This window comes from Marmota flaviventris, chromosome 16, assembly GCF_047511675.1.
Source record: "Marmota flaviventris isolate mMarFla1 chromosome 16, mMarFla1.hap1, whole genome shotgun sequence".
Classification (NCBI taxonomy): domain Eukaryota; kingdom Metazoa; phylum Chordata; class Mammalia; order Rodentia; family Sciuridae; genus Marmota; species Marmota flaviventris.
The window spans coordinates 53,997,079-54,141,257 of NC_092513.1; the positions used below are offsets into that span (position 1 = coordinate 53,997,079).

Sequence of the window (144,179 nt, forward strand, 5' to 3'; positions counted from 1 at the left end):
ATACTCTGAACAAGGAAATAATTCGTAAACCCTGCAGGATGGAGCAAGACAGCGTTAGATTTCAGCATGCTATTTAGAATAGTGTGCACAACTTAAATGCATGAATTATTCATTTCTAGAAGTTTCCATTTAATATTTTTAGGCTGTGGTTGACTGAACTTAGGTAGCTTAAATCACAGAAAGTGAAACCACAAGTAAGCAAGTACAACTGTGTATTAAATTTTTTTTAAAAAATGGTAGGGACTTTGAGTCAGAGGGTGAGGCTTAATGTCATAAGCAAGTCATCTACTTGGCTTCTTTGGGCAACCTACTTATGTCTTCTGAGAAAGGCACTGAAATGAAGAAATGTTACCATAAATCAAGGACCACACACACAACCCTCAGTAAAGAGTAGTTATTTTATCAGTTCCCTCATTTTTCTGTTCTTGGTTACAAATTATGAAGGTAGACAAAGGATCATTTATTGATTACACAGAATGAAACATTGGGTTGGTACATTTTAGAAATTATTTCAATTAACTCTCAGGTGAAATGCCACCATTTCTGGTTTACAAATCAGGGAATTGAGAATTTTCCAAAGTCAGACAACAAAAAAAATAGTAGAGCTGGATCTTCATTCATGTCCGTCTAATTTTCAAAGTTCATGCTACTTCTGGCCTCTTTCATATTTGAGGTAAATTTAATAATCAATTGCTTAATTTATACACACACACCAAAAAAATTCTCCTGTGATATAAAAGGATTGTATTTTAACATGAGGAAAAAAGAAAGACATAAACTAATATTAAATGTCCAAATAAATGCAAAAATAAATGCACAAAAGAGGAAATAACAAAGACAAAAGTAGAAATTAATGACTAAAAAGTCAGAAAACAGTAACTCAAAATAATCAATACCTGTTTTTAAAAAATTAACAAATAAACAACCCTCAGTGTACTTGACCAAGAAAATATGAGATAAACCAAAAATATATGAAATAAAAATATTAGAAGAATTAACTATTTAAAAAATGACATAAAATGATAAAGAAATACTCTATAGAAATCTATACATATGGGTTTTAAAATTAAGATTAAAAAGGACAATTTCTCAGGGGAATACAATTTTTTAAAAAAATAACATTGCTGATAGGAAGTTTATAGAAATCATTTTCCACACAAGAAAATAATTAGACACTGATAGTGTAATATTTGAACTTTATAAATCATTTAAAGACAAATAGCCCTGACCCTCTAAAAATTGTTCTAAAACATGAGAAAAAAGATGTGTTTCTTTTTCTTGAGCTGGCAAAATGTTGATAACTAACTTAAATTTTTTTGTTTAAAAATAAAGAAATCTACAAACCAACATTTCTGTTATTATCAATGAAATGCAAAGAAATAAAAGAAAACAGTATAACCTCACATTAAGAAAATAATGTTGTAGCTTAGTGGTAGACTGGCTTAGTATGCACAAGCCTTGGGTTAGATCCAAAGCACCAAAATAAGAAAATAATATACACAATCTAGTGGGATTTATTATAAAAATTCCAGGTTGGTTTATACCAGGAAATCTATTAACACCATACACAATATTCACTCGCCATAAAAACAAATTACATACTATGTATGTATGAATATATAACAAATCCCATCAATATGTACATTATAATGTACCAATAAAAAAAAACCTGAGAAACTAAAAGTAATGAACACTTTCTTAGCAAGATATATATATATATTCCTCAATCTTAAAATCATTGTCTTACTTTATTAGAAAACATTAGAAGCATTTCTATTCAGATTAGGAATAGGAGGGGAATGATCAATATCTCCATTATTATTCATTATTATATTGAAAGTACTAGCAAATGCAATGAAGTAAAATAAGTCAATTAAAGATATTAGAATTGGTAAGTAAGATAAAACTCTGTCTACTTAGAGATGATATGATTCTAGAAATCACTAACACTGTTATCTCAAATGATAAAATAATTTAGTAAGATAACAGAACATAAAGTTAATATTCTAAAAGTGATAGCTTTTATGAACATTGCATTATAAATAAATAACCACACTAAAGGGTTTGGGAAGAACACACTAACCTATGTAAATTTTCAGAGACAGTATTGGGATGGCATATTCCAAGACTAAAGACAAGGAAAAACTATAAACACACAGCTGAAGATCTGTTTATCAGAAGGGTAAGAAATTTTAATGGTGAGATTTTTTCAGATATATTTCAGGATTGGGCAAATGATTAAATGTACAGATGATGATGATAGCAAGTGTTCTCAATGTTAAAAAGTGAAGCTTTAAATAATAAAAGGGAGTTGGCTAGAAAGAAGCCCAGGATGCTGAAATATAATAGCATGAATCTGTGTGAACTCAGAGCTTAGTGTTTGTATGTGTGCGCATGTATACAAAAATGATAGACAGTAGGTTTAGATATATATTTATATGTGCATGTATACACACACATTTCCTAGCTCTGCCAGGTAAGCAAAGACCAATGGCAAAGGAGCAATGGATACTCCTAGAACACAGACTGTGGCTTCCAAAGACCTTCTTCAGTAAAAAGAATCAAAATTCCTAGACAATTAGCTGATTTCTACAATGGAGCAGGGGTGAGCAAGGGGGAAAAACACACACACACACAGCAAGATGAGCCTGCAAGATCTTGTGGTGCCAAAGAGGAAGCAAGTGCTGAAAATTTGATGGATACCATGGGGGCAAAGGAACCAAACTAAAGGAGCCAAATCTATAATAATGTGAGCAACAAACTAAATAATCATAATGAAATTTATCTCATGGAATAAAATCAATATCCTTAAGTCTATACTTCAAATAAACAAGAATGAGACAACCCATCCTTACAATAGAATTCAAACTAATAGAGAATGAATGATAGACACAGAACATCATAATCTCAAACACACAATGGTCCCAGCTACTCAGTAGGCTGAGGCAGGAAGATGGCAAGGCCAAACCGGGCAACCTTGCAAGACCCTGTCTCAAATAATAAGTTATTAAAAAGGTCAGGAGCTCTATCTCAGCGACAGAGCACCTGCTTAATATGTGCAAGGTCCTGGATTCAACCCCCAGTACCACATAAAAAAAAAAAAGGTAATACTGTTTAGAGGCAAGAATTATTGATGGAGGTTAAAATTAGCAGGTAAAAGTACAAGAGAAAATAGGACATTGGCATAATCCCAAACTGTCTCCCCATAAGGTACTTATTAACTACCAGGGAGAAAAATAAAAAATGCATTGTAGATGAGACTGATATGCTGTACCTCACTCAGGTAAGCAAACTTTGCATTCCTGAGAATGAGACATATCAACATCATTTATATCCAGGTGCAAGGTCACACCAGAGACTCTGTGGTATTCAGGCAAAAAATGAATAACCTGAATTCATAATGAGAAAGAAAAATCAGACAAACCCAAATGAAGGGGCATCCTCCAAAGCGAGTGGTCAGCAGTCTTCAAAATTGTGAAATTTTGAACTGTAAAAGGCAAAGTCTAAGGAGGTTCTCTGCCTCAGAGGAGAATAAAGACACGTGACAAATAAATGCCATATACAATTCCTGATTTGATCCCAAGCCAGAAAAACAAAATTTGTAGCATAATTGGCAAAATTTGAAGGCAGTTTATAGATTGGATCAATATTGATTTCATGATTTTATAATTACACCACAGTCTTTTAAGCTGCCCATACTTGGTAAAGCTATGTAATGAGTTTGTGGAAATTCTGTAATATTTTTGAAGATGTTTTTTAAGTCTCAACTTATTTCAAAATGATTACTTCAAAACATTGTAAAAAATACCTGGAAAAAGAACAACAAACTCAACTGAAAGAAAATAAATGAAAGGTGGGAATAAAAATACGTGTAGAAATAGGAGTTCCAAGAAAATACACAATGGAGAAAGCCAACTATTCCAAAAGTTTCTTCTATAACTTAATAAGACTGATGAAGAAAAACAGAAAAGTAATACTAAGCAATACCACATGAAAATGAGGGAATCTCTGTTGTCAACATAATTATGTTTTAAAAAAATTGTATGCCAGCATCATGGAACAGAACAAAGTCAATCAATACATCCACATGCACACATATATGACTGTCAGATTTGTGACAAAGTTGCCACTGGAATGAATGCAGAAAACAATACATTGGGTATTTTCAATAAATGGTGTTAGACACATTGAAAATCTGTGTGGAAAAAAATTGACCATTTCCTTTTACTATATCTAAATATAAAAATAAATGTCAGGTGGATTGTATATTAACATGAAAGTTAAAACAAGATAGCTTCTAGAAAAAAGTGGCCTAAAGCACTAAAACCAATTATAGCCAGAGTTGGAAAATATAGAGAAAGGAAGGAGAATTCCTATGTGACAAGTATAAGTTGGTTCAATCACTTTATATGATTGTTTCACTAAATATAAACATGCAGGGATTATGACCAACAATTCCACTTTTTGACTCATAAAACAATGAGGCAAATGTTTAACAATAGAATTGGTTAATAAACTTTAGTCCGCACACATCCCAAAACAGTGAGATAGTCATATCACACCTGTTAGGATGGCTATTGTCAAAAGATAACAAGTGTTGGCAAGAGAAACCTTGTACACTATTGGTGGGAATGTAAACTGGTCCTTGACAAGTTTAAAATAGGACTATCATATGATCTAGCATCCTACTTCTTAAGAAATATCCAAAGAAATAAAATCACTATCTTGCAGAACTCTCTGCATGCCCATGATCATTCAGCATTATTCACAATAGCCAAGATATGAAATTAATGGTGAATAAATAACATGTGAATAATGAATGCAAATGATGAAGAATATTGTTCAGCTTTTTAAAAAGAGGAAATCTTGCTAGTTACAGCAACATGGATGAACGTGGAGGATATTATACTAAGTGGAAATAAGCCAGATATAGAAAGAAAAACAGTGTCTGATCTCTATTATACTTGGAATCTAAAAAAACAAAAAACAAAACAAAACAAAACAAAAAACCTCAAACTCATAGAAGCAAGAAAGGAGAATGGTTTTGTGGGTTGAGGTGGTTGAGATGAGGATGAGAGATGCTGATCAATGGATACAAATAAAAGAATTTAAAAAAAAAACTATTATGTCCTGGTATATTTCTACAATTTACTGTTCTACAGACACAAAGAATAAACTACTGTTATATACAATATGGATCAATGATATAGAGATAAAAATGAGTAAAAAAAAACTCAAGAGAATACAGCATATTATTTCATTTATAAAAATTCCATTGTACAGTTCCATTTTTGTCACTGATTTATAGTGAAAAAACTAATTTATAGTGGGGAAAAAAACTCATTTGCAGTGAAAATGTTCCAGCTGTGTAGAGAATGTACTTATCATTCTGTTCACTAACGTTCCCAAGTATGTGAGGTAATACTGTGCAGATGCACAGTCGTTTACAGATCCAGGAACCAAATGGAGGTGTTGCCGTAGGACTAGTTGGATAATCATATTTCCCCTAGAACTTCATAGAGTTTCATAGCATGGTATTCTTGTCTGTGATACTGCAGAGGTCCTCTTTTGACCTTTGTTCTACCCTGTTGAACAATAAATAAAGTTTTCCAGTTCTACCGAATTTAACTCTCCTGCTGCCACTACCAATTTTTCAAATTGGAGATTTGATTGAATTACTGAAGCATTATTAGAATACAGGTAGTAGCATGTTATTATTTTACAAATTAAAGATCTCCTGGAGACTTTGGAATGCACATAAGCTGCTCTTGCAGAAATAGTGACCGCTGAAATCACAATTCCAACATATACTAATGGGAGCATACTCAACTATCCATTTCTTTAGGAGCTTAGTAAAAAAATGGAGAGGGTCACAAAAGTAACCTTCAGAGAGTATAAAGGTTATATCAGCTCATAATTGGTACGAAACGCTACTTTATCAGATAATCACCAATTCTGCTTTTATTATTCTCTGCTGTGTTGTAATCACCTTAGACAGGGATATTAAGGAAGAATTACATAAACCTTTCTTCGACCAATTGTTAGCTGGTTTGCTGTAGATTAAACACTGCCACGGGCTTACAGTGGCTGGCAACTCACACTGTGGAAAATGTCACTGGGCCCTGCTACCTCACTAGCTGTGCTCCACAGAGCAGAAAATTAAGCTTGACATATTTGGGGGAGGAGTTTTTTGGTTTGTAAGAATCTGTAAAAATAGCCACACTTATATATTCCAGGGTTGCATTTGTAAGTTCTTAATAGCTCTGAGATAAACAATTTAATTTTATTACACACACTAAAATCTTAGATCATTGTGACACAAAGTCTAGCTAATGTTTCCTTGGATGAATAGATTTCTGTTTCTAATTAAAAAAAAAGATACATATGTAGCACAATAAAATATTTCTGAATCTATGGCACTTGAAAATAAAATCAGTATCTACAACCATGCTTTCTGCTTCAGTTTATTCCGACTTCTCTTGAATAAAAATAAGTCTGAATAGCTAATCATTCATCAAAGTATTAGAGTTTCATAATGAATAAATTAGATTTGTTGTATAAATGTGGTGCTACAAATGGAATCATTAATCTAAATAATCTGAGGCACAAATTCTTTTCATACATTTTGTTTCAACTATGCTAAAATTTAAAATGAATAGTCTTCCTTTAGTAAGAAGATTGCTTAGGCACATTTGAAATATTTAAATGCATTTTTTTTCTCTTTGTTATAAGCAACATGTAGTTTTGCCATAAGAATCGTACCTGTCAGACTGTTCTGTCACAATTTACAAATCTGGAATAAAACTATGAGGTACAGAAATGTTCTACAGAATAAGATGGTTACAGAAAAATATTCATGGTAACATAGTTCAAGAGAAAGTTCCTGTAGCTTTGGAAATAACATCAGAGTATTATTTGAATTACTCAAAGACCATTAGCAACTTCATCAAAAGAAGGAAATGTCTCCCCATCTTCACTCAGCCAGATGTCTTTCTTACCTTTTTTTTTTGTGTCATGAAACCTAAAAGATAATAATCAATTGTATGAGCTTCTAGATTCTATCTGCAATACCACAGGTCTGTTTTATTATATATGCCCAGAAGTCCTGTTTTCAGAGACACATTCTCCCAAATCTCCCCCTTCCCTTATGTTCTTGGCCTTCATGTTTGTACAAAGTTAGAATTCTCGATGCTGTCTTGTTCTAACCAAGGCTTGAAAAGGGAACCTTCTGCCTTCTTGAAGTCCTATCGATCAAGTTAATAACATTTACTTAGCACCTGCTCAATGAATGTCACTGTCCTGCTAGCTACACAGGCTACAGACACACACAGGATATTCAGTGACTTTCCTTTAACAAAGATAAATGTCCCATGATCCTTGCTTGTTTGTTTATCAAATAGTCCCTGATACCAAATATTTCCTTCATCTCCTAGTATCAAACAACCTCTTATCCACTTATCCATACCTAACATCCTGTCCACAAACAGCTCCATTTCAGTTAAGGGAAGCTGACAGTCCTATACCCTCAACAACCATCACCCAGAACTCTGTATTCACTGTTGCTTGAGAAGTTTAAAACACACTTCACAACTAGTATTTCATGCAAACCATGACTTGAGTTTCTCTACAGGGATTTTTCTGCAAATGTTATCTCCATTACTTTTGTACATAGGATGTACATTTCTGGGGAGGAGAGACCACTTGGGACTTTTTGAGCATTCAGCAAGATTGCGGTTATGACAGACATGTGCTTGGATGACAGAGGTTTCTCAGTCTCTTAAGTCTTCAGGGCAGAACTGCTTATTAAAAGGCTATAATCAAGTACCGTGATCAAATGCAAGAAAGGTGAGAACACAGGCAACAATTCTGACTCTCAGCAAACTCTTCTGCTTTAAATGATCTAACACAAATCAGGACTCTAGCAGGGAAATACAAATCACCAACACCAAAGCTGCTTCTGTTTGTCCCCTGCCTTCCCATCACTCATCAGCTTATGGCATGTTTGCTTTGCTTTGTTTTATCTTCCTCTTCCTTTCTCTCTAGGTCCCAGGAGACAAGTTGGCTCCATAAAGGCTTCCTACTGAGCAGGGAGTCACTACTCCTTGAAGATTACCTACCCCAAGCTGACATGTTTTCAATGACCTGAACTAGCTACATCTGTTCAGCCAAGTTTATTACTAGCAACTTTGAGATGAGCCTCATATCAAGCAAAACAACCATAATGCAGGCGCCTTTCAGTCCCCAAAAGGCTGCAACCTACATTTGATTGGCAGTTGGAAGGCCTGGCTTTCTCCATCACAACATAATTTCATTCTCCTTGCAAAAGGCTCTCTGTGGCCTTTTGGATTTTGTTTATTTATTTTTTCCAATGAGCAAATTTGGCTCAGAGAAAAACGTATTATTAGATAAAGAATGAAAGGTATTTTGTGTTCTAAAAAATGTGGAAATTGAATCTATATAAATCATTATATGTGTGTATAGTATATATATAGATATACAGGTACAGATATATACATATGTTGTCTATGTATATAATTATATTCTAATATACAATACATGCAATTATTCTGCACACACAATATATGGGTCTGTATACTTTATATAATAAATGTTTAAATATGTATATTTTTCCCATTCTGTTTCTCAAGATATTTTTTTGTCCTGAAGTTTAGTGTTGGGATCATCAATGTTTAATATTATTAGCCCATATCAACTTTAAGCCACATTGAAGTTACAAATTTTCTGTTCCTTTGGCAAACAAATTAATAGATAAACATGAGAGTTCAAATTTATAATCGCTAGCTTACTGCTATTTACCATAAGTTTCATTCTAAAGATGAAGTAAGTTTTGTGGTCACATGTATACAAGTGAATGAGACTTTTTGGCTGAGATATATACAGCAGCATCCTGAACTGGCTGTTGTCATGCTAGCACAGTTGACTGGTGTGGGACTCTGTGACAGCACCAGAGTGCTGCCCTTTACCGCCATGGATCAAGATGAACTCTGCACCTTCATATCTATAAAGCACTGCACACATCTGTGCATTTACATGTCACAACAGCTGCTCAATATTTTAAAATTATGTGCTGAATTTTTAATAATGTTCAAGCTACCCAAAAGAAACTGGGATTGCAGACAGCTTCCTGACTTTTCCTATAATTATTCTCATCTAAAAAAAATAATTCTTCTATCCACACATAGGAACGGCTAAATTTAAAAAAAAAATAGTGAAGACATAAAATCCTGGTCAGATCCTGGGTCACTCACACATTGCTGGTAGGAATGTAAAACCGTACAACCACTTTGGGAAATACTTTAGCAGGGTCTTATAAAACCAAACATGCGCTTAACAGATAACTCAGGAATTGTGCTCTTGGGCATTTGTCCCAGAGAAATGAAAATTTATGTTCACAAAAAAACCTATACACAAACGTTTATAGTAGCTTTACTCAAAGAAGCCAAAAACTGGAAACAGCCCAGATAGCCCTCAATGAGTAAATCCATACCACCAAATACTAACTACTCAGCAATAAAAGAGAACAATTGGTAATAGCGTAGATGCAGTCCAAGGAATTACACTGCATGCAGTCAGCCCTCAAGGGCTACATATCACAAGATCCTCTTTATATAATATTCTTAGAACAATAAAATTATAAATATGGACAACAGATAAGTAGTTGACAGGAGTTAGAGATGGAGTATGTGTAGCTTTAAAAGGAAAGCTCAAGGGTACCACCTGATTATGGAAAGTTCTGGATCTTGATTGTACAGGTGGTCACACAATCTATAGATAGCAAAAAATTAAATAGAGCACACATAGAAATAAGCAATGTAGTATAATTATATAAGTTGTTAACTTGGGAAAAAAACTTAGATTAAAAGTGCACAGGTCTGTCTCTGTCCTCTATTATATTCCATTGGTCTGTTTTTATGCCAATACCATGCTGGTCTTGTTACTATAGTTCTGTAGTATAGCCTGAGATCAGGTATTGTGATGTCTGCAGCCTTGTTCTTATCAATCTGAATTGCTTTGGATATTCTGGGTCTTTTATTCTTCCATATGAATTTTAGGATGATTTTTTCCAGTTCTATGAAGAATGTCACTGGTATTTTTGATGGGGATCATATGAACCGGCTATTCTACTCCTTGGTATTTATGCAAAAGAGCTGAAATCAACATACTTTCATGATAACCACATTCAAATGTTGATGGCAGCACAGTTCACAATAGGAAAATTATGGAACCAGCTGAGGTCTCCTCAATAGATGAATGAATAAAGAAAATGTGGTATATATATATATATATATATTTACTCATATATATATATATATAAAATGTATATATATATATGTATATATATATATATGTATATATATATATAAAATATATATATATATGTATATATATATATATGTATATATATATATAAAATATATATATATATAAAATTATATATATATATATGTATATATATATATATATTTCCATCAGGCATAGAGAACAATAAAATGATATCATTTGCTGGTAATTGGGTGGAAATGGAGACTATCACACTAAAGTGAAATAAGTAAGATGAACAAAATTAAGGGTCGAATGTTCTCTATCATATGAAAAAACCTAGAGAGAAATAAAATGGGCAGGGAATCTCATGAAAATAGGAGGGAGATCAATAGAGTAGAAAAACTGAGAGGAAGCAAGGATAGAAAGGATAGAAAGAAAAGGGAGGAATGTAGAATGAAACTAACCAAATTATGCTATGTGCATGCATGAATATATCACAATGAATCCCATTTTATGTATAATTATAATACACCAATTAAAATAAATAAGTAAATAGAAGGAAGACCAGAAGAATAGGGGGGTTCGGGAGGAGGAAAGAAGCGAGGGGAAGGGGAATTAGTAGGGAATGAAATGAAGCAAAATGTCACATGTATTTATGTATGTGTTACAATTACGTCACAAAGACCCCACTATTATGTAAAACTGTAATACACTAAAAAGAAACATTTAAACCATAAAAGCAAAAAATGCATGGGATATATACATATAGATACATATATGTGACAATTTCCTGTGAAATCAGAATTTCAAAATAAAATGTTAAAGAAATTAAAATGAGATATCATCTCATAATTTTCTTGCCATTGCTCTCTACTCTCCTTCTGCCATCTTTACAACAATCTTCTTAAATATTATGCTTGGTGCCACTAAAGTTTCTCCTACAATGTGTTCTTAAATCTGCTTCAATTGCTGTTCTGATCCCTCCACCAGTTCCAAGGAAGCTGACCTTGTCAAGGTCACCTATGGCATTCACATTTCTTTTTCTTTTCCTCTTTTTTTTAATTTATTATTTTTTGTGTGTGTGTGTGGTGCTGGTTTGAACCCAGGGCCTTATGCATGCAAGGCATGTTATTACTCTGAGATGACATTTGAGCACAAGGTCTATCATGATGGAAGGCTTGGTCTACAAGGTAGCACTCTTAGGAGATGTGAAATGTGGAAGGTGGAGCCTAATGTAAGCTCCTTGGATCATTGGGCCAGGATCTTGGAAAGTAGCTCCCATGGCAGGATTGTTATAGGACCCTGAGTTTGGTCCCACTCAGCTGGCTCTCTCTGCTCCTGGTTCAAGATGCAATTACTTGTTTGATTTTTAATGCCCACCAACCACCTCATGTCCACACCATGAAATGACATGGCTGAGGGACAGGATTTGCCAAGCCTGCCTTATGCATTTTGGACCTTGAACCTCCAAAACTAGGAGATAAATAAACTTCTCTTTGCTTCATGATTAGCACATTTCAGATAATTCTCCACTGTGACATACAGCTCTCTTACACACACACACACACACACACACACACACACACACACGACGTGCCATTTGTTTCTTTATTATCTGTGAATTCCTAGTAGAAGCAAACGGCACAGGTCAGTTTTTGTCTGGTTGGTTGATTGGTTGGTTTTCACTTCTGTATTCCTAGTGTCTAAATCATGCCTGAAACACAGAAAGTACTCAATAAATAATCATAGTAAAAATGAATTATTTAATGAGTTATGCAAATAATTCTCTACTTTCAAATAAGATAATAGTTGGAAAGTGGTCTACACTGAGAATTCTTAAAAGTCATGGAGAAGCCCATCTGCTCTGTGATGCCAGCTCTGGCGAGTACAGCTGATACCACCACCTGCTGCAAGGTCTGTAGGTGACAGCACCTCTCCACTGAACAACAAAGACCCTTCCCCACCAGGGTAAGACCAATTTTCTATCTCAGTCCCAGAGACTCCACAGCAGAAGGGCAGCAAGAGATGCAGCTGGTAGGAGACAAGTACCTATGCGTTTAGCTTCCTCCTATACCAGGTAATCTAAAATACAAATCCCAGTACTTTAAGAGTCAATAGATTACAAACATCTATGTATGTGCTTGCCCAGGACTGAGTTTGCAATACAGGGTTTGCCTGGTTGAAGGGATACAGGGAATAACAGTGTCATCTGTTCATTCATTCAACAAATGTTTATGAACAGCCCCCTGGAAGTAGGCACTGTCCTAAACCCTGGGGATAAAGTACGGAAGAAAAATAGCCAATATTTCTTGTTTCCTAAAATTGCTATTCTAGAGTTAGAAAGAAAACAAATAATATACATGCAAACAAATGAGTGAGCAATATAATTTCATAAAATGCTTGGTTCTGCGAAGACAATAAAATGATAAATGAAAGAATCCATGGAAATTGGGTGACCATGTTATTACTCTGAGATGACATTTGAGCACAAATGTGAATAATTAAAATGAATTAGTCATGCAACACTGATTGGAGGGCAGAATGTTCCTTAGAAAAGGAAAAGGAGGTTAAAAGGCCTTCGGGGGCTAGTATGGCATGTTTGAGAAACAAATAAGGAAAGCCAGTATGTTCACAGCCAAAGGAGTAGGGAGAGAGTCAGAAGAGATGCAAATGGAAATGGAGATGCCCCCTCAATCCTGGTGACTTCAGGGACGGTGTTCATGTTGCAAGTGCAAAGAAAGACATTAAAGATGTTACTGCAGAATACTTAAGTCTTCATTCCTAATTTATTCTTCATGAGAAGGGAAACCTTTAACCAATATATTCTTCAGGCCTTTATCCTGATCTCACACCTTTGCAAGAAGAGGTGGGCACTTCCTCTGGCCTTCAGAGAGCAGGGCTCCTCTTGTCTGCTTTGGGCCTAGAGCGCAGCTTTGTGGAATGGCTTTACCTCCACAGCATCTGCCTTTCAGGTATTCAGTGCTGCCTGTGCAGGTGTGGGTCAGCTGATCTAAGTCTGGTGCTGCAGTGGGAAGCCCATTGTTGGTGCTCACTATGTCACATTCTCTCCGAGTCCTGGTAATAATAAAACCGATGCTTTGTTCTCCATGTTTGACTCCTTTATCTCATTCAATTGCTTTCAGACTCTGGTGGTGATAGGAAGATTATAATTTATTAGCTTCCAAAACTGCAAAAGAAAGACTTTTTTTAATATACAAAAGATACAATGATTTCATTCAGGTTTTTTAAAAAAATGTTCTGCTTTTGCATTTGGAGACCAAATTATAGAGGAAGGAAAATGATACTGGAAAAGAGTAATAGGATTCAGGACCCCCTAACCCCAAATTCAGCATCTTGGCATTTGGGAAAACTGCAAAAGAACAAAGGTTGCTCTGACGCCCCCTCCCTTCTTTCCTGAAGCAGGTCATAAAACCTATGAAGAATTATCTGACCTTCTCCTGAAGCAGGTCATAGGACCCTTCCGAGTTACCCATTCTATACCTGGAGGAAAACAATGAACTGTCTTTGAAGACACAGGGAAACAGGAAAATCTGAATCCATAGGCTAAGTTCTTTCTGCACTTAAATGCATGGTTTAGCAGGAACAAAAGGTTAATAAGTAGCTTTATGAATATATTCAAGACACTAAAGAAAATCAAGCTTAAAGAAGGAAAGGCAAGTAAGATGACAATGAGATTTCAAATGTGGACTATCAATACAAAAACAAAAATTATAAAAATGGAGAAGAAGAAAACCCTAGAGTTGAAAAATATAACAGACCAAATTCACAAGAGGAGCTCAACAGCATATTTTAGGTAGTGGAAGAAGAAAACAGCAAACTTGAAAATAGTTTAATGAAATTATGCAATCCTAAGAATAAAGAGGAAATGTAAAGACAAACAGTGGCCTATGGGACATCTGTGCTATGGATAAATGCAAAACAAGGTCCCAGAGGGAGAGAAGAGAGAAAAAGAAATAATTGGAAAGAAAAATATCTGAAAACTTTCTAAAAGGATTATAAGACAATATATAGCCACCCAAAAGTCTCAGAGAATTCTTAATAGGATAAACTAAAGGAGAGTAACATGTGGTGCTATGGTTTGATATACTATGAGTAATGCCAGGGCTTCCTATGTTGAAATATAATCCCTGTTATGGAGTATGAAGAGGGCAGAAACTTATTTGACTATGGTGTTAAGAGTGGGACCACTGGGAAATGATTAGTATTAGATAAGGACATTAGAGTGGATTCCCCATGATTGAATCCTTGTGGCTTTACAAACAAAGGAAGACAGATAGATACACACATACACAAGTGCACTCCCTATCTCTTGCCACGTGTTAGTGTATATTGCCTTTAATTTCTTCTGGGAATAAGGGCATCACCAGATGAAGCCCTAGAATTGCACCTCCAAACTGTAAGCCTCAACTTTTTTCCTTTAAAAAGTTATCCTGATTCAGGTATTTCATTATAGTAACAAAACTGACCTATATATCTAGGAATATCACAATTCAACTTGTGAAATCCCAAGACAAAGAAAATCTTGAAAGACACAAGAGAAAAGTGACTTATTTCATATATGGGACAATACTACAACTAATCGTTGATTATTCATAAAAATAATGAGGGACAGAAGGCAACAGGATCGTTCTTCAGGATTGGGGACAGGGGACTGTCAACTGAGAATTCTATGCCCAGCAAAAATTTCCTTCAAAAATGAAAATGTATAAAAATATTCATTAATAAACAAGTACTGATATATTTCATAGCTAGCAGACCCATTCCAAAAGAAACACTAAAGGAAGTATTTCTGGCTAGACATTACCTCAAATCCACAGAAAGAAATAAAAACCATTACAAAAGATAAATGCACAAAAAGACATAAAGGACTGCATAAATAATTATATTTTTTCTCTGAAAGACAAATGCATAAAATAAATGTTTTAAATTATATTATTAGAGGGGAAGAAATGGGAACACTTTGATCAATGGGGACCAGATTACAGTTAGATAGGGGTAAGAAGCTCTGGGGTACTATTGCATAGTATAGTGAATTAGATGACAATTATGTATTATTCATTTCAGAAAGCTAGAAGAAATAATTTGAAAAGTATTTGCCATAAAATATTAATGACTGATTGAGATGACAAATGTTTAACCTGAGTTAAATGTTATGTAATATATACACATATTAAACATTACATGGTATCCCCATTAATATTGTAGAACATTGATATTTTTATGCATTAGTGAACATTTTTAATGCAATAAATATCAGCAATAAAAAGAAACTATTGGTTTTATAACAGACAGACATAAAAGTATGGTAGTAGTAATAAAAAGAAATGAAAGATACTATAACTATGTTGCAATAAGTTTTCTTTTGGGGAGGAAGGTAATACTTGGGGTTACTGAATCTAGGGGTGCTTTACTACTAAATTACATTCCCAGTCCTTTTTTTAAAAAAAAAAAATTAGGCATGATCTGTTTCTGAGGGTCTTGTTAATTTTGTTAGGTAGCCCTCAAACTTGCGATCCACTTGATTCAGTCTTCTGAGTTGCTGGGATTACAGGCATGATTTTAGTGCAGTTTTATTTTATTTTAATTTATTTGTTTGTTTACTTGTTCATTTATTTATTTTTGGTGGTGGTTCTGGTACCTTGTCATGCTAGGTAGGTGCCTTGCTAATGAGCTACATCCTCAGTCCTGCAACAAAGTTTCTCAACTTTACTCCATTATATTAATACTGACCTGAAGTGGCCTGTAGACGTTAAGATGCAGAGTGTAATTGTTGGAGTAAACACAAAGAAAATGATATAGTTATGTTTTCATTGCTATGATGGAAAAAAAACAGATGAAAACAACTTAGAGGAGCAAAGACTTATTTTGGTTCACAGTTTCCAAGACCTCAATCCATGGTCAGCTGGCTCTAAAGGTGTGGCAGAGGAAAGCTGCTTAGCTCATGGCAGCTGGGAAACAGAAGAGAGGAGGAGGGACAAGGGACAGATAGAGTGACCTACCTCCTCTAGCCACACCTCATCTGCTTCAGGTACAGTTATCACTCAGGAGGACATTCAAATTATTAGTTCATCCCATGGATTAATACTCTGATGAGGTTAGAACCCTAAAATCCACTTGTGGACACTGCTATATTGCTAAGACATGAACTTTTGGGGAAAGATATTCCAGATGTAAACCATGACAATCATGTTTTAAGAAAACCATCAAAGAATTCATATGGTACACTGGAAATATCTATTTAACACCAAAAAGGGGGACATTTCACAATGGCAAAAGAATCAATTCAAAGTTATATATAGCAGTTATAAATGTATATATTCCTAATAGTAGAATGAATATACAACAAATATAAATATAGGCTCTCTTAATAGAACTTCAAAATACACACACAAACAAAAAAGCTGACAGAACCAAAATGAGAAACAGATGATTTAATAACAACCGCTGGGAAAACTCAATATGCCACTTTGATAATTGAAAGAATACTAGAAAGAAACTTAAGCTTCTAGAAGTCTCGGACATCATTACCAACTAACTCAAGGTAACTGGCATATGTGGAATGCTCTATCCAACAACAGCAACATACCTTCTTTTCAAGTTCACACAGAACATATTTCAGAATAGACTGTATGTTAGGTCATATGATAATCTATAAATTTTGAAATATTAAGCTGTGCCCTCTATGTCCACAATAGAATAAAATGAGAAACCAGCAACAGAAGGAAATTTGAGAAGCCTATAAATATTTGGATATTAAACAAAACCCTTCTATAGAACCCATGGGTTAAAGAAGAAATCACTGAAATTGTAGAATATACACTTGTGTATTGCTTAATGATGGAGATCCAGCCTAATATATGTGTCATTAGGTGATTTCATCATTGTGCAAACACCATAGATGGTATTTACTCAAACCTAGATAGTGTAACTTGCTCCCTACTAAGGCTCTATGGAATACCACTGTTGTATATGCAGTCTGTTGCTGTCTGAAATGTTATTGTGTGGCACTTAACTGTATATCAAACAGAATGAAAATGAATACACAGTGTATCGAAATTTATGGGGCACAGATAAAGTGCTAAGAAAAAACTAAAATTTTGCACACCAACGTTGAAAAAGAAGAATCTGCAGTCAGTATCCTAAGCTCCTGTCCTAAAAAACTAGAAAGAGAAAACTAAGTCCAAGGCCAGCTGATTCCATTACTAAGAAAAGTGACAGAAAAGGGCAAATCTAAAGAGACAAAGCAGATTAGTGATTGCCTCGAGTGTGGGGTGCAATGAAGGAGTTAGTGCAAACAGGCTGAAGGGATTCTTCTGAGGTGAAGACAAATGTTCTAAAACTAGACTGGAAGGATAATTGCATAACTTCATAAATTGTATTTAAAATCATTGAGTTATACAGATAAAATGAATGGATTTAATAGTATGCAATTTATAGTTCAATAAAGTCATTAAAATTTAATGGCTTAATTGGCATATACATGTCCATATCCCAAATAAACAAAATTCAATAATATTAAATTGAACTATTAAGTGCTAAACACAGACATGAATTTTAAAATTAAAGAATATTTAACCATGCTCTTAAAATTTTTATAGTTAATAAAAATATTCTATTCTAGTTTGAGCCATTAAAATGATATATTCACATCAAATATTGGGCTACTATCTTAATTTTTAAATTAAATGTCTAATAACAGTTATTTGGCATTAAACTATTAAGTCAAAACTTATGTATATTTTCCCACAATATGGAAAGCTCTATAATTAGTTACATATTTTTAAAAATCATAATATAAATGTATTTTGTTTATTTATCAAGATACTCTGATTTTTCAAGGGGAATTATTACAAGATTGAAACACATCTTGATAATTTTAGCCAAAGACATATATATATGTATGTATACATTCAAATTAACTAAGAAATATTTTCATCTGATTTAGTCAGGGGCCACATGATACAATAAAACTGTTATAAATCTGGATTCCATTGGCCAAAGGTCCAATATAAAAAAAATTATATCATTTATATACTCTCTTAAAATGATCTCTAAAATGATTTTAGATGTAAATAAATCTCTGTTAAATCAAACCAGAGAGAATTTAAAAGTGTGCACTATTTTACAGGAAGTTAGGGAGTAGAATTTTTCTTGAAAATCAGTGTTTTGAAATAAAAAATAACCTGAACTCTTTCAATAAAAAAAAAAAAACTTCTCTAAATCTGATGAGAAAGATAAGAGACCAAAAGAGCATATCATACATTAAGACGTTAAGAATTGTTTCTTGCAGGGAGTGAAAAATCATAGATATTACCATGATTTATGACCTCCTGGGGGCCAGAGGATACAAGTAGAATACAGTATATCTCTAATACTAAAATGTCCCTAGGAATAATCAGAAAAAAAATCATGTCTAAAAAGAATCCTTAGTGGGTGATGATTAAAAAAATGCTAAGAAACCATAGTGTAGAAGACATTTTTACAAATAATTTCAGTATATCTGGCTCTCCCCTCTAGTCTCTGTTTTTAGAAATTCTCACCATAGGCAAAAAAAAAAAAAAAAGATCATTATCTTTGCAAAATGAATTCTCTCTGCCTAATAATGTGAGATCGCATTAGGAATGGAGGGACACTTTCCATGCCTAATTCTAGAGGCTATATCCAAAAAGTCAATAGTATTTCTCACCTTTCATGCCATAAATCAAATGAACATGCTAATTATATACAAACATAGAGCAAGGCAATCTCATGGAAAAATTGATTTTTTGATCTTTACTTTCACAATATGTAAATTCCATGTAATAATTTATTATACTGCAGTCAGTGTGTATGGGGGGGTGCGGGGTCTGGTACTTGTTTTCTTATCCTGCAGCTGCTTGAACAAGAACAGTAAAAACTGTGCTAATCTGGTACCCTGGCATTTTCTTTGCTGACCTAAATTATAAAGAACTGGCTTCAAGACCATCAGGCAAACTAATTTTAAACACTAATTACATCTAACACCTAATATAGTTATTCAGAAGTAGAATGCAGATGCATGAGAAGAACTGGCATAGGATAACTTCAGAAGAATTAGTGGGCATATCGTTTTCAGATATAACAAAAAAAAAGCTGGTCGCTGTCAAAACTCAGTTTGATTTGATTCATCATTTTTAGAGTTCAAAAATGTATCCATTATAACCATTTTCCTAATTTTATCCCAAATTGCTTTCATCCCATCTAATAATGTTTCTTTTAGAATAAAAAATTGCAAAGCTCCTTAAATTCAATTTATCTACTTCTTTCCAAAATACTAAGAAATCAAGTTATTCCTTTAAAAATGTAGCCATTCTACCAAACCTTATACCCAAGAAATGATGTATAGAGATAGAAGGCATACTCAGAAACAATAAGTCGGCTTCTTCAGGAATTTAAGGGGTTTTAAATAGGTATTACTATGTTAGAATTGAGTTAGTTACATATTTTACTGAAAAATTATAAACGAAAGAATTTAATGAATTTTGCCTTATCAATATCTATTAGCATAAATAAGCATAAATATTTACAAACCTGCATGCATGAATTTTAAATTTTTATTTATTTATTTTAATTAAGTATATAGAATAGCAGAATGCATTTTGACTCATTGTACACAATCGCAACACAACTTTTCATTTCCCTGGTTGTACACAATGTAGCTTCGCACCATATGTGCAGTCATAAGTGTACCTAGGGTAATGATGGCCATCTAATTCCACCATCTTTCCTGCAAACAAATAGCAACACAAATATGATGATACTGTTTGAATATTTGTCCCCAGAATTCATATATTGAAAACTTAATCCCCAAAGTCACATGGTATTTGGAGTTAATTTTCAGAGAGGTAACTGGGATTAGATGAGGTCTTGAGAGCACAGTCTCCATGATGATGTCTGCAGCTATATAATTAGAGGAAGAGAGAGTCAAGCTGGCGCATGTGCTGTGTCTCACCATAAAATGTGCTCTCCCATGTTACCATGCAGCAAGAAGGCCTTCACCAGACACTCAGCCATCCTCCTGGATTCCAGAACTCTAAATCAAGTAAACCTCTATTCTTCATAAATTACCCTGTCTCAGGATGCTTAACAACGATGACACATCCTAAGAAATGCATTCTTGGGCAAGTTCATCATTGTACACAAACCCAGGTCCACTATACACCTAGGCTATATGACATAACCTGTTACAATTGTTTAAATTTTCTGATTTTTATTTTTTGTTGGTACCTGGGATTGAACCCACAGGTGCTTAACCACTGAGCCACATCCCACCCCATTTTGAGGCAGGCTCTCACTAAGGTGTGCAAGGCCTCACCAATTTGCTGAGTCTGGCTTTGAACTTGCACTCCCCCTGTCTCAGCCTTCAAAAGTTGCTGAGATTATAGGCATATATCACCAGGCCTGGCTTATTTTCTAATTATTAATTAAAACTTCTAATTATTAAGTAAAACTTCTTTGTTAAAAAACATGACACAAACACAATCATTAGCACGGGTCTACACAAGGTCATGATCATCAATATCACTGCCTTCCACCTCCACATCTTGTCCCACAGAAGGTCTTCAGGGGCAATAACACATAAGGAACACTCCTCTCCTGTAACTATACCTTCTTAGGGACTCCCTCCTGAAGGACATGCCTGAGGCTCTTTTATAGTTAACTTTTTATACTAATTCTAAAATAATGACTAAAAACATAATAGACACATAAACCAGTATCATATTTAATTATTACCACTATCAACTATTATATATTGTGCATAACTGTACATGGCAGCACACTTTTATATGACTGACAGCACAGTAGGTTTATTCACACCTACACAAACACAAGCATGTGGGGAATGTGTTGAGCTAGGATGTTACAATGTCATCAGATAACAGGATATTTTCACTCCATTGCAATCTTATGGGACCACCATCATATCAGAGGTCCATTACTGACTAAAATTGTGTTACACACAGCACACGGCTGTAGTTTGTTATAGCAACAGAAATAGATTGAGAAATTTAACAACCTTAAATTCATGGATCCTGAGAAGGAAAAGAATTTAGACATAATTTCACAAAGTTTTAATGATAGTAAATCACAGGAAACATTGTGGGTAAATTTTTGTACTGAACAAAAGTTCAAAATTTTCTAAAAAACTTTCCAGATTACCTACTACAATTTTCTTTATCAATAACCATTAATATAGTTTAGATATTGTGATGGTTAATTTCACATATCCTCTTGGCTAGGTCCAGTATCCAGATATTTGCTTAAAAACATCTAGAGTTTCCTATGAATGTATTTTTTCTTAGATTGGATTAACATTTAAATCAGTAGACACTGAGTAAAGGAGATGACCCTCCACAGGGTAAGTGGGCCTCATCCAATCAGTTGATGGCCTTAAGAAAAAGAAAGACTTCTATGCCTTCAGACTCTAACTACAATATCAGCCCCTTATAGATCTCCTGCCTGCTGACTGGCTTTGCAGATTTTGGACTTGCCAACTTCTACAATGCGTAAGCCACTTCCTTAAAATTTATCTATCACTCTCGTCTATCTTTCTCTGTATAGTCACACACACGTACATCCTATTCGCTCTGTTTCTCTGGAGAACCCCGACTACCACAGATTTATAATTTTTAAAATTTTAAAGATCATATATTACTAATACTTCAATAAATATGAATGACACCCAAAGTACTGCTATTTAAAATGAAAATGTTATTAAAATTCATTGCTTTCTCTATGTAGATATAAAGAGAGATGGATGGATGGATGAACAGATAGAAAGGCAGTTAGACAGGAGGGTGGAAGAAGCAACATTTTCCCTATTCCCTCTATTATTCTACACCAAACCCTGATGAGGCAGTAACTGTGGAACTCTGTGGGTTAAAGACCACAAGCAGGTTGCAGCCAGTACAGCTGAGCAGCATCCTACGCTGCATTAGCAGTATGTGGCTCTAATTTTTTAAGGAAGGAAACAGGTTCAGATAAGTGAAGACAGATCTCTGAGGTCACAAAATCCTCTGATTCGAGAGCCCGAAATAGAACTGCCTCTTCCTATATCCAAGATGTAGTCTTCAGTGAAAATAACTTAAACTTAACTTTATGTTCTTAATACATATGTATGAGGATAGAAACATAGATGTGTACACATATTTGTGCGTATTTGTGTGGGGGTGTGTTTCACTGAGGAGTCCCATATCTGGCAAATGATGTCTGTTTTTCCTTCTGTCTTGTCTCTAATTGACAAGAACACCCCAAACTGATCTTCTGATTATACTTACAATCAAGAAACAGAACCAGGCATGGCAACATCAGCCTGCAGTCTCAGCTACTTCAGAGACTGAAGCAGGAGGACCCTGGAGCCCAGGAGTTTGATGCCAGGCTGAGCAACATAATGAGACCTCACACCCCACCCCTGTAATTGCCCCCAAGTTTTATTTATTTTTTCTAATTCAGATAATTTAATATTGTTCGCCCTGGGATTACGGTATCAATCTAAGGACTCTCTCCTATTCTTTTTGCACCTAGACTAAATACCTACGAACATCCAGGGACAATGAAGGGAAACTGAGGCAAACAATGCACTTCAACAGGATAGTAAGTGTCTGACAGAGAGACAGGACTGGGCTCCTGGGGATGCAGAGGACAGGAATTCTGCCCACGGGGGAACAGGAGAGTGTGGATGTGGTTGGGGGATGGGAGGAGGTTGGCATCCTATGTGATTGAAACTTCCCAGAAGAAATAAAACCTAGTACAAATCTGAATAGCTGAAAGGAAGAAAACCTTAGTGCAAAAGGGAGAACAGTGCTCTGGACAAGTCAGGGCCACAGATGCAAAGGGCCGGTGGTTGCTCCAGCTGGGGGCAGCCTTGAGCAGGGAGTGGTATGGACATGACTGCAGGGTCCTAACAATCATTCTGACAGGAGCAGAAGCAGAGAGAGGTGCAAAGGCTGGATCAAGAGAGAAAGAGCTGTAACCTGGGAGAGAACGGCAAAGCAAGGACATGAATTTAAGGATAAAGGTCCAGTGGTTCCCATCATCCACCGGGCATGTGTTCTGGAGGATGCCTGAACCACAGGTCATACCACGCTCTGTGTACATCTTTAGCTATAATGCACATCCAACTTATAAACTGGGCACAGTGAGAGACTCACAACAATAACTAATAATAGAACAATTAAAACAAAGTAATAACTTATGTAAATAACAAGCTCAAAATACTCGGGGTTTTTTGTTTGGTTGGTTGGTTTGGGTTTTTTTTTTTTTTTTTTTTTTGGTACTAGGGATTGAACTCAGGAGTGCTTTACCACTGAGCCATGTCCCCAGCCCTATTTTGTATTTTATTTAGAGACAGGGTCTCACTGACTTGCTTAGTGTCTCGCTTTTGCTGAGGCTGCTTTTGAACTTGCTAGCCTCCTGCCTCAGCCTCCCGAGCCACTGGGATTACAGGCATGAGCCACTGGGATTACAGGTGTGCGCCACAGTGCCTAGCTTGCTCTCTCTTTCTAAATACCTCAATGTACTTTATACATAGGTTTGGTACCATCATGGCTGAACACGGATAACTGAAACTTGAATAAGAAAGGACTACCACTGTAGTGAGAATATGAGGAGGATCTGGATTTGAAAAAAACTATTTAGAAGGAAACTCAGGAGGACCCACTAACTGTTTAGAGACAGGAAGGAGGGCAAAGCATCGGTGAGGAAAGATCCAAAGATGTTAGAGAGCTAGAGAAGACAGAAAAACAGACAGAGGTGGGAGGGAAACACAGGAGATGACATCATGAATATGAAGTTCCCATGGAATGTTCAAATGGAGGAGTCCACTGATTACTGGAATAAGCTGGTCTGGACCTCATGAAAGAAGGTGAAGGGGTAATACAGACTTGGCCATCAGCAGAACAGAAGTCATCAGAACCACCGTGATCAGGAAGATCACTCAGGTAAAACAGTGCTTTCAAGGCAGAATTACTTCTTGTTGACTTTCTCTCTCATCCTCAATATTTTTATCAACATCCGCTACCTAATCTTGCTGTAGAACTTGATGGTACCCACAGCCAATTACAGTCTCATCTCCCAAGAAATCAATGAAGCAAGCTTGGATCTTCAACTCCTCTAGGAGAGCATGGGTAGTCTACTAGGGAGGAAAAGGTACCTTTGAGTAAAGGCTTCTTATTCTTCATTCCTACTCTGTTTCCCTATTCTGGAACTCACTGGACATGTGTGCACATAGAACTTCTTTGTTTTTCAAAAATAAGACATGCTTGTGATATCCATCCAAAACAATAAATAAAAATATACACGAATCATCTCTCCCTGTATCTGAAGTAGCCAACTAATTGTTTTTGCAATATTTTATTTCTTAATAATGAGTCTAGTGTCCATCTTCAGCAATTTAATGACAGCATGTGCGCCCATTCACACACACACACACACACACACACACACACACACATACAACAAACACAAGAGAAAAAGATGCAGGGGACATTAGAGGTGGCTTGTCTGGTGAAGAAAAGCAGTTGTTTCATTCATTCTTTTGACAACCATGTGCCATCCTGACACATTGGCAGGTATCAGAGAGAAGAACATATATAAGACTGGGGGCATTCTCAAGCCGTTTCCAGTCTAGCAAAGGAATAGACATGTCCATAGAAGAAAAACAAATACATAATTATAATAGACTTTGCTAAAAAATCAAACAGATATGGCCAAGTCCAGGATGAGGGGGTGGGCAGTGGAAGAGAACAAGATATAAGAAAATATAGCAATAATATGGGATGGAGAAATCTTGCCTTTTGTCATTTGGTTTTAAAACTTGCCTTTTGTTTATCTATATAGTATTTATTGGGGCAGATTATACCTCATGTATTTGTGACTTAAATAGACAACCCTCTTAAATTGCAAAGACACGGATGACTCAAACTCCACCCTGTTCAAGTGTTTCTTGCTCTCCTGCTCTGCTTCATTTTTGGACTAAGCTTTTTAATCACCCCTAGAACCTCTATTTTTTATTACTGAGTCTTTAATCACTGTCTATTAAAAATGGAATTTTGTGCATTTATTTCTGTTAGGAATAAACATGCAGGAAGATTACAAATGATGAAGCTTTCACTAGAGAGTCAATATTTAGGCATTTTGGGATTATGGGGAGCCAACCTAGTGAAAAAGGCAAAGTCAGATCTCTCAATGCATCATCTTCCTCTCCCATCCTTCTTTCTGCCAAGTCCTTTCACCCCAGTATTAAATACTGCTCCAGCACCTTGATGATCTAATTCATATCAAAGTGCTGCCAGTTTGATTTGCTATCAGAAAGGAGGACACAGTAACAGGTGTGAATTCTTAATCTAATATAATGCATCTCTCTAAAGATGAATATTAAGACCAGGTTGCTATTCTTGGGTTTAGAAAATAACCTCTTCTTTTAAATGACACATTCATCTACCAGCACACTAGCTGTACATCAAAGATATACTTGAAAGCCAGGTAATTTCATTGTACCTAATAAACAGAAATGTTGGAAGATGGGCCGGTATAGATGGGGTGGGCGTAGTTCAAGAGAAATTCAATAAATGATTTATTTCTTGAGAAGTGTGGGTTTATTAGTTCACAAGGCACACACAATCAGATATTAAATGGCTAAAAACTTATTATAGGCTTAACTATCCCTTATCTGAAGTGCTTTGGGCCAAAAATGTTCAGGAGTTTTTATTTATTTTTTTCAGAGTAGAATAGCTGCACATACATGATGAGATATATTTGGGACAGGACCCCATACCAAACATGAAATTATTTTATGTTTTTTATATATATATATATATATATATATATATATATATACACACACACACACACACACACCTTATACACACAGGTTGAAGATAACTTTATACCACATTTTACGTAATTTGTGCATAAAAAAAAAATCTCACGTTGTGAAATTTTCCACCTAGGGTATTATGTCTATTCTCAAAAAGTTTCAGATTTTGAAGCACTTCAGACTTCATGGTTTTGGATTAGAAATGCTAAACTTATATTAGCATTTTCCATGTCACATGAATAAATAGAAGTATTTCTTAACCCTGACTTCCTTCCTTTGACAGACATTTACCATGTGTTTACCATTTGTAGGGACCATGGAAGAGACTGGCAATGGAGAACCAGGTCAAGGCCTTGAGTGATAGTTAAGGGGTGTGAGACAATGCAAGAAAGTTTAGAGGTGAAATGATTGGGTTAAGAGAACCCTCACCAAATCACTGTGTTAATTCTCTGATAGGGATTAACTGGGTGATAACTATAAGCAGGTGGGGTATGGCTGAATGAGGTGGGTTCTGGGAGTGTGCCTTTGGGATATATATTTTGTCCTTGTTAAGCAAAGCTCTCTCTCTCTCTGTTTCCTGCTGCCATATTCCCAGTTGCTTTCCTTCTCTACACTCTTCTACCATGATGTTCAGCCTCACCTAAAGCCCCAAGGAATGGAAGCAGCCATCTACAGACTCAGACCATATTTGGCCACAGTGGTGAAGAACCTGACTAAAACACTTGGAAGGAGTTCGGGTGAGTGATCACATGATACTGAGGACTCCATAAATACTTGCTTGAGTGACTAGTTCAAAATAATATGTGCTAATCCGGGTGCAAGGTGGCACATGCCTGTAATCCCAGGGGCTCAGGAGGCTGAGGCAAGAGGAATGAAAGTTTAGAGCCAGCCTCAGCAACAGCAAGGCACTAAGCAACTCAGAGAGACCCTGTCTCTAAACAAAATACAAAATAGGGCTGGAGATGTAGCTCAGTGGTTGAGTGCCCCCATGTTCAATCCCTGGTACCCCCCCCCAGTAATAATAATAATAATAACAATATGTGTTGGAGCTATACATAAGGTGCAAAGAGGAATAAAAGAGACCATCTACCCCAGGCTGTATGTCCTGGTGGTAGAAGAGGAACCTCTGTACTATTGTAAAGGAATGCCTCAGTCCAGCTAAAGGCCAGTCTTAAACAAATAGGAACTGAGGCTGGGGTAAGGAAAGGCAGAGGGGGGCATCATCTGTAAACTTATAGATCAAAGAAAGAACCAATAAATGGAATCAACAGAAATACCCATGACATTGTGTATGGGAGGTAGCCCAAAAGGACTGCGATTCAGGCCACAGTTGTGTTAAAGAATTGGACCTTTATTCCAATAGGTTGACCTTCCATCACTCATGAAATACCTGGGATAATTTGTAAAGAGAGATTTATTCTGGCTCACAGTATTGGAGGTCCCCGTCTATGATTTGTTGGTCCTGTGGCTTTGGGCCTATGGCAAAGCAGCACATCACATCAGTAGCACATGGCAGGGCAAAGCCACCCACCTCATGCCAGGAATCGAAAGAGACAAAGAGGAAGAAACTAGGGTCCCACAATCTCCTTCAAGGGCATGCTGCCAATGACCTAAATGCCCTACTAGCCTCACTTCCTTACATTCTACCCACTTTGGTACAGCCACCCTGGGAATCAATCCCTTAACAGGTGGACCTTTAAATCCAAAATATTGCTCCCATTTGCAAATACAGTAGGAAGACACTGAGTCGATTCAATCAGGACAAAGCTGTCTTTGGGTAAGATAACTCTAAGGACAGTGTTGAGGACTGATTATAGGAGATGAAGAAATAAAATGGCAACTGTAATCATTCAGGGGAAGGAAGGCCTGATGGACACAGGAACTGGACACAGGAGCTGAACACAGCAGCGGAGAGTGAGGAATCAGAATCCACAGGAAGCAGAGACCAATAAATGTAGGCAACGAAGGAGAGAAAACTGCAATGTGAAGGTGAGCATGAGAGGAGGCCAAGCAGACGCCTAGGTTCCAACTTGGAGGAGAGAGGGAACCTAGTATGAGTGAACACAGCAGGTTCACACTACCCCTTTCCATGCCAAGTGCCCACAGCTAGGCCAACTGGACTCACCACTGCATCCACACACGTGGATGTGAACACACCCCACACAGGTGCACACATACAGTACAGGGTCCATCAGTGTCTCCCTTCCCCTCCTCTGCATCTCCTCCTTTCCTCTTTTAACCTCTCCAACATCACTCAGAAATTCCCTATTTACCCTTTCTTTTTCTTTTTGGTGCATTATAATTATATACAACAGTGAGATTTGCTGTTAGATATTCACACATGTACAAAACAATAACAATTTGGTAGATTTCCTTCTCTATCACCTCCCCATGTCCTTCTTTCCTCCCTGTCCCTGATTTCCTTCCTCTACTCCACTGGTTATTATTATTACTGGTTAGATTTTCTTTTTTTTTTCCTATATTTTATCTCTTATTATTGATTAAGCCAAAGAAAGGATCTGCCCTAGATCTGCATTTCTTAAAAATCTGAAGAGTAGTCCGTGTAAATAAATTAATGTATTTATCCTGTCAAATAAATTCAAGTCGAAAGGAGTAAGTTTGTGATGAAAGGTTAGGTATTTATTATTTGGATATGTTGATTCAAGTAGGCAATATCTGGAGTGTCTAGAAAAAGAAAAGGAAGAAAGAATCTAAAAGTATTTAACAATATAATTCCAGGAAATTTTTAAGAAAATAAAATTATTTGACTCAATAGATTTAAAGGGAACACTGTTTTCCTGGAAAACTAGTCAGAGAAGTGGTCAAAACTGAGACATGATCTAACAAATTTACTGGACTATCAAAATTAAGATTAATGTATTTGGGAAAAGAGGAGAAAAGATGATTTGATAAAGAGAAACATGACCAGGCTGGTCACTAACTACAGATTGGTGTCAAGAGGACAATGTAAAAGTACTTGCAAAACTCATAAAAAAATATAAAAACAAAAATAAGATTGAAAAATTGGGTCAGAAATTTTATACTCTGCCTAGATGACATGGAGATTTAAAAAAAAAAAACAACAAACACACCAACATTTATCAATATGTAACACCCCATTTAATAATATTGTCTCCATGGAAATACTAGTGTTGTTCAAGAAAGAAATGGAAATACTATGGCAAAAGGTTGGTCGTGGACATCGAATCTACTGAACGGTAGTCCTAAGGCTAAAACAAATGCAGTATTATAGTTACAGAAGACAGTGTAAATGCTACACCCCACACCAAAAGACAAAGAGCAAAGAAAATGGGATATAGTGTAAAGATCCTCATTTCCTCTCACTTAAAGCTTGGGGACACAGTACACCATCTAAATTAAATAAATCAAATAATAGTGGCATGAAGTCTGTTTAACAGTGAAAAGGTAAATGTTAAGAAATACAATCAGGTGGTGGCAAACATGGCTAAACACGAGCAAGAGAAAATACACGGATTCAACACTGATCACATTTAGGGACTTTTAAAATGCTGTCTCATGATCCATAACTACACGTAATGTGTGAATTTTTAGTTTAAATGTAATTACTAGATAGAAAATACAGGAAATGGGAAACTTTTAAGTATGAATGAAAAGATTAACCAGAAAAACTAAAATATTATCTTTTTTGTTGCTTAGAGAATCAATTGCTTTTCAAACTAATAAGAACTTAGGCAAAACTCACCAAAAAAGCCTTTCATTCCACATAATTTGGGGAGAAAATCCAGAAATTATATTGCATTTGGGCACTCTGAGTTCTTCTTTCCTCTTTTATTAGATAAATTTTTACCAACTTACCAAAACACTTTCCACCAATTTGTTAGCTTTCATCCAAGAGTTCCAAATGTTTTTAGTGAAATATTAATAATTGCGTGCTGATAAAGGAACCAAAAAAAGATACAGAATGAAACTCTAAATTCATACAGTCTTTGGATTAATTGGATTAAATCAACCCCAACATGTAAAACCTATTGATGCTTTTCACACACTTTGAATTATAACAGGAATAGAGATGACTGTTGGCCTTCCATCAGATTTCAGCAACCAAATATATTATATATTCCTTATATTCTCAGCAGCCTAGCACAATGAAGGGTATATAGTTCCAAAAGCCAGTTGGTTTTCCTTTGTGACAGAGTTAGGTTTTCAACACTGAGACCAACCAACTCTAGACCAAAAGTTATGTTCATCTTTCCAATGCTTTTCGAAGCATTGTTTGATTTATGGAATCCTCCAAGGTCAAGTGGATCTCAACAGTACAATAAAAGAGCAGTGGCACCATGTTGTTCCACTCTCTTTACTTGGGTCCTCGGCATCAGGCTAGTCTGCAAACACCACAACAGAGCTCATGACTCTCTACGCTCACCCCAGCGCCAGGCTCAGCATGCGGCATGTAACAGGACCTCAATAGACATCTGCACAAAGGCCTAAGGCTGAATAAGAAGCCAAAGAATAAAACCCTTTAGATTAAACTATGATGAGAAAGTTGAATTTGTCGTACTAAGTGTTTTCTTCAGAGCAAATCCTTATTGCCAGCTAATATCTGAAACTATCCATATACGAAACCCATTGCTTGTAATGAAGCAAAACAAATGTGTTTTTTTCTCATAAGTTTTAGCTCATGACTTATAAATGTTAATATAGAAAAATGTGGCAAACATGGATATTTTTCATTTACAATACATTTTTTGATACCATGAACATAAGAGAGAAATCTGTAGATTCTTCTTTTGGAAGAGTATGAAAACAAACTGAAAACATTGACTTATATTTGATCATGGAAATTATCAAATAGCTACTTAAAACCATCACAAACAAAAATAATGCTTGGCATATATATAATGGCATTATTTCAAGTACCGTATGGAAGCCAAGGGAATAACCAGCTGTTAATGTCATTATGTACTCCTACACAATGTGCTAAAATTATTTCTCATATTTATTCAGTAATTACTTTTGGCACATACTCCATTTCCATAACCTGTTCTCTTCAATCTCAAGAGCCTTCAATCTGATTACATTTTCCAAAATGTAAAACCACATTTCCCTTAGTGGAATCCAGGTAGAAATAACTGAATTCTGAGTTGCTCCTCGCCTAGCTTCATGCCATATACCTTGATACCATCACAAATGGTTATATGAGTTTCAGTGGAAATCAAAGGGATGTACCTTTATCATAATCTCAGTTGATAGGAACTCTCCTGTCCCTATCTCAGGATTGTGACTTTTGTCATTTCTTAAGAAGAAATACTCACTGATTTAGGAAATATTAGTTATAGCCAAAAGGTAACTGGTGTCAACAAGAAACTTTGTAGGTTGAAAAGATAAATGGTCTCTAGTCTTAAAAAGACAGTCTTACAAGAAAATTAGGATGTATTTGCAGAATGATTCTAAGCACTTAGGGATTTTTTTTTTTTTGGGGGGGGGGGGGTAGGGAGTGACGTACTGGGGATTGAATACAGGATACAGAAGCACCTTACCACTGAGTCACATTCCCAGGCCATTTTATTTTTTTATTTTGAGACAGGGTTTTGCTAAATTGCTAAGGCTGACCTCAAACTGGTGATCCTCCTGACTCAGCCTCCTGAGTCATTGGGATTATAAGCATGCACCACTGCTCCTGGCTAGGACCCTTTGTTGGCTATACTTCTTTCATTGAATCCTTGACAGAGGTGAAATGAATTTTATTGAACAGATTCATTAAGTGCTAATGGCACATAAAGCAATGCACGGTGTTTTAGGTGTTTGGATATGGCATTGTGAGTCGAATCGGAACACGACAAAGATTAAGCCACAAGCATTTAGAGCATATTTAATATATAATTTCCTTGATGATGGTTATCTAGATTACTTAAGTTTTAGGTATTATCTGTATTCAGTATAACTTTGTCAGAGCTGTCTTGACTCCAAAAATTCTGACTCCATCTAGTGAATGAATGGAAGAAAAAGTTTACTTCCCAACATATGGAACCTTAAATGTGCTGTGAGTCTGCCATGCCACCCATGGATTTCCAGAGGTTCAGAGGGCCATTCCAGGTCCCTGTTAGACATACTCATCCTCTCTATCCTTCTCGCCCTCTCTCTTTCACACGTACATACACACTCATACACACACTTCCGAAATGATACTACATGTGTGAATAATGTTCCCTCCAGACTTGGATGCAAAAGAGGACATGGAGTCAGGCATGATTGGTGCATGCCTGTAATCCCAGCAACTCGGGACGCTGAGGTAGGAAGATCGAGAGTTCAAAGCCAGTCTCAGCAACAGCAAGGTACTAAGCAACTCAGTGAGATCCTGTCTCTAAATAAAATACAAAATAGGGCTGGGGATGTGGCTCAGTGCTCCCCCAAACCAAAAAAAAGGGGGGGGGACATGGAAAGGCCAGCCTTGCATTAAGGTTTTGCAAATTGGAGAGAGAACTTACTACAATTTTAACCAGTGCAAGGAGTTGACCAAATTCAAAACAGAAAAGACTTGGACTACTCCTCTAAAATTATTCCTTGACTCTCAGCTAATTTTCTCAAGTAAATACATTGTTTCAGAATGTCAATTCTTGAACAAACTAATTCCAAAATGAGTAGATGACAAGAAGTAATTAAGATCAGAGCTGAAACTAATGAAATTGAGAGGAAAAAAATAGAAAGAATCAATGCAACAAAGAGTTGGTTCTTTGAAAAGATAAACAAGATTGATAAACATTTAGCCAAACTAATCAAAAGACAAAAAAGAGAGAGAAGACCCAAACCAACAAAATTAAAGATAAAAAGGGGGATATCACTACAGACAATTCAAGAAATCCAGAGGATCATTAGAAACCATTTTGAAAATTTATTCTTCAATAAACTAGAAAATCTAGAAGATAACAAAAAAAATTTCTAGACATATGTCCTATCTAAATCGAACCATGAGGATACAGAAAACCTAAACAGACCACCAACAAACAATGAAATTGAAGCATCAATTAAAAGCCTTCCAACAAAGAAAAGCCCATGACAAGTTGGATTCTCAGCTGAGTTCCATCAGGCCTTTAAAAAAGAGCTAATGTCAGTCTTTCTCAAATTATTCCACACACTATAGAGAGGGAATGTTCCCAATTACATTCTATGATTTCAGTATCACCCTGACACCAAAACCAAACACACACATCAAGGAAATAAAACTACAGACCAATATCCCTGATGAGCAGAAATGGCAAAATCCTTAGTAAAATATTAGCAAACCACATTCAAAAATGCCTCAAGAAGATAATCATACACTGTAATCAAGTTTTCATCCCTGAGATACAAGGTTTGTTCAACATACATAAATCAATAAATGTAATGCACCATATAAATAGAATCAAGAATAATAAACACAGAATCATCTCAATAGATGCAGAAAAAGCCTTTAACAAAATCCAGCATCCTTTAACAAAATCCAGCATCCATTCTATTCATCACATAGAATTCGAGACAAAAGGAACTTACCTAGACATTGTACAGGCTATACATGATAAAACCAAAGCCAACATAATACTGAATGGAAGAAAAGTGAAAATATTTCCTCTAAAATCAGGAACAAGATAAAGGTGTCCACCCTTACCACTCTTCTTAAATATAGTTCTTGAAAGTCCAGCCTGAGCAATCAGGCAAAAGAACAAAATTTAAAGGATACAAATAGGAAAAAAAAAATTCAAAACTATCTGTTCGCTGATGACATTTGCTGTGTCCTGAGGATCCAAATAACTCCATCAGAAGACTTCTACAACTGATAAATGAATTCTGTAAAGTGGTAGAATCAAGATCAACATTCATAAATAAGTACATTTCCTATACTGCAACAGTGAAAAAATCAGGAAAACTAAACTACTCCATTCACATAACCTTAAAAAATAAAATAAAAAAAATTGGGAATAAATCTAACCAAAGACCTCTCCAATGAACACTATAGAACACTGAAAAAAAATTGAAGAAGATCATGTAAAATGAAAAGACTTCCCATGTTTTTAGATAAGCAGAATAATTATTGTCACAATGGACATACTACCTAAAGCATTACACAGATTCAATTCAATCCCTATCAAAATACTAATGACATTCTTTAGAGAACTAGAAAAAAAATTTTTAAATTCATTTTTAAGAATAAGTGACCGACCCAGAATAGCTACTGCAATCTTGAGTAAGAAGAGTGATGGTAGAGGCATCCCAATACCTGATCTCAAATTATACTACAGAGCTATAGTAACAAAAATAGAAAAGTATTGACATCAAAACAGACATGAAGATTAATGGAATAGAAGACACAGAGACAAACTTATATACCTACAGTCATCTGATCCTCAACAAAGATGCCAAAAACATATGTTGGAGGAAGCACAGCCTTTTTAGTAAATGGTGACAGGAAAACTGGGTGTTCATATGTAGAAGAATTGTTGAGAGCCACAGCCGAGGGATGGTGCATGGCATTTTGCCAGAAGGAGTGGTTGAGAGGTGATGCCAGCGAGCCATTTAAGATGATGATAATTAAGTTAAGCTGTGTATAATTGCTGTGACTGGATGATGCTGGATTGAAACAGGCTGTGTATTGAGTTGTATATAGTTGTGCATAGACCTCTGCTGTCTGGCAATAGGGCGGCTCCCATAATAGGGCGGCTCCTGGTGCCTGCTACTTTGGAGTTCCCAGGAAGGTGAGTGGAGTGCAGGTGAGAGTTCGGCAATAAAGTAGTTCCTGTTTGAACCTACAAATGCCTCGTGGCAGCTCGGTTATTTTGTGCCCAGCCAGACTGCGGCAAAGAATAAAACTAGATCCTTAGATTTCACCCTGTACAAACTTAGAGTGGATATATAAAGAACTTAAAAAGCTTAACACCCAAAACTAATGATAACAATAATCCAATCTACAAATGGGTAAAAGAACAAAACGACATGTATTTCTCAAAAGAAGAAATACAAATAGACAACAAATATATGAAAAACATCTTTAGCAATCAGGGAAATGGAAATCAAAACTACCTTGAGATTTCATCTCACTCCAGTTAGCATGGCTGGCAATCATCAAGAATACAAATAACACAATAAGTGTTGGTGAGGATGTGGGCTATAAAGAAAAATGAAATTATGGCATTTGCTGTATGCTAAGGGAAATGAGTCAGAGTCAGAAAGTCAAGGATCAAATGTTCTCTCTCACCTGTAGAAACTGGAGCAAAATAAGGGGGATGGTTCTCACGAAAATAATAGGGAGGTCAGTGAAATACAGGAAAAAAGACAGAAAGGGAGGGAAGAGAAACAGAAAAAAAGGAGGAACTATGTAATGAAAATGATGTACATATGTGAATATACAACAGTGAATTCTAACTTTATGTATATCTATAAAGCACCAACTAAAATAAACAAATAGAAGGAAGACCAGCAGAGTAGAGGAAAGGGAACTGGGGAAGAAGAGAAGGGAAAGAGTACAGGGAATTGAAATAGAGCTAATTAAATTCCATTCATGTGTGATTATGTCAAAATGAGTGCCACTGTTTTACATAACTATAATGCACTAATAAAAACATTTTAAAAAGAAAACCTGTCAAGTATTTGTAAAAACTTCAAAACCTTTCATCATTGGCCATGTTTTTCAAGATACTATGGAGCATATTTTGAACTCATTGAGATGGGTAATAAACATTTGCTTTTAAAGGATAAACAAATTGCATTGAAGATATTATATTCCTTAGGATTTTAAATTAACTTCATCTTCAATCACTCACACAAAATTCTTTTACATCATTCTTGTATTGTGACATGTAAATTATTACTTTCTTGCAAAATGTATAATTTACACCATTGAGGTAATATAAACACTTTTAAAAAGTGCCAAGAAAAAACTCTTAATATAACTGGTTGAAGGATTGAAAAAACAGGTAATCTCATATTCTCTTGGAAGACGTGTAAATTGGTACTGCATTTTTGGATTGCAACTTGCTATATTAATCAAGATTTAAAGGGTACATATCCTTAAATCCCAAAATTCTACAATTTGGAATCCATCATACATAAGTCTAATTACATATCCACAAAAATATGGGTCAGTGTTTATTATTTTATTAATAATGGCAAAATTCCTTAACTCTTAATGAGCCTGTACTCAGAAGAATGGCCAAGTTAAATCCATATTCTACCTTTATTTTATTTATATATTTTTATGTGGTGCTGAGAATGGAACCCAGTGCTTCACACATACTAGGCAAGCGCTCTACCACTGAGAGCCCCTGGGCTAAAACCCCATCCCCAAATCAATCTTATGAATAATATGAACTCTATCTGTGTGTGCATGTGAGATCACATGTACCATCAACATCCCTTGGCATCCATGGCAAATTGACTGCAGCACCCTCTGCAGATACTAAAATCTGCCCATGCTAAAATCCCTTATATAAAGTAGTGTGGTATTTGTATGGAACTTATACACATCATCCTGTATACTTAAATCAACTCTAGATAACTTATAATAACTACCGCAATAAAAATATTATGTAAATAGTTGTTATACTATACTATTTAGGGAGTAATGACAAGAAAAATCAGTACATGTTGTATAGACACAATTTTGTTCTCAAATACTTTTGATCTGTGATTGGTCGAACTCAGAGATGCAGAATCCCCAGGTACTGAAGGTGAGCAGTATATCTATTTTTTAAAGTATACTAACAAATATACCAAATATGATCGTAAAAAATATATAGATTGGAGTGGAGAATGAGGAGGCCAGGAAAGAGATAAGAACAGAGACATTCACACGTAACATATTATACTTAACATTTAGGATTTTTGCTGAATGTTCTACAATGTACATTTACTCTATATCACTTCTCAATTAAATTTTAAAACATAAATTAACAGGAGTAATCCAACAAACTTTATTTATTTATTTATTTTGGTAGGGGATACCAGGGATTGAACTCAGAGGCGCTCTACTACTGAGCCACATCCCAGTCCTATTTTGTATTTGATTTAGAGACAGGGTCTCACGGAGTTCCTTAGTGCCTCACTTTTGCTGAGACTGGCTTTGAACTTGAGATCCTCCTGCCTCAGCCTCCAGAGCCGCTGGGATTACGGGTGTGCACCACCACACCTGGCTTCAAGAAACTTTAATCACAAAGTCATGCTGAAAAATTAAACTTAAATAGGCAAAGAATATGTTCAGGAAATGGAATTAATACCCAAACTGCGATAAATTTAATAGTCATTATTGGTAAATTAGTTTGATACCTTGAAATTAAGAGCTATCTTACATGAATCTATAAACCAAATTATAATGAGATGAAAACCAATATTTTTTATAATATAATTGGTATACTTATAGACTGAAAAGGAGATAAGAAAGCACCCTACTCAAAATGGAAACATCTAAAGGCTGGGTACAAAATATGCACTCTGTCAGTATAAATATTCTGCCTCCTTGTGAAGTTTAATTCACTACTTCATCTGAACCCATCTGTGTTAGTCTTCTTTCAGTTACTATTACAAAATACCTCAGCAAAACAATTTAGAGGAGGAAAGATTTACTTTGGCTAATGGTTTCAGAGCTTCCAGTTCATGGTTGGCTGGCTCCATTGGGTGGTGCCTGAGGTGGGGCAGAACATCATGGCAGGAGAAAGCTGCTCTGCTCATAACTCCCAGAAATTAGAGAGACAGAATGGGCTGAGGACAAAAAAAAAAAATGTGTGTCCAGAACATGGTCCCACTGACCTACTTCTTCCAACTAAGCCTCACCTCCTAGAGTTCCTACCACCTCCCAATAATGCCATCAGCTATGAACCCACTGATTTATTTACCCAATAATGAAGTCACAGTCTCGTGATGAAATCACTTCCCAAGGGCCCCGCCTCTGAACACTGCCTTCAGCACATAAGCCTTTGCGGAGCATTCCAAACCATAACACCATTTTAACCATTTTTGTTTCCTACTTTTCTTCAACACAGATCTTCCCTGCTAAGAGCTTGGTTGTGTCTTAACTGCATAAACACCCTTCCATGAACCTCTTTCATTCTTACTCCTCTGCATTTAATGAACGCAGGGTTCCTCCTCAACCAACACTCTCTTTTCTGAGATATCTTTGACCATTATGTACTCCATCACTTCCTTCCAGAGAAAGCGGTGCTATGACTTCCCATGTTCACAGAATGAGGTCTCCTGTCCTGTGTAATCACATCTGATCAGCCCTAGGGTCAACCTCTTACTCATGATACAAACCAATCAGATCATTACTTAAGAACTTAACCAAGATAGTCATCATCTCTGAGACTGAATTGATTCCTACTACTTTTTAGAGCTGGAAAATCATGCAGAATCAGGAACCACAGAAACTCCTAGAATTATGGGTACCAATTATTTAGCAGATTCAGACTGCAGATACTAAGAGGCAGAAACAAGAATCACATAAGAATAAGAATAAGATGGGAAAAGAGCGGAGAAAGGGGACAGACTAGTTGTTTTGTCCCCCAAGGGCTTTTGACTACTACCTCTAGGAAGACTCAGTGGTTCCTCATCTCCTTTGGTCCTACTAGATTCCACTGTAATCTTTTAATATGTATCTCCTTAGAAAAGCTAATGGGATTGGTGTCTGTGTCCGAGACACAGCCCCTTGGATTGTCCCTATATCAATTCTAAATCTAGTCATCTTTCAAGGCCTGCCAAAATCCTTCTTTTGGGCTGGGGATGTGGCTCAAGCAGTAGCGCGCTCGCCTGGCATGCGTGCGGCCCGGGTTCGATCCTCAGCACCACATACAAAACAAGGATGTTGTGTCCGCCAATAACTAAAAAATAAATATTAAATTAAAAAAAAATCCTTCTTTTTTCTTTAATCACATAAAAAGAACAGGGCACAATTATAATTCATGATTGCATCCACCCTCTGAAGACACCACAAAGTCTGTGCCTCAATATTTAAAATTAGGTGAGAGCAATTTTTATCTGTAAAACGACTTTGACAGGATACACTCACTAGACTAGAACCTTCATTAGGGCAGAGGGAAAGTGCTCCATTTCTTCAGCAGTTTTCAGATGCTGAGCCCTCAGATATTCACAGAATGTGGACAACGTTGCTCAGTGCATGGTCCAAAAATATAACTGACTCTCACTCAATGGAAATAAGTACTTAAGGTGTGTATTCTAACATAAGGAATTCAGATCTAATAAAAACATTTAAATGACAGAAGAGGTTATTAAAGAGATGGGTTATGCTAGAAAATTGGAGTCAGTCTTGAAAAATGAATAAATTTGCCAGGTGTGGTGGTACCTGGCTATAATCCCAGTGACTGGAGAGGTTGAGTCAAGAGGATAGAAAATTTGAGGCCAGCCTCAGCAATTTAGTGAGGCCCTAAGCAACTTGGTGAGATCCTGTCTTAAAATAAAAAGGGCTGGGGATGTAGCTCAGTGGTAAAGTGCCCCTGGGTTCAATGCCCACTACCAAAAAAAAAAAAAAAAAAGAAAACAGAAACAAACAAACAAGAACAAACCTATATATACTATTTAAATATTTAAAGCAAATGTGTCAAATTCAATCTTGTGTTTAAAACCCAGATTCTATCTAACAGGGAAAAAAGGAATGCACATAAAATATTATTGTTGATGATGTGTTATATTTCTCCCACATAAATACTCTTCCAGGAGTAGAAAAAAATGAAAGGTGAAAGTCTTAAGTAAAAGTATACTCATGACTGCTAAAAGAAGATGTGCTATAAAGATTTTAATAATGTGCTATAAAGATTTTAATAATGTACATCACAGCCATACAATACTTGATGACTTCCCAAATATTACTCACTGGAAAATAAAAGGAATATATTTATTCTAAAAGGAACATAGTTATATTTTTAAAAATTGTCTTCTTCTTATCTCCACTAAAACTTAAAAACTACCTCTTCAAAATTAAAATAATGTTCAAGAAGTTGCCAATTCAATGATCACAAGAGGACAGCACTGGACATTTGTCCTAGATTGGAGAATGTAAGCCTACAATAGAATAAAACACAGGGTAAGGAGCATGGGAGAAAGGGAGTAATACGCACATTCACACATCAACTTTCTCTCTCTCACTTTCCCTTCTTTCTCATGAATCACTCTCTCTTCTCATTTATTAATGATTTATGTGCAGGTTGGTCATTTTCTACACATGCTCCAAGTCTCAAGAAGCAAACCAAATTTAGCATTTAAGTGGCACCATTGAGATACAGTCTAATCTGGTAGATATTCACCATGAACTACCTCTTAATCCTTATTAACCTCTGACTTTCTATTTGACACCCCATTTAGTTTTTGCCATACCATTAATGTTTCCCAGGATCTTAGCTCTTGGATTGTATACTAATTAATTACCTCATCCGCTTCGCTGAGAAGCAGCACTGATGAATTGTCTTTGTCACACAACCCTGTCCTGGCCCTGAGGACTCTCATTGGATATATTCCAATGGCAGCTTAATGAGATAGTCACCAGCTAGGTTCTATTGCCATGCGCACATTCAAAGTTTCTAACTGCTGACATGATTAACACATATCTGTTATGATGTGAGGCACAACTATTTAAACACTGAAGGAGCTTTAGCCAACAACCAATACTACTATTGAATATTTCCAATCAATAATCATTAATTTCCAACTGGCTTGTCATCAATTCCCCAGGTAGTTAACACTACTCAAAGATATATCTGACAGGTAGTATTACAAATTATTGACATATGGGTCCCTGAAACATTTCTCCATGTTAAAATTATTGTGCTTTCGCTAAGAACTAGAAGTTTAAAAACAGACATGGTCCTTCTACTTATCAGAGTTAGTCTACTGTTTGCAGAAATGAAGAGATGATAAGGTAGATAGCTAGCTAGCTAGGTAGGTAGAAAAAAAGAATAATGTAAAAACTAAAAGAACAACGTGATAAATATTCTGCAGCATATTTATACCATAAAATATGGTCACAATGATGTCCAATACATAGAAGCTAGAGGGAGCATCTTTTGCAAATACTAGTTCTCAGGTAATATTTGGTGAATCTGTTACTTCTCCCCACACCTTCAAAAATAATCTTCCTTGAAATAGAGCAAATGAAATAAAGCAAATAAGTAGCACTAATTATTCCTCTCCATGGATCCATGTATTTCTCACCTCCCTTCAAACGTTCCATCTTCCTTTTCATTCCTGTTCATTCCATGTTCCAAAAGATAGGAAGCAACCTGATAAGAGTGTTCCCATTCCTATTCCTTTGGCATTTACCCTTCCTTCCTCCCTAACATGGGTATGTTCAAACCCTGTTTACCCTTCAAAACCCAATTAAAGCATCATCATCTTTGTAGATTCATCTATGTTCCCTCATAATGAAGGGTCTCTTCCTCCCCTAAACTTCAAGACCTGCTTATATCCTTATAGTTACTCTTAACACACTGGTTGGAGTGGAGTGACCAGGAGTTCAACCTCTGCAGTCAGATTTACCTTCATGCCATTTCCCAGCACACCTCACTGACTTTTAAAAATTTCTCCATGTATGTAGCCAATAAAAGTAGAGTACTATGAGCAGGTATGGTGGCACACGCCTGTAATCCCAGAATCTTGGGAGGCTGAGACAGGAGGATCTTGAGTTCAAAGCCAGCCTCAGCAATGGCGAGGTGCTAAGCAACTCAGTGAGACTCTGTGTCTAAAATAAAATAAGGGTCAAGTGCCCCTGAGTTCAATCCCTGGTATCAAAAAAAAGAAAAGAGAGAATTGAGCTATTTTTTAATAAAAGTATTACTACTTAGTATGAAAATATTTTCTTAACATTCCTTAATATATCTCTAATAAAACCTCAGGAATAAATTTGGAGTCAATTACAGGTATGCATCACTTAAAGACATTCTGAGAATGCGCTGTTAAAAATGCACTGAGAACATTTTGTTGTGTGAACATCATGGAGTATACTACACTAAGATGGCTGCAATGTCACTAGGTCATGTGATATCATGGGACCCCATCATATATGCAGTGTATCACTGGCTGAAATGTCGTTATGTGGTGTATGACTGTACTTTACAATCTAAAAGAAATCTTTTCTTTCATCTATTTCTTTTCTTAAGCTCTTGGTTTTAATTAGAATATTTACTTGCTAACCCTCAAGGTTAGGAATGCTAACCTCTTTTTTGTTTGCTTGTTTTTTAGAAATGGCTATATGAAAACTTTTCAATGAAATTTATCTTGTATTTTCTGCTATCTCAGGTGGACACAATTCTCACTTCAACACAGTATCTAGGACATAATAAGAATTAGTAAAGACTTATTAAATGGGTTTTACTGAAGTTTATATCAAATATGGATTTGACACTATGCTTCAACAATGTAGGTTAAATATCCACACCGAATTATTTCAAAGCCAGGGCAAAATCATGTCATATGCATAGGGTCAGTCAGTACTTTAGTGACTGTATTTAGAATTCATAGAAAATTCCTAGCCATTTCTCTCCACCATATTATTTTGCCTAATAGAGGTCAAATGAATGATGTGTCTGCTAACAGAGTTTAACAAAGAAATCTGAGGTTAATTAGCTTCACTCCTTCTTCTTACAAAGGCTAACTATTCTGAGAATTACTGAGTAATCTTCCACATAGAACAAAAGCACAAACAAATATTAAAACATTACCTGGGGAATAATGTTCTAATATTCATCTAATTGAAAGGTCATTATCTCTGGAGTTTTAGCTTTTAAAATTCAACTGCAGTGCAAGCATATTTATTAATGAGTAAAATATTATGAACTTATCTCAAAATATTCAGTATACTAACAGGATTTTCACGGTTTCTATTAGCATTCATTTTTCCTTTTCCTCTTATAATTAAATTTTGAAGATGTAATCCTAATGAAATTGGGATATAAGATATTCCTCTTCTTCTCTCTCTCTGGTTTAATGACAGGAGCTTGTAGTACAAATAACACCAGGATGAAAAGTAAGAGATTAATTAGTCATTGAACAATCTACATATAGATATGTCCCAGAACTAAGCACCCAATTCATAAAACTATAGCCATATATTCTTCAAAGGAATGTTTACTTATGAGGATTGAGTGGCACTGTTTGGGGACAATGCTATGTAGAATACAAAATACTTAAATATCATAGATTTTTGTCACTCCTTTTTTACCCACAATATGTAACCATATGACCTTCCTCAGTATCCAAATGGAGAAAACCCCTGTATCATGAGATTGATGGGAAAAAGCTAAATTTTTCTATCTCCATTTACACCCACATTATCTGCACATCCAACCCATAAAATTGAGGATAAAGTTAAGTGAAACCATTTGAATGACTCCTATCTAATAAATAGCTAACTCTGGATCCATTCTCTGGAACTCAATGAAAAGGAAAGAGTGAAAAACATATTGTAGTCTTCTAAAAAGATGAGCAAAAGTCAAAAACCCTCCCCACCATTAGGCTAATGCATAAAATGGTAAATTATTCCTTGATATCACAAGCAATATCATCCCCCAAAACAGCTTTGGTCAAAAGTAATGGGGTTCCTTCCAAGGACAAGTACTAATGACAGAATTTAATGTGTGTTTCAATATTTTACCTGATAAATAATGAAAAGTAAATGTCTATCCTCCCTTATATCACCTTCATTCAATTTTCTAGGGGTCCAGGAAGGACATTTTAAAAGTTAAATTTTCACAGTGAAGGTAATTACACACATTAAGTATGCCTTCAAAAGATCTCTCTCTCTCTTATCAGAGAAGTCATTATGTTAACAGATTGAAATTTTGACATTTATTAGAACAGTGCTTGAATCTTAGTGCACAGGAAGTGCACAACAACATTTGTTGTTGTTATTATGTTAATTATTTTTATCTTCATTTGGAACCACCATTATTTACTTGGATGACAGAATCTAATAGCAGGGATTAATTGATTTACACACACCATGTCTTGTTCAAAGGAATCCTATCCCTTCAACTCTGGACAATAGCTTGTACCTTAACAACAGTGAGAATTTTATTCTGCCTCTATATCAAGTATTCTTTGTATATTTCCTCACACTAACATAGCTGAGTACTTCCCATCACCACTGATGTGTTGGACAATTACCAAGAAAAAGGATGGTGGCCAAATCAGGGGAGACTGACTACCTAATGGTATCTGGTGGCTAAACCCTGAGACTTCATAGGCAGTGTCAACCTAGAATAATATTCTATTATTTTGTACTATTAGAAAATAAACAAACAAAATTTCCACTATCTTATTCACTGACATCACAAACTTGAACAACCCAAACTGACATAAGAAGTTAAAACATCTCTGGTGTTCACGGGCCTCCTCCTACATGTTTGCTCTCAAAGTTCTTCCTATCCCCACTCTTTCTCTTCATTGCCTTTATTTTCTTTGCTGATTCCCAACTCCAATGGGGCTGTCACGCCTCCCCAATGCCTGAAACATTGCCTCGTTGCCATGGAAATAATCACTTTAAAAAACAATACAATACAATAAAATAAGTAATAATGAAAGCTTAGGCAGCCTGTGCTGAAGCCAGGAAGGGGAGGCTAAAGCCAGAAATAGAACTTAGACTTCCCCACACTAAGAACTAGGCCACCAGAATTCCCTTTCTTTTTACCACTTTCATTTTCATACATATTCTCTCAGATGACAACAGGCAACATGCAGATTTTGAACAAAGGAAATGCAAACGTTAATGGTGAGAACGATTTCAGCTCCACAAACCCTATGTTCAAAAGATGTAGCTTTTACAGTGCCCTCTCAGACCCCATCAAAATCTGACTGAAGCTGGTATTAGATTGGACATAGATTTTTTTCATGCTTTTCTATTTATATTATTGAAATACATTCATTCTCTCCATACCTTAGCAGAAGTCCCTCTGTTGTTGAGCATATCTGATTTGAGAGGTGCATTTTGCTGGTTGCTGCAAGGAATAATTTACCACATGATAAATAAATAAGAGGAGAGCCATAGAAACAAGCAATATGGATCTTACAAAGACCATACAATATCATAAAACCAACAGGTTATTCCAGAAAAATAAACCTATATATTCAGAGTTCTCACCATCAAGACACTTCTAAAACAAGGTATACAATAAAAAATATATATATAATCATAATAAAATGGTAAGTAAACTCATTTTTCACATTTTATTTTCATCACTTGAGCTTGCATAATTTCATGTTAATTGTGGAATAACATTAAAATAAACATGCCCCTAAATTGACAATAAGGCACTGTTTTTTTCAAATATTTTTCCTTTGGTAGAGAAGATGAGCTTTTTGTAGCTCTCTAGAGGAAATTTTATGAAAGCTTTCCAAGAATACAGAATTTTGAAGAAATATGCAGAATGAGAACCAGGGCTTTATCTGCCCCGAGGATGAAGAGAAAGTAGTAATGTGGGCTGATGAAGAGTCTTAATGCTAAGGGTCATTTCCTCAAAAAGTATTAAGTGCATTTGTGACCAGGGATGTGCTGGGGGGTGATTACAATGATAGCTATGACCTCTCTGGGACTGAAACTCCCCTTTAGGAGGTTATACTCCACGGGGCATAGCAAATTATTAAATAAAACTGCAGTTCATCATGATTAATGTTACATTAGCAATATGTAGAAGCAAGAGCTACAGTGATTGAACATTTTTTAAGTTGGCTGTCCCTGGATAGTCCAATAGACCTGCCCAAGGTCAAAAAGCTAGTTTAAAGTTAATACAGAGGATAATGGGGAAAATATGGGCAGGAGTCTTCTCAAGCAGTAATGAGAAAGATCATGTAGGCAGAGCATTGGGGAGGAAATATAGTAACAGGCAGTAACTATTTTGGAGACCATTAGATGATGACTCTCTGGGAGAAATACCCTTTAAGATCTAGGAATGAGAGGATGAAAATAAGTAGACAGAAAGTAGGATTGTGTTTAGAACAGAGGAGGTGCTAGTTAAAGCTCAGGAAATAAGGCAAAGAAACCAAAACAATGAAACATCAATGTTGCATAACAGGGATAATTAGGGTATAAAAATCTGTGGAGCAAGAGTGTTTAGAGTAAAAGAGAAATGTTGCCTCTATAATACTCAGAGATAAATAAGAGTAAACTACCTTGGTAGCATCCCCTGCAAATGAAACCAGACTTGAGTTAGAACAGGGAGTATGTTGTTTCACTTTACTATGTATTGAACACCCACTGTGTTCTAACTACATGAGCCTCATTGGGATGGTAATAAAAACCATAGGAATGGACGAAAAGGGTACAAAGAAGAAATGATGGGGCAAGGTTGAGTGGAGAGGTAGGTGATTTCAATCAGTCAAAAGACATTTATTGAGCCTCCATTCCCAACATGCCTACAAGGCATTTAGTTGGCCTATTTGAGGAGTGACGAATAATTTAATGGTCTCATTGGGAAATAACAAGTATTTTGAGTGAAAATAGAATACGCAAGGCCATATTTAAATAATTTATGGACTGTTATAAAAATTAAAGCAAGGCCATATCATTAACTAGATTATGATTTTAAAATGTCATTGAAAGTAAATTTATTTTATAAATGAAAATGAAAAGTCACACAGTGGAAACATCTTTTGGGTCAATGATAGACTTTATATGTGAAAGGTGGCTCGTTCAGAGCATCTTGCCTAATGACACTGTAATTTGTGTAAGTACTCAGTGATGTTCACACAATGACAAAAGGACAGTTCTCAGAATCTATCCTTGTCATTAAGCTAAGCATGGCTTAAGTAAGGAACATTAAGTAAGGAAAGGATCAGTTGATTATGAGTCAAACTCAGGGGTTTGGACCATTTTACATAGGGACTGAGCGCCTAAGGGATAAGAACAGCAGTGTGGAGTACAGATTGGAAACCAGGAATAAACCTCAAGACAAGTTCAGAGGCCTTTGCAATATTCCAAGAGGAAAATGAGTTAGAATTCTGAATTAGAATTGTAGCTGTACTAATGGACCATTAGAAATGGAATAGGCATGACAAGGTAAAGAAATGGGATCAATGGAACAGCATGGTGGTGGAGAATTCCAGAATGATGTTCAACTTCTGATCAGGAAAGGGTGAAGATTAATCTAAGAAGAAGGAGAAGTAGCTTCTCCTTTGAAGAGGAAAATAGCTTCAGTTTTGTACATGTCCATGGAATGTCATTTGGAAAATGTATAGGAGGAGATGGACATGCCATTTTAGAACACAGGACAGAGTCCTTCACCTGAAGATAACAGTGCTAAGAGTTATTAATGAAGAGACAGTGGTTGGAGTCACAGGAAAAGATGAGCATTTCCAGTGAGAACAAAATGTTAAGAAATAGACCTGTGGGGTCAGGAGCTTTTAAAGGGTGGGAAAAGGCAGAGAATTTGGAGAAGACAAGGAGTAATGTAATACTGAAATTAATGCAGTTAAGTTGCCAAAGTTATCTTAATCAAGGTCTTACTAACTTCAGACATCACATCAGCAAAAAAAAAATTTACTACCTTCTGCCAATACTTTTACTATTACTTGCAGCCAAAGACTATTAAAGTATTTAACATAATTTTTAAGCTACATATGAGAAAATAACTATTGGTGAAATTGTGGAAAAACTGGAACCCTTGTGTATGGTTCTTAGAACATAAAATAGTACAGCTACTATGGAAAGTAGTATGGCAGCTCCTCAAAATATTAAAAATAGAATTACCATAGGATCCAGCAATCCCACTTACGGGTATAAACCAAAAAGAATTGAAATCAGGGTCTTGAAAGGATTCTTGTATACCTGTGTTTATAGTAGCATTATGCACAGTAGCTAAAACATGGAAATGAAGCAAGTGTCCATCAATGGTTGAATAAGCAAACTATTCTACACTGTCTCACACTAAAAAGAATAGTATTTAGTCTTAAAAAGACATTCTGCAACATGGATGAACCCTGAAGAAACTATGCTAAGATAAACAAGCCAGTCACAAAAAGATGAATATTCTATGAATCTATTATATAAGATAAAATCAAATTCATAGCAACAGAAAGTAGTATGGTAGTTGCAAGGACTTGGTAGAAGTGGGAAATGAAAGGTTGTTGTAGAAAGGCTCTGAAGTTTCATTTTTGCAAAATGATAAGTTTCTGGAGATTGTTTTCATGACAATGTAAATGTACTTAACATTGTTGAACTACCTATACTTAAAAATGGCTGATATGGTACTAGGGTTGTAGCTCAGGGGTTGTAGCTCAGTGGTTGAGTGCTTGCCTCGCATGCGTGAAGTACTGGGCTTGATCTTCAGCATCACATTAAAAAAATAAAAAAACAGATATTGTGTCCATATATAACTAAAAAATGTTTTTTTAAAAAATGGCTGAGACAGCTGGGCATGGTGATGCAAACATGTAATCCCAGCTACTTGGGAGGGAGGAAGATTGCAAGTTCAAGGACATCTAGGGCATCTTAGCAAAACCCTGTCTCAAAATAAAATTTAGAAAAGAACGGGTATGTAGCTCAGTGGTAAAGCATTTTCCTAGCATGAACCCAAGTATAATCTCTAGTCACACACACACACACACACACACACACACACACAAAAGGTAACATGGTACATTTTATGTCATTATTTACAACTAAAAATTTTAAAAAGCAACAGAATACTGATAGCACAAACCTATACAGTGTTTTTTTTTTTTTTTCTGTGATTGGTTGAATTAAATGATTGTTGTTATTTTCTTCTTTATGTTCATGAATTATCCAAAATTACTGCAATGGTATGTTCATCTTTTACAAGTCAAAAGAGAAGTTATTAAAACAACTAATCCAGACCACCCAACATATTCAAGTCAAATGCATATCACCAACATGCTTTGAAAGCAGATGTACTTGTGCATTAGAATCTACATGGCACACAACAAAAATCTACTCAGATGCACCCCACTTACTACAACCTGTATTCACTATTCCTAGTGAATAGTTTTCATTTTTAAATCCAGAAGTCCTTTTCTTTGATATTTGTAAGATACTACTTCAAGATCAATTAATTCTTACCAAACACCAATTACATATAGACACTGTCCTCAATCACTGTACTGATTACAGGGATAAATGAGCTGTAGGTTTTGATCTTAAGGAAATATGTTGTTATGGGAGATTGTATTGTTCTTCAAAACATTCTCTGCCCCTTATAGAAGCAATATACTTCCCAGCTCATGTTGGCAAATGTGTGAGAACAAATAGTGCATTCCTCCTCTCTTTCTCAATTAATAAACTTTATTTTTCAGAGTAGTTTTAGATTCACAGCAAAATGAGGGGAAAGTTCTGAGTTTTCAAAATGCCCTGTCCCCACACGTACACAATGTCCCTATTGTTGGTACCTCATACATTAGTGGTGTACCACTGATGATCAACACATCATCATGCACAGTTCATAGTTCATGTTAGGGTTCACTTTTGATGTTCTACGTGTTATTGCTTTGAAAAATGTGCAGTGACATGTATCCATCATTGTAATATAGAGTAGTTTCAGTGCCTTAAAACTTCCATGCTTGGTCTATTCCCCTCTCTCCCTCCTCACCCTCTGCAACCATAAATCTTGTTACTCTTTCCATTATTTTGCTCCATAACCCACAGCAGTCCTTTTAAATTACAGCTTGCAACTTAAACTGACATTCCTAGAATGTCAGCACAATATGCTACCTTTTCAGATTCCCTTCTTTTACTTAGTATATGCATTTAAGTTCCTACATGTCTTTTTTTTTTATTTTAATGGCTTGATGTAACACTTCCTTTTAGACTGAATAATATTCCATTATCTGGATATACCAGCTTATTTATCTATTTGTTACTGAAGGATACCTAGGTTGCTGAGAGTCCTGAATAGAGCTGCTATATAAACAGTGGTGAGTAGATTTGCATGCCCCTTTAAGCAAAGCTTTAAGATCATTAGGACTCTCATGACTCCTCCATATTCCCTTTTTTTCTCTGACCTCCAACCAGAAGCGCTTGCTAATGGGCCTGTTCCAACATCTACACACCCTGGAGGAAAGAAGCCCAGAACAGAACTGTTAGTCCAAAAGGTACACATACTATAAGCAACATTATATGTTACCTCATTTCACCTTCACCTGTCCAAGCTGGTCAGGTCATCCATTCTTTGTATGTTTGGTAAATATCATCTTTCAGATATTTAGCCATCTGTGCCACAAAACAGACATACTGTCCAAGGAAACTCTCTCCTCCTGTGATCACTTTCTCAAGTGCAGGTCGTGAACACAAGGCTTATGTGACTAGGGAAAATTAACTGGGATATTTCTCCTCCCTTCCTTGTTTCAAGAAAAAATGACAGAGTCCAGCTGCTGAGGATGTGTTCAGAGAATATGTTTTCTTCATCCAACTTCTGACTTTTTCCAGTTTGACACATGGATGGGCTTTCTGACATTTCTAGGATCTCAGGTGCTTGTTCTAGTTATAGTCTAATTTATCCATTTTACCATGCTGTAGAACTGACTCATTGGATATTTCTTCTCTATTTCAAATACTAATATTGGCCTCAACCCACAGTTGGACAGCTCCTGTTTTCAATGATGTCTACAGTGCTCACTGATGATGATCCCTTTAGCTTTTGAAGGAGCAACCACATAACCTATAGCAGTCCTTTTAAATTATAGCTTGCAACTTAAACTGATCTTTCCTGGCAGCAGTAAATTCAGATTTGCTCAAGTAGAAATACTGACTTTTATGTTTTTATTCCCAACAGTTCTACACCCTTTGCTAAGATGAGCTTCCAGAAACAGGTGTTCTCAGGCTGAACATTCATCTCATTGGGGCCAGCAAAGTTTCGGAATGTCCCCAGAACACTTAGTTTACTGAAATAAGAGAAATGATCTGGCCTCAAGCACATCACATCTACATTTTGCTTTAATATAATCTCTCTTTATTTGAAAAAAAAAAAAAAAAAACAAGTTCTTTTTATTTTTTTAATATTTATTTTTTACTTATAGGTGGACACAATAACTTTATTTTATTTGTATGTGGTGCTGAGGATCGAACCCAGTGCCTCACACATGCTAGGCAAGCTCTCTACCTCTGAGCCACAACCCCAGCCCAAGTTCTTTTTTTCTTAAAGTGTATTTTACTGATGTGTTGTTGCTATTCATTTGCTTGTACTAGCACTTATTAACTAAAAAATATAAAGATTGACAGGATTGTCAAGGGAAACAGCATTTTGGGGTGGTCTTGAATAGTTTCCTATAAAGCAAAGGCAGGAGAGGATTTTATAGGGGATTTCCACAGTAGTTGTTTGCAAAGCAGCTCATTGGCTGAGCAGACATTCTAAAGGGCAAACTTGCTCTAACTGAAAAGTCAGTTAGAGTCCTCCCAGCTGAGAGATGTTGCAGGCCAGGAATGTTCAACTTCAATTATACATCCAAGTCCATTAGAATTTTCATGGTTTGACCTTCAGTAGATGCAAGTCCAATCCTCTTGCGACCTCCTGACTTTACTTTAGCAGGTCTTAGCTTTAATTGCTTCATTTTCTTCCAAACCCTTAAAGGGAGAAATTGAACTACTGGTTTAGGAGGAGAGATCAAATCAATGGATTGATTCTTTTGACAAGTGTGGGTCAAAGGAAATGAAGCCTGCTCCCTCTTGAGTCCTGTGTCATATAAAAAGGGGTGGCGGCAGGGCTGGGGGTGGGGGTCAGTGCCAGCAATTGCCAAAGCAACCCAGACAGGCTGCCCAAAACCTGCTTCAAACCAAGTGGGAGGCAACACAACCTGAGATCTAGAGACAAAGACAAAGACTTGAATTCCTTACAGTGTTAGAGAAGGACCTGATCACATCCAAGGGACTCCTCCATTTGGAAGCTGTATGATCTCTTCCCTTACTCTGTGATTGGACTCCTAACATCAGAGTGAAATTATGTTAGAATGGTTAACAAAGATCTAGGAGTCCTCAAAATAGATCCTTTTTTAGAGTTTTATTCATTCAGAGGCAATATGCAAGTTTTGGGTACTCAAGGAAACAAAGGAATTTGGTCTTATGTAAATCTTACGCTTCAAAAATTCCTTTCTGATCAAAAGGGAATGCTGGTCAATCTCCTATCTTGATTGATAAGGCTGCTCAAAATTTAAAGGCTAATCTAGGACAGGAAGTTCTACAATGTACTGCTCTCTCTGTAATAACTAAGTGTAAGGTGCTTTGAGGCCCACAAATTTAAAGCTTATCTTCGTGTCTCTAGGCCAAGCCTTATTTCTGCTATGGACCTTAAATTTCAAACTACCTACTTAGCATCCCAAATATCTCAAGGACACTTCAAACTCAGAGTGACCAAGATAAAACATGTGAGATTGATCTCCACCTGCTCCCAGCCCCGGTTTATCCCTCTCAAGAAACACCACCCACAGCTAACAGTTCCAGATGAAAACACACATAAGTCACCCCTGCCTCCTTTCTCTTGCTCCCCTCACCTCACAGACCTAGTCCATCGGCAAGTCATGTCTACCTATCTCCAAATGCACACAGAATTGATTAACTTCTCTCAATATCCTCTGCTGCCAACTTGAGCCTGTGGTTCATCATATTTTATTACTGAGAGTAGCCCCGAGAGTGGTTGCAAATCTCCTACATGTGGTTTCCTTCAAGCAAAAGAAATGATCCGAAGATAAAAATTAGATTTTTGTCACTTGCAGACTTGAATAGTTTTAATGGTTGCCCTTTGCACTCAGCTGGAATCCTACCTCCTTATCATAACCCCTGACAGCTCCCATCTGCCTAGACCTTTGCACACCCAGATGCTCTTCTCCATTACGTCATGCCCTTTCCTCACACACTGCAGCTGCAGGAGTCTCCCTCTCCATTTCCTGAACATGCCAAACTCTTTTCCACCCAAGAGCCCTTCTTCATGTTCTGCATTATACCTGGAATGAACTCTACTACTAAATCTTCATATGGTTGATTCATTGTCAACATTTAGTCTTAGATGCCATTTTCTGAAAACGCCATCCCTTCAACATGGGTTTAAACTGGCGCCCCCTCCCAATGCAGTTATTCTTCATCTCAATCCACAGTCTGTTTACTTAGTGGCATTATAATTAGTCATCACCTTTCTGTTGGTATGTTTGCTGTTGTCTCTCTTGGTAGTACATGAACTCTATGTATGCAATTCCATGTCTATTTTGCTCACCTTGAGTCCCCACTCCTAGTACAACCAATGCATAGAAGTTATAAGTATTTTTTTGAATAAATGAGCACAAAATTAGCCATGTGACTGAATACAATTGCAAAGTGACAAGAAAGTTTTCACATATGTGTAAAAAAAAAAATCAGAAGAAGAAGAAAGTCATGGCAAGGTCTTCTGTGAGCCCCGTGCACCTTAGAAAAATGTATCCAGTTTACTAGATGTCATAGATTCTGCCATTGCTAATGAATAGTGGAAATTTTAATAAGCACCTAGTATCAAATATCCACTACTCTCACCAGGAACAAACAAAAAGCTACTAAAAGCATGTGAAATGATAGATTTTTAAATAATCTCCTGTAGCTTTGTCTGCTATTTCATCAGCATCTTGAAAAAAATTTACTTCAATCTAAGTAATTGTTTAAATGACAATCATTAAACAATACAACATCTAAACAATACAACAAACCACAGAAAAATGTAAGGCGGAATGGAAAAATTCCCTTGGCGAAGAATTTGAAGGAGTAAAAAATTTCCAATAGAATGCCTCCAATCACTGTCTTCATTGCTTTTAGAGAGAATCCATTTAATTAATTATTCATGAAAATGAAAGTTCTCAATGAAAACTTCAGTTTTTGTATTAAGATGCCCCTTCTTTGTAATATAAATACCTCTCCTACTGAATCAGATAATTAAGTAGAAACAGACCTAATTTTAGAAATCAGGATTTTGATGAGGAAGGAAATTAATCAGTTTCTGTTGCCAACAGTGACATTTTAAGATTTCTTGTAAAGGGTTTCATGAATTGTTTTCCTTGGCTTTCAGTTTGCATCTGTTAACAACAAAGAGTGCTCAGCTGGAGCAAGCCAAGCGAACAAACATCAGATACACACCCGGAACATCTTCTTTAGGCCCAATGCACTGAAATAAGTAAGCCATTTGATACTGAGAGTTAGCAGTTACCTGAAATAAAACCTCCCTCAGAATACTCAGAATATAGTATTTGGTCAAAGAAAACAAGGAATACTCTACTTAAACTATAAAGACATTTCAATGTTAATTTTCCAGTTTCTGACTTTCAGTCTTTCATTTGTGTTTAATGTACAACTTTAAAGTGTTCCAATGTAAAATACATGCTATAAAAGATAGAATGTTGCATTTAGAATTCCTTAGCTAAGACCATATTTTCCCCACTTCCAAATAAAACAAAAAGAAGAAAAAGATAAAATTTCAAATGAGCATAAACATTTACTTAACTTTATCACATATATACACAATACACATGATATTGACATGTGACACATACATAGTATATATAATATGATCATATACATGAATATCATACATAATACATGGTATATATCATGTATATCATATATATATATATCATACATATCATTTGTATGTATATATGTATATGTTGATATATAAATAGATAGACGGGGAACAAGGAGTTCTACAATTCAAAGAAATGAGGAAGGTATTACTCCTGGCTCCAAAGAAATCAAGACAAACTCACTTAAAATGAAAGATTATGTTTTATGCAGCTTTATTGCTGCTGTGACTAAAGGATCCAACCAGCCAATTGTAAAGGAAGGAAAGTTTATTTGAGGACTCACAGTTTCAGAGGTCTCAATCCATGGAAGTCCAGCACCATGCCTGAGGGTTCCAGGTGAGGCTGAACATCATGGAGGAAGAGAGTGGTGGAGGAAGTGGTTTACATGATGATCAGAAAGCAGAGAGAGAGACTCCACTCCCCAGATACAAAATATATGCCCTGCAGCCACGCCTCCAGTGAACCATGTCCTCCAGGCACACCCCACCTGCCTCCAGTCACCACTCAGTTAATCCCATCAGGGATTAATTCACTGATTCGTTTCAGGCTCTCACAACCCAATCATTTCTTCTCTGAACCTTCTTGCATTGTCTCACACGAGTTTTGGGGAGATACCTCACATCCAAGCCATAACAGTATGATTAAAAAATAAAATAAATAAACATGATTAAAAAATAAAATAAATAAATATTCAAGTTCACTTTTATAATTATTATTTCTAATGTCTATTTCAGTGTGAAAACTGAGCATTACCTACAGCCAGGTGCTGATGATTTCCTAACCTAGTAAATCTTAACCTAGTAAGACTTGGGCAGAGGCTCTATAAATATCTGACATTAATTAACAAGCAGGAATGGGGAAGGAGATGAAACAGCAAATTTTTCAGGTAAATGTATATAAATGTAATATATATTTTGAGAGTAATATATATTTTGAGAGTCAAATGGCATTTTTTCCTCGTCTAATGATTTTTAATAAGAAAGTCTACTTGGGTCAATACCTGTTAAATTATAAAAGTCCTAGCTTGTGGGAGAGAGAGGACACTCTACAGTTGCTTTTAAATACCAAGAAGAAATATAAAAACACGTGTAGTCAAATGCCCAAGTAACACTGAAAGTGTGGGCTGGAATTAATGTCACTTTCTAAGAACCAGGATAAAGACAAACAAGATATCCTGACTCCAGACCACTGGAAAGTGACAGAGACTCTCCACAGTAGACTCAGTGTCTATTTATTACACCAAAAAAAAAAAAAAAAAGCCATCCTGCAGAACCCAGATATATGGCGGAGTCATCCTGAACATAGATACGCTAACAGATGTTCTGACTCCACAGGCTGCAGGAGGAATTTCCTGTAGATCCATGAAAGATGCTGAGTGAGCCTCTTCTCAGTGGTCTGTCCTTAACACTCCCTAAGGGGAAATAAAAATGTAATATTGGATTGAAAGTCTGAGGAAGAAGAAAGTAATGATAGGAAGACAGCAAAGCAACCACACTTCCCTATATGAAGCCTGTAAGACACAAAGACCATATCATCAAAAGATCTACTGTCTTCACCTTGTGAAAGAGCAGGGGCACCATGCAGAGCTGACAGCAGCATTGGTGTTGAGTGTCTCTGAAAGAAAGCCAAATGTTCTTTTCTCTCCAAATTTAGCTGGTCCATGTTAGAAAGGTAGGAATTTGTGATGCTGGGGCTTGGGGAGCCAAAAGAGACCCAAAGAGAAGAGCAAAAGAGAAACCTGCTACTTCTCTTTGCCAGTTTAGCTGAAGGAGGGGTTAATCCCACCCTCAGGTAAAAAGGACCACCTGGGTCTATGGCAGAGTCTGTGCTTCACTAAATTATAAAGTCGCCCTGGATAGGTTTGGCTCAGAGTTTCCCAAACCTAAATTGCATAATTTGTTCTCTGATCTAATTAGAATATTAATTGTGCAATATTTCACTGTGGCGGGAAAAAAAAAGATAAAGGGAGAAAGCTTCCAAGGAATTATGATGGTAGAACCAAATGATAACAACCTGTTACTGGAGGCAAACACCCCCGAGTTCTATCCCACTAGCCTGATCAAGGCAGGCTACGTAATTCTCCAAGCCTGCCTCATAGGTATGGTAAGGTATCTCCACCATAGGGTATTTGTGTGAAGTAAATCATCCAAAGAGCTTATCACAGTACCTAATGTATAACAAGTCGTAATCACTATTATTAGTGCTAGTAGTTCCCTCAACAATCATGACTTCCTAAGTCATTAGAAGGTTATATGCTTTAGTTCAATTTCAGAGGCTCATTGTTGTTTCTTGCAACTGTCTGATGTCAAAGTCAGTCCCTCAGTACCCACAGGAGATTTGTTCCAGGACCCCTGAAGATAACAAAACAAAGGCTATTCAAATCCCCTATATTTGCATATAGGTATTTATTTGCATATAACTTACATTCTCTTGTATTTTAAATCATGTTCAGATTGCTTATACCTACTATGATGTAAACGCTATACAAATAGTTGTTACATTATAGTTGTTACATTGTATTGCTTAGGGAATAATGACAAGAAAGAAGTCTATACATGATCAGCAGAGACACAGTTTGTCTCAAATATTTTTGATCCACGTTGGTTGAATCTGAGGAAGCACAACTCACAGATACAGAAGTCTAACTATACTCGTTCTAAGGTAGACTATTTTAAATTATTAAAGTCTACACAGAAATATTTTAAATTTTTGATTACTTCTACATACTTAGAAGCCACACTTTATTTACATCAAAGCACTTCTCAGATCACCTTCTTTAAACAAATAAATTTATTCACCTTCTTTAAACAAATAAATTACACTAGAAATTATCAATGTGAATTTGTATATTGTAATAGAATACATTAAGGTCCCCAAATATTTTTTTTCAAATATGTTCCTTGCTCTTGATTGCATTTATAAATGTATCAAGTTCTTTTTTTCATAAGTAGTATGAGCCATAAGTTAATGAATTAAATTGCTCTGAATCTGCCATGACTTGAGTCAAAATTAGTAAATTTCCCCATTATGTTTCTAATTCATAACAATCTCAAGATATGAAAGGATGAATGCCATTTTGTAGGTCAATCTTACCATATTTTGAGAATCGGTACTATTTACAATGTAATGCAATCAGCTAGAGATAAACATTTCTTAAATCTACTTTTCTCAGGACATTCTTAATCTAGCTATTAAACAGGTTTTATGAGAAAAAAAGCTGTTTTGCAGATCATTCATCAACATGTTACTCTAATTTAGTGTATACTCTTATTTTATTTTATTTTATTTTATTTAAGATTTAAAGACCTTCTAGAGGATAAATTGTAAAGAGGAGAATGGAGGAACATACAGCTTGACATTAGAGTGTACATACTCAGATATGTTTCTGCCGTATTTTTTAATAATATAGATTTATATAAAATACTAGCATGAAGTCAACAACTATTGATAAACTTTTACTATGTGCTCAGAACCCTAGTGCATATAAAATCATACTGGGGAAAAAAGGCATAACCAAGGACAAGCAGTACATTAAACAAAAACAAGAACAGTACGCGTTTAAGTATCTTTTTTGTTTGTTTGTTTGTTTGTTTGTTTTGTGTTTAAATATCTTAAATGCAACCAAGGTACAGTACTGAAAATTCCAATTTTCCCCATTACTTTTCTGCTGGAATATAGGAAAATGACTTCAATAAAACTCTTTTTCATTAACAGAAATAGTACTCTTCAGTTTTCCCAATTGCCTTAGAAGTTGAAGTCAAATCAAGTAAAAGGGGAAACTGTATTTTTTTTTTTTTTTTTTTTTTTAGTGGATATGCTGCGAAAAGGCTAACCTGAAATGACATGAGCTTGGCCCTGCTCCATCCTGCACAAATTGTTTACCAACTCTTGAATCGAGCAGACCTGTGGTGTCTATTAACTTAATAGCTATTACAGAAAATATTTTTAAACTGATGGAAGATGATTATGGGCATAGGAGTTGAAAGCATTATTGCTGCTACTAAAAGATAAATATAGGAACTACTTCACAAACACTGGAAATTGGTAAATGGAAACTGTTGTCCTTTGGCTTTCATCTGTGTCACTTAAATCAATTCCCTATGTGTCCAGGAGGCCAAGGCTAAGTCACTAAATCTCAAAATAGGGAATATTTTTCAGAGTTTAGCCATCAAAGGCAGGCTATTTCAGATTAAATGAGCCCTATTTTAAAGACTTTGAGTGATTTCAAAGCATCTGTTTGAAGACTCACTTCAATGTCTAATTGTTAAGAAGAATTTATTCCTATTTTTAAAAGCTATGCCAAAAATGGATTGTTTCTTCAACATTATAGGTATGTTTAATTTTCTACTATGAACAGAAATTCCTCAAAATCCATGAGCAATAATTGATGCCTACTAGTTTTTAAGGGTCTACTTATGAGCATTTACCTTGGATAAGTATCTAGCACAAGAAACCCTGAAAAATAAGTATTATTGCCCCATTTTACAGGTGACAAAGTTGAAGGTCAGAAAGATAATTTTTCCAGCGAGAATAGCTAATGAGTAAAGAAATCAAAACAAACATAATAACTGATGCCAACTGTTTTATTTTTCACTCTTTTATAATGTTACAGGAAACCTTTTTCTCCCATATTTTTTCAGAAGTCCTTTGTTAAAACTATTGGAGATAAAGCCAGTACTTGTCTTCAGCTTAATTCATGTCAAAGTATGGGATGCTTAATGTTATTTCTTTTACATTACATGTGGAGAGGCAGGCTTTCTTAAAAGAAGTGGGTGGAGAAGCAGGTAGACATAGACAAAGATAGCTATTGGAAAAGGGGGGGGGTCTCTCAGATTATTCTGTAAGTGCTCTGTATTTCCAAAGACAAACATTTTCTCCTTTGTGCATAAATATGTGGTTGAGTACAGCCTAATCACTATGCATACTAAGGGGCAACCTGAGATAGGTAAAAGGCTAAATATGTCATGTCTCCAAATGGCCCTGAAAGCATCATTAGGAAAGCCCTGATGGAAGGTGCTCGGAATGCCATCAACCCAGCAAACACAGAGAAGCTTGTGTCGTGCCCACAGTCAGACAAGCACGGTGCCCATGTGTCATTTAGGACCAAAGGAGATAATCAAAGGTTTTGACAAGATGTTAAAAGACTGATTTTTAGCTAGGGACAAGCTGACCTGAATTATGCTATAAAAAAAAACAACATTCAAGTTTTGACCTCTATGTATCATAAAGGACAATTCTTTTCTTGCTGTTGTTCTGAACAAAAAAAAAAAAAAAAAGACAGGGCCAAGCTGTCTAACCTGCTGCTACAGCATCTGCTAATGAGTGGATGTTGGCTGTGTGCTTCTGAGAAGGACTGGGCAAGGGAGGGCTCATCAAACCTCGAGAAGCAAATTGTCAGGTTGGCTCTGACTCTGTCCCATGCATATTTTCAGGGATATATGTCACTCAACCTAAAGGACATGAGATAAAGATTATAAGACGTACACAGAATGCCACTGGGGGAGGGCTCTGCAAGAAACATCTGGTGGGCACCATCTTCCATGGCAACTGAAAAATATGAGGCTCCACGTGAATAAATGAGGATACACAGACACTGAGACATGGTGCAGAGAAAGTCAGAAACAATGAAAGTAAATGTGAGAATTGATAGCTTCATGGCAAACTTTCCAGACCAGAAAGAAGCAACACTGTGTTTTTTTGTTTTTTTTTTTTAAAAAAAAAGGCAAGTTTAAACAGGCTGGGCAAGTGGGGTGATGAAAGATAGCAAAAATAGCTATTTGGAGGCAAATATGATATAATTTCCAGTTTTCAAAAATGAAGAAATCAGGCTCAGACAGATGAGTACAAAGTTTTTTCTCAGTGCAAAAAAAATTAAGAACAAGATCTATTCTAGGATCTGTGATCTTTAAGCCCATATTCTTAACTTCTCCAATCTATTGGGGTAAGCTGCTTCATTATGAATTAGCAAACACTGTTGGAAGTTAGGGATACTGAAGGAGGGGCTGCATGTGAGTGCTCACACAATGCTCTAGGGCAGTGTCTCTGAAACGTTAGCATGGGTGGGAAGAGTTGGATAGCTTGTTATAGCAGATCCCTGGGCCCCCACTTCTGATATTTGGCCTGAGAAGCTGCATTTCTAACAAGCTGCACTCTGTACTGATTCTGCTGGCTGAGGATAGTAACAACTGAAGAATTACTACTATAGAACAGTCGAACAATTGAGTCTGGCTTCAGAGTTTCAGAGATCTCCTTTCCCTTAATTTACTTCCATCTGCCAATGTTTACTATCTGTGAAAGCCTGGGAGGTCCTTATATACAAATTCTAAATCAAGTTAACTCTTACCCAGAGTAGATATGGCAAAATCTTCTAGATGACTTTGAATTATTACACATTATTAGGAAGAAAAGCATTGGGTTGGGTGAATCATGTAAGCCAAAAATAATGTACAACATTGCTAATGTCAGAAGAAGTATTCCCAAATGGCCAATGGTCAAATTCAAAGTCTGAAGCACTTATTTCAACTGGAAGTGAAGTCAAATCAATGCTTATGATAGAAACTCTTCTGTCAAAATGGGTCTTGGGATTCCCTGGTTAACATCTGCAGACTCTAGTTGGTTTGAAAGATGCTTGAACCCTAAAACCTTGTCTTTGCATTTTTAAATTACCTTTTTTAGGCACAAAGACTGCTACTTCTCCTCAATAAAACAAAAGTTAACTACAACTGCCAGTAAAACATGATACAAAACATCCAGTTACTTGGAAAGCAGGAGGCAGTTACTTGGAAACTTGAGGCAGGAGGATCTCAAGTTCAAGGTCAGCCTGGGGAACGTACCAAGATTCTGGTCTCAAAATAAAAAAGACTAGGGATGCAGCTCAGTATTAGAGCTGAGTTCAATCACTATTACTGGGGGAAGGGGGTTCAAAACAAAATTACTAGACAGTATTTTAGGCATAAAGACATCTCCCACCCCACATAAGTTTTTCTTGTGTACAATTATAAAAGTTGCACTTACTGATTTGTCAAACTCAAGAGAGTTTATTAACCAACAATGAGTGATATCTAGTTATTGATATGCATTAGCAATACCTGGAGATCTGTCTTACATGTAATTCCCAAACCAAATAGGCTGTGAGGGCCCAAGAATCAGTATTTGAACAAGCTAGGTGACTTGAACAAGCTAGGTGACTTGAACAGCTAGGGGACTTTAGTCCCCTGCTGAACAACAAAGGCAAAGAGAGTAAAGTCTCTTTAGAAGAAAGGAATCTCAATATCCGCACAATCCAATAGCAGGGGGCCCTTGATTACAGCTTTTAAGGAACAGCAATATTTATTGTCCCTTGTCACAAAACCTGAGCTTGGCTTTTCTTTGGCCAATAAGCACCTGTATAGAAGTCAATAACTGTATGATACCTAGCTGTGATAATGTTGCTTAATACATCTTTAGGACATTAAGATGCTTATGATAGAAACTCCTCTGTCAAAATGGGTCTAGAATTCCCTGGTTAACATCTGCAGACTCTAGTTGGATAATAGGTTTGAAAGATGCTTGAACCCTAAAACCTTGTGTTTGCATTTTTAAATTATATTTTTTTGGCACAAAGACTGCTATTTCTCCTCAATAGAGAAGAATAGGGATGCAGCTCAGTGTTAGAGCTGAGTTCAATCACTATTTCATTATATGAGTTTACAACTCATATAATGAGTTGAACTCACAACTACATTATTATAATGTTTTCTTAAATTCACTAAATTCAAGGAAATAATTTTTAAATCTTTATAAACAAAATTCATTCATCAGCAACATATAGTTCTCTTATATATTATGATGTTAGGAACGAACACTCATTTAACAAAATCATTTTCAAAATAAATAATATTTATTGCATTATTTACTCTTCAAGAAAACTATGGGAAGCAGGAAGAATAGGCAGGGATAATTCTATTTTCCAGAGGAGAAAGATTCAGACAAGTTAAAATGACATTCCCAAAGTTGAATGTCCCATGAGTATCAGAATCTGATCTCAAACAACTTTGCCATTGAACACTATTACACTATTGCTTTATTTCATGATGATGATGATGATGATGATGATGATGAAAAAGCACTAAATTGGTTATTTTGTAATATAAAAAAATTATGGAAAGTTAAAAAAAAGTCAAATGAATTGATGTGATGCATAATGAAAAGACTGTAGCCATCAGCAAACGGAATCTAGCTTAATTTTCACCACAACTGTCACCAAACTCCCCATATCCCAAAGTAATTATTTAGAATACTTACAGGTCATCCCAGAGCCTTGATGGAGATTATACAGATTTATAGTTGTTATTATCTCCAATAATACTTCTTACTTTGAAATTCTCACTTGATATTATATTGCAAAGATAATGGCTCAGTGTATCAATTATAGGAAATATAACTGCTATTCTGGCTGTGGCTAGTATCAAATTGACAGATATCGTTACTCTGTCCTTTTCTTCTGGATAATATTGCAAAATAAAGACTTATTTCCTATGTTATCTAGCATTAGGTACTGTTATTAGTCCTGCTTTGGAAATACCAGCTAATTCTAAAGTTTAAATTATAATTTATTTTTAATTAAAAATACTACTGCTATTTAAACACGTCCACTGTAAAGAATGAGTAGTCAGATAACGTGGATTAAGGGAATGCAGAGTTTACCTGGTCTATAAACAAAGTGCAAATGTTCCACCCAGAAAGGCCATGTCTTTGTGATTAATGACAATATACCTGAAATCTGCAGGCTAAATTTTTATAGTTCAGAAAGACATCAAGATAATGGCAATTCTAATTATTCAGTAGTTTCATCTTTCAACCTCCTCATTCACAACAATGGTATTTGATGTTACCCATGTCTTAAAGTAAAATATAAGCATTTTCTTTACCTGAAATATTTCCTCAGGAAAACCATGTTTAAATGATAGGCAGCATTTCACCACGCATGCTTTAGAATAGGAAAACTGTGGTGATAAACTTTCTCTCTGCCATTAAAACTATATCCCTGACAAAATCTAAATTATGCTTTAAGAAATGTTTCAATTATGTAAATTAAGTTATGTTACATTTTTAAATGGGAAACTTTGTTCTCATGTTCTACCTTCCTTCATTTTTTTTTTCCTCACCACACTCTATTTGAGAGTCCATGAATTATTTGAAGGATCAATATGATATTCTGGAGAAATGTCATATGTATATTATACTTTGCAATAATAAAGAGAACTTAGTCTGACTTTTTATGTCTGGCTTCCTTCTACAAGTCTATCCCCCTCCACCCCCTGCTCAATCCTGGCTGCTTCTTCCTACATTATCCGTTCATCAACCTTTAAGCTTCCCAATCTGGGTCAAAAACTCCTCTACTAAATTGCTCTCAAGATCAAGGCCTGTAGAGAAACCACAGATGGCCAGTATTGGGTAAGGAGGCTTTACACCAGACACCAAAGTCATGGACTAATGAGAGAGGAAAGGGGAAAAGGTTTAGTGGGGAAGAGGGTGACATTGCTCTTTATCCGACAGTTACTTTTTTTTTTCAAGCTTATCAATATTTCACTACATTTTACTTGGAAAAAGTAAACAACTCTTAATGACATTCACTAATGAATGCATGTAAATGAAATCTCACTTAATAGCATTAAATAACTAAAAATGCAGTTGTCCTTAAGTTTGAAATACATTTTTATTTTTCTTCCTGTTTGAAATACATTTTTATTTTTCTTCCTGTGAAGTTGGTTTTCTTTGCTAATAATTATTTAATGGAGTTTGCACTTGTTGAGCACACACCAATTGCTCTTGATACAGTAAGAAAACATACCAAATAGTTGCATGAAGTTAGAATAAAATCTTATACATGATGAGCCTCCCTAACCCCAAAATCTGAATTCTGAAATGCTCCAAAATTTAAAATGTTTGTGTGCTCATGTAATACCACAAGTGTAAACTTCTTCACCATTAAACTATGTTTCACATACAAAACTATTATAATTATTGTATTAAATTACCTTTGTACTAAGTGTATAACACATATATGAAACATATATGTATGATTTTGTTCATACTTGGGTCCCATCCCTAAGGTATCTCTTTATGTATATATAACATTCCAAACATAAAATCTCCAAAATTAGAATCACTTCTGATCCCAGGCATTTTGGTTAAGAGATACTCAACCTGTGCAAGCATGTTGGGTATAGGTGGCAGAGCAAGGAGAGAGATTCTGCAGGTAATACCCAAGCTGATCAGTCTAAACATAGATATTAAGAGTCGACTACAACATATAATATTACACTATTCATTTGTTTTCATATACACTATTGGGAAATAGCTCAGTGTCAAAATAAATCTAATGAATTATAAAAGACTCTGTATTTTCTTATTTTATATAATATTGTAATGTAGCTCTTTCTTTTCAAAAGAATTTTTTTTTTCAGTTCTGAGGATCTGGCCTTGTGCATGCTAGGTAAGTTTTCTACCACCTGAACTATATCCCCAACCCTGTCAAGTTATTATGAAGGAAAAATGTCAATATAAAATGATATCCTATGAAATCAGAAAATACAATAATATTCAGAAAACACAGAAAGGATTGAAAAATATAACAAAGTCACAGAAGACTTAGGCAGGAGAAGGAAACATTCTCACATAGTTTACAGGAGGCAATTATGTAAGGGACCTATAGTTTGAATTAAAAACAAAAGACTTCTCCCCAAGCCTTCCTATGATCATGAAATAAACGCTAAAAATAGAAACAACCATATTCTACAAGTTCTTTGAACAAATAAGGGAATAACCATGGAGGAGAATGATATCTTCATTGTACAGGAAAAAGAACAAGACTATCAGAGATCTACTTAAGATTAAATACATTCAATTACACACAGCTGGAAAAGCATTTGCATTCATAAGAGAGTTTACAGCACTTAGCTCATGATTGAAAAGGAAAGGGAGTTTCTGTGCAATTATAAACTGCAACTCAAAACTGGATTTATATCAGCACCTAGGACAGGGCTGTGTCAAAGGAAGAATGTCAAAGTTGTAGTTATTACTCAAGAAGCCCAAATCATTTGGGCTCAGTGGCACAGGACAGTAATCCTAGCAGATTTGGAGGCTGAGGCAGTTGGATTGCAAGTTCAAAGCCAGCCTCAGCAAAAGTGAGGCACTAAGCAATTCAGTGAGGCCCTGTCTCTAAATCAAATACAAAATAGGGCTCAGTGGTTGAGTGCCCTTGAGTTCAATCCTCAGTATATGCGCCCCCAAAAAGAGGCCCAAATCAGAAGACACCATGCCAGTCTACTTCCCACTGATAGAAAAAATATATATATAAGTACCAGGACAACATATAACACAGATTTACAATGTGCCTTAGATTCATTTCTGCAAATTGTTTTTGTAATCTGTACATCACACAGAGGCACTCATAATTAAGGATGAGGTGGAGAAACCCATATTTCCTTAAATCTAGCACTGGATCATGCATGATATGAAAACAACAAAAATAATATTTGCTCAAAGTATCAATCTTTCTTTCTCAGAAAGCTTTGTCTTTTGAGAATTAAAAAAAATATAACAACAAAAACAGATGGTGGGAGGAGGCATACTGGCTCAAGTCTAACCTATTTCATTCCTATACTCAAAGTGGCATTCACGCCTGCCACCTAACTTGTGCGTTTTGAAGACTTCACCTCGGCACAGAGATTGAATCCTAGGAATTCACTTAAAATACTGGAATCAAGGGTGTCAACATCAGGGAATCCAAACTAGCCTTCAAAAATAGACTGAACAAAAAGGAAGGATAATGAGAACAGGGTATTGAGGCCACATCTTGAGGTGGCCCCATATTAATGAAGCCCATTAATCTGCATAATGAATCCATGTTACTCAAAAAATTTTAGAAAGTATAGAACAACACAAAAATCTTTCTGCTTTTGAGGAGCATCAACTAGAACAAATATAGTATCAAAAACTAAGGCATGAAAGGGCAGTCTAGACTACAGATGCTTAGCTTAAAGAGGCAGGCTTGATAAGGGAGAAAGCTTAGAGGTCCAAGTAGAACTTTAAGAATTTCAAGAGGCTATCTTGAGAGAGGATTAGACATTTCCTATGATGTTTCCACAGTACAGACAAAGAGCTGGTGGATCATTAGATCATTTACTACAAAGTCTTGTGTGGTTGTAATAGTGCCTTTGAGTACAACATTTAATCCCTGAAAGAGCTCTGTGAGATGGGAGAGGTATTATCATCCTGTAGAGCAGAGAAAACTGAGGTCAACTGAGGCTCTATTGACGTCCAGCGTCATGCTGCTATGAAGAGGTATCTTTTTACCAGGTGGGAAGAGAGGCCTTGAGTTAGAAGATGTCCTCTGTCAACCACAAGCACACGATAATTAATGCAGAATTAGTGAAGAATACTGGGAGTGGTTGTGGCATGAACTGGATTAGATAGGAGAGAGCAGATAGAGAGGACTGTAGTGGTCCAAGTAAGAGATGAGGTTAGTAGGTGCCAAATAAATAAGCATTAATAGAGAGATAAGGGAAACAATCTTGAAATCAGAAGAAACCATAAAATAATTGGAACTGAATCAGATATAAAACTTATTGTCATGAGAAAATGCAAATGGAGATAATTTTTAAAAGTTAGATAAACATATACCATAGTACGGATGTTGACTATTCCCCCAAAGGCTCATATGTTAAGGTTTGGTCTCTAGTGTGGACCTAGTGAGAGGTCCTTGGGATAGCTCTCCTATGAATATTGTGAGACCCTTGCCTCTTCCTCATTATCTTTTGCTTTCTGGCCATAAGGTGACCAGTTTACTGCCCCTGCCATGATATGCCATCTCACCACAGGCCAAAAACAGTGGGATCAATCATAGACCGAAACCTCCAAGACAGTGAATTAAAATAAACCTTTACTCTGTATAAGTTGATTATTTCAGGTATTTGTTATAGTGGCAGAGAGCTGACTAACACATTCTATCTCTGTGATACTGACTTACATGGTCTGCTTAAAAAAAAAACAAAAGTAATTTCTGTGGTTTCTTCCAACTCAAAAGAAGTTGATGATTTTATGATCACTGGGAACTTTGCTTTCAAAATGGTACTCTCCTGTCACATTAAGTTAATTTTGTGTTAGTTGCTGAACCATGAAACCTATTTTCTTTATGTAAGAAGGTAGCTTACTCCATGCAATTCTAGTCACAGAACAATAACAGTTAAGTTTAATCCCACTTTAGCAATACAGCTTTTACCAACCAGAAAAATAATGGGCAAAACACAATTTAGTTAAAAGTGGGGAAAATGTTACATTTGCAGTAAGAAATAAGAAAATTGAGGGGTAGGGAGATTTTAATTCTAACCATCCAAAAGTACTATTCGGTTGCCCAAGTTGTTTCCCTTAAAGGATAAAGAGGTGTCATCTTTACAAGGGAAATTAAATAAGTTCTATCTGGAATCTGATAGGAGTGTGTATCTCTCTCCCAATTACAACAACAGGACGGAGTGGAGGTGGAAAAGAGAGAGATACACACTCTATCAGATTTCACAAAGTAATACAGTGGCAACACAATGCAGTCGAAAGACCACTGGTTTGATTTCTGGGCCTGAGCAAATAACTTCACTCATTCATGAACCTAAAAGTATGCACCAGGTACTCAACAGACACTATCTAGTTCTCCTACAGCAGCTGCTGTAATAAAACCCGGGGGTATGGAGAAGAACCTAAGAGTTCTGATGAAAAACTTAAAGTTCCATAAAATCATATTAATCTATGATCAAATTAAGGGGTGTTATGCTGGGTGACTGGGCAGTACAGGGAAAGATTAATGGCTCAGAATAAACTTAATGGTTTCAAATAATGACACTCTCTAATCTCTCATGATGTCTAGGTTGACCAGGTGCAGCTAGACCGCTTCCCTATTGTGATGATTTAGATATGACGTGTCCCCTCAAAACTTCTGTGTCAATACAGGAGGTAAAATTATTGGATTACGAGATCTTTAACCTAATCAGTCCATCCTTGTCTGAATGGACAGGCTGGGTGGTAACTGTAGGAGGGTAGTACACGGCTGGAGGAGGTAGGTCACTAAGGCATGCCCTACAAGTGCCCATGTTCCATGAAGCCCCTCCTCATTCTAGCAATCTAGTTTCCGTTAATGAAGTAGGGCTCCTCCACCATATCCTTATGCCATGATGTTCAGCTTCATCTTGGATCCAAAGAAATGGAGTTACCCCATCACAAACTGAACCATTAAAACCATGAGCCAAAATAAACTTTTCCCCCTCTAAGTTGTTCTTGTTAGGTATTTTGGTTGCAATGACAAAAAGCTGAAATAACACATTCTCCCTATAATATTGGCTCAAGTCATATGAGGGCTAACTGTTTGAGCCTTCAGATATTCCAGCCAATATCCAATATGATATTGGGCTCCTCATAGGTGCCAAGAAGAGAGAGTTTCCAGTCCTTTAGTGAGCTCAAGATTCAGGAGAAACTAATCATCACTTCTTCCATATTTGATTGGTCATAGCCAGTCTCAAGTTCAAGCCGTATTCAAGGAGAGCCAAAATATGTTCTGTTTCTTGATTGAGTATATTTATGTAAGGAAAAGAACTAGCAAGACACTGGATGTGGGGTTGTGGTGTTCATCTCACTAGCTCACTCACACAGTCTTCTTAGTACCATTTAAAGACACGTTTAGTTTCTTCTGTCAGAATGTAAAAAGGGGCTATTGACGAGACTCTGGACTTAATTATAAGGGAAACTGGACTTATAGGTAGCTGCAACAGGTCAATTGTCCCAAGACTCATGCTGAGAAGAAGAGGGACATGGATATCTCAATGAATATAAAACTCTCGCTTCTCTTGAACTTCCCAGGACTAAACAAGTGGACAAGCCCACTCTTGTGGTTGGCACCACTCTCTTGTATGCAAAGGCACCTTTCTCTTACAAGATAAGAAGTGCCCCCATCAGGATATAGCTCACTTGCCTCTGGGATGTGAGACAAACAACTAAGTCAGGTAATAACATAATCCAGCTGGGTAAGTTCTAGGCCTGTTAAAAGATAAGGAAGTTGTGGTTGTGGCTCAGTGGTAGAGGGCTTGCCTGGCATGTCTGAGGCACTGGGTTCGATTCTCAGCACTGCGTATAAGTAAATAAAATAAAGGTCCATTGACAATATTTTTTAAAAATTAAAAAATGTATTAATATTAAATTTTAAAAAAATATTTTTTAAAAAGGAGGGAGTCTATAGGAGGTGGGTGACCTAGCTAACAAGCATGACCAGAGGTGACAGAATGAGTTTAAATAGAATCGTGAGGGTCCTGGGCCCAAAAGAGAGGATCATAAAGTTTAATGAGGAATAGCTTATTGATATGGAAACAACTACTTACAATATAGGAATTAACTCTGTGAGAAGGACCTGTACTTAACTCTGTGGAAAGGAACTAGTACTAATATGGATAAGACAGTTCTTGGAAATGTGGAGAAAATACTGGTCTGCAACATGATAGACAATAGAAAAAGGGATCAAGATGTAGAGAAAAGTCGGCATACTTGAATTTGTGGTCCAGATTTGTATGAAGACCAGAAAACCCACTCCATATTCTGTCATGGAGCACACAAGGCTTGCTAAAGTTATAAGAAATCCACTAGTTACATAGGCAAAACCAACACTGAGATGCTCAGTGGTGTTGTCCTCTTAGGCCAGGGTGAATCAGAGGAGAAACTGTTATATAGCAATGCTTCTAATAGCAATGATGGGCAATTATCATCAAGAATGGCATTTGGAATGGTAACCAGGGATTGCTGACCTATATAGGGAGAGTGTTAATAATACTCTGCATTCTTTGTGGGAAAGATAAATGGAAAGCTACCAAGGGCATTGTTCAATTATATGATCAAAACAAATCAGAAATAGATGATCATGAAGTATCAAATAGCTTTCCCAATAAAAAGTTATGAACCCTCACCTAATTTTTATACCTGAGCCAGTTTTTATACTCTAAACCCACTAGTTGAAAGAAAAAATGGGGTTCCCAAGAAAAAGGAACCTGAGACCTAAGGCAAGTATGTATGTTGATGATTCCCATAGTCCTTCCGGAAAGGGACCCAAAGACCAGGAAACTGCCCATAGGGGAAGGGGAGTACTCAGACACGTCAAGGACTGTTGCATATCGTATACAAGATTACAGCCAGCAATGCATGTTGGTCAGATAACTCAAAGGGAAAAGAATGAAAGACTGGCAACAGGAAAATCTGGGGAAGAGAAACCTGGAAAAGTTATAAGGGACTGAGTAGCAAATATAAAGAGCTTGGAAATCTTTCTATTGCATGTTATAGCCTGCCAGGGAGCAGCCACCATAGAAGAGGCAGTATGACTTGGTCAGCTGACACCAGGAAGTATCTGCCATGATCACTCCAAGGACAACACAATGGGTACATAAACAGAATGGCCATGGTAGCTGGTGGTGTGTGTAATGGCCAGGGTGTCATTAATGGATCCAACATCACAGGCTCCAATTCATAAAGGCTGATCTACCTTCTTCCCCAGATACATGTCTTAGAGACATAAAAACAGCAACAGAGACCAATGCTGATACTCGAACATGGAACTGTTTCTCAAGGACAGAAATGAGATACTTGGCAAGCTAAAATACACTGTACACACTCCCCTCTGGAAGAAGCAGTGATTCCTCCTAAATGGAATTGAAAAGTATTCCATATGTGAGTTTTCATTTGCTACCTAAAGGATCTCAGACAGCACTACTGTACATGATCAAGTGTTTGATCCACTGTCACAGGCTCCTACATAACATTGCACTGGATCAGGGCACTGCCTTCATCAAAGGAAGTTTCAAAGGAGCCAAGTCCTATCACCCCAACACTGCTAACACTGCTAACCTAACAAACGACTGCTCTACCGTCTGAGGTTGCAAGGTGGTGTCAGATTGGGGATGATACTTACCACCATGGGATGTCATATGTCAAGGGTACAATATACACCCTAAATTATGATTATTTAGGAACCATAGGGTGGGAATCCGAGTGGCTTATTTGTCATCTCTCTAAAGACCCATGTGAAATATTTGTTCTTCCTGCACCCAAAACTCAAGGTTTTGATCTAGAAGTCAAGAAGAAACACTTTCAAAGAGGACCAAGGGGAAAATAAAAACATTAAGCAAAGGCTCTCCCTCTCAGTCACTCTAAGCTCCTTGTATCAAGAAACTAGAAGTGGAAGGAAGTCACAATTCTGGTAAGAATATTTGATTCTTATCATTGGGAGGAGACATAGCCAATGTTTCACAACAGAGAAGGAAAGAACATGTTGGACACTCACTGGGGCATTTCTCATACACCCCTGCCTAACTGTGACAGTAAATAGGTAACTGCTAAATCCTGAGAAGGGCATGGTGTTTGGGAACTCAGACCCCTCACAGATAGAGATCTGGATCACTCCATCCAATTATCCATCTAAATAAGCAGAAGTGCTGATTGAGGGTGAGGGGGATCTAGAATTGGTGGAAGAGGAAGATGATGAGTATCAGTTGTGGCCCAGAGACCAGCTGCTCAGTTAGAGCTTGGCTCACTCCATTAGCTCCTCTTCTGCAAGTTTTCCCAAACCCTGGAGGAACTATTCCATAGGTTAAATGAAGTAGGTGGATCCCAGTGGCCCAGCAAGTGGAGGAGATGCTCAGAGCATTGCCCAGGTTCCCCTTCAACAATACGATGGGCAGGACTGTTCTCTTGCCTGTCTGGGCCACACAGTTCCGTTGTTCTGTGTGGGATTGGATATAGATTCTGGGCGACCGCATCTCGATTCAACTTCCCCTCCTCCCTCACACACAATGTCACAGGGGCTCCCCAGTAAATCTCTCGTATGTCAGTCTCCATCTCAGTGTCAGTTTCTGGGAAGCTAATCTAAGCCAAACACAAACAAACACACACAGTATATTCTATTTGTATAAAATTCAAACACAGGCAGAAATAAAACATACATTCATCATGAGTACAGAGATTTTCCTTGTGGGGAAATAATGGTTTGAGGGGGGCGTTAAAGGACTTTGGAGAAATGATACTGTTATGCTTCTTATTTGGATGTTATTGACATGAATGTGAAAATTCATGAGCTACGTAGGCAATTATGATTATAGCACTTTTGCAATTATTTTATATAATATAGACATCAAGAAGATGTCCTTCTTGACAATTCAGAAATTATTTCACTTCTGATCATCAATATGAACATGAATTATCATTTTAGGCTGTGAATCCAACAGTCTTATGTACAACATCAGACTTACATACTTAGGAGCCATGAGAAGCTGTTCAAACTTTTTTGCTCTGTTAACCTAGATTTTTTAAGTCTCTAATATGTACAAAACAGCACCACATGGAATTGTTGAGATTATTAAATAAGCTATTCCTTTTAAAGAACTGAGGATAATGTAAAAATAGAATAAAAAGTAACTCATGACATTAGCACTAAATTAGATTAAATTTAAACTTTGCATAGGACAGATGCTTGAAAGTGCTTTTCAAAATAAAAATGAGATAATTTGTTTTGTTTTATTCACAACAAGTAACTGTTACCTGATTGGACTTCAAATATTAGAAGAATTATAATATGAATTTATATGATTCATATTTATATGAATCATACATTTACATACATAAATAAGCACAATTGTTGTGATACATGTTTAGCTTGTGGCAAGAAGAGCGATAAGAAAGTAGACTCCATTCTTTCCCAACAAAGTGAGAGTAAATGACATCTTCATATTATTAAATAAACATGTGGTATAAAATTGGATATTTTTATATTTGAATTCTGACTATTAATTACTAGCTGTATCAATTGGCAAAAGTTGCTTATCTTTTGTATCTACAGTCTTTCCTTTCTGCAGTAAGACTACTGATATTCATTCTGTGGGATTTCCTGTGCTGTTATAGAAAATAGCAGTATACTTACAATATTGTTTCAGTCAAAATACAAATTTTCCACTCCTCTTCTTGCTTATGGCCAAGAACATTTATTTACCTAATGGCTGCTGAGTTTAGAGGATCAATATATATTCAATGAATAGTTTTTTAAGAGATTTTAAATCAAGTACCATATGTCATGTTTTGTAAACCGTAGCACTCAGCACAGAGATTTGTATAATGTATTACATGGTTTTGATGGATGAGACACAAATTATAATGGAAAAGGAATACACAATTGAAATCACAGTATCATATTGTAGACAACTTTCCTAATTAGCATTTTACAATTTGAGTCATGAGATTTATTAACAAATGTAATTTGACAATGTTTTGTGAAATATGAGCTACAAAAATATTACAGTATTTATAGAATTTAAAATGTTGAAGTTCATTTTATTGCCTACCTTATAAAATAAGCATTCCAAAATGAAATTTTTCTAAATCAGAAAGATTACATGGAATAAATCAGGTAACAGATTTATAAAGTTCATTAGGACATAATTCTACACACTGAATTGCCTTTAACATTGAATTAAACTCAAATTTCAAAGAAAAAATTAATTTTTTTACTGTAAATTTGGTCCATCATTTTCTATTGTTAAAAAATGAGCTTGGCAAAATATAGATGAAACAGATCTTGAATTTGGGATGATACAGGCTCAAAACTAAGCTCTGTCATTTACTAACTTTGTGTCTTGAGCTAAGTTTCTTATCTGTCTGAATCTCAGTGTTTTCATCTGTAATATGGGATTACCACCATCCTGTGGGTAACTGTAAAGAATAGAAATGATATTAGAAAAGAGCCTAAAATATACTGAAAGGCAGGAGTTCAATAAAGGGGAGCTATTTATATCATGACATTTGCATTATGAATTATATTGGTGAGTGACAGAGAATTGATTTAGTTTTAGTTTTTACAGAGCTTTTCAGTTCTTTTTCTGTTTCTCCCTCTCATTTAATCACGTTAAAGTCTCACAGTAAAATATAAACCTGCAGTTCCATTCATTCTGTTTATGCTGTTCAATAAACACATTACAGTATTTCAATTCTGGCACTAGCATCTTGGCAAGCATTCTGGCTAGAATATATTTTATGCTTCAAGACCTAAATGTATTGTGACATATTAATACATTGTGAAATTCTACAAAGATTCAGTGGCCTCTAAGAAAGAACAAAACATATGTTCACACTTCAGCATACAATACTGTCCAGCCTGCCACTGTTTATTGTCATGGGTCCTGGCAGTTGTGTCCTCGATGGATAAATTATAGTAACTTCAAGTTTCCATAGAGGAGCTTATACCAAGGTTAGCTGGTAACGGGACACTATTTTGAGTTGTGCTACATTAGAAAGGAGTGTCAAAATAGGCATCTTTTATTGATATCAAATTCATCCTTTGGATTCCCTTCATTAATGAAAACTGAAACAAATGCACATTGATAACTACTTTTCCGTTCAAGTAAGAATGGTACAATAAGATATTTGTAGAACATACATCATGAACTTTTAAAAATATATACTTAACATGTTCAGTTAATATCTTTGAAACAGTAAGAAATCTACAAATTGTCTATACATCTATATACCTACATCATTCTAAATAGCCAGTGCAATGCTCATTAATTTTCTATTTAATTACAGTTATAAAGGGGAAAATATGCTGTTATCAGTTTTGGGGAGACCAATACAAGATGCTAGGGGAAATACACACTAATCACAAAGTGCACTATGCTTGCCTATTTTTTCAGTCTATCAAGGACGGACTCCACTGTCATGCAGACCTGGGTTCAGACATGAGGTCACTTTCATTTTCCTTGAGGCCTACAAAGTGTTATATGTTATGCCAAAACTAAACTGACCTTTCTAACATACAGGTGATATTCATTCATTAGTAGTGTCAGAAGTCAGGCATATATATGGTTGTGTTTACTTCATGTTGGAATTATCTAAACCCATTGGGGGAGGTTCCCCATCTTATTCAGGGGGTCTTCCAAATGAAAATGATTTTCATAAAAATTCTAAAATGTTATTTCCACTTTTTGCTGTCTTTCCTGATGAGTTTACAGTGGTATTTTTCAAGAGATTATAGGATGTGATTGAAAGATGGCAACCCATTGAATGTAGAAAGCAGATATGAGAAGTCTTCTATGGATCTCTAAAACTAGACAATAAATAGGTTTGGAAAATAGCAAAACAATCACAAAATACTCATCATTAAATATATTTTGTTCTAAAACATGTTTGTTGAAAAATGTTTTGCTTATATGTTTGAATTTATTACTCTTATTTTTAAAGAATTTATTAAATTATTTAAAAATAAATTAGTTGTAATCTATAATACAATAGTTGTAATTTCCAATACCTTAAATGTTGATAGATACAACCTACACAAACAAAAGAATCCTTGGGTTTTCCAATACTAAAGAGGTCCTCAAATTGAAAGGTTTTCATAGCTCCTGCTTTAATGATTCAGTAAAAAGTAAAAGCTCTGGGAACTTCTAGCTTTTACTCAAGAATAAAGAACATCAAGAAGAATTCATTCTCCTATTTACATAAAATTCCTTGACTTACTTTGAGGTCATGTTCTGATAAACCATTATAAATTGAAAATATCCTAAGTTGAAAACACATTGAATACAGCTAAGTTACTAAACAACATGGCTTAGCCTAGCCTGCCTTTATGCTAAGCCTTGCTTAGAACACTTACAGAATTAGCCTCTGATTGACAAAAATCAGTTAACATATAATAGTGTTCAGTAGCCCGTGTAATTTATTGAATGTGGCACGGCAAGTGAAAAACAGAATGGTCATATGGGTTCACTTTCACACCATTGTTTAAGGTGGAAAAAAACTAAGCAGAACCAGAAATGGAAGAATTTTACAAGTTTTCTTGAACCCACTAGCAAGCTGAGGTTGTGACAGGGCAAACAACTCGCCAACATTTAAGGAGAGACAGCTGACTGCAGTATGAGTCCAGGAGAGCAATGGCTTACTCAGTATTGACACTACAAATCAGTAAAGAGAGTTCAGCTGGGGGTTGGAGGTCAAGGGTGAAGGGTCAATAGAGAAGACTCTGGGGGCCAGAGATACAGGACGAGTTCACATCTTCTTCAGATGCCTTTCTCCATGAATCTAACCAGGCACTAACAAAAATTGGGGAAAAGTTTAAAGTGTTCCTTGGAGTGCGACCTAAGGAAGGAGAATGGCAGCTGCTGCTACAGGGGTGCAAAACTCTATATGGAACTTTCTAGCCTATCTCCCCCATAGAATTAAGTGGAACCAGACTCAACCTGCCTTTCAGTATATTTTAGGCTCTTTCTAGCCTATCTCCCCCATAGAATTAAAGCTTTAAACTATGGGCAGAAAAGGCGGCTAACACTACCAACTTGAGAACTGAAGAAAACCCACTTTAGCTGGGAGAACAACAACAACAAAAAAAAACCCACCTGCCCTGGAGGGAGGGTGGGTACATTTTGACCTTAGAAACAGAAGACGCAAGAGAAGAAAGTCTATCAAACCCCAAAACCTGAGTGTGCCTAACAGTGTGGCTAAATGAGAACAACAGAGAATACTCCACTGATAGCGGATGAACGAGTGTGTGGAAGGAAACCCTCTCTGGTGTTCAGTGCAAGGGAAAGATCAAAGCTGGGAATGGGGCAAAGATGGAGGGAAAACAATCTAGAACAATCTTCTGACAATCTAGAACAATCCTAAACACAAGGAATCTGAGGCCTATGGTAGATGGTGAGGGTAAAGACAGTGACAACACACTTTAAACCTAACCTTACTCCTCACTACATTTATTCAACCTTGCACTAAAGGCCCAACAGGAGGAAAGGCATGACCATATCTATTCATTAAAAGCACTTTATCTCAGTCTCTATTAAACCACACATGGAATCCACATGTCATCAACAGAACAGGACAATTATGAGGCACATGGAAAGGCAAAAAAAAATTCCCACACATGCACCAAAATAAAATAACTATCCACATATCCCCCCCCCCCCGCAGTAAACAAAATGATCAGTGGAACCAGACTCAATCATGGCAATGAAATTATAACTGATAGAAAATGTAAACTAACTGTGATTAATATATTAATTAAAGATGTATATGCAAATCATAGAACACTAAAAATATCAGAAATGCCTAAATAAGTTAATACAGGAGATAAAATGAAATTATAACACTAAATTTATAGAAGAAGGGAATAAAAGAAAAAAGTGAGAATAACAGATAGGACAAATAGAGAACATCTAACAGAGATGGTTAAAAAAAACAAAAACAAAAAAATTAAGGCCCCAATATATGCTATCTGTAGAAATACACTTTAAAGATACAGATTAGTTAAACATAAATGGCTGGAAGAAGATCAACCATGGAAGTAATAATCCAAAGAAAGTTGCAGTAACTATACTCATAGCAGATAACATAGACTTCAAAAGAAGGAATAATATATATTATATATAATATATAGATATAGATATAGATATACACACACGTATATAATGATAAAAATGGACATTATGTCTTGATAAAAGTATTGACTCTCCAGGAAGACATAAAAATCCTAAATGTATATGTGCCTTATGACAGGGCTTCATAAGACACAAAGCTTAAACTGATAGAACAGAAAAGATAATTAGATGAATGCATTTCAACACTTTTCTCAAGTAACTGGCAAATAAGTACATGATAAATCAGTAAGGGTATAGAAGACCTGGGCAATACTGTCAACCAACTTGACAAAATTCACTTTATAGAATACACCTCCCAATGACACCAGAATACACCATCTTTTCTATTGCACATGTAACATTCATTGACAGAGACTGTATTTTTGGTCTATAAGAAGCTGACCATACTTTAAAATAATAAAAATAATATAAAGTATATTTTCTTGATTTATGAACCAAAGAGGAAGTCTCAGAGGAAAAAGCACAAATACTTTGAACCAAATTGAAATGAAAATACAACATACCTAATGACATGGGATGCAGCTAAAACAGCATTTAAAGGAAAGTCTACAGTCTTAAGGTAATTACATAAGAAAAAGAATAGCTCTCCAGTCAAACTGATAGTGTTAAAATCTGGGTCCACTTTATACTAAATGTGTGATCTTGGGCAATTTGCTAAACTGTCAGTAGCTCCAATTCCTCACTTTTAAAATGAAGGTAATAATAGTTCTTACTTTCTAAGGGCATTAGATGTAACTTATTATTAAAAAAAACCTTTTTTACCAGTGTTTAGTAAATATCAGATATATTTTGGTTAATTTCTAATCATTAGTAAACATTTCGGTAGGAACTCAAGATGAGGTCACATAGTCCTTATGCTCAAGAACCTCAAAGTCTAATGGGGAGAGAGAAATTTTACTTCTATCAAGTGGGTGTTTCTCAGAGATGGTAGACCTTGCATCAGGGCTTAAAGAGTCAGGGGTTAGCTAAACAAAGAAAGAAACTCCAGAAGAGAATACTCTGAGCAAAGCAGGATGTTGTGAGGACATGTGCAAATTTGGAAGCTGCAATTGGTTTAAATTACTAGGACCCAGTTTACCAAAGACAGAATGGCAGGCAGGTGTATAGGCAGGAACAAAGAGAGTCAACAACTTCACTTGTCATTACTAAACATTGAGATTATTTTGGAATCAGTGCTGAGTAATAAGTTGGCAGAACCAGTTTTTGCTAGAAAGAAGCCTTGGTTCCACTACAAAGGACATGTAAAAAGTGGCTGGGGATAGTTATGGGGTGTGGAATGGACCAAGAAAGCAGCTATTACAGATGTGATAGAGGATGGTATCTCATCACGCATTAGAGTAGAGTAGAGAGAAAGATATTAAAGACAGCTTATCAAGAATGTCTCATAGGGCTGTAGTTCAGTGGCAGAATGCTTGCCTAGCATGTGTGTGGTATTGGGTTCAATCCTCAGAACCATATAAATAAAATAAAGAACCAAATAAATAAAATAAAGGCATTCTGTCCATCTACAAAAACAAAAACATCTACAAAAAAAAAATAAAAAGAATGTCTCACAAATTATTTCCTATAGAGTTAGTTGATAAATGAAAAGATGCACAATTCTGTCTTAACAGATTGCTAAACTGTCAGTAGCTCCAAGGGAGGTATGAATCACCACGGGAGATAATTAAGGTGGTGGGAGAAGAATATTGTAGTTTATCAATAGCATATGCTATGTTTGAAGTACGATGGATATGCTGGGTTTCAGGTATTGAAAAATCTAACCAGAATGCTAAGTTTATACTCCAGCAGTTAGAATTGTGGATTTGAGATTCATCAATGCATAGTCATAATTGAAGCCTTGAGCCTGCATGAGTACTTCCTAGGAAGGGGAGTTGGGTGACAACAGAGCCAGAGTAATGACTTGAGACTCTGGGACCTGTTGATGACAATTAAAGTGATAAGAAAGAGAAAATTATATATAGGATTTAAAGATCAAGCAGAAACTTGACCAAGTACAGATGATTCTTTAGATTGCAGTTCAGAAATTTTTCCCTCTGAACTCTTATGGTACCTCAAGTCCTCCTGTATTACTGAAAGGTATGTTTCAAATTTCCCACAGTAGATGCCTGAAACCTCAAATAAAACTGATCCATATATAGATTGTTTATCCCTAAAAATACATATCCATTATAAAGTTTAATATATGAATCGGGCATAATAATAGATTAACAAAAATAACTAATAATAAAATAGAACAATTATAGCAATGTATTGTAATAAAAGAGCCAGTTTCAGTACTCTTATGCATTGGGTCCATTATTAAATAAATTATAAGGCTTACCTGACCACAAACACTGCTCTACTACATAGTCTACCAGATAATCTATAGGGTTACTAACAAGTAGACAGCTTATACAGAGCAGATATGCTGAACAAAAGGATGATTTACAGGTGGGATGGAGCAGGGTGGCTCAAGATTTCCTCACATTGCTCAGAATGTGCACAATTTAAAATTTATGAATTGTTTATTCTGGAATTTTCCATCAACATTTTCAGGCTGAACATGACTACCGACTACTGAAACCACAGGACATGAAACCACAGGTGCCACTGTATCTCTTCCATCAGTGAAATCTTTATAGCACTATATTAATTTTCTTGGGCCCGTGTAACAAATCACCACAAAATTATGACTTAAAATAATAGAAATGTGGGCTGGGGTTGTGGCTCAGCAGTAGAGCACTTGCCCAGCACATGCAAGGCGCTGGGTTCAATCCTCAGCAGCACATAAAAATAAATAAATAAAATAAAGGTATTGTGTCCATCTGTGAGTTAAAAAAGAAAACTGAAAAAAAAAGCAATAGAAATTTACCTTGAAAGCTGGAAATCTGAAACTGAATTGTGTATAGGCCCACCCTCCCTCTGAAGCCTCCAGGGAGATCCCATTCTTTGCCCTTTTGAACTTCTGATCACTCTCAGCATTGCTCAGCTTGTAGCCAACTCCTCTTCCACATCCTGTCTCATAAATAAATTAAATTTATAATTCATGTTTGTAAATATAAATGTATATCTATATAATGAATTTAAATTATTATATATTACATATATATTTACATAATATGCACAATACATACATACATAATATATAAACAATATAATGAATAAAATAGTTTATGTATTTCATATATATAACATATTCCTTATTGTTTTATTTTATATTATATTTACTTTATGAAATATCATATTTTATAGTTTATAGTATATCTTATAGTTTATAGTTTAAATATGTAATTATATTTTTTGGTTTATAAAAAATATATGTAATGTATTTTAAATAAATAACATAATCAATATACATACACAATACATATTGTATGTGAATAAATATATGTGAGTACTTACACAAGAAAAAACATCAAAAGTGGAAATACAATTCCACATTTGACACATAAAAGCATTCAAACTATCAAGAAAAAGTTATAAAATGCATGCATAATATGATCATGTTTTTTTTAAAAAGATACATCTAAAAGAACTTTGACGAATTAATCACAAGAATATTGATATTAGTAGGACCACTGGAACTCTATTTATTCATTTTTTTCTATGGGTTTGACTTTTTCCACAGAAAGCTTATTTATAACGCTTTCAAATAACTGGAATATGTTTTTATTAAACACATATTCACTTCCTCCAAAATGTATTTGTCAGCCTTAAAATTTCAGACAACTAAATGTAAGTTAGCCATAAAATAAAGATTATTTAAAAAGTTAGCAAAATAAAGCTGAAAATAATCAAATATTTGTTTTCTAAATATTACAATGTCCAAGACCAAAGAAATCAGTACCACCTATGTTAAGTATTAATGCTAGCATTATTTGTTCATATCCCTTCAAAGGGAAAATTCCTTTATAACTGAGTGTAATAAACACTCATTATTTAAGGAAAAGCTAGCCGGTAGCTGTAAATATACTCTATGAGCCATTTAAGAGGCAATTATGTGTGCCTGATAAATAAGACTGAATGAACCATCTATAAATGTAAATTATATGTATAAATTATAACATTTAATTGTTTCTGGAAGAGGCTGTACTATTATTAAGCATCATGATTAGTGATGCTGTTGTGCACAAAATGGATCTTTCAAGACATATTTTGATTTATATTTAACTCACAAAATAATGATCATTTATATACTACCAGCACAGAGTTGATTTTTATAGCTCAAACCCTAGAAATATCATGAAATTGCTATTTTGCTATCATTAAATGTGATCCACCAGTTCTTCCCAAAGCAATAAATATTTGCTTCTTCATCTGGAAAATGGATTAATCAAAAAATGTCCTCTTAGAGCTTTCTGGAGAACTTTATGTAACTTCATAAAATGAATAATGGAAATTGTGTAGTGTTCACTGGCAGAACATTTGCATTCATATTAAGGTGAGAAGTAGCGCACAATTAATTTAACAACTATGAAATTGAATAGTTGTTAACAAAATTTTTAACTCACTCTGTGATGGTTTGCAAAGCATTTCACAACAAGCTACAGTAATGATTTTTCTAAATTACTGTTGTGAGTTATAATTCTCAACCTTTTACAACAAAGTATAGTAGATGACTCAACTTGTGTTGAAATCATAACAATCTAAGAGAAAACTTTTCAAATTCTTAGTTCATTAACAGAATTTGCTAGATTATTCTTAACGTGTGATAGAAAACTAGGGTAGATGTTCATTCAGGCTTTTAACTTCCAGGAAATTCCACACTCCACAAATGAGCCTCTTCTGATGCAGAATCTAACCATCAAGCAGCTGTTTCAATTCTGTCACTTCATCAAAACCTTGAAAGGTTTCTACCCCAAAACAACATATATACATGACGTGGAAAAAGGTGAGATACCTGAAGGATCCCAAAGACATGAGACAACAGATAAGAGGGAAGTGGTCAGAAAAAAATTTTCTCAATGCCTATGGAAGAAGGAAGCAAATAATTTGAAGTCAGAAAAATTTACTAGGCACTTAGTGGAGGTGACACAAGAGGATCCTTGCAAATCAAAAGGATCTAAGCAAGCTTTTTCTCTGAATTTTTCCTGACTCCAGATATTCAACTGAGATAACAACAGGCAAGGGTCCCAAATCTCATGACTCCCCATTCCTCATTCCAGTTTACAGACAGCTTAGATATTAACAAACATTTTTGGAATTCACTTCTTCTGCTTCATATGCCATCTTCCCAGTTTTATTATTACAAAAAATTGCTTTAATATACATTTGCAAGCAGGGCATAGTGGTGAGCGCCTGTAATCTCAGTGACTTAGGAGACTGAGGCAGGAGGACTGCAAGTTCAAGGCCAGCCTCAGCAACTTACTAAAATGCTATCTCAAAAAATGACTAAAAAAAAAAAAAAAAATCAGCCAGGTGCGGTGGTGCAAGCCTGTAATAATCCCAGCAGCTCCAGAGGCTGAGGTAGAAGCATCTCAAGTTGCTAGCTTCAGTAACTTAGTGAGACCCTGTCTCTAAATAAAACAAAAAGAGTTGAGGATGTGGCTCAGTGATTAAGTGCCTCTAGGTTCAATCCCTGGTGCCAAAAAATAAATAATAATAAAAAAAAAGGGATGGGGATGTAGCTCAGTGGTACAGCACCTCTGAGTTCAATCCTCATTTTGTGTGTATATATGTATAAATACATACATATACGTTCACAAATATGCACATTTGATGAAAAGATAATACATGGTGACCATAGTCAGGGAGATAAAAGAACCATTAATATTATAAAGGATAAATTTAGCAATTTATACTGCAATCTCTTGAAATTATTTTTTTAAACCCCTCTGGGAATGCCTTCAAACTGTGAGCAAATATTGAGTGAATTGTTTTCTGTGAGATTCTGATTTAATTCATGACACATCTGAAAATGCGGAGCTATTAATCACAAACTGAAAAAAAAAGTAGTAGTTTTGCTTAAGAATTTGTTTCTTAAGCAATGCTTTTATCTTTTTTCTTTTTTTAAGGGAAAGACAAAGTACCAGTACAAGATATACTGAAGCTGATTAAATGTGAACCTTATTTTTCATTTACTTTCCACCAACCAATTTATTGCTAGATTTCTCTAGCAGCATGCATCTAATATTTATTGCCATTGTTTATTCTACAGAATAAACTAGAGACTTCTTTCAAATTAAAAATTATAGATACTTCCATCTTCTACTCCAATGCATCTTTAATGCCTAGTATACACCAAACTCTCCAAGAATCCAAGGAAATCAAATAGAGCAACATACTCCTCAGGGGGGTAAAACTGACTGGATTCTATCTATTCATTTTTATTTCAAGTTCAAAATCTCCAAAAAATATTGAAAACCAGTACAATATTTAAGTTTAAAAAAATGGTTCCTCAAATTATCACTCTAAGAGCTTAGTTGAGCCAGGCATGGTGGTGCACGCCTGTAATCCCAAAGGCTTGGGAGGCTGAGGCTGGACAAAAGCAAGTTCAAAGCCAGCCTCAGCTTTGACACAGAATACAACCTTGCAAACAGAACTGACCCTCTGCCGAAGATGCTTCCCAACCTGCTCAGATACAAAACATTGACTCAGTACTCTAGACCCATATATGGAATTGCTTTCAGGAATGCCAAAAACTATTCCCCTCTATTTTTCATCCCCAAATGCTTTTACTTTTTATTTTTTTAATTGACATATAGTAATTGGACAAATTTATGAGCCACCTTGTAATGTGTTGGTGCGTGTTTACATTGTATCAGCCTATACACATTGCATATGTTGTGAAATATACAGACATCCGATTTTAATACATACATTCAAATCAGGGCAATTAACATCTGTAACTGATGAAAACATTTGTCATTTCTTTGTGGCAAAACATTCAGAATCCTCTCTTCTAGCTGGTTTGAAACATATATTATGAACTATAGTCACCCTACTGTGCAATAGTACTCCATAAATTATTTCTCCCAAGTATACTTTGTACCCACTGACCATCCTTGCCCATCTCCTCCTTCCATCCACAGTCCCCAATCTCTGGTATCCACTATTTCATTATTTACTTCTACACGATCAACTTTTTCAGATCCCAAATATGAGAGATGCCATGTGGTATTTTCCCTGTGTCTGGCTTCTTCCATTTAATGTAATGCTCCAAGTTCATCTATGTTATCACAAATGGCAAGATTTCATTTTTTATGGCTGAATAGCATTCCACTGTGCATATATGCCATAAATTAATGGAGACCTAGGTGATTTTATATATGGTAAGTAAATGCTACAATAAGCATGGTGGCAAGGAATCTCTTCAATATAACAATTTCAATTCCTTTGAGTATATACCCAATAGTGGAATTGCTGGGTTGTACAGTAATTCTACTTTTAATTTTTTGAGGAATTACCATACTGTTTTCCATAATGGCTAAAGTCATTTGAATTTCCACCAATAGTCTATCAGGGTTCCCTTTTCTCCAGAACACTTTTTCATTCATTTCTTCCAACATTCACTGAACACCTGCTACAGATTAGGTATTACATCAGGTACTGAGGACATGGTGGCAACAAGACAAAAATGGCCACTACCTTCATGGAATTCAAACAGAATACACAGAGGGGAGGTTGGAAGGAAACTTACCTCTCTCCCCGTGCATATCTAACACAACCATATTATAACAGTTTACAGTCACCCCCACAGAGCCTCACATTAAGGTTCACTTAATAAATGTATTGCACTGTCTTTTTTCCCTAACATGATAGTAAACTCCTTGAGGTCAGGAGCCCTGTATCATAGACATTTTAGCAACCTTCCCCAACACCCAATTTCCTAGTGATACACATCGAATGACTCTTTTTCCTGCAAAATGGATAAGATCACATCCTCTTCCACATAGAAGCATTGGCAAAAGTCAGATAGGATATCCAGGCCACTCTGAAGATAAAAGCAGATAAAGGTTCTCAGTAGAGCAGAGTGACTGTGTTAGTCACAGCAGACATTCCACGTCAACAGGAACTGCGGAAACTTTTTTGTAGCCCTGTTACCCTAACCCCCATCTCCACAATTTTCATGCACATAGAAGGTTAGTGTTCCTGATTTGATGCTGTTGTTGAGAATAACATATCTTCTACTTAAAAATCTCTCCCCAGAATAGCTGGTCTTGGGAAGGCCTCTGAAATCCCTGTCTTGTTCATGATCTCAGTTAAAAGTCCAGAAAGCTTCTTTTAACATAAATCCAAGCAGTAATTGCCTCTGCCTATGAATTCTTGCATCATGTTCTGCTCAAACTCTTGGAACAAGGGACATATTTATTAATTTAGAAGGACTGTCTTATTCAGAAAGGAGTTAAAGAGGATAAAAAATGTACCATATTGATAAAGAAGTAGAGACTAGTGATTAAGAATGCTGAGTCGGAAGACAAAGTTCTCACATTCACATCATTCCTCTACCAAATCAGAACAAGTTACTTCCTGTGCAACCATGGATTATTCTTGCCTCTGTTTCCATATCTATAAAATAGGGATGAAAATATGACTACAGCATGGGTTACTCTAATAAGTAAATGATAATACCTTAACAGACCTAGCAAAGTAACACCTTCCTAGAACAAAACAGGACCTTGGTAGATATTATTAAATTTCATTTTCCTCTTATATTTGAATTTATGTACTTAACTAGGTATGAAATCATGCAAAACCAATAAAATAAGATTGGGTGCCTTCTAGCTACTAGGCGGCAATGGTTCAAAGGGAAATAGTTGTAATGAAAGAGAAAATATATTAGGTTAAATTCAAAGCAGGTGAAAGGAATCAAAATTAAATTGAGATATGATTATGGGATTGTTAATGTTGGAAGCATTATAGATTTGCATTAGTATAGAAATAGAAGGTGTTACAGCAGTGGATTTGGGAAATGACAGTGTGGTTGGGGTATATAGCAAAGATGCAAGAAAACTAAGACAGGAAAGTTTCAGAGCTTTCATCATCTTGTAAACATAAGAACAAGGTGAGCCACAGACACAGTCGGAGATTAATTAACCAAATGGAGCAGAGAGACTGTCTTTCCGAGCTGGTGATATCATCTCGAGCAAAGCCACATGCAGAGGGAATGAAGAATAAATGGGGACAAGAGCAACAAGCAGATGGATTCAGTCCACCTTGGGAGAAGGTCGGTGGTGGAACTGGGAGGAGAGTCATGTGATAAATAAAAGATGGGACCTGGAGGAACACCCTTGGCTAGATCACATTTGCAAGCTTCAGATCCTGACTCCTGCACATCCAGCAGCATAAGTAATTGTTGGGGATCCACATTTCCACCACTCCTCTACAGGCCCTCAAGGTGCAAAGAAGGGGACTCAGAATGGTAAATTTCTTCTTTTGGAAGCTTCTGTAAAATTTCCAGGCTTGAAATCTAGATTGGATCCCTAGCTGCCATCAAAGAGGATGGGAACCACCCAAAGAGAGTGGGGGGTTGGGGAATTGATGGGAACCAACCAAGAGAGTCCCGAGGCCCGTTCAATCCATTTGCTACTGTCATCCATTGTTCCGAGCGACTCTGGGATGGTCACAAGTTTGAACTGGCAATTTGTGGGGAGAATGCTGAGCTTATAGTAGATTCTAAAATAAACTTGGTCTTCAAACTTTATCCCTTCTGATCACTGATATCTGGCAGCCCAGAGTCCAGTCATGCAAGGAGTGACCCCATTGTGTCAATGTCCAGTGTCTCATTACAAAATAATTTCATAACAAAGATGATCTTTACCATCAAACCTGGATGTAAAAATTTCAGATCAGTGATCATAGGAGTATTGTATCAAATTTCCACTTAACTTTGAGTACTTACTGAGTCTTCCCAAAAAGATGTTCTGCTTCTCTGAGTTTATTCATCTGCTCTTAGTAACGTTTTTAGAGCAAACCTGCTCATTTTTGTTTCAGTGGAGGGTGTGGGTCTAGGATTTGCAAAACTTTATCACCACATTAAAATAGAAAAGTGTCGTTGCCACATCAAATCTCTGGGGCAATCAACAATCTATAACATAGCCAGGCAGAGGCCTTGCTGCATTGCTGGCCTTGTGAAATGACCTGCAATAAAGCAGAGCCACTATGGACCATAATGAGTTTTCAAATTGTGAAAATCTCCAACCAACCTTAAGAGTAACAATGTTATTACTTCTATAAACCTTTGCAGCATAATTTGTTAGGTCAATATATGATTTCATATGTGAGTAATTTCCATTTTACTATATTCTTTTCCAGTATGAGTTAAAAGAGCAGGATTAAAAAAAAACAGACTAAATTGAACTTCATTTAATTAATTCAAGATTATCATTAAATATTAAAGAACATAAAGTTGTTATTGCTGAATTCAGCAACAACCATCACTCTGAATGTGTGAAAATACCTCTCCAAAGACATTAGACTTTCTGCATGTAAACTGTGTCATGTTTTCCTTGATCATCTTGCCCAAAGTGAATAAAATGTCTTAATTTTTGCACCCGCTTGTAATATGGCACATGCATTTCTTACAGATAAATATTAGACCCCAAATCACTATAAAAAGAATGTTTCAATACTAATATTCAACCACCAAATTGGCAAAAATTAAGAAGGCTGGTGACACTAAGTGTTGGCAAGGATTTAGAACACTGGGGACTCTTATGCACCACTGTGGGAATCGAAATTGGCACAGCCAATCTGCAAAACAGCTGGACATTATCTTATAAATCTGGCACACTGCGTAGTCCATTCTTCTGCATGTAGTTATCATAAGACATGTATAAGAATGTGTGTGGATGCCTGGTTATTTAGGAAAAACACTAGCAAACAAAACAACTCTTAACCAAATGTCCAATCATGAGAGAATGGATGAACAAATTGTGGAATGCTCATAACTGCAGGTGGCAAAAGACTGAAAATATATCCACTCTGTACATCAGTATGCATGAATCTTTAAGACATTGTTAAATGAAACAAAGCAGGTTGCAGGAAAATACAAATATTGTTCTTATCAAAAAATAAATATTTTGTAGAAGTCAAACACAGGCAAACCCCCCTCAAAAATAGGTTGTTTGGGACCCAAGTTCGGTCCTCAGCACCACATAAAAATTAAAAAAAAAAAAGGCATTGTGTTGTGTCCATCTACACCTAAAAAATAAAGAAATATTTTTTAAAAATAGATTGTTTAGGAATAAGACAAACAATGGCAAATGAGTACAGAAAACCTAGAAAATAGAAACATATTGAAGTTCAGGAGAAATATTCTGTTGGAGGTGAGAGGAGGCTGAGGTCAGGAAGCAGAGGATACCTCGCATTCCACTGCTCTTGGTATGCTCTATCTTTGGACGGACAGCATGCCATTTGTAGAATTGTTATGGTTCCTATCACAAGTAAACATTCATAGATTAAATGTATTTTTTAAAAGCCTCACTTTTAATATTTGTGTGTAAGAGTGATTTAAATGTTTTCTTGGTTCCTTGTTGTCTTTTTTTTTTCTTCAGATTTACGTAAGTATAATTGACAAATAAAAATTACATATATTTATTTAGGAGTGCTGGTGCCAGTTGCTGGTCCCAGGAGCAATGCAGAGGAGACTTAGGCTGGCTGGTGTGGTGTGGCCTAGCCTGGCTTTCCCACGGGCAGCATGATATGTGGCCAACTCTTGCCAAGACCCAGGAGCAAGAATTAGAGCCTCTGGGAGGAACTGGCCGCAAGGTTTGAAATTTAAACCTTTTCCTTATAATTGTACAGTAGAACCAAAGGAAAAAAAAAGAGAAATCAGCCAAGAGAAATCTGAAATTGTGATTAGCTCACTAATAATCCCAGGACAAACTCAGATGACCACTACAAAGATGATTACTATACACTGTTAAGCCAAGAATGTTATAAAAAGGACTGCAAAGGACCATGAAAGTTGATGACACAAAATGGAATCATTTATATGGAGTCAAGAGGCCATGGAGAAAAACGTTCAGGTTGGCTATGCCTGCTTCAAAAACACATCTGGCAAGCCTTGTTCAAAACTGCAAGGACCCTGACTGAACGCCAAGGTTACAAACCCTACCCAGCAATTAACCTTGGCCAATCAGAACATATCAGCTCTTAGAAGGGTCCACAAAGATTTATTTGAATTCATGTACCCAAAATAATACCATAGGGGACATTCGTGTTAGTTCTGATATCAGGGCAGAAGTAACTTTTAGGCTTGGGTACAGACGTTTGTTGGTTATCAGTTGACAACTGTTGTTAATGAGCATTTATCATGTGAAAATTCTTTATAACTAACTGACTTAGTCATTTGCCATTTTGCAGCCTATGAAAATACACTCTGGAGGAAAATGACTTCAGATTATAAACTCTATTCAAATAATTGTTCAAAATGGAATTCTGCTCTGGAAAAAGGCAATTAAGAAGGTAAACGTCAGAGTTGACCTCTCTGAGGTGAACTGTGCACTTGGCTTAAAAGAGATACAGCATACTAATCACATCTTTTATCATTATTGTTTATTTCTTAGAATAGAAGCTTTCTGACTTTTGAAAGCAAAATAATGTTAATCCATGAATAGTTCTATTTCCTGCACTTTTTCATTTTAGCCTTTGAGAAAACTAGTAATTATCAAGACATTTAACATTTTTAATCTACTTTTATAAAGAGTTCTCTTATTATCTTTGTCTACGTAGAATACCACGTACTGGATATAATAATTTTTGTACTTATAAATACTACCATTTCCTTAGAACAAGTTTATTATTGTGCTAAGTAGAAAACTGAAATAGTTAAACATCAAAAATTTGCTGCTTATGTAGATACCATTTTTGTTCTTCATTGAATTCTTTGTCTTAAAGACTGTAGTAGTGATGTCCTATATTCTTTGATCAAAGAGGTTCAAGGTGAAAATTAAATTTTCAAATCTCTTTTAAAGAACAATTTAAAGAGCAACGGTTAAGTCACAATTCATAAGTGGTACAGAAAGACTCAAAATCTAAGAAAATTCTGTTGGGCATAGTAGTAATTAGAAGAAGGCTATAATTAATAGTGAGGTGCGACAGGGTATTTCTTTACCCTCTAGTAGTACAGCTAGAACTTTTTACTATTAAACATGGCGTTTATAAATGCATGGTCTAGTAGCTTTATTCACTATGTTTAACACTTCGTAAGTTAATAAAGTCATCCCCTCCTCCCATTACAAATTTTTAACTAGAAAAACTTGTCTAATAGCTCTATTTAAAACTGAAACTACACATTGAAATTCATTTGATACTTCTTAATTTAAAAATTATATTTTACTGTATATGATGTGATATTTTGATACATGTATACATGTTAAAAGATTACCACAATAAAGCTAATTAACACATCACTCCATTTAATTCTTTTGTGTATGTGGGCTAAAAACATTTATGATTTACTCTTCAGCAATTTGTAAGTATATAATACACCATTATTAATTGTAGTGATCATGCTGAAGGATCAATCTCTAGAACTTATTCATCCTAACTGAAACTCGGTGCCCTTTGATCATCTTCTGTATTGCACCTTTTAATTCTATAAAGCTCTGAGGGCAAGATTTTGACATTCTAAGGCCAAATCCAGCCTACTTGAACTCAATCTCAAAAATGGGCTCTCAAGAAGTTAATTGTATATACCATCAGACTACATGCATCTCCTTTATTAAAAACACTGTTATTTGACTATACCACAATGTTAATTCCTTTCCTTTCCAACCTATAAAACCTTACGATTTAAAGTTTTCAGCAACCAAATAAGGTTGAGTCCCCCTTTTGGAATTTAATGGAGCCAAATGGAGAATTTTTCCCCTATACGGTTCAAGCCAAGATTGGACTTCCAAAGTAGAGTGTCATACAGCACTCAGCAATCAAAATAATACTGAACTAGGCATCAGAGCCTGCTCCTAGTGTTGGTTTCAGCATTTAAGTGGTTGGTTGGATAAACTCTGGCTAAATCATTTAATTCCTATAGGCCTCAAAGTATGCATCTGTAATAAGGTGCCAGAAATGGACCTATGTTCTTTAGGAACATTTTCTGTCCCAGCATAAGATAATTCTACATAATTTAAGTTGGCTCTTGGCAGCTGTCATTATCCTAATAATCAACTATTAACAAAAAGAGTTCAATTACCTTGTAGAAATTGGTTACCCAAACCAAACTTCTATAAACCACTTAGCTATACCAGGTTTTGTTTCTGGAGAGGTGAAAGGCAAGTGGTACATATACTGATGGAGGCATATTTTTAAAATCTATCTTATTTTCATCTAATTTGAATAGACTAGGTGTGTTTCTAGTCAGCACAGACATGGTAGCCCTCATAGAACTTACACTCTTTTCATAAAAACTTGAAAAGTACCTATTCTGAAAGATTACTGAAGGGATCAAAGCAATGACACTTTTCATCACATTGATCATTTGTTCTCTACTTTCATCAAGTAGAACCTGGATGTATCTTATGTGTTAGAGATTTGGAGACACAAACCTGATACTCATATATTTGATTCTCACTCTCATCTCTTCCTTCTTTGGTCAATCCCAGCCTATGCCAGGATCACAACCTGAATAGGCTTTAGGTAAGAGGGTTTTATTTTATTTTTTTTAATCAATGCCTCTTTGATGCATAATGAAGCAAACTCTTAGTTTATGTGCCATAGCTCCTGTGTGATCCATGTCTGACCACACATCATATATCCTAATCAACACCAATTACTCACCATGATCCAAAACAATTCAGTCATTTCATTTACTCACTCAGTTACCTGGCTTGAGACTAGGTTTAAACTTTTCCTTTACAATCCAACTCAAAACTCAACTCCTTCTTAAAGCTTTCTCCCTCCCATATTCTGTTTTATGAATTAAAACCTGTTCTTCACTCCTGAAGCATTCCACCCCTACAAAACAGAGTTTCCTTCTGCAGTTCTATTATAGAGTCTCATCTACATATGCCTCCCCAACAAGAATGTTCTGCTCTGGGTTCTTGGATTGAGAAACTTCATGCAATGGTTGTTTTATATCGTTAAGTGTTGTAACAATTAGTTAAACTGCCAAAGACAACTGACACACTACCTTTTCCTGTCTCATGCTTTGTTTTCTCCTCTTTGTTTTCTGAACTTCCTTTTTAAAAACCCTCTTTCTCCTTGGATCTGTTCAAATTATAGAAACAGCCTGCACATCACTCTCTTCCCTTGGGCTGCATAAACTCCATCACCCTCCACCCACCTTGGGTCCCACGTACTTTCTATTTGTTCCCACACTGTCCTCTAGTGTTGCCAAATCTCAGCTTCTCTGGAGGGAGAATGCTTCCTCTGTTCATCCTGCAAAGAAGCTCATTCTTTTTAACCAGGTAATGGAGAGAGAACACGGTGACAACAGTTTGCAATATGTTGTGACAACTGTATGTGAGCTTCACCTGGAACACAGAGGTGGTTTAGAAATCTTCCCAGGGAAGGAATGGGAGCCCTCAAGCTGTCCTTGAACTACATTTTAGAGGTCTTCCAGCAAAAAGTGAAGTAAGGATATCCAGAGGAGAGCGCACCAGAGTGGTAAGATCAAGAACATCATGTGGTTTAGAAAATAACAAAGCAGCCTCAAATATAAAAAGCACATGACCTTCAGGAGTATTAAGAGTTAAGATTGTTGAATTGAAATGCATTCCGCTGCCATGTATTAACTAACTAGAACAAATAAAAAAATTAAAAAAAAAAGAGTTAAGATTGTAAAATCATATCTGAACAGGTCATGAAGAACTTTAAGTGCTACAAATACTTCAAGCTTGAAACTTTTTCCTATAGGTCACCGAAGGCTGGACATCAAATGACGTAATTTGGGAACTAATTGTTCAAAATGATCTATTGAGCACAACTTCAAAGTACAGGTGAAACTGAACACAACGAGCAGTCAAGGGCTTTTGGACTTGCAGAGAGAAGAGATGGTGAAGGCAAAGAGATTCCTGAGCTGCAGAAGGGAGGTGTTTTTTTGATAGAAAGTTAGGCAGTCAGTCTGTAAAATTTGATGATCTGATGTGAGAAAATAAAAGTGGAAGCTGCCTCTCAAGCTGCTGGCTTGAGCAACTGCAAAGATAATGTACATGAAATAGAAAACGTAGTCATGTAAATTACTAGCATAAAATTCTCAATGGTGAAAACAGTATATCATGGCAAAATGAAAAGGAACGGGATGGGAATCAGGAAGGACAATTCCTGGAATCCTAGGAAATAACACCGAAGAAAGAAAAGATGGGAAATTGAAGTAGATACGGGAAACTGGCAACTGAAGAGGCAGCAGCATTCAATCATAGCTTGGTCCCCACACACCAAGGGAGGGAGAACATTCATGTAAAATTATCATGATTTAGCTGCATCCATAATTTAACTTTGGAAAGAGTTTTGGTATATTTGAGTGCAATTGCTCCAGATGTGCTACAAACTCATAACTCTTTAATCACAGTAATAAAATCACTTTGCAAAAATGTAATTCTGGGAAGAGAAAAGCTGCCCAAGTTCTGAAGTCTTTCTTTTACTTCCCTCTCCCAACACAGGAGTGGTTTATACTACACAGCACCCAAAGGCATGTTAGCAACAGGTTACAAATACTGGAGGGGAAAAAAAAAATACTGGAGGGGTGGGACCAGGACAGCAGAGGACAGGTTGTGAATATATAAAGAGCATAGGGAGGAACCAAGGGCTCAAAACTAAGTAGATGTACACACAGGTGTCAAAAATTAGATGTGCTTGGTGGATAAAAATCAAGGACTGTAGGATGAAGGACCACAATGATCACTGATGGAGCTCAAAATATGCAAAATGATCTTAATAGTATAAGGGGAAGATGAGATGCTCAGAAAAATAGTTATGTAATGGCAGAGGGGAAGAGGTGGGAAGTTTCCAGGGAAGAGATCTGGAAAATAATTATGGTCAAGTTAGGTAGATTCTAGCTGAGATCCTTTGTTATAATTAGTGATGTTTGTTTGTTTGTTTCTCTTACAAAAAAAAAAGGTAATACATAAGAATGATTGTCTGGGGCACATGCAGGTAGAGACATATAAAAATAAGTACCTTTTTGAAACTATGAACCTAAAAGCCAATAGTGCTGAGACTTTGTATACATCATAATCACCTAAAGAATTTGTTGAAACACTGATCTCAGGGGCTCATTCCTAGAGTCCCGGATTCAGTAGGTCTGAACTAGGGCCTAAGAATCTGCATTCTAAAATCCCCAGGTAAAATGAGGCAACTGACCCAGGGACCACATTATGTGATTCACTGCCACTAGTTACTGGGTCTTCTCTCTGGATGCAAACTCAAAGCACCAGACCAGCTTTGCAAACACATGCGTGCCTGAGCCCATTAGATTGAAGTGGGTCAGGATGCAGTTTGAGATCTTTATTTTTTTTTTTTAAAGCACCCTAGGCAATTCACTGTGCAGCTGAGTTTCAGAATTATCAATGCACGTGCAAGTAAATCAAACAGTGACAAATGACTTTTCTTTTGGATTCAGCAAGGCATCCTTCTGAAGGCAGGATGACTTCTCTATTTAAAAATATGGGCATATATTTTGCATGAGATTTAACAGTGGGATCTAACAGTACTTACAGTTCCTGCTAAGTCAGGCTCAATCAGTTCTCCATATGCCAAACCAACTTTGCAACACTGTGGATAATTTATTAATTGTCCTAGAAGATTTAACTTATCTTTTTGGAAAAAAAAAATAGAACAATCTCTAAGAAGAAAAAGATGACTTTGTTTTTCTCTATCCATGCTACCAGGATTGTTTTTCCAAAACAATGATAAAGCAACCAAGAAGAAAATTCAATAAAGTTGCCAAGGAATTACAGTGCTCTAGGAACAGGTGGCTTGTTCATTTCTGAAAATATATGAAGAATATCGACCAACTGACACATTGACAAAGACTTTGAATACAATTTTAAAGATAGTGACAATAAGTCGGTGCCTTGTGGTACACTAGCCAAGCAGTATCTCTACCCAAAGGTGGAGAAAATGTTGTAGAACTCTTTCGTATTTTTCAGAATTACTAAATAATTGATTAATGAATAATAACTTATATACTGGTAGGATGTTGGTTTTTATTTACCCATTTCTCTCCCTTGTACAGTAAATGTGGTTTTAAAGATTATAAGATTACAAGCTGAAACGGCACTTCTCCCTGCTCCCACAATCTTTGAATTGCCACTAACCATAGTCAAAGGATATGCTAAAGTAGCAAATCAGGGAGTAACACAGAAAGGATATTTATTTGTTTTACCAGGGCTGTTTCATCAAACAATGGACTATCCCCATCATAAAAGCAACTTGAGGGTCTCTACTGGAGCTTTGGAAGATTTACATACCTCCCCTGGGTCCCACTCAAATCGTATGTGTATTTATTCAAATATAATACCAAATTTTGCTTACATGCTGGTCCCTCCATGACCCAGTACTTCTGTATTCCAGTATCAAACATAATGCATGGTAAATAAAGGATCAATAAAAGGTTTTGAAGTACTAGCCTGATGCTATTGTTGGATCCAGTCCTACATTATTTTAACTCCTTAGAAAATCATTTTTATGGGTTGGGGTTGTGGCTCAGTGGTAGATTTTTCTCACCTTGCATGTGAGAAGCACTGGGTTCATCCCCCAGCACCACATAAAAATAAATAAATTAAATAAAGGTATTGTGTCCATCTACAACTAAAAAAATCATTTTTATTATCATGATTCAGTTCATGATTCTCAGAAGTGTTCATAACCTTTATTTATTCATTCATGTATATAAATGTATATATATGCAGCATATATATACATATATATGTCATATATATTTCAGATTACTTAAAACTTGACTGTGTTTATTAAAATATGTTACCAGATGAAGAAAAAAAAATCTGACTCCAGAAATTTTGAAGAATAATGTATGTTTCAATATAGGATTTTAACCTAACACATGACATAGAAAAATTCAACAAATACTTTATATTCACAATTTTTTGCAGCTGAAAGTAAGTATTTTAAATCTCTTATGCTTCCTTCTAGTGTTCAGTCATATCCCCTGAATCTACTCCACTACCCTCATTCCCCCATTAATAACCACCATCTCCTAAAGCATATCTCATAATTGCCCCAAAGAATGCAGATCACCTGTAGCTCTGCCTATTATACTTTCGACCTCCCTAGGGTTCCCATACTCAATCCTCCTTCACAGACTTTCTCGCACTTCAACATTTAGCTGCTGGATCCCTTCTCTCCGCTCAACATTAGAGTCAAAGATTTGTAAATTCACACAACTCTACCATTAACTTCATATTCACTGAGATCTTTATGGAACACCATACTCATCTAAAAATTATAGTTGAGATTATATTAGTATTTTATGGAATCTTCAAAAGCACATGATTGTGCTTGACAACTGATAACTCAGACCCTGAGAAGGGAGCACGGTATGGGTCATAGAACACTATTGTTAGAAACATGGTAGGAGAAGAAATGTCTACATGAACTGACCTAAAGAGGCTCTGGAAAGATCTGATGCATGCTTCCTTCCCACCCTTGACCTTCTTTTGACAACCCCAATCTCACCTCTGAGGATCCACCTGCTGAACTGACTGACCTTGAGCAGGCCTCCTGCAGCGCCCCATAACCCCTCATGACCCTGCTACTCACAGGGACAGAATGTGATTCCTCCTTCCTTATGAGCCTGTGAGTTCACCACAACAAGGAGGATGCCATTTCTACTGGGGAAGTCCCAATCCATATTAGGAGCTGACATAGTCGTCATAGAGCAGAGAGTTCAAAACCAAAGCTTTAAAATCGATGTCTTCAACTAATTGTTACTTAAAACTTTAAATGAAAAATTGCCTGGCTATTATTATAAGCAAGAGATTTAAATAACTGTGCTTTATTACCTCACATTCATTCTTTGGAAAAATGTTCATTAAAAACCAATACTTAACAAACATTTATTAGGAAACACGGCTAAACAGTGAAAGAGGATAATTGGAACAGTTTGGGCCCCTTTATAAGGGTAGTCAATAGCAGCACTAATAAGAACTAATAAGAACATGAAGGTGTACCAGGAATGTTTGGGAGCAACACTAGGCAGATGGAAAAAAATTTTAGAAAATATTATTTATCTTTACAGCTAACATGACTATGATATGAGCTACTGAAATTTCAATTATATAATTTCAAATAAAATATTTTGACTCATGTACATTCAATACATGTATCCATGAATTACTTTTTTTTTTTTTTTTTTTGATACCAGGAATTGAACTCAGGGCACTCAGCCACTGAGCCACATCCCCAGCCCTATTTTGTATTTTATTTAGAGACAGGGTCTCACTGAGTTGCTTAGCACCTCACCATTGCTGAGGCTGGCACTGAACTCATGATCCTCCTGCCTCAGGCTCCAGAGCCACTGGAATTACAGGCGTGCGCCACCGGGCCCATTGTACAAATTACTTTTAAGAACATGTCAAACATAAATAAGTTGAATTTCAATTTCAATGAACAGTACTTGCAGACTGAAAAATGGTATAATGCCTTTGGCAATATATTTCCTGTCTTCAACAAAGTAACACATTACTACTAGTGCCTAACTTTGACTAGTACTCATCTAGAATATTAACTAAGTTTATGTCCTAAGTCAACTAAACATTCAAATTTATTTTGGGTCAGGAATATAAGGTGTCAGAACAAAACAAAGGATTAGAAATGATTCTTAGAGAAACACAGGAAGAAAGATCTAAGATATTTAACTTATGATATGCATTCGTCATCTGTGACACTATAGTGACAGCAAAAATATCATAAAATTCACTCAATGTTCAATGAATGCTACCTGAATCCATCTTCAGGTAGCATCCTCTGTTAATTTCTCTAAGTGAAACATCCTGCACTGGTTTTTCTGTATCTGAAACAGGGATGCACACAACATCCAATTTTCCTTTTCTTAAAAAACTGAAGTTGGAAATAAGCTACAAAAGTACTCTAATAATTTCAGGGACCCATTGAATTACTTTGCTCCTGAGTTAAGAATAACAATGTTGATTTGCCAATGTCCATTTAAACAGATTGATGTTTCTAATTCCATCAGGCTGAACTGCAAAGAATCCTAAGAGATAACCAGCACTTTTTTTCAGGTATATGTTGGGAGGACGATCAAACATCTTTCTTCTCCCTTGCCATTAAAGTCCTTATCTGAACCTTGCAGACTGTGTGCCAAGTTTGTTAATTGTGTTCTCTAAGTCATGTCCTTATTACAGACGCCTCTGTTTGTACTCCTTTGTCTTTGAGGTATGTGTTCATCTACCTTTCAAATAGATTACTCACTGGGAAGCAGGGAGCTGAAGTTTCTCTTGCAGAGACAGATCCTTTCCTGGAAAGAAGACACTGATTTTATCCAGAGCAAGCAGATGGTCACACACCTAGAAGGTTCCATAGAGCTTCACCTCTGTCATACAAAATTCCTCTGGCATGCAGGAAGGCACAGGTGCAAAGAAGGTGGTAAGGCAAATACAATCTATTTATGCTCTTGGTCCTTCATGCCATCAAAATAGCTTGTATCCTGAAAGAACCCTTTGAAGTCAGAACTAGAAAAAAAACAAAGTAAAACTTAAAAATAGATAAACAAAAGGAAACGTGGAGATTTCTTAAAACAACTGGTCTTATAGAACAAAGTAGCTTCAATTTCAGACCCCAGGACTGTCATTTTAGTAGAAGTAATTTTATTCCTATTGTGTTCTCCACACATGATGTGTATGGAATAGTAGGAAGGAAGGAATTAAGGAAAAAAAATATAGGAAGTGACACTTGCAGAACTTCCAAAGAATTACCTCCTGGGCCAATCAAGCTTTAAAACAAGATGAGGATATATCTTTCAGGCAGCTATAGACATAATTGATAGCTATCAATTTTGCAATGCCTAGCTTATTTGATTTCCATTTCACTTTACATTTCTTGGATGCTAAGCAATGTCAGGCAATGGGTTAGGCACCAGGGGAGTACAGAGCCTACTGTTGCAGACTCCAGTTCAATTATTAGCTCTCACTATGGTGGTTCTATGGTCTGAGAATATATTCCGTAAAATGTGATGTCATTTTCTACATAAGGCTGATGTGAATATAAATTAAGATTATTAACTTGCTTAGAGCATAATAAGCACTCACTATTATCATTACTAAAATACAGGTTTGCAGGAAATATGACCTCTCTACAATTCAGAATCTAGTGGGAGATCCAAAACAGAAACAGGTAGCTATAATGCAATGTGATATTATTATGTTTCCTCCCATTCCTCCATACTTCTGCAAGGGTATGCCTTATATCTTTTGTTATGGTTCTTTTTCAAAGTTGACTTCAAAGCACCTAGAATCATGCTTGGCATAAAGTGGGTGTTCAAAACACCATAGTTAACTGAATGAATAAATGAAGGACAAAGGAGTGAATTTGTAATGGCCATCATCCAATAGTGGGCATCTTCAGAATCTGAAATATGTAGGAAAAAGATATTTGGCAAAAATTACCTAAATTCAAAAGAATTCGCTTCCACCTATAATTCCTATATTACTGAAATCTGACTCACTAATAAACTAAACATGCATGTTTTGGTTCTGGATGCAGAAAATAAAAATAACTGTACTAGATATTTCTTTCTTTATTCAAATATCCAAAAAAGAGAAAGTGGTCATATTAATATAGCTACTTTTAGTGGCCTGAGCAAGCTCTGTTGGTGCCCTCCTCCCCTCCCCGGGTCCTGGTTCTGGATTGAGGCAAATCATCCTTGTGCAATGGGAGTTGATGGTGTCTGAGTATCAACCAGTGCCAATCACTGGCAGAGCCAGGGTGATCCCAACTCTGCCGCAGAAATGAAGGTGTGTGTTCCTGCTCACAATTTAAGTTAATTTTTAAAATAGATACAGGGTCCTAAATTCATAGTTTTCATTTGAGCGATGCTGTTTGTTTCGTGGAAGAGGAGTCAAAAGACTAGGAACTGTTAAATTAGAAGCCAGCCACCAAGGCATAGCACAATTTCAATGAGGAGATGTTTTTTAATACCCCAAATTATTCAGTGATAAATGTACCTTTGAAATATCACTTATTTGTGAATTGGTATTGCTAATATTTAAATTGCACTCTATCCATTTATCAACTCTCTATGGAGCAACACAAGCCACTTTATTTATGCAAATATCTCTGCCCCAAAAGGATACCTGAAATAATAAACACACAGGAAAATGCAATTAGTTTTTTATTCTATGAAGTCTTAAATCTAATGTACAATAAGAAGACCTAGTGGGTTACTATAACAGATCATGAGAACTATAAAACCCCAATAATTTAGATAGAGCTGCCCAGAACTCTTTTAATGAAAAAATTCCGTGGGATTTCTCCCATTGAATCAGTGAGTAACTTGTTCTCTTTCTTCTTTGTGCATGTTGTTAGCTGATGAGCCATTTTTCTAAGAACAGAGACTGAGCCCACTGAACACAGAAGGCAGGGAGACAGAAGATGAGCCCCCTGTGGCAGAGAAGAAGAGGCAATCACAAGACAGTGGCTCCACCAGCCCTGTGCACTAATTCAGATCCCATCACCCCATCAGGGACACCTCCTCTGCGGCCATCATTCTACCTCCTCTCTCCATGTTTTCCATATTCCATCTCACCTTAGGAAATATGCATTCTAATCAGAGTAAATTAAAATTTATATTTTGAGTGTTGCTTTAGAGGCACAGAACAGTTTTCATAAGAGCGTCTTCTCATCAACACAATTAAATCTTCCTTGGGGAGAAAGTCATGACTTTGATTTCCTTTGTAATCTCCTCACAGCAGATGGCACCGTGTCAGGCAGGGCTGGGCTGTGGGGGCCTCTATTTCCTGCAGATGCAGCACACATAACCTACAGGCCATACTAAAGGCCACATCCTGACTGAGTACAAAAACCAGGGTGCTCAATAAATACTACCTATTATTAAATTTATTCAGTGAATTGTCGTCACTGTCATTGGATAATAAAGGAACATGAGATAAGAAGACCTAGGGATTTTTTTTAGTAGAAGAAAAATATTTCATCATTTTGAAATTCTTTACCTGGTACGACTTTGATGTCAAAAGATGGTTGGCAGAGTAGTTCTTAGAGATAACATAGATGCTTAATAAAAACATGTTTTAATTGCTCACCATGGACCCAGCTTTGAAATAGATACTTTACATAGGCTGGCTCATTTCATCTCTTCAAAAACTTGGAAATGTAAGTTTAATTATCGTCATTTTTCAGATGAGAAAACTGGGCTCAGTAAAATTAAGTTACTCAAAGTCATTTAGGAAGTTAAATATATCAAGATAGAGCACGCCTGGAGAGGAAGGCACCACTTTTTACCTGGAATGCAGAAACTGCTACTATCATGAATCAGCTGACCACCTCCCAGCAGATAACCCACAATGAACACTTCAAATTCCATCATTCACAAACTCAGCTTTAAAGAGTTTCCAAGCTGCTTATGCGACATGTTCAAATTCATCTTAAAAATCAACACAACCAAAATATAGCTCAGTTACCAGATCCCTATCACAAACCCTTGTATGTTCCATTAACGTCATTAGTCCCAGTACCCTCACACTCCAAATCCCCACTCAGCCTATGCCCTCTCCAAAAACTAATTGCCAATCATCAAGAAAGCAGCTGTTGCCCATTGAAAACCACTCTGCCTGCTACTAGGCTCAGGCCTGGGAGAGATGGAAAAACACATAAGCTAATTCATCACTTAAAGGAGCTTAAAAAATCTAGCACTCACATATGTAAATCATAAAATAAATGGTCCACATAAATACAAATGGAATTCAGGGGAGAGTTTACCCTTGGTTTAAGTAGTCATAAAATGCTTCCTGGGAGGGGAAGATTTAGCTGGGCTTTAAAACAATTATTTTAAAAGAAATCCTCACTCATGTAAAGGAAGAGACAATCCCTGACTCCTCTTGTCCTAGGAGAATCTACTCTAAACAATGTGTCATATAGACAGAATTTAAAATAGCAGGGATCAAGTAGCAGGGTATGGCCCCACAGCACAGAGTTGACCAGCAGGGGTGGTCACCGTAGAGAAGCTTGGTGTAAGACAGGAATGGTGGGACTCTAATTTGTGTACAACCAGTGATAGGAAAAATTGTGCTCTATAGGTATAATGTGAATTATAATGCATTCTGCTATCATATATAAAAAATTAGAATAAAAATAATAATTAAAGAAATGCAGCTAGCTAAGTGATAACAGAAGCCGATTTGTCTTCATGCATATGTCCCAGGGACACAATCTGAAGGCCACGCAGTGTCCAGGCACATGCTCAGTGTTGGGGAAGGTAGAGGAGAATGAATAAAAGTAACCGCATCTCTCAAGAAGGGTCTCAAAAGTCTCGCAATGATTTTGACAGTTCTTTAGAAAAGTCAATCTTGATGCAAGTTCAATGGGAAGAAGGAGACCTAAGACAAGAGGCTTCCATGAGTTCCAGGCATACAACAATAAAGCCCTGAAGTCAGTCGGTGGCAGCAGAATTCATACAAAACAATTACCTCCCACTCTAACTTAATGAGGAAGAAATTAAGACCAGAGAAGACTTGTATTTTGCACCAATTTAGGACATAATTGAAGCTTTGTAAAACAACCACAGATATAAATGTCTTAAAGAACTCAATCTGAAATTTAAACTTTGTTTATGAAATATCAAAGGATAGTTTTGCTACCACTTCAAATTAGAAAAAAAAAAACTTCTTAAACAAGAAATGTATACCACGAAAAGAAGAACCAAAATACATCTATTTTAAAATTTAAAACATAAATCTTTTCATCCAAAGACATCATCAAAATAAAAGATCTGCCACTAACTGGGTGAGGAATGTTAAAAAACATTACAGAAAAAAACTCTGGTATCCACAATATGTAAATAAATCTTAAAAATCAATGAATTTTCCAGGCATGGTGGCACTTGCCTGTAATCCCAGCAGCTCAGGAGGCTGAGACAGGAAGATCAGGAGTTCAAAGCCAGCCTCAGCAAAAATCAAGGTGCTAAGCAACTCAGTGAAACCCTATCTCTAAATAAAATACAAAATAGGGCTGTAGATGTGGCTCAGTGATTGGGTGTCCCTGAGTTCAAGCCCCAGTACCGCCCCCTCCAAAAAAAAAAAACAATAAATTTTTAAGAAGCAGCAGGAGAGTTAACAAAATGTATGGATGAGCATTCTACAAAAAAAAAAAAAAGAATGTTGATAAAGAGAGAGGGAAAATGGTCAACATTACTAACAGTCAGGGAACAGCAAATTAAAACTATCATGATATAACACCTTGCATCCACAATATTGACAAAAAATAACATCTACCACCAAGTGTCAGCAAAGATGTTGAACAAAAGGAGCTCTTATAGATTCCTGGTAGGAATATAAATATAAAAACCAGTCTAGGTAACTTGGTATTATCTGCTATGTGTAAAAGTACAAATACTACCCTTTAACAATTCCAATCTAAAGAGATATTCTAAGGAATTATCCTTTGATAGTACAAAGGGATGTGCATATGAATGTTCACTACAACCTTGATTAGAAACAGCTTAAATGTCCAGCAACACAAGGCTGTTGCACTCACTAATCATGATTGAGTTACACAATGGAATACCATGTAACTAGAAAAAAATTTTCCCTGCTATGAGTAAAAGACTCCACCAGCACAACAGAGGAGGAAAGTTTATTTCAGGGCTCACGTTTCAGAGGGCTCAGTCCATAGAAGTCCAGCTCCATTTCTCAGGGCTCGAGGTAAGGCAGAATATCTTGGTGGAAGAGTGTGGCAGAGGAAACCAACGGACATAATGATCAAGAAGCACAAAGAGACTCCACTCACCAGATATAAAATATATACCCCATAGTCACACACCCAATGAACCACTTCCTCCAGCCACACCCCTCCTGCCTCTAGTTACCACTCAGTTAATCCCATCAGGGATTAATTCACCGATTAGGTTAAGGCTATGGCCCAATCATCTCTCCTCCAAACCTTCTTGCATTGTCTCACATATGAGCTTTCGGGGGACACTCCACATCCAAACCATAACAGTGAAGAACACAAAGAACATGTTACCATTTCTACACAGTCTGCAGTAACATGTTCTTCGTGTTCTTCACTGTGAAAACACCAAAACAACACTACATTGCTTTGGCACACATACATAGCAAAGTATATGGAAATGGACGAGAATGACTAACAAATAATTCAGTGTACAGAGTACAAGTGAGGGAAGATATGTTTGGAAAGATAGTACATTGGAAGTATCAACAGTGTATGCAATGAACTAGTTATAATCTGGGTGGTGGGCATATGGGTGTTTACTATAATATTTCACAATAATTTAAAAAATATTTCATGATAATTTTTAATTAATAACAAAGAATTGAAAATAGAGTGTGACATGAAAAGGAAAAGAAATAGTCAACTACAACTTGAAATGTTTTCAAAACATTTTTTTCCCATTTCTACATCCTTAGACCTGGTTCTCAATAATTTATGTCTCACTTAGGGCAAGAATTTCCTTTGTTCCAATTTGGACTCAACTACTTCTATGAATCCAAGCAGCCACTTTTTCATGTCACTGCCTCCTCAAAATCCTTAAGTGGCTCTCATAAACTAAACATTCTTGTATAGCAAGTAATATGGCTTGGATGGACCCTCCATAATGCATCTCCATCCTTCTCAATCAGATACCTCTCCAGGTCTAATAAAATATACTAGGGGAACTAGAGGACCATCTCCCCAACCAGGAACATGCCAATTCACTTGCATCTCCAAATGCTTGACAGTATCTGAAAGCCATCCCTTCTTCCTATATAATTCTTACCAATCCTTAAAGAGTCAGCATCAGACCTTCCTATTTAGGAAGCATTATATAAATCCTCATGTATTGTTAAGTTCCACCCTTTCAAAAAAGCCCAAAATAAGTATGATTTGCCCATACACTTGAGCACTCAGTTTAATTCTATTACACATCTTTACTAGTTATTTCCTACATCTCAATCTTATCTTTTTGGCTGCATTTTAAGGAGCCCAAGGATTTGAACTATGTCTTGGATTTCTGAATTCTCCACAGTACTGAGTAGCTGGGAAATAAAAATACTTTTGCTTGCACACACTTAGACTACATATACCCAATATTTGATAGCAAACATCTAGAGCCCTTAGGATTCTTATCATCAAAGCAAAATATTTTTAATTATCCATAAAGAATATGTAAATCTAGAGAAATTATTTCCTATTGTAGTTTATAAAAGCATGAGCCATGTTCACATTGAATCTCACCTCTCCTCACAGACTATTTAAGGCTGAAGATAGGACTTGGTATTTAAAACAGAGAACAAGTGGCAGGTTAGCCTATGGGTCAATCAGACCATCACAAGGCAACGCGTCTGTATTTACTGCAAAAAGGACCGTGAAAAAGTATAAAGGACTAAAACTGCCTTCACCTGGAGAGACTCAGTAATTAAATGACTTTTCAGTTGAGGTCTTGGAAAAAGGAAACAATGTAAGATATAATGATCCAGGAAGAAGTGGGAAAAGATTTCTTATCCTGCTTCATAAAAGCTAGAGAATCAAGAAGCCTCATCTGAATTGCCAAGGCAAGGGTTCACACAATATGTTTTCAAAAGTGTTACTGCTTCAAGATTTTCCCCTGCTGCCTCTCCCCAACTCTAAATGGGAAAGCACATCCCTGTTTGAAAGAATGAGAAGGTTACCCTGCCTTCTCGGTGAATGTCTACAGGAAAATAGCTTTGAAGGGGGTAGGAAAAATACTGGTCCAGAAATAGACTTCACACTGAATTTCCACTGAAACTGAAATCAAGAAGGAAAGGGTCTCCAGGGAAGGGGTATAATCAGGAGGTTAGAGTGAGGGTTAGTGCCAATTCTTCTATCACACATTCATAAATGTTCACCAGTAGTAGAATTAACAAGGAAGTTACTCTAGCAGATGTTTTCAAATTAGCTTAAAACCATGTCACAGAATAAGGCAGCAGAGCTGGAAGTGTGCCCAGAGAGACCTTCCCACAAGCCGCCTGAGGGAGCCCTTTAAGTATGTCTGAACCCTCCTGGTGCAGAGATTCAGATGCAAAGCTAGGGTGATAAGCCAGTCATAACACAACCCTCTTCTTCTAATTGCTTATCCATGGCTTCAACAAGACTTCTATTCTGCTGAATGCTAAGGAAACCTGGTAAGATTGGGCAGTTCCAAATTACACACTTTATGGCTTGCCTTTGTGTGGTTGCTTACAAATCTGACAAGAAAACACTGAGAAAAGATAGAGAAATTGTTAGTGACAACAGATGAGCAAGCTATAAGTGAATCTGAAAATGAACGGTTTCATTTCTGGCAAATTCTAGAGAGAGGAGGGTGAGTTTGCATTTTCATAGTATATTCAGAACACTGATACCTAGTTTGCAACTAAAAATAAAATGGGCAATCATATCCTAGCTATGCTGGTTCTCATCTTAACTAGATATCAAATGGGACTTCCTATGAGAGAACTGGTTTTCCTAAATGGGATGTCACTTGTTTCCCAAGAATCAGTAACTTCTACAGGAAAGAGAAAATTAAACACCAACATGAAAAAAAATCTCAAGTCAATAAAAGATGGAAATGTCCCCTGTTTCAGACTCATTTGATAGGTTATCAGTCTCTATCATTTATAGGAATAAAGGATGTAAAATTATTGGGTCAACACATGTATACAACACCAACTTGTATGCAGTCAGAATAAGGAGAAGAAGGGCAATCATCCATCTTTTTGAACCTTCTATCAACATTCCCTTTGTTTGTTTTTAACCACATGTCTTGCTCTGTGGGGTGGATGCTTCAGGGTTACACAAAAGGACGCAGAAAATACATACTGTAAAGTCAAACAGATGTGTGTTTGAAAAAAAGGAGCTGGTGCCTGATATCTCATACAATCAATCATCTGTGGGTGTTTAATAAACTAGATTGAATAACAGAAGATGATTTTGAAATCTTCATGGTAGGAGAATGTTTTAGACCTTTTTAGGAACTTCTTTGGCAATTCCTGATAGACCACACATGTAGACAAAAGTCACCTTCAACAGAGAGTAACAAGAATCAGGCTACAAATACTCCATGATTTTAAAAAAAAGACTGTCTTTTGGGGACCACTATGTTATTCTTTTCTTGGAAAAAGAACTGTGAACACTTAGGATCTTCTGGAAATAAAAGACACAGTGCAAGACAGGGGGTGCTTTTGAGCCTCTAAGGGTCTTAGCAGAAAGATTTTCGACAACGCTAGCAAAGCGGCTTCTTGTGATAGTGTCTCATAATAAAAATGTACAAAAAAGACTAACATACCATAGACATAGACATAGGCTTAGATTTTAAAGTATGGGAGGTGGGACTCAGGTTTTTCAAGAGTCCTTTTAGCCTTACTGTTTTAATGGTATTCTATCAGCAGGGGAAAAAAAATCACCAAAGGAAAAGAAGAAATCAACCAAGAAACTTAACAATTACATCGTTTCCTTAAATTAAAGAAAGAGAGGTAAGTGCGGTTTCTATAGAGATGAAATCTTAGTAAAAGGTCTTCCAATTAAATGCTTCCTAGGAGGAAACCAAGTCCCTGTCCTCTGATAAAGGGCGGAACAGTTGATGGAAATGATCACAAAGGTAACATAATATGAATTTGAGTTGATCATGGAAACTTCACTATAGAAATACACATTTGGTAGCATTTTACAATTCCTTCTGCATTTGAAATAATATGCAAAATCAAAACACTAAACTGTTTCCAAAAGAGTTGCTATTTAAAAATAAGTACTTGTGTCAATTAAGTTCTAGCTCAAATTACTATTGTTCTACCTATGTTTTACAAAAATAAGTAGTTTGTAAAACAAGTTCCCCTCTTCCCTGTTTTGTTTTTATATTTCAAAAATCAATCTACATAAGCACATGGAATACAGGCATACATATCTAGTAGAAGTTCAAAATGCATGCAGCTTCTACTCCCAAATTTGATATCATACAACTTAGAAGGATTTAAAAAGTAGCATATCACAGTTTTGGACTATTTCTTTATGTGGGCTACTCAATATTTTGGAAGGTCTTGTTTTCATTTCCTTTGAATAATTACTAATATGATTTATTGAGTTTTTCATCCTGTCAGAATAAAATTTATCTTGAAGGATAAATTAAATGAGCTAAACAAAAAAATTAATGCTCACAGGGAAAATTCATGTACATACCATTCCCCCAAAGCTCAAGTGCTGAAATGTAATTTGAAGAACTTTATCGGAAAACCAGTTTGTAATTTTAAAAGTATCTGTTAACAAGTTCATTTCACCAATATTATATATTGCCTGTAATTTTTAAGATATTTTTGACAAACTAATCTTACAGTAAAAAAATAGAGAAATGGAAAGAGAGATGTGAACTTTTCAAAACAGACTACATTTGTAAGTATATTAAAGTTTTGTTTTGTTTCATACAAGTCAAACCAAAATTTTATCATAAGCATGTCAGTTTTCTGTAAAAGCAGCTACAGAATTTCCAATCTGGAACTAGGAATATTTCAAGGTAGTGACTTCACTCTGGCAACTTTAAACTCAACTACTAAATCCAAAGAAAATTAAGAACAAAGCTATCAGTCTGACTATAGGAGAAGAGGAAAAGGATCAGGAAAAGAAGGGCAAGGAGGGTAAGAAAGAGTAATGGGGTACATGATCAAAGTGTGGCATATATGCATGCAAGAATATTCCACAATGAAACTCATTAGGGATTTCTGTCAAATTTGTTTCAAGTCAAAACATGAATTTTTTGAGCCAATGATAGCTTTTTAAAAAATTTTATACATGTTACAAAGATATATTCAATTTTTCTTTATATATTGAATCTTCTTTTTAAAAACTTAGGCAAATAATACTATTTTTGATATAATGTAAATTAGGGTACTTGTAACATTTCTTGCCTCCATGTCATTTTCATTCAAGCTGGAATAAAAAGTAAATGCTATGTATGCAAAATGATTTAGGCCAATGAAAAGTTGCTTCCTAAAACTGAAATTGCATTATAAACAACTGTCAAAAGACTGTTCTTTTTGGAACAGCTCCTTCCTGATAAAAATGATAATAATGATAATTTGCAAGATGTTTGTCTGCTGTCCTAAAATCGCTTTCCTACTTCTAAGCACTACATGTTAGATGTTAGATTGATCCATCGCCACTTTCTACGAAGTCATTCATGAAGACCATAAAAGCTAAAGATCTCTTTGTTACTTTTGTGACATCTTTCCTCATTGTAATTCCATAACTTCACGTGCTATGCCGGTAGGCGGGGAGCATCCACCTCCCTCACCCAGGAGCCCTCATCTAACTCTCTCTTCTCTCTCACACCCAGCTAGGAATTAAGTCTTGCCTGGATCCATAAAAGACATAATATCTCATCCACCAGCGCCCCTGTCCTTGTCACCTAGCCACCTCCAACCCCTTCCCCTCCTCGTGCCCTCCCCTTCTCGGACACAAAATTCCGCAGCGCAACTGGCCGCGCGGAGGGCGAGCCCGGCCGCGGGAGGCGCGAGCAGCGCTAGGGCACAGGCGCTCAGTGTCCCCGGCGCCCGCACCCGAGCCGCCTGCCGCCCCTTCCCAGGGCCTCCGGGGCCACACCGGGAAGCGGAAACCGCTTGAATGCAGGGTCTTCATCGCCACTCGGCCCCAAAGGTCCCTCCCGCAGCTGCACCCGCCCCTCAATGAAAGTGCAATCTGTTACCTCCCCCAGCCCTGGGGAAAGGTCGCTATTTGGTCTCAGCTCCAGCCCCATTCAATTCAATTAACTGAATACCCGGTCTCAACGCCCGCCACACGATTTGCAGGCAACTGGTCTGGGCAGCGGGTAGGGGGCGACTCTCCAGTGACCTCCTCCTTGGATCCGTTCTCTGTGTGCGTATCTCTATGTGTATCTCTATATCTCTCAGTGCCTCTCAGTCTTTGTGTCTCTGTTTCGTTTCTCTCTCTCTCTCTCTCTCTCTCTCTCTCTCTCTCTCTCTCTCTCTCTCGGGAGGGGTCTCTCTCTACAGTTAAAGCCAAAATGTCACCCGAGAAGCAAGTGCAACAACTTGCTTTGCAAACGACCCAGGAACCTGTCGAAAAAACGCCTGCAGTGTGCCGCCAGCCCACTCCTCCCCTGCAAGGTGCTTCAGGGGGTGGGGTGGGGGGGTGAGAATTTGGTCATTCCGAAGATGACGGAGATTGAGGACTGGGTTCTTCTCCCCTCCCCCTTCCGGGACCCTGTCGCAATTAGAAATCTGTCCCTTCTTGGGGTTCCTGGGGGGAGCTGCGAGGACAGCACTCCTGGAGAAGGGCACGCCAGCCCCCGGGATCCCGGAGTCCCCAAGGAGCCCTGGAGTGCGCCCCGGACAAGGGAAGGAGAAGCGGATGCGCGGAGAGTAGTTAAATGAGCCCAGCCCGCAGTCCTTCCGCGGGCGAGGGTAGCGGCGACCTCGCGGGGGGCGACGGGCAGGAGCCACCCAGCGCACGGCCACCGCCACCGCCACCGTCGCCGCCGCGCACACCCGAGTCCCACGGCGCAGCCTGGCGTTACCTTGCCGCTGCCCGCAGTCGGGCCCTTGCCTGCTGAGTCCGTCCGTCGGGCCCAGGAGCCTCAGAGCAGGACGCGAGGGGTGGCCCCTCTGCTGGGACTGGCTCTCAGAGAAGGGATGGGAAGGACCCGAGAAAGCAGCTGAGGCAGCTGCGTCCGAACGCGCCGCTGATACTGCCGATTCCCGCGGGCGGAAGGTGTCTGCGAGGCCGTGTCCCCGGGATTGCGGCGCCCGGAGCGCAGCGCTCGCCTCTGGCGCGGAGGCTGAGCGCCGGGACGCGGCGGGCTGGGGCGGCGAGGCTGGGCTGGTCACCCGCCCCTGGGTGCATGTTAATACGGTGGGGAGGAGGAGTCCCGCGCTTCCTCCGCCCAACCACCGGAGCCGGCGGGCGGGCGGCGGCCGCGGCCCGGAGCCAGCCGCTCCCACCCGCCCCAGCTACTACGGCGCGGCCACTAGCTCTGGCCCCAGCCCAGGCACGTGCGCCCAGGCCACGGGGAGGCGCCGGCGTCTCCCGGACCGCGATCTCGGCTGGGGGATGCTACCCGCTCAGCCTTCAGGCGGGACGAATTCCCGCACCACACAGAAAGGAAAGCCTTACAAGCCCGGGATGGAACCGAGAGGCGGCCACCCTCTAGTGGGCGTGACCTATTGAAATGATTGTTCCCTTGCGCAGCATCTTTGGAGAATTAAACCTTAGGCTCCGGTCTTGCCAGCCTTGTTCCTAGCTTTGTCATTTTAAAGAGGGGAAGTGGGGCTTATTACACTTATTATCACAGAAGGTCAAGTTGGTGGGCACAAGATAGGCAAATTGCTCTTCTCTATCCTCGGGGTCCATAGTATAAATTTTTGAAGGAAGTAATCGCCATAGAGAAGCCTAGGTAGTAGAAAGCCTCAGACACACGTCACTGGGAACTGACTTCAAACCCAGGACCATCACTTTCAAACACTTATTCGCTGGAGCCTCGATTTCCTCATCCCTACAACCAGGGCTCTTGGGAGTTTGTATGGATTAGATTACACAACATGAATTCCAGCAGTTCGTCTTGGTTTAGCATAAAGCATATATATGCTTTTCTAATATATATTATATTTTAATATATATTAATATATAGATAGAATTTTTACAACTAGCCTCAGACCTCAGTTCACTCTTCACTGTCTGTCCCAAGGTCATTGGAAGTGAACCCCCCCACACACACCAGGCTCAGCTCAGCACCAAGCCCCTTCGTGCTCTAAAAACAGAAAGAACCCACCTTTCCTCAAAGTAAGAAAAGGAATAATAGTGTGAAGAGGTGAATTGAGAAGCGGATCAAGGAGAAGTCAATACGTTAAATATGTATTGAGTTTTGGTTCTACTCACTTAAGTATTACATGAAGTAAGTATTCATTAGCATTAACATTGTATGTTCAAATAGTTGAAATAATCGTGTTTAATCACCATCTTCCTTGTTTCCCTCCACCCAAAAATGAAATGCCATCTTCCTGGAGCATGCCCTTTGTTCTACAGCTCCCAGAGAGAACATTCTGCCAAAAAAGTATATAATCTTCTTTATGTAATTGTACCCATAAAGTTATAGCATAAGATTTAGCATCTGTTTTGTGTGCTAATTATAAATATTAATAGAATATCCTTTTTAAAGAAAACACTGCTAAAAATGCATGGAAGTGAAAAACAGTTTCCATAAAAATATGACTCAGATAAATAATTTCTTTTCCATAATTTCACTGAGTGATTTTCCATTAAAAAGGAAAAGAATCATTAAACCACTAACTGGAGGTAAATTCTCAGCATTGTAGTACCATGATCACCAATGCTTTAAATGTTCTGAAAGACATCTCCAGCCAATTCAATAATTACTATGTGGGAACACAGACTTCAAATCAGGCTCCAAGAAGCAAAATACTGACAGAGCCAATAATTTTCATAATTTGAAGAAATTATGCCTGTCCATATTTATAAATACGTTGAATCCACAGAATTTTTAATGATATGGCACAATTCAGAAGGTCACTGTAATCGTCAAGACCTGACTCAGATTAGATGACTTTAGTGAATAAAATAACCTGAAGTGGAAAAATCGATTTTCTTACAAAATTGTTATGGTAGATTTAATTGAGTTACAATAATATCTATATAATGCTACTATTTTTAGGATTTTCTGACTGTAAGTGACAGAAACTAAATTTGGCTAAATTAAGTTAAAGTATTTTATTGAAAATATATAGAAAGCTTCCAGAATTAAAAATGGGGTTGGAAAGCAGAAATATTTGAGAGAATACTGGCAATCCAGGAAACAGGAAGACAGAAACAATTTGGTTTGCTACTACTTACACACTCAACATGAGTAAACGCCAGTTGTTTTTCCTAATCAACCATTGCTGGTTAGATTTAAAATGACAGTGTTGGGCATTTGAATGGCCAAGATGCCCACAGGTACTAACTGCCTGGCTACACCAGAATGGGAAGAGGAAACATTTCATTCCTTAGTTTCCAAGATAGAAGTCAGGCACCTGATACACATATGATTGGAGATAGGTAATTCCTCAAAAGGGAAGATCAGCTATTAAGAGGCAGGATTTGATAATGAGGGTTTTTTATGATTTTTTAATGATAAAATCTGTTACATTGACTGTCTATGAACTTTATAATTCTTAAGAGTTATATGGCAAACAATGATTTTGCCTAAGGAAAACTAGTAACACTTCTTTTTTTGTAGTTGTTGTGGTTCACATGCTTGTTTTTAGTTAAGGCATTTAAAAATGTTATTTAAATATCTATCACATAACTGGTTACCTTATTTATATAAGCAGAGTTTCTATACACTCTAATATAAGCCAGGGCTGATCTGCTGTACTCATTTCCACAATGGCAATATGGTAGCTGAATAATGAAAACATACCCAAGTTCTAATACTTGGAACCAGGATTGTTACCTTACATGGCAAAAGGACTTTGTTGATGTGATTAAATGGAAATCATTGAGACCCTAATGGATCCTCATAAGGACAAGAGTCTTAATAAGAGGAGAGCAAGAAGGTTAAAGTCAGGACAAAAACATTGGATGATGGAAGTAGAGGTTGAAATGTTGTATTTTGAAGATTGAGGGTGGCTATGAGGAATACAGGTGGTTTCTGGAGAGTAGGAAAGTAATGATTATACCCTAGAGCCTCCACATAGAGGACCGGTCTGCATACATCTTGGTTTTAGTCCACTGAAGAAGAAGAGCTGTACAATAATAAATTTGTATTGCTTTGAGCCACCAAGTTTCTAGTGATTACTAGCAGGAGGCATAGGAAACTCATATAGACAGCTTATAGACCCTTGGGACCACCCTCTTTCCTCAAAACACACAATTGATAGCAGGTAGCAGGTAGCCATGAAAGTCCTCACTATAGAAGACCTCAGAAAAGTGTATGTACTTTTTGGAGAAGTTAAATTAAAGCTGGTCTAATCGGCAAACAAGATGGTAAGAAGAGAAATTTGGAAACCATTGACAGACAGGGTTCCTATCCAGGAGCTTCCAATTTCCTGGTTAAATCAAAATTGTGACATTCCACCTCCTAGACCACCCTATGGTCAAGCAGGTTAAATCTCATTAAAATTAAGCATATTTGTGACAGAAGAGCTGTAGGGGCAATCTGAATATAGTAAATATGAAAGAAGTACATGTTTATTCTGCATTAATAGAACATTTTCATCCATTCTCCTGTTTTTAAGTAACATTGAAATGGTGATGATTTCCAGATCTGTATCTTCAGCCTTGACTTCTGTGCTAGAATTAAGAATTGTGAATCCAAAGACCTGGTAGAAAAACCCATCTGAAAATCCCACAGATACCCCAAACTTAACAGGTCCAAATTGAACTCATCAGCTTCTACCCTTCACCTCCATTCAAATTTATTCTACTTCCTGTTACATGGAGGATTCACAGAAATGTCATCCACTAAGTCACCAATATCAGAAACCTATGTTATCTTTGAATTCTGCACTCACCTCCAGCCTATCGTCAAACACTGTTGACTTATTTCACCATTTGAATAGGTCCTGAACACTTCTTCTATTTCCATTTTTATTATGTAGTCCTATAGTCATGCATTATCTCCCCTCCATCATGAATAATATACCCCTAATTTATTTTCTTTTTCCCAGTTTCACTTTCTTCATCTCAGCAACAGTGATCAAAACATACAACTCTGTTATTCTAATGCATTAGAATCTTTAATAATAATCAGTACATACATATAAAGTTTGAGTCCCTATGATGACATATGAGCCTCTGCACATACTTGCTTTAACCTCCCTCTTCAGTCCTTCCTCCCATGATTTGTACATTATGCTCAATAAGTCAAACTTTTGTTTATAATACCATTCATGTAACATGCTTTGCATGTTATCTGTAACTGACAGACTTGTCTGTTGTGAATGTATTTTCTTTCCCTTTCTCAATATCCTCCCCACCCCATGACACTTTCTTCCTCCTCTGCCTTTTCTCACTCATTTATTTATCCTTCAAGGCTGGCTTTAATAAACCTTGTGCCTAGATCACTAGGTTGAAATAAGTATTGCCAATGTTTATTGCACCTACCGCTATCTTAGCTCTTACCACAATGTTTTTAAAATTTCAGGTTATATCCAGAATATGTTTTGAGACTATATATATATCCCTATTTGGATTTCCAAGTCCTAGCATAGATATTTCCTCTCAATAGATAATCTTTAAATATCTGCTGAACTCAATTGACCTGAGAATATTTTACAATGTCAGTATATATCAATACCATTTAATAGAATCTTATGCATAATTTAATACAAACTGTAGTCAAATTTTGAAACCCAACCCTCATCAAGTTTAATAAACAGGAGCTTTCTTTTTCATGCAAACAAAAACAAATAACAACAACAACCCTTGAGGAGAATATATCCAGTTTGCTTCTTTTTTTCTTTACAATAGCTAATCTTGTAAAAAGCAATGAACTTATTAGTCTCAAATGCTTTTCAGTGAACTTTTGTTTTATGTTTTAACATTTTTTTTATTAAAGATGTTAATGCTGCAACACAATGATTAACTTCTGTCCTACCCTGTCTTTTGTTCCTTGACATTCTTCTATTTATAGGTTAATCAAATCCACTCTCTCCTCTTCCTTTCATCATCCTCCCACCCTGTTTACTCTTCAGCCTGTTATAATAATATGGCTTGAGTCCTGCACGTTGCAGTCTGGCTTTGTTCTGATAAAAGTAGCCTAATTTTCCCAACAAAAAGTCCCTTTGTAGTTCCTATTTCCTTAATTTCTGTGTATAATTTTAGACTATTGATAACTGATTTTTCAAAAATTTCACAAGACACTCATATGACTCCACTGAGTCCTGGTTTTCCTTCTCTCCTACTACCTCGCCTAAATTCTTTTTATCATGCCCTTAAGGTGCTAGCTAAGGCCATTTGAAGACCAGATCTCTGAAAAGAAAGGGCTGTGATCAGGACCTGAATGAGTTTTGACATTTGGGAGTATTACATTAAAAACTTTATGAAAATAATGTTAACAGGCTAGAGATAGTTTTTAGTTAAGAATAATAATAAGGGAATCCAAGAACAATAAGTGCTGATAAAAATATGTTTACCTACTAAGGGTTGTTGATATTGCATATCCCTGGGGCAACTATATACCAGCATAGGAAGTGGAAAAAGGGGAAGGTGAAGGAAGAATATCCTGATAACTAACAGAAATAAATTAGTGTGTAATTGCAGAAATTTGGAGAAGGAACATAATCCAGAATTTTGTGTCTGGAAGTACTGTACAAATTTTCCTTTAAGCATTTTAATTTAGCAAGACATCTAACCCAATCAAGAAATATCTTGTAATTATGTAGTATTCTAATTTTTCCAGAGACATAAATGTTCTTGACAGACACCATTAAGTAAAACTGTTTAAAAACAAATAATAGGATTAAGATTTGACCTTAAATTTTGCATGCAATACATTCAGCCAGCTAAAGAGTAATTTTGCTATTAATCTCAATAACCTGTTTTTTACATTATACTTAGTTTGACTATCTTTTGTAATTTTAGTTCACATTTAAGTTTTTTATATAGAATGAACATACCCTCAATCTCTCAGAGGGGGAAATACTATTATAAACATAACCCTTATTAAATAAGAAAATCTAGACTAAAAAAATTCATAATATTGGAATGACTTGAAATTAACATAAAATAACAACAAAAAAAGCAATGAGCAATGCACACTGAAATGGAATTTTATTTTGTATTCATTGTTGTGTACAGCTGGTTTAAATGGAAAGCACCTTTCATTTTCAGAAAAAGAATGTGCAGTTCAGGAAAAATCAGCAGTGAATTTCTGGTGATTGCAAGAATACCTGGCTAAGGCACACACTCTCCTAAGAGCCAGATTCTTTAGATACAAACTTGTTAAAAGATATAATTTATTGAATTCTCAGAAGCATAGCTCCTGACATCTATTATTAACACTTATAAACCCATCTGATACTAATATATTTTCAAGACATATTAAAAACCAAGGTGTGTATATTCATGCATAGGATACTAAGAAACTGAGGTATGTTTCCTAGGGATTTTTAAAGAGATTCTGTTTCTATTTTCCATTCTTTTAAAAAACACCAACCATAATCCACTTTCATTCTATTCAATACCACGAGGGAAAAAACCTACATGCTATGTTTTCTATCCCAAAGAATTCTTCATTCCAGAGCAGAAAATTGATGGAATAATACTGGTAAAATGTTTCTCTTTTTTCAGAGACATAGATTTTTTTAGGAAAGCAGATACACATTCAAAGGAGAATGCAGGCTATCTCAAGAGAGAGGAATCTTTTGGAGGAAAGTAAGAAATATATATTCAAGGGACAATGCCAGCCATCTTGAGAGTGAGAAGTTGTTTATATATATAATTTTATCAACTTTATTTACAATTATTTGACATATATATCTTTTAACGGTGACACATCATGGTGACACATACTTTCAATATATATCCTTTTAAAAGAAGTACTGGAAATTATAGTTTTTTTAAGGTAGTTAAAGTAAATTTGTTAACAGAAGACAAACTTATTGGCCAATTTCTTTTTTTCTTCAAATACTCTTTTTGGCCAACTTTTTTTTCTACTCAGAATAAAACAGTGCATGAAAGCACAATTTGCCTTAAATAAGCTTTAACTGTGTCTTTTTTGGTCATTTTTTGTTTGTTTTAATTTGTTCTAATTAGTTATACATGACAGTAGAGTGCATTTTTGAATAACCGGGGGGTGACAAGCAACTTGTGTACGTTGATACAGCTGGAGTGGGAGCCCTTTATTGTAGGACAAGAGGGGTTATATACATTACACACAGCTTATCTTAATTAACATAAACTAGATACAGCAGTCAACCAATAAGGAATCTCCACACTTAATAGCTCGCTGGCGCCACCTCACAAACCACTCCCTCTGGCAAAATGCCAGGCGCCATCTTGACTTGTTTACAGACCTTAACATTAACATTTTGACACACTGTACACAAATGAAGCACAACTTCTCATTTCTCTAGCTGTACATGGTGCAGAGTCACATTTTACCCTATATACATGTATGATTACATGAGAGCAAGAAGTTTTGAGAATAAAGCATGTAAGACATCATTCCAGGGAGAATAAAAGCCACTGTCAGAGGTAGGGATAGCCACAACTTGAGCTCTCTGATATACAGCTCCAGTGTGGGCTCTGCACAACACATCAATATTGCTAAGGCTATACACAAAAGCTCTTCTGTGTGTCCCTCAAGCCATTCTTAATTTACACATGAAATGTGGCAGAAGTATATTCTATGTTCATCTAAACTGAATTTCTACTCTTTTCTGGACACACAGACAATCTGCTCTTTCTGACTACCTTACAGTACTTGTTGTGTTCCATGACTACCTTACAGTACGATTGTGTTCCATGGTTAAAACCGTAGAACTGAGGGCTGGGGTTGTGGCCTAGCAGTAGAGCACTGGCCTAGCTTGTGTGAGGCACTTGGTTTGATTTTCAGCACAGCATATGAATAAATGGATAAAATAAAGGCCCATCGACAATTTTAAAAAATTAAAACAACAACAACAACCGTAGAACTGATGTTTGAGGGTTTATCAACTACATAACTAAAGTTAATTCATTTAATATAGTGAAGAAAAGAAAGATCACATTTTGGAGTGTCTAACCGTATAATTGAGATTGCATATATGGTGTTTTATTTGTTCTCACAACCAAATCTATGAATTAGCCATTAGTATCCTCCTTTTATTATGGGGGAAATGAATACTTGAGTTGAATAAATTTTCTGGAATCCATAACCAGTTAAGTGACAGTCTGAATTTAAATCTGAATATTTTTACCTCAAAGCTTGTGTCTTCACAACATGGTAATCTCTTGTACTTTTGATTGACTTTTAATAATGGAATAAAGATTTCATTTTCATGATCAACTTAAAGCAATAAATCAAAAAACAGGAATTTTGATAATTGAAATTGCTGAAAACATAGTAAACTTTTTATAGTAAACTATAAAAAGGTGAAATAAGATTTTACAAACTAGAGAAGTCCAGGGCTATTTGGGTAAGCAGGCTTAATTACCTAGAGTGATGCCAACTAAATTCATGTCTATATGATGGCCCTAAAATGTGGTTATCAGACTTAGCGATTATCTTGAGTTAATAAGGAAAAACAAAGCAATTTTGTATGTGTACAGTGTTTAAGATGGCAGAAAACTAAGAATAGAATCATCAGAGTAAGCATCCTTGACCTTTCCTGAACTTAGCAGGGAAACATTCATTGTTTCATTGATTATGATATTAGCTATAGTGTATTCATGGATAAGCTTTATTAGGTTCATAAGTTTCAATTGCTGGTTTGTTCAAAGTTTTTATCAGTAAGTGATGTTGTAGTTTGTCAGTTGATTTCTCTGTATCTATTGACATGATCATATATATTTTTCTCTTTTTAATATGTTAAAGGTGAATTATGCTGAATGATTTTAGAATGTTAAACCAAGCCTCCTTTTCTGTGATAAACCCCACTTGGTTATTATGTATTAAACCTTTTGCTGTATTTATTTTCAATTCACTAAATGATTCAATTTAATACAATTTGTAATTTTTTTTAACTGTTCTCATTTTATATTCATGAGGTATGCTGACCTGCGATTTCTCCCCACCCCCATTTTTTTACAATGTCTTTTTCTGGTATCAAGATTAAACCAGCCTTATAGAAAGGTCTTCTTTCAATTTTCTGAGTGTTTCTGTAAAAGTAGTATTATTTTTTCTCTAAGTGTTTGGCAAAACTTCAAGGTTAAATCCTCTGGTCCTGAAGATTTACTTATGGGGAAATTTTAAAGTAAAAATCCAACTAGTGTAATAGATATTGGGCTACTTATTCCTTTTTGATTGATCTTTAGTAAGGTGCATATTTCAATTTGTCTCAGTTTTCAATGTATTGACGTAAACTTGTCATATAGTCTATTAACCTCAATAGCTATAGCATCCATAAGTGGTCATTAACGCCCTTCATTTCTGATTTTGGTAATTTGGTTCTCTTCTTTTTGTTCTTGATCTGGCAGAAGAGAAATTTATCAATTTTAGTAAGCTCAAAGACTCAGCTTCTAGAGTCATTGATTTTTCTCTATTGCTTTATTGCTTTCTATCTATCTTACTTTACCTTTCTTTTTTTTTTTTAAATATTTATTTATTTATTTTTAGTTTTTGGCAGACACAACATCTTTGTTTGTATGTGGTGCTGAGGATCGAACCCGGGCCGCACGCATGCCAGGCGAGCGTGCTACCACTTGAGCCATATCTCCAGTCCCTTACTTTACCTTTCATTCACTTTTGTTTTAAGCTTTTTAATATGAAAGCTCAGATAATTGACCATTAATTTTGAAACTTTCTTCTTTCCCAATTTTGTATATTACAATAAAAATCAATATAAAGGTAGGCATAGAGAACCACGCCTATAATCCCAGCTACTTGGGAGGCTAAAGCAGGAAGATTACAAGTTTGAGATCAGCCTAGGCAATTTAGCTAGACTTTAAAAAAATATTGAAATGGTTTGGGATGCATCTCAGTGGTAACATGCCCCTAAGTACTATTTTTTTCTATCTCATGAATTTGATATAGTTTTTTCATTTTCCTTCAGTTCAACATATGTTTGTAATTTTCTTTTTGAATGCCTTCTTGACCTCTGCATCATTCAAAAGTGTTTTGCTTAATTTTCACTTATTTGAGGGATTTCTGGATAAATTTTTCTTTCTTTTTTTTTGGTACTGGAGAGTGAACCCACTCAGTTCCATCCTCAGTTCTCTTTATTTTTTATTTTGAGACAGGATATTGCTAAATTGCTGAGACTGGCCTCAAACTTGCAATACTCCTCACTCAGGCTAAGGAAGCTGGGATTAGAGGCATTCAATGCTGTGCCCAGCTTGCCCAGATAAGTTCTGCTGTTGATTTCTAATTTATGTCCATAGTGGTCAAAGTATACACTATAAGTTAAATCTTTTCAGCATACTATGAAACAGTGTTAAATTTATTGACAATGTTTTATGGAACAGAGAGTATGGTCTATTTTGATAAAGGGCTTTAATGTATATTTTAAAAGAGTACGTACATCACTCTTCCAATTAGGGGAAATTGTTTGATGAAATCTTTGATGACTTTACTGACTTCTTGTCTAATTGTTCTTTCAATTACTGGAGAAGGAATATAGAAGTCACTAACTTTTATTGTAAATATGTTTAATTCTCTTTATTTTTCTTTTGATTATTTTGAAGCTTTGCTATTATGTGAACAAAGTTTAGGTTGATTACATACTCTTGGTTACTTGACCCATTTATTATTATTATCAAATAACCATCTTTATCCCTGACATATTTATTTGTTCTGAAATTTATATTTTTCAGCATTAATAGAGGCACTCAGGTATTCTTTTCATTAAAGTTATGCTGGAATATCTTTTTCTATTCTTTTATTGCAAATGTATTTATGATTTTATATTTAAAGTGGGTTACATGTAGGCAGAAACTAAAATTCCCTGCCTTTTATTTGGAATTATTATTTACATTAATATGATTATCTATGTGGTTAGATTTTTATATCTATAATCTTGTTATTTCATTTCCATCTTTCTGAATTTTTCTTTTTCTGCTTTTCTTTGAAATAGTTCAATATATTTTCTGAATCAACTTTGTATCTTCTTTTTGATTTATTAGCTATTATTTATTAACTGTTATTATTTTAAAAGTTCCTTTAAGTATCCAACTTCAACTTATCAAGAGTCTACCTATAAGTGATGCTATGCATAGTTGAAGAATCTTCTAATAGTGATTTTCCATTTCTTCCTCTAAAGTTTTGTGCTACTGTTGCCAAACATGAATCACTATGCATGCTATGAACTCCACAATGCAATATTATTTTGTTGGCCTCAATATCTTTTGAAGAGATGAAAATAACAAGAAAATTATTTTGTATATTTACCCATGTAATTACCATTTCTCAGGGATCTTCATTCAATTGTGCAGATGCATTTTACTTCCAAGTGTAATTTTTCTTCTGCTTGAAAAAACTCTTTTTTTTTTTTTTTTTTTGGTACTAGGAATTAAACTTAGGGGCACTCAACCACTGAGTCACATCCCCAGACATTTTTTTGTATTTATGAGAGACAGGGTCTCACAAGTTGCTTAGTGCCTCACTAAGTTGCTGAGACTGGCTTTGAAACCACAATCCTCCTGCCTCAGGTTCCAGAGCCATTGGGATTACAGGCATGCATCATAGCACAAGGTGAGAAACTTTTTTTAACATACTTTTGGTGAAGAAAAAAATGACAATGAATTTTTTCAGCTTTCGTATGTCTGCAAAGATCTCTAATTTGAAAGACCTCTTGCAGGGTAATGAATTCTCGATTTTTCTTTGGTATGAAAAGCCACTGTTCCAATGATTTCTGTCTTCTATTGTTTCATAGAAGATGTTTGCTATCATTCTTTTCTTTCTTCCTATCTGTTTATTGTGGCTTTACCTGGGTGTGTTTGTTTGGCTTTGTTTCATATTTTCTCTTTACCACTGGTTTTAAGAAATGTAAAAGGATGTGCTTTGATGGAGATTACTTCATGTTAATTGTTCTTGGAATTCTTTGAAGTGCTTACATCTGTGTTTTTATCATTTTACTCAAAATGGGAAATTTTTTATAATTTTTTTAAGTCCTTGGCCCGACTCATTTTTTTTTAGGGACTCCAATTATACAAATATTTTGGCATTTGTGTTTGTACTTTGTTGTTTACTAATAGAGTGGCTTTTTTTCACCCTGCTTCTGGGGACCTCTACCACAGAGCTACATCCCCAGATCTTTTTATATTTTGAAAAGGGGTCTCACTAAATTGACCAGAATGACTTCAAACTTGTGATCCTCCTGCCCTACGATACCAAGTCATTGGGATTATAGGCATGCACCACTATGCCCAGCTGTTCATTTTTTACCGTCTTTTATCCCCTCATGTTTTTTTATTGTGGTTTTTTTATTGTGTTGGCTCCAAGTATACCCACTTCTTCTCTTGCAAAGAGTCATCTATTGTTAACACAATTCAATGTTTTTTTTCACTGCATACATTATAGTTTAATGTAAAAGAAGTTAAGTTAAATTCTGGCAATCAAATACTCCTACACTCACCTCTCTCAGCAACCAAACAGGAATCCTGGGAGTGGGTGCAGGTGTATAATGTTAGGAAATGAGAGTGGGATGGAGTGGAACTGAACTCCATAGCCTAGTCTCATCAGGTGCAGCAGAGAAATAAGGTAATGGAGTCTTGGACCTAACCTCAAGTACAAACTCATAAGGGCTGTACCATCTGCATCCTTTTCTGTACCTACATGCTTTAACATCTTAGAGAATGCTGACACAGCAGGGGCAAAATAAATATCTTTGGAATGACAAACTGAGTTAATTAATAATTAAACCGGTCTCTCAACTATGGTCATATCCGCCACCTGAACCCAGTGTGGAGAACCAATCTATTATCCCTTCAATATTTCATTTTAGCTCGCCTGACATGCGTGAAGCACTGGGTTCGATTCTCAGCATCACATAAAAATAAAGATATTAAAAAAAAGAAAGAAAAAAATATTTCATTTTAGGTAGCATTCTTTGAGCTTCTATTACATAGAAAACTAAGCTGGGATACATTGTATGGGGGTGGGGGGATACATAGATATGTAAGACTTTATCTTTGGCCTTATGAAATTTGCAGTGTAGAGGGAGAATGATAAATCAAAACAGCAAACTATGCTACAAGACATAATTATATATATTTTATGCCTATAAAAGATTTGCTTTGGCAAGAATAAATAAATTTAATAGAGATGCCACCTTTGCAGTGCTAGCATGATGATCTATATAAGGCAGTCTCTAAATAAATGTTGCTAGTCTACTGGAAATTTGATGATTTTTCATTTAATTAGTCCTGTGATAAGTAGAGGAATTTTTCCCTATGGAAAATATGTATGGTACTTCCCACTCCTGACTAATTTCACTGAACATGAACATCTTCAGTTTCATCCATGTTGTTACAAATGACAGGATTTCATTTGGTTTTTTTGTAGTTAAAGAAATATTTTGAATACTTTCACCATAAGTAAATAAGTGTTTGATGGGGTAGATACACTTTAAATACTACACAGTGTATACATGTATTGAAACATCATGTGGTGTTCTAAAAGTACATACAATTTTTATGTATAAGTTAAAAAGAAATTGAAATGAAAAGTTAAAAAATAATGCTTAAAAAATGAAGAAAAGTGCATTACACTTTTTTTTAAGTATTTGTTAAGATTTAATGAAACCCCAGAGCTCCATGTGGCTTTAAGCCACCAGGACATAAGAACCCCAATACCCTTAATCTTCTCCTCAGCTCTTCTGCTGAAGAATTTGGGCTTCACAATGACAGGCTGCTTTGGGAGCTTTCCCTTCCCCAAAACTCTGTAGCAACCCTAGAGGAAAAGGATTTATAACACACCACAGCATGTACCAATTTCTTAATGGGCACGAGAAAGATGCCAACATTAACTTTCAAGGTCCCAGGTAGGGTATGTTTCTGATCTGGGCACCAGTGAGGACACTGACTGCCTCCTCCTTCCCACCAGTGAATCAAGACCAGCAAATTCTCTCTGAGATCTGTAGCACACCAGGACAAGTTCTGTGTCAGTATGTGACTCTAGTCTCAGCAAGCATTACCATTCCTCCATGCCTCTGCCTTGGCCTCTTGACTATTTAGTGTTGGAGTCACAGGCACTGAGACTCCAACATAGCAGCATAAATCTCTGCTACTGGTTCCAATCAAGCCTGGAACCAATAGCAGAGATTTATGCTGTTTGCAATTAGTTGAAGGTATTAAATTAAAATGAAGCCTCATGACATTCCAGCCAATTCCTTTTCTTCTTTCTAGTTGATAATATCCAAGTGAAGAATAATGAGTTGGTCACAGAAAGGAACTCAGAAAATTTAGAAAATTTAGACTTCAGCACAATGCTCATATTCTGGGGCTATACAGGCATCCAGAAAAAGATTTCACATAGAAGTGTGAATATTTTATGTTTCAAGAACTCCGCTCTTAAAATTTTATTTCACTATATAACACCTTTGGCTGTGCTCACCAATACAGTGCTCAGCTTTCTTTGTCTCTCCTAGGGAACAACAGGGTCAAGTTGTTGAGGTGTGACAGTTTCTGTCACATACACAAACACGTTTGCTGCAGCTTACAAACATACCACACACACACATATACCCAGTTTCCCTGAGCAACATGCATTTAGCTTTGATGGAGACAGCCTCTGAGGTGTTTTAGCCAATGATGGGGGACACTAAAAACAATCTGCATGATAGCAACAACAACATCACAGCATTGATGCGTTGTCAAAAGAAGTGAGAAATCAAAAGTTTGGAAAGCAGCATTACTTGGGGTTCATTTCCTTTCAAATAAAGTTCTGTACAACAGCCAACTTACTTGCCCTTTTAATCAATAGCAAGATAAATAACAAGGGAATAGAAAATGAAAAATTAAAAGAGGAAAACAACAATAACAAGAAAAAAATAAAAGAGGGACTTTGAAGATCATTCCACTCCTGATAAGACTGAAACAAGCCATCAATTGTAGGAAGCCTATTTCTCACTGAACTTCACACCTGAGCTGGCTGTAGCCTAAGGAAAAACCGAGTGGGTTTGGTCTCTATAACAATGAAGTGAAATAATCTGGCAGAGTATTTTTGTCTTTTAAAAATTTTTCTAAGTGTGGTATGACGATGGGAAAATTAAACATAAAAATCCTCTTTGGGAAAACATAAAAGATCATCATTTCAAATTTTAAAATAGCTTGAGAAATGTACTACGTTTCTATAATGGTCTATTGAGCAGAATTTCTGATAGACCAGTTTTAGTTTTTAAAAATCCTAATGTATTATTTATTGTCAAGGATCAGTAAACACACAAAATACAAAATTCATGTGCTTGAATACTGCAGCATTTTCAAATTCCTATGCATTTTTAAATTCTTACTCTTTACTTTTGTACTTATTTCCTGTTAGACTGGCAATGGACATTTTCAGCCCCATCCACAGACTCCTTAGAGAAGCTGAGATTAGAGAATCACAGGTCAAGAGCTAGGGGGCATATATACAGTAGATCAAGTGATCTTCTAACAAGCAAAGGAAGTCACATATCCTGGAAGGTCATCTCGTCTCTGCTCCATTTCTGCTTTTCCTCCTCAAGAGGTACTCAGGCAAACAGCTGTAGTTGGATACAATATCTTTATTTTACTTACTTCTTTTTATGTGGTGCTGAGGATAAAACCCAGTGCCTCACATGTGCTAGGCAAGTGCTCTACCACTGAGCCACAACCCCAGTCCAACAGTGAAGTATTTGATGCCACTTGTCTGTAACATGCCAAACTTCTCCCATCCCTCCTCCCCACAATGCATTATTCTGCGTACCATTGGCAACTTGGCGACTAATTTGGCTCCTTCCACCACCTTGTTCTCCTGCATTGTGGCTGGTATATTTCAAAGACTGCTATAGATGAAGGTTTGGGGATATCTTTGCCTCTGGGCCAGTTATTATAATTTTCCTTTCTCTTAAGAAAAAGACTACATACATGACTTATCAAAGATAATGATGTGAGGGATAAGGACACAGGAGACATGGAAAGATAAGATGGGTATTCATTTGCAAGGATTCTTAATCTTTGCCCTTGAAAAAAAACACTAGCTTTGGCAAAATCCCAAAATAAAAACTGGGTAACAATGGCAATTTAAGTGGTGTGGTGAAATGTAAATGATTGTAATGGACAAGATTTAACAAGTTGATATATGAAATGTCAGTCAGCAAAAGTCCCTCCTCCCACCAGCCTCGTCCATAATGGGCAGATAAATGAGGCAAGAGTTGAACCACAGTCATGCTGCCCTGTCTCACTCTAAATTGGTGGTCACCAAGCACAGCTGGTCCCTACTGCTGCCCTGCTATCCCATCACACTTGCCTAGCCCACGAGTCTCTCATTATTTACATGTAGAGCCCATATTGACTAGAGTTTAGGCCAGTGAGAAACTAAACTTTAGCTTGAGTTCTACACAGTATTTTCCACTACACTTCTGTCTGCCAAGTGCCAGGATGGACAGCGATGTGCCCTGGGTCACTAACATGGACACAAATTGCTCTAGTTCTCCCATAGAACATAGTTCAATTTCTTTACAGCGGAAGCCAGGAAGTTCCTTCTGGGCAGCTGATCATCTGGTGCAGCTATTCCAACTGCCAGGCTTCTCATTCCTCTTCATTCATCTCCTTTGCTTTCTCTCCCTTCTTTTTTTTTTCTATTATTGCACTGCACATGCTGGCCCAGAGCTTCCTTGAATCCACGTCATCTGCCAACATTGTTTGGTTTACAAGTCTTATCTGTTGATGTCACCAAGTTTCTAGTGCATTGAATAAAAGAGTCTCAAGCTAGGGTATTTCATCATGAATTTTAAAATACTGCTGATGAAGAGAATATCCAAGTACTCTCTGAAGAACAAAAAGGACATAGGTCTTAGGCTAAGAATGGCATTGCCCTTATAAAATGGCATATCAAGAAGCATGGACCCTCCAAAAGTCCTACTGAAAAACTTCATCTATATATCTGGATGCAAACACACACACACACACACACACAAATGTTCCCTAGCATTACCACTGTGATCTCTAATCTCCAAATGGATCACAGAACTCAATGTAAAACCTAAAACTATAAAAACTTCAAGAAGAACCTATAGGAGAAAACCGTGAAGACCTTGACTTAGGTGATGAGATCTTAGTTATGACACTAAAAGCACAATCCCTAAAGAAATTTGGACTTCATCAAAATTAAAAAAAAAAAGAAACTCACCCTATGAAAGACTTTATTAAGCAAATGAAAACAAGGAGATAATTTTTGCCTAGTACAAATTCCACAAAGGAACTGTATCCAAATTACATGAACACATTGTAACTCAATAATAAGAAAATACCCAGTTATAAACCGTGTGAAATATATGAAAAGACACTTCACTAAAGACATACAGATGGTAATTTAGCCCATGAATAAAAGTTCAATATTATTTGTCATTAGAGAAATGAAAATTAAAATCATAATGTGATACCAACACAATATTTAAGATTAAAAACAGTGTACCATATAAATAAATGCTGGCAAGGAAGTGGGGAACTTCCATGCACAGTTGAAAAGAACATAAAATTTTGCAACCTTTAGATGAAGTGTAGTAGTTTTATATATTTGTATATATTCAAACATAAGCTTACCATATACAGAGCGAACCTCCTCTTTAGGGATCTGTCTAAATGAAGTGAAAACCTATGTTCACAAACTTGTAGATGAATGTTTATAGCTGCTTTATTCACAATTATCCTAAACTAGAAATTACCCAATGTCTCTTAACTGATGAAATAATGCACAAACTGTGGTATATCCATTCAGTGGAAGACAACACAGTGAGAAAATAAACCAGCGATACACACAACACAGCAGATCCCAAAGGCATTTTGCTTAGAGAAAGAAGTTAGACTCAAGGCTCTTCCTAGGGATTCTATTCTACAAGATAAGGAATACTTCAGAGGTTGTTATGAACTAAGAATAGGTGAAAAAGTTGACTACAAAGAGGTGGTGCAGGAATATATTTTGGGGGATAATGTAATAAATATTTTTGTATCCTATTTGTCTTGTTTATACTTTTGTCAAAACTCATAGAGCTCTACATCAAAGAGAATCTTCTTATATAATAAGTAAAAAGGCATGACCTAGAACAATGAAGAGAAAGATAAGAAAAATCATAAATTATTTTGTTTGATTTAAAAAAAATACAGGAAAAATAAAAAGGATCCCATAGAACGCCTAAAAAGATGAGTCCTAAAATCTCACACATACACAAATCCCTGTGAAATCCCATAACACTAAGAATAAATAAATACCCTAAAACAAAGCAAATTCCATTGACCGCAGATATATAAACAGCTAAGCTACAATTCTATCTCTGGTCAAAGTGGTACTAAATTGTGCATTGCAAAATCAAGATGATGTAATTCTTCAAGCAATAAAGAAGTTCATTTCTGAGGTATCACCTCTGAGGAAGTCTCTTGAGGTTATACTCCAGGAAAACAAAGGTAAAAAAGCAAAAAAGAGAAATGGTGCAACTGCTAGGTGAAAGCAGTGAGATTCAAAACTCCCTAAGGATTGTATTTACATGACAAATCCACAGGAATGTAGCAAACACAGTAGGCAGTCAGGGCTGCCAAGAGAAGTTGAGTAAAAACTGAGTTAGGAGTGCATCAAATAGCAGAATGGCCTGTGTATAGCTGGTTCAAATCAGATCCTAAAGTCAACGAACTCTAAGAAAAAATTCTTAAAAGAGAATGGGATAATTTTCCACTAATAAAGAAGTAAATAGAGAATTACCCCTGAGCTACACTCCCAGCCCTTTTGACTAATTTTTAAATATTTTATTAGTAGGTGATGGACCTTTATTTATTTATATGTGGTGCTGAGGATCATGATTACAGGTTTGTGCCATAGTTTCTGGCAAGAGCTAGAAATTCTTCATGTTTTGCAGAGGAATGCATATATTTATTCTCTCATTTTGGAAAATGAGAAATTCTAGGAAAAATAAAGAGCTATACTAAAAAGCCACAGTTAATTTGTGAAACAAAGTAAAATAGAGTATGATTTCACTGTGGTATATATACACAAATGGAATATTAGTCAGCATTAAAAGAGAATAAAATTATGGCATTTGCAGGTCAAATGGATGGAGTTGGAGAATATCATACTAAGCAAAGTCAATTCCAAAAAAACCCAAAGCCAAATGTTCTCTCTGATAAGTAGATGCTGATCCATCGCGGGGTAGATGGGAAAAATGGAGGAACTTTGGGCAAAGGAGAGGGAGAGTTGGCGAGGGGTTATGGGGATAGGAAAGATGGTGGAATGAGGTGGACCTCATTACCCTAGGTACATGTATGACACACATATGTTGTGACACTACATTGTGTATGACCAGAGAAATAAAAAAGTTGTGCTGCAATTGTGTACAATGAATCAAAATACATTCTGCTGTCATATATACCTCATTAAAATGAATAAATTAATTTAAAAAGAAATAAAAAATGAAATATACTATGATTCAGGCTATATTGAGTAAGTATACAAAAAGTACATCTGTTTTGATTAAAACAGCACTGTTCTTATGTGGTTCTGCTTATGTGGCACTGGGGATGTGGAGATTAAAATGGCATTTTAGACTGGCATGTTGGTCTTCATTGGACAGTAGATACACAGCCCGTAATAATGGCAATGCTGTTTATTCAGCTTCAAGAATCAATTTAAGCAATATTAAATGATGGCTGCAAATAGAACATAAAATTTTATTCATGTTGTGATTGTAGAGATCAACCTATTCTTGACAGAATTCAGAAGGTGACAGTAAAGAAGATGTGAATAAAAAACTGGAGTGATAATATTTTCAATTGCAAGAATAACTGCAGTTGATGAATTACGATGTATAGATAATTCTATTTATAGCACAAAACCAAGCAATGACTGAACTAAAAATAATAATACAACAAATAAAATTAAGAACACTATGAGGCAGCCTGATGAGGGCACTTAGACTAGTTAGTTGCTTTTCATAGGAGAATCAAAAATACAGTAAGTCAAGAAATACCCATATAGTATTTAGAATTATGGGCATGACTACCAGAAGAATAACTATTAGAACTCCTAAAAAATGCTGGTTTATCAGTAGCAGGATTAGAGATGGCAGAAGATGAGATAAATATCCCAAATTATTTAATATTATTTAATTTTTACTATATACATGTGTAACTTTGATAAAAATAAGAGAAACAACAAAAATTAAAATTTGCTAAGCAAAATGACATAGAGAAGACATTACAGTAGTAAAGAAGATATTGGGTGTAATCAAAGAGAATCCCCTTACTTCCAAAATTCATAGAGAAAATAGATATGACAAAATTGTGAGAAACCCTTAAGTGGGAAAATATTCAATAGGGATACAACATTCTAAATTAGTACAATCACAAATTACTCTGAATTGACAGAAAATAATCAGGCTTCTAAGAAAACAAAATAAGTTCCAAATGGAGCTTTCTATTGAACTTGCATTTTTTAAATCACAATTTTATATACTGGATAGAGAAACATAGAACCAAATGTCCATGAAAACATTGTTCAGCTTCTATTCTTGTGATTATAGTACAAGGAAAAACATAAGTCTTTATAAAACAAATTGGAACAAGACCAACCACGGCCTGGGTACAATCATTTGGGCAGATGGTGTACTGCTACCAGACTATCCAATGTATTTTCAGCATCTTTTTTATTCTTACTTTTTTAAAATCAAAGAGAAAGTTCTGCAATATAGGCAAAATACATTTTTAAAGCATTACAAAGAGAGATCTAGAATCCAATGGAGTTGAGAAATCATAAGAATAAGACAGTCTCGGGTACTTAAGATGCACAAAAATAGAATATATTGAATGAGCTTGCAGATACGGTTGACACGGAGAGGAGTGTTGGGTGACTTTAGATATACCATGATCATCATAATATTTTTCAAAAGAAGATAAAGTCCTGATATTAAATTTTACCAAATTTTATATCAGTCTCCAGCAAAGGACTATGATTCAACAAAGTTCTTTTTTTTAATCTTTTATTGATTTGTTTTAAATACACATCAGCAGTGGAAAGCATTACAATTCTTATTACACATATAGAGCACAGTTTCTCATATCTCTGTATATAAAGTATGTTCACGCCAATTTATGCCTTTATACATGTACTTTGTGGGGGTTTTTTGCATTACAATTATTAATACATATACATACCACAATTTTTTTTATCTCTGTTTGTATATAAAGTATGTTGACACCCAAATTCAAGTCTTCATACACATACTTTGTATAATGATGTCCATCGCATTCCACCATCCTTGCTAATCCCCTGCCCTTCCCTCCCTTGCTAATCCCCTCCCTTTCCCTCCCACACCTCTTTCGTATCTAGAATTCATCTCTTCCTCCCATGCTCTCCCACAAAGTTCTTAAACAAAGAAGCTAGCCATCAATATAAATAAATACAGATACAAAGGACACAGATTCTTGTGGACTAATTTGTAACAAGATATGACTATTTACCAGACTAGGAGAAGCTTACAAATACATGGAAGGTATCCAATGGTCCACAATGTGTACAAGCAAGCCACTACATCCTTTGTGTGAGATTGAAAAATATGGGTTGGTGTTACAGTTCAACTAATTGATCTGTAACATTAGTAATTAATAATGTAAGCATCATGTTTATTTGAACAATTTTATGCCAAGAATGTTGATTAATGCAATATGTCAGTCACTGAAGATGGCCATTGGGAAAAAATCAGTAATGGGTGTAGGACAGGGTTCTCCCATGTTGTTTTTACAATTTGGTCACTGGATTGAATAAAAAAGCCAAGTTGATATTAAATCTGCCAATGCCACGGTAGCCACAGAGAAATCATCATAGGAGAGGGACAATTAACTACCCATGAAAACCCAAGCATACTCAGCAAACTAAAACAACATAAAGCTTATTAGGAATACATGGTGTGGACTCAGAAATTTTTTTCCTCATGAATTTTTAGAAGATTATTTAATGACAAAGGTGGGAGAGACTTACCAACAGTTTATGTAAAACAAAACAAAACAAAATGCAAGCATAATATAAAGTCAAAGTAAGCTTTCAATAGCCATGCCTATGGTAAAATTTAGCATCATTAGAAGACAGTGAGTTCTCTGATAAGGGAAACTGAAACTTCTACTGTGCTTACCTCAGTCAATGACTGAACGGTTAAAATTCAACCCTGCTAGTTACATTCAGATAGATTGATAAGAAACTGAAATACATGTATACTTGCCCAGAGCAGATCAATGCAGGAAGTGGTTTTTATGTTATATAAGATCTGTCAAAAGTACAGCCAATGGTTAGTCCAGAATAGAGAGGAGGATGGGTTCATCTTTTATTTTCAGTGACTAGTAGAATGATCAATAAATACTGTGAAAAGACCAAATGTTCTATGTGTAAAACAAAGGAAGGTATGATCAAGACATCATATTCCTCCAGGACAAAAGAGGTCTGTCTTTTCCCCCCTACTTATAAATACATCACAGTAATGATTTTTGATTCTTGATCTTGAATTAACCCTTTTGTGATGGCACAAACATCATTGACTTTGTCCTAGAACAGACATTTGGAAATGAGTCAGACTTTACCAAAGCCATGTTTTTTTCAATGAGCTCAGTGAGCAAACTTTCTGGATAGTGACATCATAAAGAACCAGTTGTACCCTGGACTGATGAGTGGATTCTAGAATCATTCCAGAATTCACTTATCAGATAGGCCTTTCACTAAAATAAAGGCGTTTGTTTGGTAGTTGGATTTTCATTACTTTGTTTGGTTTAGATAATTATTTGATAACAAGGACTCTCTTCCAAGTGATTCCCAGCCATATATATTCACAAAAGCACATCTTTATCATTATTCCTTTCATTAAATATAAACTATAGCCCAACAGTAAAGTTGTCACTGTTTTTCAGTTGCTCTGAGAATATATATATTTTTTGTCAGCCTTTTGGATTATATTTTGTATTTTTTTTTTATTCTGACACTTTTGAAGAAGACAAAGAAGAAAGCAAATGTGAAGGCAGAGAGGGCACTGTACTTATTCTCCTCAAAATCTCTCCTGATTCCAAGAGAATTTACCCTAATCTTTGTGTCAAAGTCAGTCATGAAATTCTAAATTGAAATGATCTTGGTAGTAATAAAGTTTCATGGTTCTTGTCAGTATTTCGGTCATAGAAATGCAAAACCAACTCCAAACTCTTCTGAACCATGTGGTCTACTTAGTCCCAGCAATGACCCTGTGTCTCAGTTACCAATTTCTATTTTAGTCAGTTTTGTGTTGCTGTGAATAAAGGACCTGACAAAAACAATTTAGAGCAGAAAAAGGTTATTTTGGCTAGTGATTTCAGAAGTTTAGTCCATAGTCATCCAATTTCATAGCTCTGCATCTGAGATGAGGCAGAACATCATGGTGTACGGGCATGGCAGAGGAGAGCTGCTCAAGACATGGCAACCAAGAAGCAGAGAGAGCAAGAACTCTGCTTACCAAGGACAAAATATACACCCTAAAGGCACACCCCTAGTTACCTACTTCCTTCAGTCACATCCTACTGGCCTACAGTTACCACCAAGCCAATCCGTATAGTGGATTAATCCACTGATTAGGTCACAGTTTGCGTAATCCAATCATATCACCTCTGAACATTCTTGCATTGTCTCATACATAAGCTTTGGGGAGACATCTTATATATAAACCCTCATAGTGACTGACCTCGTTCTCAACCAAGACTGAAAAATAGAAGAGACCTGCACTGGAGGGGAAGACAAGTTTGTTTTGCACCATCCTGGGTATAATTGGCTTTTAGACATCCAGGAGCCAAAGCCAAGGGGTAGCTGGATATCTAGATTGATATCTTCAACGTCCCCAGCTTGAGACTCTTCACCTTAATTGAAACTGCTCTGTAAAAGTACTGAGGAAATCCAAGCAATTCTATCATTACTAGTCCACTGAGTGCTTTTGGGGGCAAGTTTCTTTATCTTTACTCATACCTCCAAATTAAATAATCTCTGCCACTCCATGGGGCTGGGGATGTGGCTCAAGCAGTAGCGCACTCGCCTGGCATGCTTGGGGTGCTGGGTTCCATCCTCAGCACCACATAAAAATAAAATAAAAATGTTGTGTCCACCAAAAACTAAAAAATAAATATTAAAAAATTCTCTCTCTGTTGATCTCTCTCTCTCTCTCTCTCTTTAAAAAAAAAAAAATCTCTGCCACTCCATAACTGTCAAAAGCTTTGATTTAGTCTGAGGCTGCTTTTTAGTTAGGTCAGGTTGAGCATGCAAATTTTCTTCAATGTGCATGTGAATAAACACTTATGAGACCCAAAGAAATGAATTTTTTTTTAAAAAATCAAGCTTTCATTTAAATTTCCTGCTGCTACAGTTGACAATCACAGCATAAATTGATGGATTTGTACCTGGCATATAATTTGCACTCATTTAACATGATTAAAGTAATATTTCATTGGGAAAAAATGGTGTTTTTTTTTAACATTACAATGGTACATATTTAAAAAACAGTTGATGGTAGAATACATACTAAATTTTGTTTCATTAACAGAAAATGAAAGGAAAGTAATAGAGTAAGTCTCTCACTCTACGTTGTCCTTTCTTATGGGAGTTTTTGTCATTAGTAAGCAGCAACAATACAGGTTTGGTAACAACAGTTACTGCCCTTGAGTAGATTATATAATTATTTTACAACCTGAAATTATCCCAGAACCATATTAACTTGAATTCAACATTTTCTTTCTATTTTGTAGACTGAGGCACACAGTGTTTACTGGGAGTATCTAGGTTCATTTCATTCAACACATGTAATTGATGGCACCATTAATGTACATTTTGTTTTCTACAATTGGCTCGTGATTTATTTTGCATTGCAAATGATTTTATTACTTATTTTTCTATTTCGTGAAAGTGTCATTATTAATTTAAAAGTATATACAGCTATATTTTCTACTGCTTTTACTGAGAAGCAGCTTAATATTCCCCATCAGAGCAAGTCACTCAAAATAAAAACACTAAGCATAAGTCAGATATGCTTCATTTTCTTAAAGTTTATTTGCATGCACTTTTTGCTTAGATTCTTTCGCGGATATGCTTGCCCTCAGGTCCTTAATGATAACACTTGACTCTCCAAAAGCAGTCAGCCATGGTGGCTTTGGTCAGTTCTAAGCATTTAAACTATTACTCTTTTGTTTGCCTTAAGGAAATGATTTTCTCTTTTACCTAGTGTAGGTTATTAGTTGGATCATTGCTTAGAGACTTTTACTCTGGCCTCTTTTTGCTGCTTTCCTCTATATTATGGCCCCCACTGTATCAGCTGTCTTTATATTCCAGTAGCTGGTTTGGCATCTGCACCTTACAATTGTGTTCCCTTCTAGTAATAGGAATAAATGACAGGTTAGTATTTTATCTGAGTTTTCTGATACCCAATGACTGAGATTTCATGAGATAATGGGGATTATAATTATAAAATTAAATCAACAGAAAACAATACCGTACATGTCAAGCTAATATTTGATAAGTGTATCTTGTAAGACTCATTCTTTAATATCAAATTTTCAGCACTTTTTGAGTCTCTCTTATGATGTATAACACAAGTGTCAGAGAAGCTCTATATTCTATTATACACCATGAGCAATATGCTTCCTAAGTTTCTGGCTTTGTTCCACCATGATGGACATTCAAGTAAAATAGTCAATTTTTCACTTTTCTAGAAGGAAAAAACTTGCATCTGATGTGTCCTTATGAATGTTTGGGTCTTCTCTATTCACCTGAAATCTGTAGGCTAGTAATAGAGGACCTTTGCTAATACAAGAAAAATAAATTATTAGTGTTTGTTTATTTTGTTTTGTATTGTTTAGAGTTTTCTCTTGGGATGAAGGAGAAATTCGAAGATAGGAAACTATTAAACAAATAAAACACAAAGCATAAATACACATATGAAATTATCTCAGTTCAGATGAGATTGTATTACCCCTTCACAAGGCAATGGTCACACACAACAAGGTACATTTAAAATTGAAAGTAACAACTAGCAGATAAGGAATAAGAATTATTTTGCTGTTAAGAAGCTTAAGAGACAGCACACTTGATGGGAGAAAATCTTTGCCACCTGCACCTCAGATAGGACATTAATTTCCAGGATATACAAAGAACTCAAAAAACTTAACAACAAAAAGCAAAACAACAACAACAACAAAAAAAAAAAACCCAAAAAATAAACAAAACCCCCCAAAAGAAAGGTAGCAGAATACAACAGTTACTAATATGGCATTATGTAAAAATGTGGATGTGTAATTGATGTGATTCTGCAATCTGTATTTGGGGTAAAAATGGGAGTTCATAACCCACTTGAATGGAATGTATGAAAAATGATATGTCAAGAGTTTTGAAATGTTTTGAATAACCAATAAAAAAACAGAAAACTCAAATAACTCAATCAATAAATGAGCAAAGGAACTGAACACTCATTTTACAGAAGAAGAAATACAAATTGTAAAAAAAAAATAGTTCAACATCACTAGCAATTGGAGAAATGTAAATTAAAACTACACTGACATTTCATTTCACTCCAGTCATAGAGGAAATAATCGAGAATACAAGTAGCAAGAAATGTTGGTCAGGATGCAGGGAAAAGGGTACACTCATACATTGTTGGTGGAAATGCAAATTGGTGCAAACACTCTGGAAAGCAGTGAAGAGATTCCTCAAAAAACTAGGAATGGAACCACCATTTGACCAGTTATCCCACTCCTCAGTATATAGCCAAAGGATTTTAAATCATCATATTACAGTAATGCAGCCATCTGAATGTTTATAGCATCACAATTTATAATAGCTAAGCTATGGAGCTTAGCTAGGTGCCCTTCAGCAGATGAATGGATGAAGAAAATGTGGCATATATATGCAAGGAGTATTACTCAGGCATAAAGAAGAATGACATTATGACATTTGCTGGTAAATGGAAGGATCTGGAGACTGTCATGCTAAGTGAAATAAGACAATCCCCCAAAACAAAAATCAGATGTTCTCTCTGATATGTGGATGCTAACAAACAATAAGAGCGAGAGAATAGAAGTTCACTGGATTAGACAAAGGGGAATGAAAGGAAAGGAGGGGGGATAAGAAAAGGAAAGACAGTGGAATGAATGATTTCCTATGTACATATATGAGTACACCACAGTGAATCTCACTACTGTTTACATCCACAGAAACAGGGTCCTAATTAGAATAATACATATTCCATGCTTGTATCAATATATGAAAATGGATTTTACTGTCATGCATAATTAAAAAGAACCAATAAAAACTTTTAAAAAAGATTTATTTTGGTGAACAAAGCAAATTTTGGTGGCATCGTCATGTTATTTTTTAATCTTTTAAATGGCATTAAATTCAAATTCAAAGAAATAATCAGTTTTAGCATCAATCCATACAATATTTATTATTTCAGGAGATCAAAATTTGGAGGAAGAAAGTAAAGAATAAATTCTTTAAAGAATGACACAGTATTAAATGTAATTGTAAATATATACAAAGTCCTGTGTGCACATATGCAAAATTAATGCAAAGTAGACTAAAGATCTACGTGTTAGAGCTGAAACTACAGAATTCCTAGAAGAAAACAAAGGTATAAACCTTATAATCTTGGATTTGGCAATCGTTCCTATATATAAAAAGCAAATTCACATCTGCTTCTGAGTCCTGTCAAAAGCAAAGCAGACTAAGAAAAAAAATAGATCAATTTGGATCAAAATTAAAATTTTTTTGTGCTTCAAAGGATGTTATCAACAAAGTGGAAAGAGAGCTCATAGAATCAGGAAACAATTTTAATTCCCTATATGATCATAATTTTAAGAGCAAAGAATTCTGTCTGGACATATCAGAAAAAGTAACAAAAAGAATATTTGTTCTGGGCGTTGGAATTGTCAGAAGATAATGTACAATATGATGTAATAAAACAAGTGAAGGAAGAAAGGAAATCATTTTCTGCATGGGTATGTACCATGTATAAAAATACATTATTTTTTAGCATTCTATGATTTTTAAGGACTGGCTTTATGAATTTTTTATTATAAAAGACAAATGTGTACTGTGTATCAATAAATTAAAAAATAGGTTATCTCATTAACAATTTATAATATTTCTGCCTTTTACAATTATCTTTTCATTTAATGACAAGTCTACTTTGGAGATATTGCAAATTAAGTTCCAGGCCACAAAATTAAAGCAAGTCACACAAATATTTTGATTTCCAGTGTATATAAAAGTTATCTTTATGTTATACTGTAGTCTATGAAGTATGCAATATCATTTCATCCAAAGATGTATACACTTGAATTAAAAATACTTGATGGCTAAAAATTCATAGCTATCATCTAAACCTTTATAATCATAATCTTTTGCTGCTGAAGGGTCTTACCTTTATGTTAATGGTAGTTGACTGATCAGGTGATTGCTAAAGTTCAGGGTGTCTGTGGAAATTTCTTGAAAGAAGAGAATGAAGTGGACCACATTGACCGATTTTTTTTTTCTGTTCTGAAATGGATCCCAGGGGCCTTCCACAACTGAGATACATCCCTTATCCCTTTTTATTTTGAGAAAGAGTCTACTTTGTTGGCACTGGCCTTGAACTTGGAATCCTTCTGCCTCAGCATCCTGAGTTACTGGGATCAAAGGCCTGGGCCAAGTGCTCTGTTTCCATTTTTAAAAGAAAGGACCATCGGTTGCCATGGAAACACATTGAGGAAGCTGTTGTGATTCCTGAGAATGGGCCCTGAGGTTTGGAGGGAGAGTATAACCTCTGACTGATGGACAGAGGTACTGTAATTTGTCTGCATTAGCTTCCCTTTGGTTCATGCACAATAGAACCAGCCAGATTACTGAAGAGGGAGGAAGGAGAGAGAAATAAATGAGGGAATAATCCGTCTCCTGCCCAAGACACAGTGCTGGCCTGCCAATAACTGTCAGGGACATGGGTTCTCATGAACGCACAGCCAGGACACTCAGGAAATCATCAGTACCCCTACAGGTTCATTCAGGCCTCAGGCAGAAATCCGGGGTCTTATTTCCCTGAATCTTCTTTCTTTTTGATGAGCCTGTTTGATAGCATTCTAGCCACAGAACTTCTTTCAAAACTGGATTCAATCCTCTCGGACTCTGCCAGTGCTTTATTAACTAAGTTCACCTAGTATTCTAAACATTTTCTTGTCATTTCAACAATGTTCACAGCATCTTCACCAGAAATAGATTCCATTGAGAAGCCACTTTCTTTGGTTATCCATAAGAAGCAGTTCCTCCTGTGTTAAAGTTTTCTCACAAGATTACAATTTAGTCACACCTTTAAGCTCTGTTTCTAATTCTACTTCTCCTTCTTTTTCTACATCTGTAGTGACTTCTTTTACTTCTTTTGCTCTCAAGCTCATCAAAGGCATTTATAAGGATTAGAATCAACTCCTTCCAAACTCATATTAATGTTGATATTTTGACCTCTGTCTATGAACCACAAATCTTCTTAGTGGAGTCTAGAATGGTGAATCGTTCCCAGAAGTTTTTGCATTGACCCTTATGTATCAGAGGAATTGCTATCTATGGCAGTGAGAGCCTCCTCAAATATACATCTTAAATAATAATACTTGAAAGTTGAAATTACTCCTAGCTTCATGGGCTGGTGATGAATACTATGTTAGCAGGCACAAACACATTAATCTCATTGTTCATCTCAATCCGAGTTCTTGGCTAACCAGGTTCAAAGAGCAGTAATATTTGTCAATGAGCAGAAGTATTTTGAAATGAAGAAATAGGTCTCAACAGTGGGCTTAAAATATTTAGTAAGCCATGTTGTAAACAGATGTGCTGTCAGCCAGGCTCTGTTTTCCCATTTATACAGCACAGACAGAATAGATTTAGTATAATTCTTAAGGGCCCTTGTATTTTGGAATGGTAAATGTGTGCTGGCTTCAACTTCAAATCACCAGCTGCATTAGTTCCTAACAAGAGAGTTGGACAGTCCTTTGAAGCCAAGCAACACCTTTTGCTCTTCAGTTATGAAAGCCCTAGATGGCAAGTCTGTTTTGTCTATATTGAAAATCTATTGCTCAGCCCACCCACCTTTATCAGTTATCTTAGATCATCTGGGTAACTTGCTGCTGCCTTCATAACAGCTCTTTGATGTTTTGGAGATGGCTTATTACCTCAGACCACATGCACCAACCTCTGCTACATTTACATTTTTCTTCTGCAACTCTGTCATATCTTTCCCAGTCTTCACAGACTTGAAGAGTTAGTATCTTGCTATTGACTATATGACACAGAAACACAAAATGAGCACAAGCTCTTGGAAAAATTCTCTCAACAGATTTGCTTAGCACAGGGCAGCCACAAAAACTTCAATTCGTTAAAAAAAAAGTATTATCAGTGGAGCCAAATAAAATGAAGTGCAGTAAGGTATGTCTGAATTTTAAGTCATATAAAATTCTATATTCTGACTTTTTCAATAAGCCCTTTCCATAACATTTTCTCATGATTTAAAATTCTTCATAAACATCTCTTGCTGCATTCATTAGTGGATGTCCTTAACTTTGGACATCTAAGATGTTTCTAATTTTTCACAATATGAATAATGCTTCAAGCTATCTATATACTTGCCAAGATTTTGGACTTTTAAGGATTGATTTCCTATATTCAGTGAGGAGAAAACTATTATAAATACTACCACTTGCCTTTGTCATGTAAAAATGAAAAATTTCAGTGACAGTTCCATACTGCATCTTTCTCCTCTCTCTCTGCCAGTAGATCAAGTTCAACATATCCACCAAACAGTTAGGCACAAATTTAACAGAACTCTCTAATCATATAGGCCAGTGCAACAAAGTCATTTTACCATCTTCTTTTTATGAATCAAAAATAACATGTGTGTGTTATAGACATCATTTTAGGACTTTACATTCTATAAACAACAAAATTTCCAATAAACCTGTTTTGTAGATAAAGGGTTGGTTTCCATCTTGGGAATTAAAGAGTAGCGACAAAAAGGAAGATGGTGGCGAAGAGAGTGCAGCACCCCCGTGCACCACGTCACTGTGCAGGTGAATAACGAGTTAGAACGACCAAAAGCTATCTTGTTAGGAATTTCCAGCAAAATTGGGGTGCACCGAAACCTTGAGGAAGGATTTCCATCACCAAGGACCGGTTACTGGGTCTCAACCGCAAGTGAACTGTGCGCCCGGAGATCCAGGCTGATTGATCCGCGGCCCACCCCACGGCTACAGACGGCGGGGCGCCGAGAAGCGGGCAGCAATGCACAGATAGGGATTCTGTGGAGTCCTGCCGGCTGTGCCCTCACTGAGCTTCGGGCTGAGTTCAGGGTTTGAGACAGGGGAAGGAATCGGTCCAGTTCTGTCCCCGACACCGGACAGTCCACCAAGGAAGCCAGCGACCACCATCTCAGAGAGCTGACGTCACCATCGCCAGTTTCCGACAGATTGCAGCAATAGAACAGGTGTGTGTTACTCAGCCCATCTCCCTTACAACGGGGAATTTGCATAAAATCTCTCCCGGGCTTTCTGGGGGAGGGATTATCAGAGTGAGCCTGAATAGAGGCGTGGGGAAAGGAAAGGCACCTGACCTCCAACTCCCCCTCCCATCAGCGGTGAAAACGAAACCGGTCTTGCCAGCTCTGGGGGAGTGGCAAGCGGAAGGAATCAAACAATAAGGTGCCAGTTCCCAATAGCCACGCTCTACACCCAGCAAACTGCAGGCCCACAGTATAATTTGAACTGCCGAGAGGCATCACACTGGGGAAGGCCTGGCTAGCAGGAGAAGCCAGGGGACTAGAGGCCAGGAATAAACCTAAGCTAACAGGTTTTTGAGAGACACGAGGGGTGGGGGTGGGAAGGAGCGGCCTCACACGGATTGTATCCTACAGCCAGAGGGCAAAATCTTGGCCCGGAAGGCACAGCACCACTTACTGGAAGTGAAGAAAATAGAAGCCTAACAGTGCCTTTTTTTTTCTTGTTTCATTTTTTTAATTCTTTAATTTTTTAATTTTAATTTTTTTTAAATTATTTTTTTCGATTGTAATTTTGTTTTTCAATTGTAATTTTTATTTTACTGCATTTTATTATTTTTTATCATTTCTTTTCTTTTCTATTCTTTTCTCTTTCTTTCTTCTCTCCCTCTCTCTTTCTTGGTTTGCGTCCTTACCTTTTCCCCA

The 144,179-nt window shown here is 36.3% G+C and overlaps 1 non-coding gene across 1 annotated transcript; it reads right to left on the bottom strand.

The window, feature by feature from the left end:
- Positions 1 to 125,800: 125,800 nt before the first annotated feature.
- On the bottom strand, positions 125,801 to 125,939 carry LOC114098738 (small nucleolar RNA SNORA3/SNORA45 family). Its single transcript, XR_003583775.2, has one exon. It is a non-coding gene; the product is annotated as a small nucleolar RNA SNORA3/SNORA45 family (small nucleolar RNA).
- Between the last annotated feature and the right edge of the window lie 18,240 nt (positions 125,940 to 144,179).